Genomic DNA, 142,709 nt, shown 5'->3' with positions numbered 1-142,709 from the left:
AAACTCAATATAAAAAAATAATACTAACCGATACAGGATCTCGCTAATAAAGAAAAATATTATGGGCTAACAGAGGTTATTACGTGATTCCTAAAATTATGCTGACATTAAGAAAATATTTTTGGGAGGAAGCTTCAAATTAAAGCTTTTGCTAAGTTTTTTTTTTTGGCTTGTGGAAACATCATAACATTATTTTATATTTTTATCGAACATCTGTATATCGGTTGGAAGTAGTTTTTGGGCCCTAGAAAAATATTTTTTGGCCCTTCCAAAAGCAATCCCAAATGGGATTCAACTCTCCCTGCTCTCCTTTAATTTTTAAATTATCTTCTTTTTCCCTGAAAATAAGAAGGAAGAGGATTCTTCCCCTGCTGGGTTCTAATGCCGGATGGGGGGCTCAACCATCCGGTCGGGGAGGGGCGAGGGGGAGCAGGCCAACATGTAATTGAGATGGACGCTAGGTGAGTCATGAGACGGCGATCACGTGCCGGAACCGCGTTGCGGCCCTGGAACCCAGCTGGCACGGTCGTGGGCCGTGAAGGCGGACACATTATCTAATGGGACCCACCGTTTACACTACACGTGTCAGCTGCGATTACCGGAACGTGCGTTGGGGCCCTCCAGGAAAGGAACGTGCCTCTGCCCTTCATGCATGCACGTTGCACCTTTTTCTTCTTTTATTTATTTATTTATTTATTTTTTATCTCCAGCATGCCCCCCGTCTTTCGCGCCGGATTCCTTCCATGTGCCCCCGAGCGCCACGTCCACCGTCCATCCGGTGCGCCCCGGGTCGGATATATAATCTCTGCCATTGAACGGCGCTGATCCTCGTGGACCCCGGTGCACATGGGGGATATGGGGCGATGGCTGTTCCCGAACGGCCGTGACGTGACTCGGCAACTCATTCCTGTAGAAAGACGGGAATGCCCTCGGATGATATCTTCCTGGCGAGAGAGAAAGGTAACAGTTTCCCATCAGCCATCTACCCTGAGAATGAGGATGGGAAGGTGCGAGAGCAGCGAGCGAAAATGAGCTTGCAACCACATGGTGATGAGCAGTCGGCATTGAGCTCGACTACTTTATAATAAACCATTGCTTGTGTTGCTAATATAAACAGCATCATGATCTGTTTTTTTTTCTTTCTTTCTTTCTTTTCTATTTTTTTCTTTTTTTTTGAGAAGTCGTCGTGATTATTATATATATTCCAGGAGATCTAAGTATGAGAATTTAATACTAGAGCTTGTATCTTTGAATAGTTGCGGTCGCCAAGATTGTGGAGTTACCAAATCAAGTCCTGCTCGCATTTTAAAGCCAAAGCATGATGCTTGAGGTTTCTCTCTTAACAATTTGCAGTTGAGCAGTCCCATGTTCCCGTCTCTTTCGTGGAACACCCGGCCGGGTGGCTACATGTGTCGCAACTCCTCCGCTGCTGGCTAGCCTAGAGTCCTAGACTCATCGATCATTAAACCCGAGGAAGAGCCACAACGCGAGCTGATTTAGATTTTTTTTTTTAAAAAAAAAATCCTAATTTAAGAAGTAGCCCGATATCCAAGACCGCAACGTCTAATTGAGCCACCGACTAATCACGCACCATTCGATCAATTTGGAGGGCACGTGAATCCGGTTTGCGACTCCTCGCAGCACATGCAGCAATTACATGCGAAGACATGGACGTTAATTGCCTCCATTAATTGTGAGGGAGACACTAGGCGTGAATTTGAATCCACCATGCACTCTGTCGGTGCTCTCTTATGTCCCCTTGTTCTCTTTCTTTTTTTCCCATTTTTTTTTTTTTTTGAGCAAGTAACATGTCCCCTTGCTCGCATGATATTCAGTAGCTGGGCCTGGTCTCTGGATTTTAAAATCTTCGATTACTCATTCCCACTATATATCATTTTAAATTTTCCAAACCAGTCGGTGGCACCTGTGGGAGGACCCGCATCTTCCACCAATCCCTCTCCTTCTCCAGGGCTCCTATTTGTGAGTTTCTTTCTAGTTGCTGGCCGCGACAACCTGGGCCCTCTCTGGCTGACGCCGTGCGATGGAACGGCTCCACCAAAAGAATGCCCCAGGAGCTTCCTTCTGGGATCGTGCAAGCATTGAGTTGCGTGCTTGTGGGCTAATTCCTCCTCCAATCTCTTGCCCAGGTAAAAGAGGGACTGGCAAGCCCGATCGGCCTCTCGTCCTTTATTCTCCGCTTGGAGGTCTTCCCGAATCGTGTGGACTATAGTTCGCCCATTCCTAGGAACAATTATTTTCTTGGGAAAGGGAAAAAGGGCGCGTAGAATGGAAGGGATCGATGCATGGAGCACAACTCAAGTTATGAGTTAAAGAAAGTGGGAGCAGGGGAGCGGAGCCATCATTTCGAGAAGCACTACCACCATCGGTTGTGCGGTCACTTTACCATTTAATTTATTATTATTTTTTAAATTATTTATCTCTCTCCGTTCCTGATTCGTTACGGTGGCATTTGCTCATCCATGCTGACCTTCGATCCTCAATGATCTCGGATCATTATATTCAGTATGCTATACTTCACTAATTAAAAACTATCAAGTATTCATAAATAATCTATATGGTCTTTCACTAAGAATCTAAGGTCGCCAGTCATATAGTACCAATTTTTTTTACAGAAAATATTAATCATACAAATTTATTATTATTAAAAAAATTAATATATTTGTTAATATATTTCAAAAAAAATATTTATTATTCCTAAAAATATAGTAGTAGTTATTAAAAATAATATTTTTATTTATACTCATTAATATATTAATTTTAATACTGATACATGTTTTGGTTAGAAAAATAAAGCAAACAGAAATAATGTATTAAAAAATTCATTATACAAAAATAAAATATAATAATATATTTTAATTTTAATTTAAAATTATCATTGAATAATATAATTAGTGGTATAATATAATATAATATTGATATAATATACTAATGGTATATCCACATACCAATATTTTTTTTGGTAAATTAAGGGATGTTCTTGTTCTTGATTTTTAACAAATGGTTTTAGACATTCGGCTTCAAAAATAAATATCCCGCAATTTGATTAGATGGTAATTCGGAAAATCAGGATGGTACAACCAAACACAATAATCTTATTATCTCCGTGCGCACCATCTCCGATCATCCTTCTACACCAAACTCCCTCCATGCTGTCATCTTTCGAAGTCTCCGGATCCCGTAAAAGCGGGGTTTGGGGAGACATGGAGGGGTTCGGTGATGCGCTGCGGGTCGGAAAAGATTAAGAAAGCACCAGTTCACAGAGCGGTCATAAAATAATCTAGAAGCGGAGAGTCGCTGCTTTGGCACCATCATGAGTCATCACCGGTCACGGAGAAAACGGCCAACGCAATGCTGGAAACCTAAGCATATGCTGATGCCTTATTAATGCTTCGTTGCCCTGTCCACATGGGAAGGAGAAGCTAAAATTTGTCTTCCGCCCGTGCATCACACATGGCGATTCGGTGGCGGAGCATGCGGTAGATCAAGATGGAAGTCTCAGATCTAGTTGAAGTTTTGTCCTGTAACGATGAAATTAACTTTAATAAATTATCGATCCGCATGCATTGTGGATGCGCCAGCACAGGGAATATGGGGTTGACGTGCTACCTTTATCATGCAGCTAGACCTTTTACAAGCCAGAATACCTCTTTAATTTGGATTTAGCACTCATGGAGTCTGGTTTTGTCTTCCAGCATCATATTGTGTAAAAGTAAAGTGAAGTCAGTCGAAGTGCTTGAATCAAATTTTCATTTGCGTGATATACCGAAAACATGTATCCATGCAATTTTGAACCTTAAAAAAGGGGTTTCCTATGTGTGAGTTCTGGATTGCTCTGGTTGATGTCCTTTTTTTTATTAAAAAAAGTGCAGTACAAGTTGTTTTCGGGCATATTCTCGACGTAAGTGATTCCTTATCCAGTCAATCATGTAGATGGATATCTCAACGACAATACAAAAAAATCAATAGATATGTATTGCAACTATGTTTTCAAGTGGGATGTCTAGGATTCAAATTTGAGGGAGCGGTAGTGAATTACCGCCATATTTTTTTAAAAAATATTTATCATACATGAGTAGCCACATCTTATAATGACTGAGTGGTAAATGACAATTATTTCAATCCCCCTTTCCTGTTACAAATCCTTAAAGCAAATATCAGTTGCCATCTCTCCATTAATTTCATGTTAGGCCCGCGTCGTTATCTATAATTATTTATTTATTGTCTGAACGGCACATCTATCCCAACCAAAATAAAAATATGACAGGTTGCTCTTGGACATAACATTATTTGCTGTCATTTTCCTCTTTTTCCTATTCCCGTATTTCAGGATAATAAAAGAATTTCGTTCTTTGATTGATATAGGTATTGAAAAATAAGCTTATGCTATGCCGATCGATTTACCATGCCATGGAAGTCAGAGAGAAATAGAACCACCAAAGTTATCGTGACCGAGCGAATCGAGCGAGATCAGCACGCGGTAGAACCAGAATGACTTGTCACGTGTACAGGGCATAAAAGTTTGGTAGAGAGTTATAAACCGGAGTCCTAACCCTCTAGGGCTCGTTTGGTTCGCGGGAAGCATTTTCCTTCCTAGGAATATGATTCCTGGGAAACAAATTCCTAGGAAGAGGATGCCTAGGAAAGTATTTTTGGCATGTTTGGTTGACCATGGGAAAGTGACAAATTTCCAAGGTGCTTATGTTTGGTTGGCCATCCACTTTCCTAGGAAAGTTATATATAATTCCTATTATGCCCTTAATAAAAATTAGGTTTTTAATGCCTCTTTAATGCTTCTTTAATACTGAAGGGACTTTTTGGGAAAAAGTAAAAATGAAGTGATTCCCGCCTTATGGGATAGTAACTTTCCCATGTTTCTCATGGGAAAGACTTTTCCATGAAGGGCTCGTTTGGTTCGCGGGAAAAGAAGGGGGAAAAGTGTGGTCAACGGGAAAGTAATGAGATGCCTCTTGTTTGGTTGGAGTTTTCAAAGGAGAGAGAAGGGAAAGTTATATTCCCATGGGAATGTGATTCCCACATTTCATGGGAAAGTCTTTCCCATGAGAAACATGGGAAAGTTACTTTCCCATGAGGCGGGAATCACTCCATTTTTACTTTTTTCCAAAAAGTCCCTTCAGCATTAAAGAAGCATTAAAGAGGCATTAAAAATCTAATTTTTATTAAGGGCATAATAGGAATTATATATAACTTTCCTAGGAAAGTGGATGGCCAACCAAACATAAGCACCTTGGAAATTTGTCACTTTCCCATGGTCAACCAAACATACCAAAAATACTTTCCTAGGCATCCTCTTCCTAGGAATTTGTTTCCCAGGAATCATATTCCTAGGAAGGAAAATGCTTCCCGCGAACCAAACGAGCCCGAAATGTGGGAATCACATTCCCATAGGAATACAACTTTTCCTTCTCTCTCCTTTGAAAACTCCAACCAAACAAGAGGCATCTCATTACTTTTCCGTTGACCACACTTTTCCCCCTTCTTTTTCCCGCGAACCAAACGAGCCCCTAATGTCCTAACGCGCACGGACCCGTGTTTCGACGGGCTCACCCGCATCGGCGGTCATCACGTTCCCACCGCACCACATCGCAGAGAGGACCGACAACCCACGGGAGAACCGACAGTCTTAGCCGTAAATACGATAACCACAGGAAAGGAAAAGAAAAAAAGAAGAAAGGCTGCGATCGTGCCGCCATCCCTTTTTTCACCCTCGCAAGCTGTGGTGCCCAAGCGCGGTCCCAATCCCACACTCCATCGCATATGGCGGGATGGCGGGTCCCGGGTTTGGGCCGCCGTTTTTTCCTCTTTTTTTCTTCTAATTTTTATTAGAATCTTAAAGCCGGCAGGAGAAGAGAAACCATGAGGCGGAGCGCCAAAAGAAATAGAGGGGAGAAAACTTGAAAGAGATAAAAATCAAAACCCGGGGGAGCGGTGGAGTCCGCGGTGCGGTTCGTGTGGGCCCCGCAACCGAGAGAAAGACTTCAACGTCACGACAGCGCGGATTCGCGAGGACAGCTAGCAATGAGAGAGGCAGGCTCACCTACCGTAGCGGTAGTAATACCAGCTGGGTCTTTGACAAGAGAGGAGGCAGAAGCGGAGCGGTGATTAGCAGCACTAGCGAGTAGTGGGAGCTCCCCAAACTTCGACTTCGCCTCCCTCACGTTCTCCTCCTCGAGCTCTTTTTTTAGGCGTTCCCCCATTTGCCCCCATTCCCCACCGTGTCATTCTCCCCAACCCATTTCCCCCCCACCGGCACAATCTTCTTATTTACTTCCCACCCCTTCACTTCCTTTCTCCGTCTCCATCTTCCGCTAGCTCCAGTTTCTCTGCCGCTAGTTTGCTGCCTCCACTTGGGCTCGCCCTCCACCATGGAAGCGTAGGCACCATACAAAGGATTGCCTTCTTTTCTCATCTGTCTCCGCTGCTGCTGCTGCTGCTGCTGCTCCTGCTCAATTATGGACCGCCCGACCGCAGAACCGAGAAAGTGAAAGAGCATCGGTACATCTTCCGGGCTTCCCCCATCCCGTATCTCCTCGTATTCCTTCGTTCTCTCTGCAAGGTGATACATACATTAGATAGGCAGCTGCAATCAGTTCTTTCTTGTTCTCCTCTGAGGACCGGGGGGTGGGGTGGGGGGTTCAATTTCGCTTCAATTGCTTCGAATTCTAGCATTCTCGTCCGCTGATTGGGCACCATCGTCAATCATCAGGAGTTGTTTCACCATCCATAGGCCTCCCTGTTTCTCCTCTGCCTCGCGCCATTAGGTGTTAGTGGTGGACTTGGTTTTTCTTTTCTACTCTTGTTATCATTCGTGTTGGCTCTCGTCTCCTGGCCTGTTTTGAATTGAAGCTGCTGCTCTCGAATCAAGGTCGAACGTACTCGATTCGAACCAGAAGGAAAAAGGTATCCACCATTTCTCTGTTTGTTTCCTATTCGATTTTTCAATTCCCGATAAAATCGCCTTCGTCTTCTTAAAATTTCTATTTCGAAAGCTAGTTTTTTTTTTTTTTTTTTTTTTTTTTTTTGAAGAGAGAATTTTTCTCCAAGTGTCTCATTTTTGAATTTGTTAAGATGTCTTGCATTTTATATGCTCAATTTGATACGAGAGATTTTTTTGCCCAACTATTTTTATTTATTTTTATTTTTTTAAAATTTTTAATATGAAAAGAACGGAGGAATACACTCGCGAACCGATCGGTGGGTAGGGCAGGAGCAACTGAAGGAAGGAGATCTCCTTCTCTTCTCCCTCCGCGGCCTCTCGCTGGTCCTAGACGCTGCATCACCGCTTACCAGATGGTGATCGTCGCACGCTAGATGCTGTACACTCAACTTTTACTCAAGGAAAAAAAAAGAATAAAAAGGAATTCTTTTCTGTTTCTCATAAATACCCCTAAGAGGGGAAGCGGTTCTCTCCCTATCGCTGGACCAACATGTCCAATTATGTTAGGGCAAATCAGTCCTTTCAAAATTGATCGCCTGAGATTGCAACCGCTGTAATTATCGATAGCGCCTTCCGGGCAATAATTGTCCGCCGCGTACGCCCCGCGCGAGGTTAATTAATTTTTAAGCGGCGAGACAGCTGAGCATATCTCCGGTGTAAAAATCGTTTTTTTTTTTTTTTTTGCCGAAAACGGGACCGTTTGCTGCGGCGTCTCTGCAAATCGCGGTGCGAGGCCTAATTCCTATGTGCATAAATTTTTATGGAACAACTCAAAATGGCAAGAAATTCACGGATAAGATTTTGTTCCCCTACATACTCTTACACGCATCTCCATAATGTGGGCGTAGATGCGCATATATGATTGGCGCAAACGTGTTTGATTTGCTGCACGATTCATTTGCTCTTCTCCTTGTGTGATTTATTTTCAAGGTTGGAGGGTGGAATGGCGACGGCGATGAAGAAGTACGTGGATGACGCCATGCCCGAGCCGGTGGACGTGATGAGCGGCGGTCTCTTCGATCACATCGACGACTTGCTGGACTTCCCCAACGACGATGACGTGCTGGGGATGGTGGACCCCCATGGTGGACCCGCCCCCGCTCCGTCTTTCGCTCCGCTTCTCCCTCCCCTTGAGGCTGATGACCTGTTGAGCGGCGGTGGCGGCCGAGGGCACTACACCAATGGCTCTGTTGACGTCGCCGGCAGCGGCGACCGTGAGGTGGCCGAGCTTGGTCCGGTACGTTTCTTGGTCCTTTGCCTTTTTTTTTTCTTTTTCGGCCTGTTACTTTACCATGCCATCCCGTCATTCTAATTTAAAATTTTAAATCATAAATAGAAAGATGGGTAGAGGAGATTATTAGCGGAGACCTCCGGGCCCCTTCGATCGCACCCGTCCTGCATCCATCCACCATCTACTGTGCCGGCTTTGTGCAGTCGCCGAGGGCCCGCACATTTAGTGTGACCAAATCTTAATAATAGAAATATCTATAAGTCCCGTTCAAAGTGGCACCCAGACCGACACCCATCGCAATCCCGCTGGTATGTTCTCATGGGCCCGACGGTGCTCGAGATGGGCACTCGAATATTCAAGTAGGTGTGTTGCATGTCTTCCATCAATATAGTTTCGTGATCGGAAATTGACGTCACAAACAATACCTTCTTTCTACAGAAGGGTGGATCCCGTAGGTAGGAGGCTTCTAATGCTTTCGTATTGGAACCCGTATGGGTTGACACTTGACAGTAAAAAAAAATAATCAATTTTTATTTATTTATCACATTTTAGTATGAAATAATTTGAAAAAAATAATGTACTTCTTTTTAGAATTTAAAAAGCCAGTTGTCATTGAACAGGACATTTATATGAATTTCTTATACGGCGGCAATGTTTGTTGTCTTTAGCAAGAAGTTTCTACTAGATGGAAATCCGATTCGATTTGATAACCCATGTTGTCTTCTTAGTCTATTTTCTCCGTGTTGTTTTTTTTTTCTTTCCCTCTTCTTATTACAATTTTTTTTTTTTTTGACCATGCCAGTGCGACGACATTGACATGAGCCAACTGGAGTGGCTGTCCAATTTCTTCGACGACAATGATTCCTTCACCCTCGACTTGCCCCAGTGCACGGCTACCGCTACCGCTGCCGCCATGGGCGCCACCAACAGCAGCAACAGCAACAGCAACGGCAAGGAGGACTCACTCTTTCGCACCTCCAGCCCTGTTTCCGTCCTCGAGCCCAACAGCCATAGCATTGGCGGCAGCGGCGGAGGTGGCTCCTCCTCATCCTCCTCGTCATCCTTCTCCTCATCTTCCTCCTCCTGCTCCGGCACCGGTGGAGGAAGCAGCGGCGCGCGGGCGCTCGAGGCTCCCCCCGTCAGCCATCCGGAGCCCGTCCTGGTGGTCCCCGCCCGTGCTCGCAGCAAGCGCCCCCGTCCCGCCACCTTCTCCGCCCGCCCCCACGTCACCATCCCCTTCCTTCCCCCTTCCTCCGGCGGCGTCCCCGTCTACTCCTCCTCTTCCGATCCTGAGAGCTTCGGCGAGTCCAGTCCGAGCCCTGCTCCGATGATGAAGAAGAAAAAGAAGAAGAGCTTTGCTGCTATTGCCGCCGGAGGAGACGAGGCGGGCCCGCAGGCACCGCCGGCGAGGAAGTGCATGCATTGCGAGATCCAGAAGACCCCGCAGTGGAGGGCGGGGCCGATGGGGCCGAAGACCCTCTGCAATGCCTGCGGGGTCCGCTACAAGTCGGGAAGGCTCTTCCCCGAGTACCGCCCGGCCGCCAGCCCCACCTTCGTCCCCTCCGTCCACTCCAATTCTCACAAGAAGGTGGTCGAGTTGCGGATCAAAGCCAGCCAGAAGCCCGCTGCCGCTGGGATGCTGTCGCCCGAGTCTGCTGCTGGGGACAGCTGCGATCTCCTTGCTTACATCCGGAGGAGGGTGTGAAAGAGAGAGGGAGGAGGATGAGCCACATTGGCCGTGGTTCGTGTGAACTTCCTCTCATTTTTTTATTTTCCTTTCCTTTTAGTTCCAGAGTCGGCTTGGTTCATTGTTTCTTTTTTCTTTTAATTTTTTCAATATTTCCTTTATCTTTGTACAGAGGAGGGAGGATAAGAGGAGTGATAGGCGACCCACTACCATTAGGTAGCTGAGACATGAAGCAGGGGGGGAAGAGATAATTAGATTGAGCGGTAGTTAGAGGCAGGGAGGGCCAAATGAGTCTTAATTAGAAGGGGGCTATTCAGGAGGAGGGGTCTAGTTTGTTAATGGAGCTTGTTGTATTGAATTCTTTTTGCAGTCGAACGATTGATTACTAGGAACACTATAAATGGTTTGATTATACCTCCATTCAATTGCTTTTTTCCCTTGCTGTCGACTGCCCTTGATCTCAATAATTATTAGCTCTCAGCGGCCATATTCACATGTATATATATATATATATTTTAAACATCCAGCACCGTGCATGATGGGGCTTCGTAAGTAGGTCGCCAAGAAAGTTTTCCGAGACGGAGCTGCTGCGTCGCAAAAGTGTGTGACGTTGCTTTATATATCGGCAAGGTTTTCATGGCCGCCGGTAGCTTGGTTCTGCGATTGGAAGGAAAATGAACCTTCCATATATTAAAGCCGCTCTTGCCGATATGAGATGGGGCGTCGTTCTCGTTCTCCTGCGTGCGGGTTTTATAGAAATAACCTGAGAATTCTATGATCCTTATTCATGGCCTGCGTATGTTTCGAAATGACATTAGGCTTTTAACCTAGATCCCGCATTATTATCATATATTATTTCATTGGATTCTTTATTTTAAACAATATTTTTCTTCTTAGCTCATGGTGTCTCCTAAATGGCGATGAGCAAACCAAAAGACAAAGATTAACAAAGGCATAACGATCGCTTAGAAAACAAATGACATCTCAAAGTGCACGATAACCCGCATGAAAGTCGAGACTAATGCAGCCGCGGATGATTGCTCAATCGCACCTTCCTTGTCAGCTCTTTTCTACAGCGCTGCGTTTTACGAAAAGGTATCTTTTTCCGGGGCGGAATCGCTTTCAGAGGTCCATGTCCAACCCTTCGGAATAATTAGCTTCTTCCCATTCAAATGTGAAAAATGCATGTGTTTTCGAGGAAACTAAAATAATAGTCGATCGGATTGCAAGTTTGCTAGGTTGAATACATCGACTCTCAATCTATTAGGAGTTGTGATTCGGTCTTGTCTCAAAAGGAGGATTTCACAAAATTTCTAGTAGCACAAGAATAACACAAAAAACCAAGTAAAAAGAAGATTACTAATTCATGCGTAAGTAAAACTAACTAATCAGATGGATCAACATAAGGATAGTTGGGTATAAGAGATAGGGATTCTTCAAGATAGAGCGATCATCATGCTGAAGAATCAAGATACAATAGGTTCGATTCTTCGTGAAAACTCTTTGCACAGAATCTGGATGGTTGTTCATGTATTGGAGATGTCCCTCCGATCGTGGCTTCTCCACCTTTTAGACTCAACAACTGCAAGAAACTAATTTCAAAGAACTGCCACACTAAGTAGTGAAGGCCACGCTCCCTATTGGCCTATTAACTTTTATCTAGTTTCTACAATCGCTTGACCACCCGCATGCTTACTTTCAGTCTCTTGTTTCTTCCAGTAAATATGACTAGAGAGGTCGCCTGCCAGAATTGATGGCGAGTTCGGGGATTGCATTGGCCTACATTTGACAGGTACAACACCTTCTGAGGCTTCAAATACATATCGATTATGTAAAGAAGAAAAAATTCTACGAAGGAGAAAGAAATATTTACAATGAGACATAATGGCCGAAACCTAAGGGTTAGCCAAATTTTCTAGCAATTTGGAGGTCCTAGTTACAAAGATGAAGAAAACTAAAAGCGATTTGTGAAAATTGCTCGGGATTTATGAGCTCATCTACATGTTAAAATACTCGATCAGTCATAATGAAGATATCATTGCAGCAGTGATCTATGTCTGGTCTCGATATGTTAATCCTTTCCTTCTCTCTTGTGGCATGATGGGTCCGGCCATAAATTGGGCTCTCAAAGGCTTGTTTCTGACCAGAATTTAGATAACTTCCAGCCTTAGAGATGATCCACGATGTTTCATATGAAATCCCAAAGATGCAGGAATATGGCAATTCCTAGAGTATATCCAGAAAGGGGACCCATTGATAATTGAATTCGAACATTGCCCTTTCGATTTGATGCGGTTGTATAAGTATGTATTTTGAGTATGTTCTTTCAAATCACAATTACTTATGCGAAAATCGTGGTCACTTTGGCATCAGCATGTTGATTCGCTCTAGCTCCTTTTCTTCTGCAAGCTCTTATCGATCATTATCTAGCATGGTTGATAAGAACTCCACAATGTGGTTAGTGGTCTACTTTATTTTTTGCAGCTTTGGTTATTTGCTTATTCCTAAATTCAAGACCGTTGAACAAAGCTCTAATGATTCAGCTTGGCTGGTCGCTTACATTTGGCCATGAGTTACTTTTCAGTCAGAACTTTCATGTAGTTCTTCTTGGATTTGGACTTCAAAGGAGAAATTAAGTATTCTTTATATTATATATGCAGACTACTTTTAGAACGCACCCTAATTCTAACACTTGTGTATAGCCATGGTTTAGCTAGGCTGAAAATTTTCCGCCATTTCATGGCCTTGTGTTGGGGAACATCCCTTCGGCCTGCGGCCTCGTCCCCCTCGGGGGGATTTCCGGTGAATAAGTCTACCTAGAAGGGGGGAAGTGCTTTCTGCGCGGGTGCGTGGGAAGCACTTCATTCTTCAATTTATTCCCCCTGTGAGGGGGGGTAACTCCGGAGTGAAAGAGGTATCTCTCTATAAAAAGAGAGTTAGAACTTTCTGGAACAAACAGCGAAAGGTGGACAAATTTTTACTATGCCCTTCCGATCGAAAAAAAGAAGATAATTGCTCTGGAAAACTTGTGAAATTCATCTGATGGGCTTTTCTTTCCATTGAATAGGAATCGCCCGGTCAACGGTGATAGCTTTGCATGTCAAAAGTCCTTTCCTTGCATTGTTTATCAATAATTATCAGATCATCCTAGTAGAGAGGATTCTCTTGTCTATTAATTGATGGTTCAACCATGTAGTCATTCTCCTGGAAAGTTTCACCCTAACTTACTATCTTAGAGATTTTTTGGCATTCTATCCTACTGGTTGTGCTAAAAATATTTTTTAGAGATTTAAAATGATGGTGCATTGGATCCGTTTGGTATGTCATATCGAACTGATCAATCAATGACTTTGGTTTATCAAGACACAGGGATCAACCTTGCCTTGGTAAAATGACTTTACAAATTTCTTATAGGACGAGGATAAAATAAAAAAAAAATCATCCGAAAAGAAAAGCAATAATTTATAGCAAAGTGTAACAGACCAACTATCACAAGGATAATTGCGGCCAAAACAAGGGATCTTTCAGAGTTAAATGATCATCGCACCAAAGAATCAAGATACAAGAGATTTATGGAAAGCTTGCACCATGAAAATCTAGATAGTTGTTAAAGTGTGGGAGATGGTGCTCTAATTATGGCTTCACTCCATTTGAAGCTCAAAGATTGCAAGAAATCAGTTACAGGTGATTGCCTCACCTACTATCAAAGGCCACATTCCTTCTTAACTTCCAGTTAGTTGCTGAGCCACTTCACCACCCATATGCTAACTTTTGATAACTTGTTTCTCTACACCAAACACTAATCGATCTCAAACTCGAATATCCTAATCGTGGCTTCATAATTAAGCTTCATTAGTCGCATAGCCACGTATATAAATTATTGGGTAAACAGCAAAGAAGTGAGAATCATGCTGGTTGGCACCAAAATAAGTATTGTTATTTTAAAGGAGCATGAAATATGTAATACAGACCTGCATGCTGCTTTTCTTTTTACCTTTATATCGTTTTATTAATACAATTCGAGTCAAATCCATCGGAGACGTCATGCTCCACGCATCCAAACAAACTATCCTTTTGATATATTTATTTGGTAGAATTATTTATGTCTTGATTTATGCTGCTTTTCAACAGTACTTGACAAAATGCTGGAGTCTCGAGTATTGTGTTTGACTTTGAATCGGTAAAGTGAGATGATGCAAAACAAAATGTAACATAATTAAACTAACAAATTCAAAGAAATCCAGTAGGAACATCGAGAAATGGATATAATGATGCTCTAATGGATTTGCGTCCCACTCTGTTGCTGCCGCAGGCGTGGAGGCCTCTACCTCAAACTATGACCCCATTCCATCTCTGGAGGGTCGTGTGGATTTGATTGAGATCACTGACGCCAAGATCATGCACATGATGGGCGATTATGACGATGCACTCCGAGGCATATGCGTTTTTTTTTTTCGTTGTTTCCGAACGGGATGGAAAGAAGAACAGATATATGCATGAGCTAGATGGATAAGTATACAGACATGCATCGGAATGAAGAGGAGAAATAGGAGGATCCGTTTCTCTTCAACGTAAAATTTTTTAACAATCAGAATAGTACCTAAACTATTGAAGATATGGGTATGATGAAAAAGAAATCAGAAGTTGAAAGATAAAATTAAATTAATAATTCCACAGATTCATTCAGCTGACGAAAGGAAAGGTCCTCCCTCAATATTATAATTTTTTATTAATACGTCTCCAATTACGACATTCCCCTTCTAATCGTTTGTAGATGTTTTTTCTCCCTTTTGCCATGTACACCAGTTGATTGCGGCCATTATCCCCCTTGTTTCTTCATCAGTTATTAACTTTGACTTCAAATTCTCAATCTTCCTCCAATCATATTGTACCACTAGGTAATTGCCTGGGGGGCACTTGTAGGCATTCGTATTTAGCCTGCAATTCAATAATACGTGAACTGAACGCGCATTAGTTTTTAAGCCTTCCCAACTAGCTGGGTTAGTCTCATATAGCTTGGACTTTGATGCATGACTCCATTTATCTTGTACGCTTAGATAACATTTCTCTCAGGCTGATACACCTCCACTGAGATTTTCGATCTATCCTTTCTAGCACACCTTATCCTTATTTGGGATGTCTTGGTACTGGAACTATTCAAATACTGGATGGGTCTGGGCTTGGGTTTTAAGCTCGGTAGGCCGAGCCAAGCTTGAAATCTAAACCCGCTCATGGCACCTACCTATAATGTGTATAAAAACAATATATATCACCTCGACCTAGATCATTTTGATGCCCTAGCCTATTTCGATGATGATTGATGGCATATTCTCACCACGGTAGTGCCTTCCACCACTGAGCTTAGGTTTCTTCTTCTTTGCCTTCGTCTCTCCCTCTTCCTCTAAGTCATTATAGGGTTTGGCATTGGGGCATGGAGGGCAGTGGAAATCGGGCTAGGGTCCACCAAGTTGTGATGGCATTAGAGGGCAATGGAAATCGAGCTGGGGTTCGCCGGATTGTGAAGCTGTAGTGGGTGCAAATTTCCTCTCACACACGAAGAATTAGATCTTCCGATCACCACTGGGAAGCAAAGAGTGTGGCTAATCACCGGCATCTAAGGATTCGAATTTCTAGCCATCATAGACTATAGTCTCCAATTATTTGCTATATCTAGTAGATAGAGGCCAACTAGGCTCTGACGATCTTCACCACTATGCGAGCTCTCGACCATCCGGTACTTCGGCCATCGATATGCCAATTCAGATTTCAGCATTCTCCATCGTTGGCGCCCAAACCTTCACTTTTGCTTCTCAGATTTCATCTCTCATCACCCTAACCCACATGGTTCAAAAAACCTGAGGCTCGATCCAAAACCCAAAGCTATCAGGCTCAAGCCTAGGAAGCAAGCTCGAAGGCCGAGTTCGGCTAGGCTCAAGCTTGGCTAATTTTGGTCATACTTGGAGCCGAGCCTGAACTTGGCCCGACCTACCTCATAAGCAGGTCTACTTGGTACCTAACCCCTTGTTTTGGATGAGATTAATTGGCTTGCTTTTAATAGTGCGACTCAACAATGGTCCGTGATGGGTCACATGTCACTTTTGCATCACATCTCAATCTTTGGTCAAGATATGGTGTAAGCAATATGTTTGGGCATAATAGGCAATAGAGGGGGTGTTTCGGCAACTTCAACTGGACTCTAAATTATGCAAAGGCTAGACTCATAGTTGGTCTAAACTTTAATTTGATCATAGATCTAGTCCAAGCTCAATTTGAGCCATTAAGTTTGGGTCCAAAAGTCTGTCCCCAAATTGGCTAGCCTCAAACTCATTTTTAGCCGTGTTCTTGCAACACGTAAAAATAGAGAAGTGAGGCACGATGCCTCGTATGTAGTATTATGCAATGCCAACTTTCATGATGTATCACACATGACAAGTTTTTGACTATCCACATTTCCAACTCTTCCTATACATCTTCTGTATTTACTCAAGTATTGCTTTTTATGCAAGCATGCATGATAATTTGAGAGCACACTCGCCACGTTCAAGTTCTTTCTACAATATTAATCTACTATCATTTTTATTTCAATTAACTTTTACTAATATTTAGATTGTGTATTTGTAGAATTTATTAATTTATTTTAGTTAGAAATGCGTATTGTATGTGTTATGTTATGGGTTTGCTAACAACTAATCAACTACGCATCCCAACTTTGGTAATAATATATTAGAAATAGTTCATCCATAATTATAAAAGGGCAAGCAAACAAATACAGGTAGTATCCCCTGCGTGAATGGATTTCTTCCATTTTCTTCGCTCGCCTGAGAGCGGATTAATATTTTAAAAACTAGATCGGACGTCGAACAGTTTTATTGGCCGGTTCCAAGTTCAACCGGTTCATAGAACATGATGTCATAATTTAAGATTTTATTATCTAAATTCATAAAAATTAAAAATAGAAAAAAAGTGAAAATGAAGAAAATGCTATAACCCTAGTCCTATAGTGACAAGTGCAGCAGAGTTTTTTTTTTCGGATTCTATGTGTTTTTTTTGGGCTTTTGGGTTTGGAGTAATAAATTAGCAATTCAAGTTTTAAGATTAAAATATTTAAGCTCAAAATTCTAGCCTAGATATTAAATTTCTATGATTTATCCGGTCGAACTGGTTTACCGGGTTTTTGGTTTAGGAGGTATATACTGGATCGGTTGGCTGGTTTCTGGTTCAATCAGTTGACTGGGCTGGTTCGGTCTGGTTCTAACCACAATGTAGTGGGTGGACCGTATCTGGCCCCTCGGTTCACCTTTGCTCCTGCAGTGTCTAAAATCCATATCTAATTATCTAATTATCAGTTGGGTCGGGGTCATTCGGTTCAACGAGGAGACCCGGGGGCAAGACCGTGAGTCAAAGGGTTACTGCTTCTTTTTTGGTTTTTTTTTTGTTTTTTCTGGCTTCTCAATTCTCCTCCTCCTGCTCCTGGGACGGAGGCTAGACTAGGCCAGAAGAGTAATAGAACGTGGCTGGGTCGGAGCGCGGTCGTGCGGGGATTCGTCGGCCCGGGTCATGCCCTTAGCCGGTCAACGATGCGCCTCTCCTTGTGTCCGAAACCATAATAATGGCAATCGATCTTCTCTCTTCCCTCTCTTCCAGTCGGGGATCGACTGCTGCATGCGGCGCGGCTACCCAGGAAGAGGAGGAGGAGGCATCGGATGTTGGTTTCTGCGGCTCCTCTGTCCTCGGGCCCCCTGTCTGCCGGATTTCGATCACGCCGCGCGGATTTATGAGCACGAGGTGTCCCGTTCCGAGGCCGGTAACACTTCTTGACCCACCCCCAAGCAAGCTCAAATCTTTTTCTTTGCCCTCCCCCTTCCCTCTCTCTGCGATTGGGAATTGCGTTCTTCTTTGGGGTTTTAGGGGAGGCGAGATTGGCTAGGGTTTTTTCCTGGAGTTGCTCCCTTTCGAGTTCGGTCAGGGGTTCTAATCTTCGATATAAATTCTTCTTTCTTTCTCCCTTTTTGCCCTAAATACTCCCCTCCCTTCTTTTCTTGGACCGTGTTTTGTTTGATTCGTTAAAGATTTCGTTCTTTGTCTTGGGTTTGATTCCTCCTTCCATTACGTTCCTTTCCACTTGGTTGGTGCTTGGATGTCTGGGAATCGCGCCTTTGCCGGTTAGCTCTGGGATTATTTGGGGAAGCGGTCAAAGGTTTTGTTTGGTTTCTTGCTTTTTGTATGAGCTTCTTGGAAGTACTCCCTCTCAGCGCTTTCTTCTTGTTGCCATTTACGAATTTTTCCTTAATCTCGTTCTTTGACAGTTTTGCGATTCATGCATGATCGATGTGATTTCCGTTAGCAATATTCTGATTTCTGCTGCACGTGCAGGGTTTTGCTTTTCCTTTTCTTTCTCTTAAAAATAAAACCCCGCATTTTTGTGATTTTAGAAAGTCTCTTGAAACCATCTACCTTCTGTCTTTGCTTAAATCACCATCCTTGTCATTATTATTATTATTTATTAATATTATTTAGAAAATAAAGCTTTGAATGCAATAATAGATAAAAACTTTTGCTGCCAGAGTGCAGTGCGCATGAAGAAATATCCAGATGATATAGTTGGCAAAGCATGAAAGTAGTGTTAGTTTACGCTAATGCTATGGCCAAATGCCCCCATCAGCAAAGACTTAACAGAAGCCGCACGGATGCAAGTAACTCTTCAGTATTCTAAGCCCTAGTGGCAAATTGGCCACTCAAATTTATCACCTATATCGTTTCTTCAATTATTCAGGAATGATGACTTATTTTTGTTGTCAGTATTTCAGAAGATGGTATAAATGGACTTAATACACCGAAGTCTTTTTGTGTTAAATTGTTATGGGTTCGATATTGTGCTTATATTTGTAAAGCTTTATCAGGGGGTTCTCAGCCCGTTTTCCGATGGCTTGCTGTTTTTTATTTTCGTTCTTTGTTATTAAATGAAAACATTGTTTAGGATTAATCTTCTCTTGTTGCAAGTTGCAGCTGTCATCATTGCACATACTTCCTGCTCCTTCTGCTGTCTCTTTTGCCAGTTCTTTCATTTGACATAATCATCATTCTGATGAAGTGTTTTTTGGCCTTTTTATTGTGTAGATATAGCTGGACCAGGAAGGATGGGAATGGCATGGACTTACAGATTTGCCATGTTACTGATATTTCTTTCGTTGGGTATGTCTGTGTGTAGCTTCTGCTTCTGCCATGTTACAGATCTGCTTATACTTCTTCTTTTTCTCAAGCTTTTTTTATATACTTATTTTTTCATCTTTGACATTTTCAACCATTTTTTCTGCTCTCTTAATTTGATCTATTTTTTAATTGCATAATGTAGCTTTCTTTAATATCTGATTGTAGCATCATGCGAATAATGTATCCCAGTTTTTCTTTGAGCGCAAAATCATTATTTTTCTTGCTACTCTGTGAACTTGTGTCACATCCTGTAGTTTCCCTTCAAACTTACCAGCTAATAGAGTACTTATTAACTAGACATATCTATTGGACTGGTTATGCCTTTAAACTATATCTTTATCTGTTTTTTTTTTCTTTCATACTATTGATCTTCTCTATATCACTTTTATGTCAAACCTGGAGAAATTTCTTATTGTCGAGTAATATCTATATTCTGTACTAGAATTTTCCCTACATCATATCATTTAAGCTGAAACTTGACAAAATTGTCAGGTTCACAAAGAGTAGTTTGAAACACGTATACTTTTTAGTTGGTCTTGAAATTACTGCAACCTCAAAATAGTTAGGTTAAGAAAGACTTTTCTGAAATACGTTTACTTTTTATATAGTCTTGAAAATTAATCTAAACCTTAAAAGTCTCTTTATGGATGACTGATTTCAGACAATCCAGTAGTTCAATATTAGCAATATGAGTGTACACCATTAAGTCTTGAAACCTGCACTTTCTCAATTACTTTCTTTCAAACTCTTACTTTACATGAAATTGACATTCTGATTTCTTAGAATGCTTGGATCGTGTTTCACCAGTCGGTGGTGAGTCATACATGATGCATATATGATAAGTGGACTAATGAATGTTGGAATTTCTATGATTGTCCAGTTTCTACTTTATCACCGGTTTCTAGCAATGGAAATGATTACTTCCACTGTGAAAGCATAGTTAGGAATTGGGCAGATTTTTCAAGTGAAAGTGGAATCCGAGAAGATAAATCAACTCTAAAGGATTTGTTATTCTTTCTACATGTTCCCAGGACTGGTGGGCGTACATATTTCCACTGGTAAATGGTTCGAGCATTGTTGTTGATGGTTGAAATCTGTGCCTTTTTTTTTATTTTTCAATTCCAAGAAGACTGTGCCAGATCATGATATACCTTTGTACCAACACTGTACTGACATATACTGTAATTATGCATGACAGCTTCTTGAGAAAGCTTTATACAAGTGCTCAAGAATGTCCACGCTCCTATGACAAATTGCGTTTTGATCCCAGGTAATTATGCCTGATCTGCACTACATTATAATTAAAATCTTGATTGACATTTGTTAGCTCTATATGTCAAAAGGATCTGTTCAGTTGATGCAGTTTTAGTATTCTTGTCTCAAAGTAGTCAACATGCTCCTTTACCATTTTACAAGCTTGTTTCTGACAGCCTGGGGCAATTCAGGTCAATCAATTCTCGTAAAAAAAACAAAGAAGCTGGAATGCATGGAAGCATCTATTGGAGTTATCTTAAAAATGCAAAAATAAGAGGCGATATCTATTGGTTTATTGGTTGTGTTATAAAGAAGGAAGGCTGGTATGAGCTTAACATGGTTGCAGTTATCTGTGGCAGCAGGACACACTTCATTTGAACTTTGCACTCCTAGATGGCACAAGCCCTATGATGGTTTATTGTTTAGATTGTTAGGCAATATGGAAAGTTCAACCAAACCAGATTAATGTAGTAAAAAGGAAAATGTTGATAGTATGAAGGGTAAAGCGAGGAATTAACATATAAGAGGAGGTGCAAGGGTTGGTTCAATTGAGGGCATTTTGATAGAGAATCAATTTAGAGGGTACGACATGTGCATTTAAAATCTGTAGGGGCTTTAGTTGGAACAGGTGCTTGATTTTATATTCGAGGGTCTAGAAAAAGGTGAGATCATTTATTTAGCATGGACCATAGTTGTGAATGGGAAATATTGTAAACTCACACTAACAATGGAGTTGGTCTTTAAGAGGATTAACTGGTGAAGGATGGTTGGTAAGACCAGCTTCAAGTATTTGAGATAAAGCTTGTTTGTTGTGGTTATAGCTATTGAAAGATGCTTGATATGAGCTCAGAATCATTACGAACTAGATTTTAAATATCAATACCAAACTCCTTACGGATTTTCCTTCTGAATAGTATGGTATTGGTACAGTACTGGCATCAATTATAGATACTGAAATTGAAGGCATTAAAATGATTGAAAATCCATGGGAACTGACTGCTACAGTCAGTAGGTACCGTTGGTATGCATTTGGTATGGCCAGAACATTACCAATACAGCTGATTTCAGCATCTTGACACCTGTTTTGGTGCTGGTTTTATGTCAGAATGGTATTGTAGAAATGTCACCATACTGATCCATCGGTTTTTGAATCCATGATTAGGTACAATTGTTGAATGAGAGATTAGAGCTGGTGCATCGCCCGAGATACAATATTTTGGCTACTTTGTGTTTGATGTACTTTGACTTAAACATTGCCATGCTATTCTTCACCATAGTTGCAACTTTGTTATGTAGGGAACCTTTCAACAGAGTGGGATGATTCTGAATCATCGAAAATGTAGAAACTGCCATAAGAAATTCAGTGGCATTAAAACTAAAAAAGTACTAGATAAATAATTCAAAATACTGATATATTTTTTTGTACTTACATCATGAAGAACAAGTATGGAGAAGAGGAAAAAAAGCAGTAACGATAACTAAAAATAGCATCAACTGTCATAGAATCCAAGAGTATTACTACTTGAATGGTCCTGACATTTGAAATGCTTCAACGTATATGCTGAACAAAGAATAATCTTTTGATCAATTGGTGTTTCTTCCAATAATTCAGAGAATGCTAGCAGATTGGCTTCTTTATTTTGAAATTTAGGCCTCATATGCTTCAGTTATCTTCTTCTTCTGTTATTCTAGGTTTGGGAATTATACTTTAATGTATATGGCTATACCATTGAGTGTTTAGACTGATAAACTTAATTTGTTTCTGTCTAGCAAACCAAATTGCAGGCTGATGGTTACTCATGATGACTATAGTTTGATGTCCAAACTGCCCAAGGACAGAACCTCAGTGGTAACAATTCTAAGAAATCCAATTGATCGTGTATTTAGTACATACGAATTCTCTGTGGAAGTTGCAGCAAGGTTTCTTGTGCATCCAAATTTAACTTCAGCAACACAAATGTCTGGACGATTACGCCCTAAAACTCGTGGTGTAAGCACATTGGATATATGGCCTTGGAAGTACTTGGTTCCTTGGATGAGGGAGGACTTATTTATCAGGGTATATTTACATTTTAAATTCGATTTTTTCCCCATTGCTGGTAACGTTCCCTATGGAGGGTGAGTTTGCTTGCCTAATTTTGATAATGCGTGAAATGGTGCTTAGGAAATGTCTGAGACCAAAAATACAATTATTCTTTTGTTTGTGTGGTAATCTCATGTGATCGTCCAATCTCCTATTTTCTTCTCCATCTTCTCTCTTCTCGCTAATCCTTCAGGTTTTCCTTCACTTTACTATATCATCTTCCTATTTTTCCTTTTAATCTTTTTTGAATATATTTAGAAGATGTCTGATCAATATTATGCACAACTTGGTTGAAAACCTTGTTCCAGTACTTTGATATAACTTGATTATCTGTTGTTCTGCTAATCCATAGATTTTGTGGAATTTACTATTGGGCCACACTTGTGTACGTGGTAACTATAGCTAGACTGCCTGAAGAAATTGGAGTTGCATCATTATTATATGAAATATAATTTTTATAGCCATCACTTTTCTGATCGCAAAGTAGATGTCATGAGGTTTTTAGTTTCTCTTTTACTATCGACTAACTTTTTTTTTTTTAAATAACCTAGAGGGATGCTAGGAAACTTGGGAAGTTTAGAGAGCTTAGTGAAGCCCATGATTCATACAATATGGAAGACATGGTTATGCCTTTGCATGAGTTTATCAATGATCCTTTAGCTCATGAGATCATTCACAATGGAGCCACCTTCCAGGTATGATAACAGTTTTCCAATAATTAGCTTCTCTCTTTTTAATGCTGCATCTTCTTGTAGAGTCTACACTGATATCTCAACTGAAGTAGAAATTTTCATAAATTGTCCTATTAAGATTAGCCCTATTGGGGGTGGTGCCTTTTTTCCCTCCGTGTGTGCATACGTGTGTGCATTTTGTACCAGTGAAGTACTCATGTGATTGTAATAGCTTTGCTTATTTCTTTGTTCAATAGTAGCATTTTGAATTCATGTTATTGTCTAAAAAAAGGTGTTTTCAAAATTGATGAAATGCCTGAGGAGTCAATGTTGATCGAGTCAGATCAATTTATCAATTTCTAGGTCCCTGTTCTGTAACACCTCTAATTTTGCATTATGCATTCTATAATTGGAAATACTTTCAGCCTTCTTTCACTTATGAGATTGCATTTGTGAAATACAAACAGAATAAGCTAGATGGCAATAGGAATATTCACATGAAATGGCAATAGGAATAATCACACTGAACACTGGAATTTTAATATGATTCAGCTTCTGCGGTGCTGGCCTTAGAACACAGCATGTTCGTGAAGTATTTGTTTGTGCACAAATGCTTAAAATCCTTAACTTTCCTATAAACCCTGACTTACTAAAATCACAATACCCCAGTGAATGTAGGACGTTGCCTCATATGTATTTGTTAGTTTTACAATTTTTGTCTTTCAAAAGAAACACCACCACCTTTCATAAATATATGTTTCGTTTGCTGTCTATACTTCTTCCTTTACATCAACAGGTAGCAGGGCTTACAAACAACTCTTGTTTAACGAAATCACATAAGGTGCGTCGTTGTGTGAGAAAGCACCCAGAACTTGGCCATTTTGTACTTGAGGTTGCTAAGGTACATAGAAATAAACAATGCCTTACATTGTACACTCCAATCTTTGTTGATCAAGGTGCAAGTTACCAGCTTATGAATCCTACAGAGTAGATTGGATCATATGTTATATATTGGCCTTACTGAAGATCACAAGAAATCTGCTACAATGTTTGCCAATATGGTTGGTGCTCAAGTGCTTTCCCAATCAGAAGCCTTAAACTCTAATATGGAACAGGAGGCATCCAATACTACTGGTATGTTTGCTGCGAGAGTTACATTGATAGTTCTTTCTTCATGCCTGCATTAGAATTCTGTATAGATTTACATATGGCATGCAACAATTATAAAAGCCGTAATAATGTATATTTATGCTATTCTCTCTCTTTCTCTCTCACATGCACACACACCCTACAGTTGCATTCAAGCGGTGCATGTGAATCCATGTCTGAAATATTTGCATGCATGTTTGATGTTATCAGGATATTGTGAAGGTGATTGCATGCATATTTGATGTTACCAGGATATTGTGAAGGTGATTGCTGGATTTTATTTTATTTCCAATCTTGTTCGGCTTTTATGTTAGTTTTATGTTGTGTTTTCTGTTCAGTGTGTTCTTTTATCATAAAGTTGAAATTGGGTGACCTACTTTTAATTTTGAGGGTCTAGATTAATTATAGGGTGGAAAGTTAAAAAGTGGCATCTCTGCAATCTTTTCAGTTGTGATCTCATTGCTGAGCTGGATAATAGAGCATAGGGAAGATCTTGAGAGAATGGTAGATGGATGCTCAACCCCCTCATGAGTCTGCTCACCCCTTACTGACCTCTCCTCTTATCTCCTAGTTGCTTCGAGGTTGGTCACTCATTGAGGCACTTTAGGGATTTTTTTCCTTATATTTTGTTAGTTTATATTTAATTTGGAGAATAAAAGAGTATTCTTTGTCCTTTTGGAGCAACATTTGTGCAGATTTTCCTTCTTTTGCCTGCTAAATCTTCTCATTCCTCGGTGTATTCCTTCCTTTTCTAACTATTTCATTTCTCTCAGAACTTGCTATTATTACTTCTATAACTTAATTTCAGACCAACTTTGAAATTGATTCAGCAATGGAACAATTCAAATAATCTCATTCACACAGGGCTACATCAATATCTTTTAGTGGGATATTTACCTAGTTTCCTTTCGATTTATGAACTCAGCAGGACATGTAGGAATATCTTTAGTTTAGACAGGTGGCTGTATGTATGGATTAGAGACAGGTGGATCTTGAACCTAGAACTCTTTTAATGATGGTTGAATGGTTCAATGACCATTTTATGAGACGGATAATATTCTGTACATTAGCATTGAAGAATTGAAAAGTAAACATAATTTTTACTTTATGTGTGTTTCCCTCTTTGCAGAATTGAGCTCCGCTTTTCCAGATCCCGAGACTGATGGATCAAATCAGGTTCAGGTAATTCTCGATGGATTCACTATGTGCCATGAACATGATCATGTCTTGGAGTAATTCTCAACAATTGTTTCTCACACCCTTTGTTTTCATGATAGCATAGCACCAACAGCCAACACGAAGGCAAGGTTCCTTCTCCATCGGATGTTGAACCAGCAAAAGAAAATGTAACAGAAGTTTTGATGTTCATTTTATATGATTATAATATCGACCCAATATCTATTGATTTTTCTTTGATTAAAAGATTAACCTTATTGTTTTTCTCATCTTTATTTATATTTAATCTCTTTCCTTTTTAGCTGATGTTTTATTTTGATCTACATCAGATGACAGTTGGAAAGCTGATGGAAGCTTATGAAGCATGCATTTCTACTTTACGAAAATCTCAAGCAAATCGGCGTACTATGTCTTTGAAAAGAATTGCTCCTGCGAATTTTTCAAAGGAGGTAAGGTGCTGAAGGCAGTCCATAGGAGATTTGGGAGTCGGAATTATATACATATATTTTTCTTTTTAGACAATACATTACATTAGCTTGTATTGGTGTGAACTAATGGTAATTTGCAAGCTCTCTGAAAACCGCTCCCCCAAACATGACAGAAAAGTTCTGCTTTACATATTTTATTTGATCAGCAAATTGGGGTATAGTCCACCGGTTGCACCACTCTATACAGGTGGAGGTTCTGGGGTTGAATCTCAGTGGTGTTGGTTTCCAAGTAGTTGAGAGAGAGAGAGAGAGAGAGAGAGAGAGAGAGAGAGAGAGTATTTCTACTGGAAACTCCCCCTTCCAGTATCCTGATGACTTATTTTATCATTCTGACTGCAATATGTTCACTACATATCGTGGAACCGCCATTGACATGAGATTGTTAAATATGGGAGATACCTTCCACAATTTGAACTTTTTCAGATGGTATTACATGCGCATCGAGACTTAATTTTCTACCTTACATATGCATAGATAAATGCTTGTGTGCGTGCATGTGCATGTGTGCACCTGCTACTCTTTCTTTATACAGCATTATTTCAAATAAGAGCATGTTGTGCCTATGGTCTAATGGTCAGCATATTGGCATTTGTGTAAATTTGATCGTCAAATTTGGATGTGAACTGGCAATTGCTTCTACGATTATTAATGCAGATTGCTCTAAGGAAATTTTAATAGGAATTGGCATTTTATTGCTTTATTTTGCAAGGAGTCTAATATTTATTCACTTGGTTTAGAAATGGTTACATTTTTTGTGCAATTGAATGTGGAAATTGGATTTTGCAGGCACGTCTCCTGGTTCCTGAAACAGTTGTGCAGCAGATTTTATCACTCAACAGTCTTGATGTGGAACTTTATAAGCATGCCCAGGAGATCTTCATGCAGCAGCAGAAACATCTGACACAAAGTGCTCCAGAAATTTTCATGCAGCGTCAAGGACAGCCGATGGCTGAAGGGGTCAGTCCTACCTCATACTAGAATTCATATTTACAAGCAGTAAACCTTGTTCCTTGTATATTATCTCACTCAAAGTTTTACAGAAGTGGCCTCAAGTTTGCTAAACAAATTGAGGTTGTATTCATTGGCTTGGTTCTCTCTTATTTTGCAGCAGATGTCCTATTTTGTAATTTAGAAAAGATGCTGAACTGTAGAAGTAACCTTGATTTCCAATGTGTGTCGAATTGTCTTCTGAAAGTTGCTGTAGAGTCTGTAAAGAAAAAGGATCAAGTTAAAATTTACACAATATGAAGCTTGCTGCAATGCTTGTATGTTTTGTGTAATACAGATCAATTTCTAAGGTACTAGAATTAGTAGTTATGATACTCATCATAATTGAATTTGCCAACTATTCATCAGTTGAATAAATGGTTGTCAATATATTCCAAGTACTTTATTTTTCGGATTTTCACAAACTTTCAACTACATGAATTTATAATTTACAGCTTTTTTGTGGTGTTTACTCAGTAATTTAGCTTTTGATTTTCTTTATTTTTCTTTCTTTTTTTTTTTTTGCTGCTGTTTGACATTGTTGATCTTGTCTCCTGCTTTTGTTGTCTTCTACATGTACTGCTTTAGCAACAATGCAAGAAATAGTAATATATGGCACCTGAAACTTTTATTTTTTCAATTGTTCCTTGTTCTTCCTGAACTGTTCAGTGAATTCTGCTTTTTCTGAACCTAACTTTTATTGTTTTAATTCTCCCCAATTCTTCCTGTATTATTGGTGAATTATATGTTTTCTGATTCTTCAATTTTTGAGCAACAGTAATGCCAAAGGTTACATATTTTATTATGACCTAAGTGTGTTGACACAATTTTCTGATGGATCTAGTATGTCAGTTTTACCTGTCACATTGTTTAAGAACTTAGTCTATAAATAAAAGCCTAGAATAAAATGAGAAATTCAACATTCCTCATGCTTAATATTCTTGTCTCTCTCTCTCTCTATCTCTCTGCGTTGTTGCAGGAACAGCAGAAGAATATGCATGACATTTTATATGGATGCTCGCCCTGGAGGATTGTTTTGTTAGCTGTAGCAGTCCTTTTAGTCGTCGTTCTTGTTGTACTGGTTGTATCTACAAGAGGAAGGACGTCTAAACTGAAGGTATGAAAGATGATATTATCGAGTTTTCTTTAAAAAAGAGAATGATATGTTGACAGCTGTTTGTATATGAAATGGACGTTAAGAAGGCAAATGGGAAGCATTGCCTTCTGGTTTTGGGACAGCCGTCTATTTTGTTGGCAGACGAGCAGGAAGTTGCGACTTGGGTTTCGGAATCATTGTCATCTCTGATGGGTTTTATTCTGTTAATCCTTTTTTTATTATAGAAAAAAATCCTGCAATCGTTGCCTATGATCTGTTGATTTAGGCTCTCCGGATGTCAGAACGTATTAACTATCGACAAGATGTGCGCCGCAACAGCAAGTCACACGAAACAAAGCTGGGTTATTTGGATGTTGGAATCAAATATTCGTCGTTTGTGAAATTTAGTACAAGAAAGGGGGAGTGCGGTAGAGAGAGAGAGAGAGAGAGAGAGAGAGAGAGAGTTGTGAGTAGGGAACTTTCAATTTCCATGGCTTCAGATTTTCTTGGACAAAGACAAATCACCTTTTAACTAGTTTATCTCTAAAATCCAGGATCTATGGCTCTATAAACCAGGATTAACGTTTACTCTGTTGCCGTGCCATTCACCGCTAGAATGTAAGCAACCCATGTTACATTCCATACCGTAACACAATGATCTGTCCTCCTTGCATCCAAACAGCCCCTTCGCAGCCCTAGGTTTGGCTATAACCAAGCTCTTGGATCGCCTATGGTCCGAGATCGAGACTTGGTGGATTTATTTTCTTTCGGCAGATGGAGGAACATTATTTGATTACTACGAAAGGAAATTTCGTGCAGGTATTCGTTCTCAAACTCAAAGGTCGCAAAGTAGAACCTAGCTTGAGTTTGGAGCTGGATCATGAAACCGGTCGGATGGATGTATTTTGGTGAATTTTTATATCAGCAGTGCAGTCGACTGAGATAACTGAAAGAAGTCATACCGTCCGACAGATAATATGTTTGCGTACAAAATGACAATCTTTTTATATAGCTTCTGATGTTCATAGACATTGGGCAAACACCTTCTGACCCTCATAGACAAACCTTTTACATAACTTTTTGAAAGCAACGTTGTTCCACCAATCTTGCCGACCTTAAATCTAATTTCTTCAAGAGGCTGTCTCTCATACCAAACAATTTCCGGAGAGAGAAAATAGGATATCCTTAAGTATTAATTTGTAAACTAATCCACTGAATGACCAGTTAAGCTTGAACCATCGAGCCACCCACTTGGTTTCATATGACATAATTGCAGTTATGAAGTCTCTTAATCGACTAATTACCTGGCAATTAGAGCACCTTCTTGGCACTGGGACAAGTGGCTCGATGGACTCATGGGGCCAAAGCCACGTGATGCGACGTGCGGAGGGAGAGGAGCACATTCAGCAAGCAGCGGCACATGCCGGGGGGGGGGGGGGGGGGGGGGCCTTCAAGCGATGGTGTAACAACGAAAGATTTATTAAAGTTCGTCGGCGGCAGCCATGGGAAACTGCCAACGTTATCAAGATATCCCTGATTTCTTCTTTTAACCAAGGGGTGTCTGTTTCGTGCATTTATGTTTGCATGCCCACAGCAGCCCATAGTGAAGTTGGTTTTCCGTCTTTCTTACTTTTTTCCCGCAAAAATGTTTCCCCTAATCCGGTTCATAAACTTTGGTTATTGCTAATCTCAGAATATGATAGATGACTGATTCATTTGAGATTGGGGGACCCAAATAATAGGAATACAAGATTAATATACGATGACAGTAAAATCAGCTACACCATGTCACCATGATGACAAATATCCAAAGTAATGATTGTTTATAGGAAACAATATCATTCGACAAACATGATAATTTGGTAATATCTAGAGGAAAAGATTAACCATATCTCAGAACTTCAAAATGAGAGGATAGATTAAAAACAGTGCTCATAATTTTTAAGAAACAATCCAAAATTGTTATACTCATCATAATTATCCTACAAAAGCCTTGCAAGCCCCTGATAGGTAATGCTTCAAAGCCTCAGTCAAATGCTACAAGGGTCGGGAGTTTGATGGTTTTCTAATTGAATAACTGCTCCGCAAAGCTATAAAATGACCTCTTCAACCTTCTGAGATCAGAATTATGATTTTCTAATTGATAGATCAATGTGCAAATAAGCAATGCAAGCAACGAAAAACAGGAAAACTGCAGATACCAACATCAAGGGCTCAGCAAGCATGAATATTGGATTGAAGTCATAGTAGACCTGCAGTGAAACAAAAAAACATAAACAGAATATTATAAAATGAAGGCAAATACCATGAAGCAAAGAGAGCACCAATATGTTGTCCAACAAAAAGATAGTGATTGAGTTATTGATGATGAAAACAATCTAAAAGGACATTCAGAGATTGAAATGACAAATGGGACACCATTAATACAAGTCATGCACAAGAAACATCCAACTGTATGCAACGAGAACAAAAGGTATGAAAAGAACATTTTGCTGTTAAACTGAGTCATCCATGCAAACATATGCATGGATTGTCCCACAAATTTTTTTTTCTTCTCTTTTTTTTGGAGGAGAGGGTGAGGCGGAGGAGGGTGAACGGTTTTGAAATTTGAGCATTTCCATGGCATCGTGCATTTGTGGACAAATATAAAGTACCCCTTTTGAACCACAAGGAATCAGACTTCAGCTTTAGTACTTGTTCAAATACTCTTTTTTTTAAAAAAAAATATAGCAATACACGGACTTTCCCATTGGCTTCATCAAGCTTGGGGGGGAAAAAACAGTAATGGTTGTCCTTAACCAAGTGAAATTTATAAAATTCAGTTTACATAAAATGTGCTAAAGACCTACCTGGAAAGGGATATTGTGCTCTGGTACTATATTTCTCTTTTTGAGAACCATTGTAGTCCTCCCAACAACATCAAGATATGCATAAGTCGTCTGCAGTTGTTACACAAATAATAAAATCTGTCTGATCAGCAGAAAGGTGTTGCTGGGAAAGCATGCAATACTGACAAAATTGTAAAGAACAACTATGAAAAATATGTAACAGATTCTGGTTCCAGATATTTAAATTTTTTACAGGACACTAGTATTTGGTACACATGCAATAACATGAGACAAATTCAAGAGAAAGGAGAACTAGATGTTTGTGAATACATGTTTGTGCGTGAGTTCTTTTCTAAACATGCAAATCATTTTCCATGAAGTATGCGATTAATTCTAGATAAAAGATAGAGAAATTTTTGATTGATGATTGTGGTCACATCCACTGAAATGCATGTCACTCATTCAAGTGGAAGGAGTATCTAGTGAGTTGCTGCAATTCCATCACCCCCAAAAAATGTCCTTGATAAGTTTATTTTTTCCCATAAGATCATAATTTATGTGGAAAAAAGCCCAACTTGTTTGGTGCCATTGGAGAAATGATCACTCTTTAAAGCCACAGCTTAAATTTTTACGTGCACAAAAAGCGGCCATATTGTTGTGACTGCAAAGTGAGTCCAAGACCAAGAGCCAATGCAATCATGTTTCCACTAATTAAGAATCGCCAGAATATTCAACTACTACTTATAGAAAGGAAAAATAGATACAGAAAAAAGAAAAATAAATCAGTAACTGTATTTATCTCTGTCAATTAGTGACAACATTTTCAATCGAGAGCCCCTGCTTGCACGATAGCCTCAAAAATCAAGCATTAGCATAACGGAAGAACTTTTTCATTGCTAAGTTGTGGATGATTCTTTCAATCTCCAGCTTGTAATCATTGTCAAACAACGATATAGACATCTCAACTCAGCTATTAGTTTGGAAAGGAACTACATGTAATTACCTCAAGTTGTTGATTTACTGGAAACGGAACCGCAGATGATGGATTTTTGGATCCCTCAGGAAGCACCACCTGAAGTAACAATCTTACTGTCAATAGTTTCAGAAGGCAGTTCAGTCAACCATGCACACATGCATCACTAACAATCACCAATTTGTTCCTTTACATAACCGCTGATCACTAGTCTACTTTGAAATTCTTTTCATCATAAATGGCCCTGTCCATGTGGACCCAAGACTTTTTGAGACATTTTCCCCCTTTTCTCATTTTATAAGAACTCTTCCTACATGTTGCATTATTGCATTTCTCACTCAAGAAACAATCAAAAACTAAGAAATTTCTGGATATTGGTTATAGTATATAGAGCAATGCACAAGTAAGAAAGTGAGTATTCAGTGGAAAGTCATGGGCAAAGGCTCCAAATAATAACATGCGCTCAGCATATAGATATACAAGAATGAAAACTACAAGATTCTAGACATAAGAACAAGACTGATTCATTTTTTTGCCAATACCTGGCAATGATCTCAAGCTTCATCATCAGGACTAACAGTATTTAGAAGACAAAATTGTTGCAGGAACTGCTAAAATAAACTTCATTATATTGCTATTTAATCCTCAAAGAAATAGATGGCTATCTAGCCTGCAGTGGCAATTTGTAAATTTGGATGATAATATTTCCAGTTGAATTGATCTCTATGAAATGATTTCAATCTCCAGGTGTTTTTTAATAATTGTCCCTCATAATCAGGGCAGACATTGAAAGAAAAGTTTTCAACTGCTAGTTTTAATAGAGGATGCAATCCTCAAAGTAACAGAGAGAATGATCCTGTAAATACAATGAGTATAGAGTAGTGTGCTGGTTGTAGCTATGCTTACTTGATGGAAATTTTATTATGTTTTTACTGCCACAATTACACATCCAATATACCATATATGTTATGAATCTTCATAATATAAAACTTGAAAAAAGCTAGAGGCATGATAATACATCCTTGAACTCAAACCTGTCGAACTTACTTTAATGGTTAGCTCATCTACCACAGTTTCAAGGAGAGGGCATCCAAAACTGAAGTTCAGGTAATGCTTGCCATCAGGTGATTTGAAAAGGAAATCTTGCAATGGGAGCCCATAACCAATGACAAAAGTGGCCTTCCAACCTCCAAATAATGGATATCGAGGTTCTATTTCTAGTTCTGACTGCAAAATCAACACAAGATGAGAAAATAATTTATTGGCACCAGAGTATTACAAACTTGTCAAGAAATCACATTCATAGAAGCTTTCATTACTCTTTACAGCCCCAAGTGCATTCTCAAAATACTTCATAGATCATGTTTTCTTGTATACATATAAATAAACAAATATATGTGCATATATTACATAGTACATATCTATGTACATACATACATACATACATTTATGTATGTATGTACATATGTATATATGTATGAACCAATCTAAACAATTCTTAGGGAAATATAGTAACCATAAATGAGTGTGCATGCATGTGAGAGAGAGAGAGAGAGAGAGAGATTACATAAACAGTCTTGCGACAAGTTACATAAAGTAGACATATCATTTTCTGTACCTTTTGAGAACCAATACGCAAATGTGATGATGAGATATTACCAATCTCATCACGATAATAAACCGAGTGAACTCGAGGGGGAAGCCTTGCAAGAAGATGCTTAAATGAAGAGACACCGCTAATAGATGGCCTTGATTGATATTCAACCCTAACAAGGATGTTAAGCAAATATATGATAAGCTAGCTACATGTGCAGAAACTACATAAATAAGTCTCCAGACAATATGCATGCTTAGGATAACGCCCTATCAGATATACATAGACATAGATTTGATTAGTTGCATAAGATCCATTTCTAATTTAAATAAACAATGATTCTCACTAAAATCATATGGGTTGATGCAAGATCAAGAAACATGTCAAACAGCAACAAGAGTTCTAGTCATATTGATTTAAATATAAATCACTAAACAAAGGCAATGGATTATATATATTCCCGAGAAATAATCCTATAAAGAAATATTGCCTAAATTAGAAAGTCCATGGGCAAATAAACATTATATCTTTCAAAGTAGTTGAACTTAGGTTGGTTGAGAATCTAATTTCAGTCAATGTTTAGGGAGTTTGATCAATATTAAGTTGGCGGACAGTCCTCAAATTTGCATTTGTTTTTGATATTTTAGAATTTTGGATATTTGTAGTTTGGCCAAATTATATCGAATTCATGAGGTAAACATAGTAAAACATCTGTTCTTTGCAGCAAATTCCACGTTTCCTTTAGTTACCCTATTTGTGTTTATTTTCATAGATTGGGTTCACAAATCACTAGCTTTCAGAAAAAACAGATAGGAAAGCAATAAATGCAAGAAATGAAAGTTCCATGACAAGGTGATACTGATAAAAAACCACATCGCTGAAGATGGCAAAATTATCTTATTTTCTTGACCAATCTGCTTCCCAGAACTTTGATATTATCTGCAGAAGGTGAGGATCTAGAGAGACCTACTTCACAGAAAAAGAACACCGCATATGTCTTTAGTCAGAACAGTGATGAACCTCCTAGAATTGAGCTTAAAAATCATCAACAAAGTTTGATCCTATGATTTATGTCTCTATATCTGAACCGTATAATAAAAGGGGTCTTGGTTTCCTTTACAAACCATTAGGCATGGGAGTTAAATACCCAACAAATCAAACTAAAAAATGTATCATAATGCTTAAGTAGAAAGATTGTACTCACTGATCTTTCTAGACTGGAATTTGGAACTATATTGAAGGAAATTCAGTATCTATCAATCGATTTGGGCCAAAAAATTCTTAATCTTGGAAGACTGTGGAGTAGTTTCTTTATCTCTCCATGCATTCTAAAAGAAAACAGCTTTATATATCATCATGCCACACTAGGATGATGAGGCAGTGCAGCAATATCATACCAGAAGAAAATATAATAAGACTCCATCTGTTTAATTTTACAAGAATTGATTGCTAGAATCAGGGTGGACTCAAGGATATCATATTAGGTTAAGAAAAGGTCAGCGTCACGGTGCAAGTTTATATATTTCACTGACACATGACATGTCTGAATCGAGCTCATTCAACATCCTTGGCTTTGCAACTTAAATTAGTGTCTATCTTGGACACAATGGAAAATGCTTATTTGGTGCCAACCTGAACAAATGTTGACATTTGTTGCTAACAGTTAATGTCAAAAGTGAGCACCTATGGTGCATTTGTGTACTAGCCTCGATCATTTGAGATTCTAAACCTTAAATGGCCTTCCTAGGAAGAGATTGAGTAACATCAGGAGATTGTCAGGTAATCATATGCTAACAGTTACGGGTGGATACAACAGGAGCATGAACAGAAGAGACGAATCAACAGGATCTTTAAAAACAAAACAGTGGAAGTTAAATGAATGTAATAGCACTGGATGGGCTTGGGAAGCCAAGAACTGAACCAACTAGCACATGACATCAGATAAATACTTGTCTGGATCAAGATCACTTACTTAGGTTGATCATTGTGTAAACCTAGAATCGCATAATTTCATGATGACATTGCGTATGTTTCTTGAACTAACCTCGAAAAGACACCTTTGTGTCGCGCACCAGCATGCTTGAGTTTGTAATACTCCCTGACCTGAAGATTTCCCCAATGAGAAATTTCCACCTCACGCACGAGTTCTTCAACAACTGCAAATGGATTGTTGTTCTCGAAGTGTACAATTATTGGAGAATATGAAAATGGTGGAAGATCGTGATAGAGGCCATATCTTAACTCTGTCCCAGCACGGTTAGTAGGATCTACCCTTGTGTAAGATTCCACCTTGTTACTTGGTGTTTTGATATATGTAATCTGCTCCATAACATGATAAGGTGATAGAAGCATTGCACTGTCATGATAGTAAACAAATTGAGTCTCTGACTGGCTGATCTCTGCTGGAAATGGCTCTAGACAATGTGTTATTATGTAGAGCACCTCCAATACTGCTGCCTCACCAGTCTTCAATGGATTACGTAGAGATATAGAGAACAGATGAGCGCCATTTGGTGTATCAGGTAACTCAGTTGGATTCACAGAAAGAGGTACATAAATTTTCTTTTTGCGTTTTCCTTCAGCTGTGGATGCTTTTAGTATTGCCAGGTGTTCAGCATCAGTAGGTGGGAAAGCAAGGAGAACATCGGAAGCTTGAGATGCCCCGACATTTTCCACCTGAGTGAGTTTCATGAAAAGCAGATGTAAATACTAAACAGGAGAAAAGGAATCAAGAGTGACAGCAGAAAACAGGTTCCAGACATGTATAGCCTACTCAAAACTAGGAAGCATAATCAGTGCCTCCCCATTTTCGATAAAATTTGAGGAGACCTCCACCTATCTATGCCGGGTGCAATAGAGAAGATTTGATATGCAATTTTTTTTGCTCCGTATAATAATATCATTTCAAGAGGTACAAAATAATAGATGCTTGTTCACTACAGTAAAACTTTATGAAGGATTCTGATAAACAAGTGCATAAGTTCCTATTATCAGTTCAATGCAAAAGATTAAGCAGAACATAGCAGGTGTGTTTGGAAATGTACCTTCAGAGTTAGGAAAACCCTTACAATGGACGAAGTCAGGTCAATCTGCATCAGCATCAAATGCAAGAATAGTTGAAGTCATTAAATTAGGAATTCGGAATATACCAATATGTCAGGTGACAGGCATGCACATCACATCTTCTCATTACGCTAACACCTTCACCCAAAAAAAACATTCCCACAGACACAAACGGTAAAAAAAAGAAAAAACATTTCAGCATCCATTGTTGCCAACATAACAGTCCAGCAGTGAAGTAAACTCTCATGAAATTTGAAAAAAATGGTTACGCACAAACAAAAACTCCTATTTTTTTCAAAAAAAAATAATTGGATCGATAAAAGGGCTTCACTTCCATCCCGATGAGAAGATACTTCACATTGATATCGCTATTTAAAGAGGAAGCAGTTTAGAATGAGGGATGCCCTATGCTTGGTCGCTGTTAGGCCTATTAAAGAGGTCTCAAAGAATTGATTAGCCAATCACTATAGACCAAATGGGAAAGAAGAAAAAGAGTAAAAAGAAACCTCGTTCCAAGCGAATATATTGCCTGGAAACACAATCAGGATGTTGAAGCCTGCAAAACCTCTTGCCAAGTGCTAACAAGAGAAGGTACCATCACACTGGAAAAGACTAGTGGAGCATAACATCTGGCCAAAGAAAAGCACCGCAACGTTTCTAAAGCAAGACATAAGAGGATCGAAAACGAGGAAAGGACCGAAAACAAAAGGAAAAAAGAAAAAGCTGAAGATATTTAGATTCATTCGCACATATCATACGATTCTGAATCAGACGACTGTAATTCTGAAAAAAGAAAACAGATCTGATAACTCGGAATATCACGGGCATCAGCGCAAAACCTAATTTGAATACTAGCTGTTTTAAGGAAAAGAAAATCCGGTGGGACATAGGAGGGATTGGGGAGCTTACCCGTCTCTCCGCGGAGAGAACTCGGATGTCCGGCGAGGAGGAAGAAGATGAACCCAAGGAGGAGGAAACGAGGAGGAGAAAGAGAAGGACTAGGGTTCGGCGATCCATGTTCCTTTCCCCACGATCCCAAGACAAAGCAGAAGCTCCCCCAGCCCCAGAGTCAAAGCTTGTCTCCTCTTCCCCTGCGGCGTATCCAAGCAGGGCCTAAGACGAGCCTTGTTGGTGTTGCATCGGGCTACAGCCGCGCGCCCTTTTGCAACGCCCTCTCGATTCGCGAGGGTAAGCAGGGAACGAATGAATGGACCTAATAGTTCCACCCTGGGGTGAAATAAATCCACTTTGGATGATGATTTCATCCTATCTCCATGACCGATCCGGTCTACTAATGCTTGTTCCGTTGACACCACTCCACGTTTTATTTTTTTTTTCTTTACTCCTGGGATAGAAGTAGGTAGGGTTTTTTTTTTTTTTTTCTGCTAAAACGAACGTTTTACACCACTTTAGTGTGAATACATTCTAAAAAATCAGAAACAACCGGCTCCTAAAAGCCCTTAGCATTTGTGCCTTAGTGGGTGCCCACCTACCTCTCTAGCTCGACCATGAATTCGGCCAATTACCATGGTTGAGTCACCCTCCATCAAGATGGTGTTGGCTCTCAGCATGCGTCGCACATGGCTGAGAGAGCCCAAATAGCCCTCAACTTTGCTTCAGGCAACGACATATCGAAGATCGGGCTCCCGCCAGCTGCTACAAGTTTGGAATATGGGCCTTTGATCATAAAGTTCGCTCTCCCCTTTTGCCACCATCCATCACACATCCATCAAAGTTAACTTTGAGAAAATTCGAGAGTGGGGGTTCCTAGATGGTGAACGCCATTCGAGACGCTACAGGAGTAGAGGTAGAGTTCTAAGTACCTCGAGCTATCAAGGGTTCTTCAGAAGGACTGAAGTGGATGATCCAACAGCTTACACCCAAGCCCCCTCCAGAACTATCTCTACCCAAAAATCTATGTATTTTGGATCATCCAAATGTGGTAAGCAACATATGCAACCGAAACGACCTCCAACCAGAGATGTGGCTATCCGACCAACTCCTTAGGTCTTGAAGGAGGGATTCTGTTGGGGTTGTCGAATGGAGCACCTCTAGAGGGATGTTAATCAACCTCCAAACTTGTTCCACTCTCCCTCACCGAAAGAGGACATATCGACAGACTTCTCCACCTGGCAATAGGGGAAAGTAGGTTGGGATGCCTAGCCTGCATCTGCTTAGAATGACTTTAGTTGGAAGGTGCCCCCAAGCCACCTTCCGAAGGAATAAAGCAACCCTCGAGTGGACATCCAACCTCCAAACCCAAGTGCAATCACAACTCTGAGTCTGCTTGCCTTTGAAAAAGCCATAAAGATCCCTAGCTCTGACTCTCGGGTTGCAAGTGGATCACCAGATCCTCATATCAGAAACACTATGCCTTAGATAGCGATAGACTGCACTCTCTCAATCAAGTGCTCCCCAAATAAACAGCCGATCTGGTAGATATCATATCTCCTCTTTCTAGGTAGGAGTAGATCATAGATCCACAAGCTATCCGCCACCTTAGTGCTGACCATAGTCGGCCAGAGCCATAAAGAAATGTCATCCATCTATGAGGCCTATACGGTATCCATACTCTGTCCATCCTCAACTAGTTATCTCATGTTGGCCATCACCAACGTGGTGGTTTGACCTCCTCGATGCAATGAACTGCAACCCGAAAAGCAGTTATAGCATCATCCGTTACGATACTATGGCATCCCCACCAATTCTTCTGCATTTTGGCATGCAATCTCACAACATAATTGAAAGTCCATTTGGTTTATGTTCTGTGAAGAGCATGACTTCTGTTTAATATTATCTTAACAACAGATGAGCTTACAATCCCAAGTTCAAATTCTTAATTCATGTGGAATGAAATTTCTTTGCACTATTTATATGATGTATACGCAGAGGCAGGGTTTCTTTTTAAATTAAGACGATCCCATTCCGAATATCCTAGATATGCACACACCTTGAAGCTAATATATGTATGACCAAGGAACCTCCTTTGGCTAAATATCAGCAATCCAGTGTTATGTGCATCATGACTTGGAATTGGTGAATTTTTACCAAGGATGTCATGGTGTTCGTAGCGGTTAAGAATACAATAATTGGTTTTGAGAATTGAGATAAGCCGTCTAATGCGGAACAAGCTCAAAGAAACAGGTATACTGGGAAAAATTATTCGACTGATATGTCCAGTTTTCACTAGTTGTCTCAATGCCAACCCAACATCACAGACAAGAAGATCTTCTGAAGCTGTGGAATGTTTTGGAATAGCCCCTGATAGTGCAGGTAAAAGTCTTTCATATCAAAGAAGACAGCAGGTAAAGATTTTGCAATTATTTTCATTCATCTACCATCCTCTCACCATTCCCATCCCCTATGTTTGTTGGGAGCTTCGACACTACAATCTCTTCTCAGTTCTCATGCCTATCCCTAGGAAAGTATAGTGGGAGCAATCTGTATATTTGTGAGGCTTGATCGCATGACGGAGCTTAGCAGGATCCCTGATGGGGAGTTGGGAGTTGTAGGGTCGCCAGAGTCAATGGAAACCCTAGCTTTCCTTCTTTTTAAACCCCAGGATTCGTTATCCATCATTATACCTTCTAGAATTTGTGGATGTGCCAATATGGAAAGCTCACCAAGAACAGTAAATTTATTTTAGATTCTTATTATAGGTTCATCAATAATAGAGGTTGCAGGCTTATCAATAATAAAGGTCTTCTCCATTCTATAAAGCAATTTGGAAGGTAGAAATTTCTGAGAAAGCAAAAGTCTTCCCATGGTTTAAAGAATAGGTTGCAAACGTGCGAGATTCTTACAAAAGAGGGCTAGGTAGACAGTTTCTACCGGATATTCTTGTTATGGTGCTAATATGGAAGCATCTTCATTAAATGCCTTTGGACAAGAAGCAGTTTGCTTCCATCAAGAATACTTTACCTTAAGTTCAAAGGATGGCGTCCAAATTCGAAAGCACTCTGGATTTCTCCGAGAAGTACAAAAATCCTCAGATCATGGAGAAGGGCTTGGCTTCAACTGATTATTGCTTCATATTGGCATGCTGGCCCCAATGGAACTCAAGAATTTTCCTAAGGAAGAAATCTACTATTTATGCATGCAGTCCTGATCAACATGATTATTCACCCCTTTTTTGGGGAAATCTTTGCTCGAAACAAAAATGTAGTTGGTCGTAAGATTCTTTTGTAAACTCGATCGCTTCTGATACATAATATCATCGCGTTGAAATCATTGTATCTTCTCATGCTGGAACCTATATATATGTGTGTGTGTGTGTGTGTGTGTGTGTGTGTGTGTGTGTATCCCTTACCTTATTAATAAAAAAGAGAGAGGAAAGTCTCTTAATAGTAATAATAGAACATGAATTATCTATTTTGTACCTAAAAATATCTAGCAGTACCCGGTGCTGAAAACTGAGGACCGGACGGAATTAATCCCACCACCAGTTCAACCAATTTTTTTTCTTCATTGCCATCTTAATACACTGATCAGATTTCCCATCCTGAAACAAAGCCAAAGAATTATATATATATATATATATACACCAACAAATAGATCAAGTGGCTTGCTTTTTACAATAGAGAATGGATTAACAAATACGTGACTCAAAACTTGGTGCAGTTCCTGGGCAAACCCGTGTGGTGGTCGACAACAAGAAGCTCCGCTTCGTTGCAGCTGATGACATCCTGCCGAAGCCTCGCGCCTGCTGCCTTGAGGCCCTTCAAGGAGACCGCTTGGTTGAACAAGTTGAGCACCGGCAACTTGGAAGCAGAAGGCAACTTCCCCGCTGGCAAGAGCCTCGTGAAATCTTCCTCTATCAACGGCACCTCAAAGTCTGCCTTGTCGTGCTTCACCGCATTATCCTTCGCCCTGATGTGCTCTCCGGGCTCCATGTGGTTGGTCGAGAAGCTTGCTTGGTTTGGGAAGTTCGGGTACAGGCTGACATACCCTCTCAAGTACATCATATCGATCAGGAACTTCTTCCACGAAGCTTGCCACCCATTAGTCCTCGATTTTGGAATCTGAACCGGGTTCCGCTTCGCATCCTCGGTGAACCTTGCGCTCATGTAAGCGTAGAATTCCCTCCAGTGCTTTGGGAAGAACACCGCCCCCCAGCTGCAAGGGAGCTGGTGGAGATATGGCGTGTTGGGGTGGATCTTCTTGAAGAACTCGGTTGCATTCCACCGGGGCCTTTCTTTTACCACCTCGATAAGGCGCGGAGTGTACAGAGAGATGGAAGAGAGCTCCGGCAGGGAGACATGGGGGTCATAGTGGTAGGCCAAGAGTGCGTACTTGATCCAAAGGTAGTAGTAAGGAGAGACCTCGATGTCATCTTCGAGCAGGAGTCCGAAGTCGTCATCAGAGGATGGGTAGAAGCTCTCGCTCACTGCTCGGATCAGCCCACCCCGGACGATACGCCTCCGTAAGAATTTGGGTCCCTGGGCCCATTCGAAGGATCCAACGACCTTGAGGGTTGCCTCATCAACCTTGCCGTCCATGTTGAGACTCAGAGGGACCTCATCCCCAACATAGTAGGCATTCTGGAGAGATCGAAGAAGCCTCTGGAGAGAAGATGCACGGTTTTGAGTGATGATGTTCACAGAGATGCGCATCCGGTTCCAATCTGCAGGACATGCATGCGAACTTAGCTGCTTAATTCCACCAAAAATTCTTACATCAAAATAAGAGAAGTGCTACAATCAGTCTATTGCGAGAAGTGCTCCTATATAGAGAGCTGCTATAAAACCATAATTCTGAAGCAGAATAGAAGGGCTAAGCATCTTTCGGTCACCTCATGCAATCATGAAAGTAGGGTAATAGAGCAGTGAATAATAGTGCCACAACTACAGATAATATGCATCGATTACTGAGAGAGCGTTTGAAATTAAAAAAAAAGAGAAAAGGAAAAAAAAGGAATGACGCATCTTGTGAAACTAGAATTATATGATGTTTCGGAAAAGACACAGTGTTTGGTGGTGCCTGAGTAGGAAAACAGCCGAGACAAGTTTGGAAGCAGAAAGGATGTGCTCAATGCTCAGAAATCAAGAACATCCGGTTTGTAAATAGTAGGAAAGGCTTCTATTGCTTTTTTATATTTTTTTCTTGCAAATTTTTTGTAAATACTTTTTGTAAACTCTCTTTTTTTAATAAAGGACGGGTAGCTTTGCCTCCCTCTTCATATATATATATAAAAAAAAGGAAATCAAGAACATCCGTTCTACCTCTATTCTGCATGCAGCAGAGCTAAAAAGCAAGGTTTAAAGCCTATAAGTTCTCATTTCAGTTCTATTTTGTTGGGCTTAATGCAATGTGAACTGTCCAGAGAGGAAGGAAGATTGCTCACTTTTCAATGCGGTTGGTTGCAAATCTGCCATCCAGAGGACCTTGGGAATTGCAGGCCGAGGCAGAAGAACCAGCGCAGTGCAATTTATACTCCTTTCAGCTGCCATCTTCAGTGCATTCTTGATATTTATATCGGCATCAGCAACGGTGATCAGCAGATTGGGGTTGTGAATTTTGACCAGTCCTTTCATGCTGGAGTAGACCGCTTGCAGCACTGGGACCTCTGATTTTGATGCTCCTGAAATTGCTCCAATCGCCAAATCAAAGATCCTGAACCGCCTTTCCTTGCAAACAGTCTTCGGCCACTTGAGAACAGTCGCAGCTTCTTCGCAGGGACAAAAGCTACCACCAGAGACAGCAATATAGGCCTTCCTGCCTACAGTGGAACGGAATTTTTCGAGAAGAGGGGCAAGGGCTCTCACTTCGTCAGGAGAATGAGCATAGAAAAGAGCATCGATCTTCTGAGGGTACATTGCTGCCCACTGAGTAACATAACCGGAAGAGAGGGCCCGCCACCACTGATCATCTCGGACCCGGACGATATCCTTGAAAATTACCGTGGTCTCCGAGACATACGCAAGCCTGTGCTCGCTGTCTCCCCTTGTTTCCTTGTCATTTGGATCGACAGGCAACACATATGAGCCTGCATTTCTGTACTTGTGAAGCTGATAGCTGCAATATTTTACAGGCAACATCAAATCAAGATCTACGTTTGTCAAAAATGTTTGCGACGATCATCAAAACGACCTAACAGGAATGAGCATGGCATCCAATCTATAAACGGCCATGATACGCACTTCACAAATGGTTGCTACCATGCAGTAATAACCAAAGGAAAGCAAACAGGTTGAAATTGCTGTTATGGTTCCGCAATAACAGCAATCGCGACATAACTAAGAACATGAGCAACGTGCTAGGCTTGGGAAATTTCTTGACGAAAAGAAATGAAGCACCAAATTATAGTAGAGGTAAAACTTAACCCGACTGCGTACCTGAGGTGCAGGTCTTCACCGGTCGTAAAGGTAAAGGGGGTCTCTACAAACAGTGTCTTAACAAGATCTGCAGATAGGAACCACGAGCTTGACAAGAAGTCCACCTGCACAATTCTTTCAACAGTGATGTCGTAGGCAGGATCAGGCAAATACAACCCTGCCTCCTTCGACTGGAACTTTCGGTAACTCGGAAATGTGAAGTCCTTCTGCCTGAAAGGTAGGATTCTTCCAATACTCCCCAAGACAGAATTCTTGTACTTCTCTGTCCCCCCTACGTGAGCCAAGATCTCTAGCATCTTCTTCCCAGGGATCACATCATCATCAAGAATATAAACAAAATCAGCTTCTGTCTGTAGGGCCAGTTGAAACCTTCCATAATACTTGAAATCATAGCTCGAACCGATGAAGCTAATCCTTGAGTTGTTGTAGCTCTGGACGATTCTCCTGAGCGAGAGCTCATTGGGACTTCCAAAAGAAAGGACCCAGGCATGATGGAACGGCAATGTCTGATTCAGCAGCGAATCAAGCTGAGAACACAGAGTTTTCCTCTTGAAATGGTTCAAAATTACGGTAATCTTCGGGATGTTCGGACCACGTGGACTCCATTTGGACTCCATCCTCATGAGTTCAGCAAGTGTTTCAGCTCCCGAGTTCTTTTTCTGAAATTCCAATACTTCATCGTAAAGCTCCCTCTTGAGCCTCAGCGTTAGCACGTCATCTGATTTCTTCTGCAAGAAATCGATTTGCTCATGCTCGCACACCGCAGAGGGGGAGACGATGATAGGGTTTTCTTGCACGCTCGAGAGCATGCGAGGCTGTACGATGAATTGTTTCCAGTGTTGAGCAATGCGACCGGCCCACGAGAAGTCCGGTTTGGCGCGTAGATCCAGAGAAGGGCTCATGTAGTAGAGAAGAATGGTAGCATATAGTACAAAGGCAAATTGAAGACAGGCGAGAGCGGAAACCAGGCGAGAAGTGCTGCAATTAGGAGCCCTCATCTTATTAACTTTTCCAGCAACATAATCGTTGATCATTCCTTCCAAGTAGTCCCCACTTCCCATACCTCGAAATAAACCCATCAGAGGAGTTCTAGCATAGAAGGAGATCCGAAGAAAAGCTTACATTCAGTCACACCAACAATTGCCAACTTTGAGATGCATGAAATGAAAGTCACTATATATATATATATATATATATATATATAATTCCTATCCAAACGAATATAATGAAACTTACCCAGACTTGCAGTTTCGAGCATAAACTGCGGAGAAATATACAATTCCAAGGGAAAAATGCAGAACCCGAAAGGCATTAATGAAAAGATAACCAAATATATGTAATGAATGATTTGTTAAACTTGGGTGTATGGAAAAGTAGAGAAGAGATGAAATTGGCCAACTGATCTGTCCTGATCTTCTGGCTGACGATAAGAAAGAGGATCAAAAATTTAGAAATTCCGAATCCGTATAAGTGACTGTATAGTCTTTGCTATTCCCATCTTACAATTTATTTATATCAGTGATCACTAATAAGGAACATAGGACAAACTTCTCCTCAAAAGGAAAAAGGAAGATGAAATACGAACATAGGATAAAGCCCTTGCGGCCTCGAGTGATTGGAAACAGGGAAACAGCTGGTGAATGAACCAAGGACGGCTTTCAAAAGTAAACGAGCGAGATGAAATCTTGCCTCGAAGACTGAAATAGCTACGGAAAGAGCTCAGAAGGCCAAGAGAGCAGCATGAAGGAGAGGGCGTGCGTGTGAGAGTTTGAGGAGCGATGGATCCTGTACCAAATGTTACATGCCTACGCGAATAGCCATATCACACATTAAAAACCTGAAAGCAAGGATTCAATGACATCAGTCGCAGGATTTCGTTCTCTTTCTCTTTCGTTTAAAGAAAAGCTAGTAGAGGTACGGGAAACACCACGAGAAGAGCAATCGGAGGTGGGTCACATGGGATGAGCCCTGAGTAAAAGAGTAACGAGGAAGGAGGCGTTGCTTTCACAGCTTCACGTACATCTGCCCATCCCCGACACCATTAAAAAGGCGGCTTCGGCGGCGAGGATCGGGGGGCGAAGCGACTTATAGAATGCCTCCCCCTTCCTTCTTTCCTTCTCTCCTGCACCAGCTCTCTCACGTATTGGGTGCTGTGCTCCGGCGTCAATCCAAATCCAACTCTTCTTTTCCTCTTATTCAAAATATTGCAAGACGTCCTTTCCCTTCTAATTTTTCTCGGTTCAATTTGAAAAATGCATCTCGAAATTAGATAGACCCCCACCCCAAAATAAAAATCGGAAAACTTGCGAAGATTTTAGATTAGAAGCAGCTTTAAATATTAAAAAAAATAAAAATCTAAAACATAGATTGTATATGGAAGAGGCATGCAGCTAAGTTACGGGACAGCGTGAAATATAAACAGCTGTGATTGAAATAGGTTTTAGAACATAGAGTCAAACCCTAAGAAGAGGAACCCCTTAACAAAACTGGATTGCCGGAATCCCCGGAACGCCTCGTGAAAGCCCCGATCCCAAGAACCCTAACTCGTAGAGCGCCAGAAGAATAGGTAATTGCCGAATCTTCCAACCAATCAAAGTTTGTCCTCTGTTCTCAAGCATGAGAGCACGTCGCCGTAAGGCCACCGCCACCGATGGATCTGAGGGCTTAAGTGGTGCTGCAGAGCTGAAAAATATTTCCATAAAGGCGGAGCCTTTTGAGGCCATTTAAATAGAGATCCCCAGAAATATGCTACCATTGACTTGCAATCTCTGTTATATACCATAAACTAGCAACAAATCTCTCTCTCTCTCTCTCTGTGGTAACTGGTAATGCCTTGCGCCGAACTTAGGCGAGTTGGGAGAGGGAGATTTGAATGGGGCTTTATTTTCTTTGTTACGGAGAAAGACTGGAAAAGAAGGTTTTGCTTTTCCCTTCATCTTTATCCAAAGTCAAATATCTTATTTTTAGGTGAGTTTCCATTAGAGTTGCAGAGATGCAGGCAAAAGCTACCTGCTAACAAGCCGAGTTGCTTGGGCTTGGCTCGAGTTCAGCCCGATAAAAGCTTGGCTCGAGCTCGGCTCGTTAGTCAAACGAGCCCGAGTCCAAGCACAAAATTAGGCTCGGTTAAACTCAAGCTCGAGCCCGAGCAGCTTACGAGTCCGTTTGGACTCGTGACTTAACCCTTTTTGAGTCCCCTCCCTCTCCTCTGAATAGTGCTTTCTCTTGCTCCGGATTTCGGCTCCCTGACTTGGATCTCAGCCGGTCTCGCCCAGATCAACCTCCTCTATGCCTCCCTCGACGACCTCCTCTAGATCCCCTAGGCCCAGGACCCTCTCCGCCACCCCGCCTCTGCCCCCTAGACCGACCGCCTCTTTGACGACTTCCTTCACTTCGCCGACTCTTATGGCTCCTTCCGATCCGCCCTCATGTCGCTCAGACAAACCCAGTCCGAGCTCCACACCGCGATCCGTCGCTGCGACGAGGCCCGCCTCACATCCGCCCTCCGGTTCCAGAAAAGAATCGAGAGAGATCTCGCCAGATCTAGGCACCATCCTTTTCTCCACCCGTCTTCCACCTGCCTCTCTCGCCTCCATCCACCTCTCCCACTTCTACTGTAGGACCGAGGACATCTCAGAAGCAAGAGAAAGCTGGAGAGAGCGAGATGGTAGTCAACGCTCAACGTCGATCGACTCACCAAAACCTCGTCTTAGATATTGTTGCAATATGCCTCCTCATGTCGGGAGTCATCGCGAACTCGGAGAGCCAATTATTTTTTTAGTATGGTCCATTGAGTGAATCCAAACTTATTTTAACCAATGTTTGAATTTAGAGAGGGGGGGGGGGTATCTCGTATTTAGAAACTAGTTTAGCTTAGAAGGAGAAAAAGACAAAAAAAATAATAAATTTTTTTTTATAAAAATAAGATTTCCATATTTTATAAGAAAAAATTTATAATAGATATGGAATAATCTAATTTCTACTTTATAGAATTTAAAAATACTCTTAAACTTTTAGATAGAATACAATAAATTCTTTTTTTTTATTAAGATTATGACATATATATTTTTACATATTTTTTAAAAAAACTAGATGCTCAACTAAAAATAAGCATTCTAAAATGTGGCGCATTTTCATGATCAACCAAATATACGAAAACTAATTTTTCATGCATAAGCTTCTCCAAAAAAAATTAATGAAAAGAAAATTCTTTCCACAAATTAAATGATTCGTAGATGTGCGGATGGCTTCTTTAAGCAAGAGGGAGGAGGAATTTTGATTTTCGGATTACATTTTTTTTTGAACCTTCTTCTCCCTTTAGACTTTTTTTCTATATTCTTCTTCCACTACGATTGGATTTTTTGATGCTTGTTCCAGAATTATACTTTTGATCTACATCGAAATATGTACGATTCTACATTATACTTAGATACACGATTTAATTATATCCGCTCCAAAAGAAGAAATCTTATTTTCTGGTAGTAAAACTAAAAAGTAAAATAATAATTTAAAAATTTTAAAAAAAGATTAGTTGAAGAATTTGAAACTAGAAAAACTCTAATTAAAAAAAAACATAAAGTCAAAGGCAACTGTCATAGATGTAGAAAATTTGATTATAAAATTTATGATTGTTAGCTAAACTCAAACAATCTAATGTTGCATTCTTAACTTCAAAACATAGGAGAGAGAAGTGAACTGATACTTGGGCTCTCACTATTTCTATTATTTTTTTTGGTACACCGGCGTCTAACTACACTGAGATGTGAGTACGCTATGAACATTCGGAATGCAAAACACGGTCTAGGCCATACGGAATGGGGTCAATGCCATCCCATAAGAAGGCCTCGGAGTGATGTATTGCAAATGAGGCGATCCAATCCTCCGTACTGTTCGCCTTCCGAAATACATGTGCGATCCAAAATGAGCCGAGACTCTTCAGAAGGTGGCGTACATCCCAGGCTAGTAGCTGTAGATTTGACATGTTATGCTCGCTCCTGATCCAATCAATTATTGTGGCTGAATCGCCCTCTAAGAGTATTCGTGGAACTTCTAAGTGCATTCTAGCATAAATGAGGCCCTCCCACGCTGTGCGCACCTTCGCCGCTAGGATAGACTCATCAAATATGCATCGTCCTCCTGCCGCAATCAGCCTAAGATCCTAGTCTATGATTATAAAGTCCATACCACATCTGTTGCCATCCTCCGAGATACTTAGGCTCTCACTACTTCTATTATTGATGCCAATTATCTTGATAGCCTACATGCATATATTTCTGCTTCTTCGCGTGCATTAGACATTGATCTTATTCATGATTGGATTATTGATTTTGGGTATCTTAATCATCTTACTTGTTACAAACAGATATTTGATTCTCTATATAATCATACTGTTTTTGATGCTATTACTATTGATGATGATTTACTTTATCCTATCAAAAGCATTGAAGATTTATCTCTTACATCATCTTTTGGTTCTTCTATTTCTGTAAATAATATTTATTATATGCCTAGTATGAAAAAAAACTAATTTTCGAGTCACAAAAAATCATGGATAGAGTGTATTTGTTTTATTTGGGCATAAAATTATGAAGATTCTTGGAAAGCTTATTACTCAGTATAGAAAAGCGAACAAGCTTTATGTTATATCTACTGTAAATTATTATATGGATAGGAACCCTAAGCGTAATACAACTAATTCGTAGCATGACAGATTGACCCATATGAATTCTGACAGACTTTAAGATATGTAGAAAAAAATAAGCTTCCCAAAATGAAAGTGAATGCTAGTACTATCTACGCTGGATGTCAATTTGAAAAGATGCATAAGCTATCTTTAAAGAGAACAGAACAAAATCTTCTCAGCCGCTACAGTTGATACATGCAAATCTCACTAAAAAGATTAGTATTCCATCTTTCATTGATTTGAGGTATGCGCTTATCTTTATTGATGATTTCTTTAGATAGGCTTATTTTTATTTTATCAAAGAAAATTATAAATGTTTGAAAATTTTTTGTTAATTTAAAAATTTGATTGAAAATCTCTTTGAATTAAAAATTGACTGCATAAGAACCAATAGTGGTGGTGAATATGTTTCAAAAAAAAATTCTTGAACTAGAACGTGATTCTACCATTTATAGATAGGTTGTTGGTTTTTTGATTTATTTGACCATCAGGAAGCTAGATATTTTCAATGCACTTGGCATTGTTAGCCAATGTATGCAGAGTCCCGGGTAGCAATGCCTCCCATCTACCAAAAAGAAAGAAAGAAAGAGGTGCTTGTGGAAATGACAGAATGATAGGGATCTGTTGGGGGAAAAACCCCAAGTCATACCGCCACGGAGGCGCTCGGCTAGAGAACGCCGACCGGAAAGGCGCTCGACTAAAGGACGCCGACCAGAGAGAGCGCCAAGAGGCGCCCAACCAAAATAACCAAGTAGGGATGCTCGGCTAGAAAGAGCCGACCAGAAGACGCCGACCAGAGAAGCGCTCGAACTAGGAAGCGCCGACCAGAGACAGCGCCAAATAGAGGCGCTCGGCTAGAAGGTGCTCGCCCAAAAGGCGTCGACCAGAAGTACTAGAAGCAACCCCGCCACAGGGCGCCCCATTGGGCGACCAGCTCGGCTCGGCACCCCTGCCGAGCCGATTGCCTTGACCAAATATTCAACCCCTACCTAACCCCCTGAGGGACTTGACAACTCCACTACAACCTGCCGCTATCTCCAAGCCGTCAAGGCATAAGATCTCCGCAGGTATTTGGCACGACCTGCCATTAATGCATGAGACCCCCTCAAGTCTCCGATGCGCTCAGTCATTTAATGAACACGGCTCAAGACGATCTCCGGATCACTGAACCATCAAAGCGTATGGCTCTCCCTGACCGCCGGTTCATTCGGTAATAAATGCACTTACCATCCACGGACCCCAGGCCCACCACAGCCGGCGGTTCAACCACTCCAACAGGTCCGATCGACCGTGACAACTCCCTGATTCCGGTCCGATTCGGTCCCGTTCTCCACTACGCCATTAATGGGCCAAATCGTGCCCAATTATTACAAAAGAGGACAAACCTCCTGTCACCTCCCAGGTAACAAAAATCCTTCTATAAAAGAAAACCTGGGGGGAAAAGGAGGGGGGCCGGGACAGAACCCTCCTGGACCGGGTGAAAAGAAGCAAACAGCACAGACACAATTGAGGATATCATCCTCTTCATCTTCTTCAAATATTCTTGTTGTCTTCTCCAGATACTCTCTCCCTTGCTCTCTCCACATATCTGCCCCCTCTGACTTAAGCATCGGAGGGCCGGCGCCGGGGAGCCCGGCCACCGGCTTTTTGCAGGCCTTGCGCCCCCCAGGAGGACGCCACCAGCCGGCGCACCGTCGACCACCGTTCCTGCGGCGGACTTACACCCCTCCAGGAGGACGTCACCAGTCGGCGCGCCGCCGACCACCGTCCCTACAGCGGAGCTCCTCCTTTTCCGGCTTCGCGGCGGCCCCCGGGTCCAATTTCCAGCAACAGGATCAATAAGTGGACAAGAGATTTAGCTAAGTGAATCTCAAGAGAGAATCTCAAGTGCCTCAATGGTGGAGCAACTTGATAACTTTGGCTTAGTGACTAATTGGTTAATTATGTATCGCCAGATCATATATTATATACTAGTGAATATTATTGATGTGGGGTCGGAACCCCGACACCAGCCCGCACACCGGACGAGCAGGGAAAGCATCCGCGTCCTCCCCGAGGTATTGTCCGCTCTGGGATTGCCGCTTCGGGTCTGCGGGAGGTCGCCCAGGGCCGTGGCCCAATGACAGTCCCGAGCCCTGCCGGCGCGGGGGTCCGCGGAGGTACTACCCCTACCCTCACGGTTTTGTCCTACAAAAGGGCCCTCGGTGAGAAGAGGTGTTTGCACCCCCCATTTAAGGCACAGACCTTTCCGCTGATTATCCGATGTGGGACTAAACTGGGAACCCCATCCCACAATACAGCCCCCCCAGCGGGAAGGTCCGTGCGTGGCCGGGGCCCTTCCTCTAGCGCCATCTGATGTGGGGTCGGAACCCCGACACCAGCCCGCACACCGGACGAGCAGGGAAAGCATCCGCGTCCTCCCCGAGGTATTGTCCGCTCTGGGATTGCCGCTTCGGGTCTGCGGGAGGTCGCCCAGGGCCATGGCCCAATGACAGTCCCGAGCCCTGCCGGCGCGGGGGTCCGCGGAGGTACTACCCCTACCCTCACGGTTTTGTCCTACAAAAGGGCCCTCGGTGAGAAGAGGTGTTTGCACCTTCCATTTAAGGCACAGACCTTTCCGCTGATTATCCGATGTGGGACTAAACTGGGAACCCCATCCCACATCGGATAATCAGCGGAAAGGTCTGTGCCTTAAATGGAAGGTGCAAACACCTCTTCTCACCGAGGGCCCCTCTACGGAGGGACAAAACCGTGAGGGACGCCTAAGCCTGCCCGTACGAGCTTCGCGCCTGCGGGTGGGTGTGCACCCCGTGCGAGCTTCGCGCCAGCGGGGCCCAAAGCGGACAATACCATATTCGCTCTGAGCTGAGCTGCTCCAGCACTCTCTCATGACCGAGGGCCCTTTTGTAGGACAAAACCGTGAGGGTAGGGGTAGTACCTCCGCGGACCCCCGCGCCGGCAGGGCTCGGGACTGTCATTGGGCTCCGGCCCTGGGCGACCTCCCGCAGACCCGAAGCGGCAATCCCAGAGCGGACAATACCTCGGGGAGGACGCGGATGCTTTCCCTGCTCGTCCGGTGTGCGGGCTGGTGTCGGGGTTCCGACCCCACATCAATTATATTTTAGAAACTGTATATTAATTTATCCGAAAATATGCATTGGTTGTTAAATGATTAGTCTTACTTGATGTGTATCGCCTGATATTATAATATGTAGCGATAAAAAATATTTTCTAAAAATAAAGAAGAAAGGGGATGCCAATTTTTTTTTTAAAAAATGATGGAATTGATAATAAAAGAAAACTTTTGACTTTTTGAGATGGGCACTGAGAAATAGAAAGCTTGCTCCAAATCTTTTTGTCCAATGCAATTTTGGTTCATGCGTTAAGGTAGGTCGCTTTGCGCTACCTTGGCTTGCTGTGGGTGCACGGTGGAATGGTGCCTAAAAAGAATTAGTAAACCCGGACCCGGAGGTACGGCACGTGTTTCGGAGACCCTTTGTCAAGGTCCACTGGTCCAGGCAGGCACTGGGGCCGCCACCAGGGTCCAGGAGTTCACATCCAACCACTTCTTCTTAACGGCGCGGCCCAGACGCATCCTCTTGTGTCGTACTGCGAATCTGGACTCAGGATGCCAGCTGGTTAGGCGGAAGTATAGCAAGCCGTTCATGACGCACTGATGCGACGGCCGGGTCACCGAGCGGTGCGCACGCCCGCGAGAAGGTCGAGCGCCGTTGCAGGAGAACCATATGATTGTCCCGTGCAGCGTGCATGGCCCTATACTCTAGGCTTGTACGTAATCAGATCGTTTACTTCGCACACGTACGATTTCTGCGATCTGAAGCCATCACATGCGGGGCCCAACGCCCGCTAAAGCTAGACCAAAGCCTGCAAGACGATGGCCGATTAGCATGCAAAGTTAAGTTTGGCTTGGCGCGGCAGGAAGGCACCCGCAAGACGACAACGAAGAGTGGATGAAGAGGTCAGCAAGCGAGCACAGAATCGCGTAACTTCGGCGCCTCCCTGCTTGACAAATGACAATGAACCAACCTATTTGTCTAGGACCTACCGGCCACTAAAACAACTCCATCGAAAATCCCAAATTTGACAGAAAAAGATTCTGATGATGGGGGATGCATTATCTTAATGAGCTCGATCCTGCTTTTAGCCCCCCTGCATCTCTCAAATTGCTGGCATGACTTGGATTTTATCTGTGAATCCCAAACAAAACAAAACAAAAAATCGTCCAAAAAAACAACTTAGTTTTCTTTTTATATAATTTTTTTTAATAGCTTCAGGAATATCTTGCAGCAGCATCTTTTTCTTTTTATATCCGCACAAACAGAAATAAGAAAAGAAACCCGCTAGGAAATGTAAATGTATAGCTGGCTAGCATAATAAGCACATTGTAATGCCTTCTGATCCGTTTAATATATATGTAGTATTTACACCATCCACCTACTTGAGGACAGCTAGCTGCACATGCTTGTGTTTTCTCTCACATTAGCATAGGACGTTTTCTTTTCTTTTCTTTGCTTCTTTTTTTTTTACCTCTCTCTCTCTAACCCTCTCTCTCCTTATTTCCCCCCACGCGGGGACAAGGAGCCCTTAATTCACCAGCTTCATGGGCACGGCGGACGGATCCGGTAACAGTCAGCCGGACCGAGCCGAATTCGAGCCGTCGCCGCTGCTCTCGGCTCCCCCGGCCAGCGGAAAGTTGAGAAGAGCGCGCGAGCCGCGCATCTTGTAAGCGGCTCGATCGTACGCCAGCGCCGCCTCCTCGGCCGTCTCGAAGGTTCCGAGCCAGACCCTGGCGCCGCGGCGCGCCGAGTCTCGGATCTCCGCCGCGAACTTCCCCCACGGCCTCTCCCTCACCCCGCGGTAGCGCCTCCTCTTCCTGCCCTCAACCACCGGCGCAAGTCGAGCCGGAGCCATCACCGGCGGCTCCACCGCCTCCCTCAAGATCCCGTACAGGACCATGTCGTCCGAGTCGTTCTCGTCCAGCGGCAGACGGGGGCTTGATCCGCCGTCCGATCTAACAGGATCTTCTGACGGTGTACGGGACGGGAGAGTGTCGACGCTACGCCCGTCAGCGGAGTCGGAGCCGTCGGATCTGCGGCGCTTGGCCGGGGCGTCGGTGAGGGTCGAGGAGTTGGGCGCGCACGGATCGGACGGCTGCGATCGGTTCTCGCGGTGGAGGTGGAGGCGGCTCAGGTCCAGCGCCGGTTCCATCGATCGGCGGTTCGTTTTTATTTCTCTCTCTCCTTTTTTTCGCCCTAATGGCGGGCGGGCGGGCGGGCGGGCGGCATCTTATAGGGCAGGAACGGCGCACGTCGCGGGGCTTCCCGTTGAGTAATCAAACCTCGTGCTTGGTTCAATGATGGTAGCGTCCGGCAGCGTCTACTCTGGATGGAAGTTACCCTCATGTCCCTCGGCCGTCGCTAATATGCCAATATCTCAAAATGGCATATAGGCCCCTCAATAATAGTTGTACCAAATAGAGTAATATCTGAAACTAATTTTTTTCGTGGATTGATGAGATTTGTTATGTGATTTTTTTATATAAATTTGGTATATTTTTTTTTTTACTCTTTAAATGTTTGATATATTGTCTGTATAAATATTGCTTCTTATTAATTTTATAATTTGACTTAATTTATTCCGTAATATTTCTATTTTGGTCCCAACAAATGTGGCTATCTAGAATTTAATTTTTTTTCAAAATTACTTGCTCGATGTTCATCTAGCATGGAAGGCGGGCTTTATGCTATATCACTGGTAAAGGATATTACCGTCTTCTTCCCAGCAGTTCCCGCAGGGTGATCCGTTAATCAATCAGAGAGGGAGCGCTCGGTAATTTTGCGGCTGTTGTCCAACAACCATCAACAACGCCACGCTTACGATGGCCAAAAGCTGAGAGCGATGGTATCGAGCTGGTCATGGTCGAGTAAGACGCGTCGACAGCAGCGTGATTCGGGCATCCCGGACCCTCAGTGGATGCGCAGAAGGAGCTGGAGCACCAAATAGCCTTTCTAACAAAATAATCAGCGACTTTTGCTCCTCAGTTCATGGCCAAAAAGGTCGTGCACGTACGGCTCCAGGAAGATACTATTAATGTACGCGTTCTAGTTCCCTACAGGCTCTGGAAGGCTGCACGCTGCAACTCCGAGACAGAGAAGGTGGTGCCTGTGTAGACCCTTTTATTATTATTATTATTATTATTATTATTATTATTATTATTATTATTATTATTATTATTATTATTATTTATTATTATTATTATTATTATTTAATAATGAAACGGACATTTCATACACAGATACAAATACATTCAATATAATTGACAAACAAAATGTAATAAACATCTCACCTTTCCCAACCTACAGAGTGCCTCCTGAGTGGCTCGCTGCATATGCCGCCATCCGATCCGCCGCCCCGAGTGACCAACCTTATTCGGACATCTTGGGAACACAAGCTTGAAACATATTATTATTATTATTGTTGCTGGAAATTGGACCCGGGGGCCGCCGTGAAGCCGGGGAAGGAGGAGCTCCGCTGCTGTAGGAGGCGGGCGGCGGTGCGCCGGCTGGCTGCGTCCTCCGCCGCGGGGGGTGTGCAAGTCCTGCAAGGAAAACCGGTGGCCGGGCTCCCCGGCGCCGGCCCTCCGATGCCTAAGTCAGAGGGGGGCTTAACTTTGAAGAAGAGAGAGGGATTGTATGTGGAAGTCCGAAATAATCCCCTTGGGAGGAAGAGGCCTCTCCCCTCTTAGAGGGAGAAGCTCCCCTTTTATAGGGAGGGTGACCGGATTACCTATGATGTGACTGGGCAAAATTAATGGGTTACCGTCACTGTCAAGGAGCTGTCACGATTGATCGGACCCGTTAGGGTGGTTCAACCGCCGGCCGTGGTGGGCCTGGGGTCCGTAGATGACAGGTGCATTGATTACTGAGTGAACCGGTGGTCAGAAAGAGCCGTACGCTTTGATGGTTCAGTGATCCGAAGATCATCTTGAGCCGTGTTCATTTAATGACTGAGTGCATTGGAGGCCTGAGGGGGTCTCATGCATTAATGATAGGGTGTGCCGAATGCCTGCGGAGATCTTGTGCCTTAATGACTTGGGGATGGTGGCAGATTGAAGTGGAGTCATATATTTAGTTGTCAGATCCTTTGGAGGGTTAGGCGGAGATTGGATATTTGGCTAAGGCATGGGCTCGGCGGGGTTGCCTTTCTGGTCGGCGCTCTCTGGTCTCGGCCTTCTGTGCTCGGCCTTCTGTGCTCGGCAGCCTTTTGTGCTCGGCCTGCTGTGCTCGGCTCGCTGTGCTCGGCAGCCTGCTGTGCTCGGCTCGCTGTGCTCGGCTCGGCCTATGAGCTCGATCACTTAGAAGAGCCCGATCACTTGATGAGCTTGAGAGCGGAAGAGCTCGATCACTTGGATGAGCCGAAGAGCCCGATCACTTGGATGAGCTCGATCTTGCTGACGGATTTGGGTGCTATAATTGCATTTGTGGGGTGGTCCATTTTACCACCAACACTACCTCCCGACTTCCGAGTTCGAGCTGCTTTTTGGCTCGGACAAAGGAAGTAGTCCAGTCGTCGATCATCCTGTAATATAGCCAAATATGTATAAAGATGTACGTGCCAAGTAGGGTGTACCTCTCATGCAGTTGGAGTTAAGTGCTCCAGGTTGACTCAGCGGCCTTCTTTGGCTTGTCGTAGGAGGCGTCGAATGGCGTTGAAAGGCGTCGAATGGCGTCGAATGTCGTCGAATGGCGTCGAAGTGTCGTCGAATGGCGTCGAAGTGTCGTCGAATGGCGTCGAATGGCGTCGAATGTCGTCGAATGGCGTCGAATCGGCGTCGAATGGCGTCGAATGGCGTCGAATGTCGTCGAATGGCGTCGAATGTCGTCGAATGGCGTCGAATGTCGTCGAATCGGCGTCCCGAGCTTAGCTAGAGCATCATTGGAGACGCATACAGGAGACGGACCTCGTCCGTTGGCGATCGTGCGCCCTATTCGGGGCGACGTTGGTCGTTTTTTGGATTCTCCGACCTGGAAATAGATAAAATATTGAAATTATTTGAAGCCAAAGTGGCGTTCTGTACCTTTTGGAGATATTTCAATGGCTTCCGAGCTTCGAAGTCCCTTAAGACTTAGCTTGGCACTAGCTTTCTTTGGCTCGATTTTCTGGGGGAGGTGTTCTGCATTCGGGCTTCGGAGCTTGGCAGCCTTCTGAGCTCGTCGGCCTTCTGGACCATGAAAGGATTTAGCTTCATAGTACTTTCTTGGGGTAGAATCTCCTATGAATCTAGCCAGAGGAGCGCTCATCCTTTGGAAGGCATACAAAATAAGGTATCAGCCGAGCTTTCATGATGTACTAAAATCCTTTTTTTAAAACCTTGCAATGATGAGGGAAATAGCTACAGCGTCGTCATAAAGAGGGCTCAACACCCTTTTGGTCTTCATCAGAAAAGGAGATGTGACTTTCACAGAGCACGGATGCTTTGAGGAAGCTCTTTTCTCCGAGCTCGGAGCTTCTGGTACCTCTAGTTGCCCGCCCTCTGATGGTATTGATGATGCCCGTGAGAGGTCAGTGGTCATTCTGCTCCTTATGAGGCACTGGATTTTGTTCCTCGGGCTCTCTCCTGTAGGCATGATCACGGACAAAATAACTCAACCGACCTCGGCGGACAAGTGCCTCGATCTCATCACGAAGCTCGTAGCAATCCTCCGTATCATGGCCGCGATCTCGGTGGAAGCGGCAGTACTTTTTCGAGTGCTTCCGCGACTCTGTCGGACGCATTCTCAATGGAGGTCAGAGGTAGCCCCGACCCTCAATCTCCATGAGGATTTCTGCTCGGGTGGATGTGAGAGGAGTGTACGTCTGGAATTTTTGGAGGGGAGACCTCGGGCGAGCTAGGCTCTTGGGCCAAGGAGGCTCTTTCTCATGCCAGGGGAATCTGCTACTTGGTTGGGAGTGCTCCTGGTGCTTCTTCTGCATCTTGGCAGGTCGTTCGGCTTCCTCCCGCCGAGAGGCCATGGCTTCCTCAGCCTTGGCGTACTTGCGAGCTCGGGTCAACATTTCGGTGAGGTCCACAGGGAAGTTCTTCTCGATAGAGAAGAGGAACCTGTAAGACCGGGCTCCAGTCTTTAGTGCCGACATGGCGATTGACTGGTCCAGCTCCCGGACTTTCCATGTTGCGGCAGTAAACCGATCCAAGTACTCCTTGAAGGACTCTCCCTCCTCTTGTTTGATGTCAAGGAGGGAGTCCGACGTCCGCCGCTGGGGCTGGCTAGCGGCAAAATTACTGACAAACTGCCTGCCGAGCTGCTCAAAGGAGGAGACAGTACTCGGCTTCAACCCGGTGAACCAAAGCCGGGCCGGTCCTCGGAGCGTTGCTGGAAAGGCTTTGCACATCATGGCCTCCGAGGCTCCTTGTAGGGCCATTAAGGCCCGATAACTTTCCAGGTGGTCAAGGGGGTCGGCCCTGCCGTTGTAAGGCTCCACCTGGGGCATCTTGAACCGCGGCGGGACTGGTTCGTCATCAATTTGCTGGGAGAAGGGGGACTTTGTGGTGAACTCAAAGTCACCATCACGTCCCGGTTTCCTTCCATGGAGTGCCTGGATCTGGCGCTCCAGCTCCTCGACCTTCTTGTCGAGTTCATCATTCTGGGGGATCGCTACAGCGGTTCCTCCGGGTGCAGGTTGCCCTGGAACCGACTCGGCTTCTGAAGGCTGTGGCCAGCCTCCGTGATCTCTGACTGGGTGCTCTCTCCAGAGGGAGGCCTGGACTTGAGAGTCCTGACCTCGAAGAGGAAGCCCGCTTGTAGGGGGCTCCAGTTGAACTGGAGCCGGGGGAGGCGGTGCTGCTGGAATGCCCCTGGGTTGCAAGCTTTGGACGGCGGTAGCCAACGCTTGCACTTGCTGCACCAGGGCATCAAATTGTTTCGGTTGAACTTGAGGTGCTGGCTCAACCGGGGGTGGTGAGTTCCGAGCGGAACATTCTGGGCTTGGTGGAGGACGTCGAGAGGCGTTGGAAGCCCCTTTGCTTCTTAGCTTCATGGTAGCGAACTCGGGCCCTTCCTCTAGCGCCAACTGTTGCTGGAAATTGGACCCGGGGGCCGCCGTGAAGCCGGGGAAGGAGGAGCTCCGCTGCTGTAGGAGGCGGGCGGCGGTGCGCCGGCTGGCTGCGTCCTCCGCCGCGGGGGGTGTGCAAGTCCTGCAAGGAAAACCGGTGGCCGGGCTCCCCGGCGCCGGCCCTCCGATGCCTAAGTCAGAGGGGGGGCTTAACTTTGAAGAAGAGAGAGGGATTGTATGTGGAAGTCCGAAATAATCCCCTTGGGAGGAAGAGGCCTCTCCCCTCTTAGAGGGAGAAGCTCCCCTTTTATAGGGAGGGTGACCGAATTACCTATGATGTGACTGGGCAAATTAATAGGTTACCGTCACTGTCAGGGAGCTGTCACGATTGATCGGACCCGTTGGGGTGGTTGAACCGCCGGCCGTGGTGGGCCTGGGGTCCGTAGATGACAAGTGCATTGATTGCTGAGTGAACCGGTGGTCAGAAAGAGCCGTACGCTTTGATGGTTCAGTGATCCGGAGATCATCTTGAGCCGTGTTCATTTAATGACTGAGTGCATTGGAGGCCTGAGGGGGTCTCATGCATTAATGATAGGGTGTGCCGAATGCCTGCGGAGATCTTGTGCCTTAATGACTTGGGGATGGTGGCAGATTGAAGTGGAGTCATATATTTAGTTGTCAGATCCTTTGGAGGGTTAGGCGGAGATTGGATATTTGGCTAAGGCATGGGCTCGGCGGGGTTGCCTTTCTGGTCGGCGCTCTCTGGTCTCGGCCTTCTGTGCTCGGCCTTCTGTGCTCGGCAGCCTTTTGTGCTCGGCCTGCTGTGCTCGGCAGCCTGCTGTGCTCGGCTCGCTGTGCTCGGCAGCCTGCTGTGCTCGGCTCGCTGTGCTCGGCTCGGCCTATGAGCTCGATCACTTAGAAGAGCCCGATCACTTGATGAGCTTGAGAGCGGAAGAGCTCGATCACTTGGATGAGCCGAAGAGCCCGATCACTTGGATGAGCTCGATCTTGCTGACGGATTTGGGTGCTATAATTGCATTTGTGGGGTGGTCCATTTTACCACCAACAATTATTATTATTATTATTATTATTATTAGAACAGATGGCTCGTACCTATTTAATATGAATATATTAAATAAAATTAAAAAAAATACCGTGAGATTGGGATAGCATTATTTGCAATTCTCATATCAGAATGATTTCTAATGTAGAAACTGCTCTGTTTGTCTCACAAGGAAGCATGGAAGGAGACAAATACCCTAAATAGAGCCCATATATCCATAAGTTAAAGAACGACTATCCAATGCTTGTTCCTGTCTCAATATTCAACCTATCATGGTTGGTAGACCTCATAATAAGCTTTGAATACCTAAGTCCTTTCTATGCTCTTCTCAATTCTGCTCTTGGAATAGTGATATCAAACAGCCGAGTATCGCCAGCCACTAACTTAGAATTAGGTCATTTAATAACAAAACCTTCACCGCCTTTATCTCCATTATCAATCATATTATCATTAAAGTTAATTTTGAGAAATCTCGAGGGTAGAAGCTCCCAAGTGATATAAATCATTCAAGATATAGCAACTGCTGAGAAGGAGTCCCGAATATCTCTAGCAGTTAATGTCTCTCAAATTGGTAATTTATGTAGTTTACATAAAGGCTCTTTCTATCACAAATCTTGGAAACAACATACTTATTTCAAATGTATGGTTGTTTTTTGCAAGCCAAATATGATAATTAAGCAATATATGTAGCTCGATTGCCCGGTAATACACATTAGGGCCCACAACTTTCTCATGTATTGTGGATCTGGTAGGGTTGTGCAATCATGCGGACTGCATGGATTAAGATTTTTTTTCTTTTCTGTTTTTTGAGAAGGCACTTTCTACTGGCTTAGTATAATCAGGGTTCCAGGTGAGAGCCAATACCTTGTAGCAATACCATCCAAACCAAAGTTCTGATGGATTCATTGTTCAAGATACCTGAATCCTTGAGACACGTCTGTTATCAATCTGTACCTTTTGGGTAACATGTCCTTGAATCTCCTGGGATTCCACAAGAAAAGGGATCGAATTTACTTACACAAGGTAAGTCTTTCTCTGTTACTTTATGCTTCAAGACAATTGCAACTAGTATTCATACAAAAATGAGAAGTTCTCTTTCTCCAAAAAAAAAAAAAAGGGAAGGAACGGTTAAGAAAGCATTGGATGCTGTAGTTGGTTTGTGTTTATCTCGCTGTAACCACAAAACTTTTAACACACCTCAACAAGTTGAGGCAGAAATTACCGACTTTACTTCGAAAGCTGTTGCCCTTTGCCGCTTGAGACAAAGGGCGGCGATTTGTCCTCGAAGAGCATCCTTTGGACCATCATTTCTCAGCACCTCGATTCCACGAGTGTTGGGCTTTGTTTGCCCAAGCACCTGGATTTTGGTCCAAGTGACGGATGGGTGCAGATACGAAGGACGGTGTAGAGTTAGAATCCTCACTGTTCTTTTCTTCTTCTTTTAGAAAACAAAGGCAACAAAAATAAGTAGAGATGGATCACAAATGATCCATTGAAGCTATTATGAAATAAAGAATGTCAGTTCATGTACAAACCCTGGTCAAATCAATTTGTCAGAGAAACTAATAGTGATTTAGAAAATAAAAACAATCTGACAACAGAGTTGGAGTAAATGGAAAAGCGTTTCTCCCGTTATTTTTTTTATAAAAAAAATCATGTTATGTGAAAGAATTATATCAGATGATTAGATTGTTTATTTCATGTTACATATAATATATGAACACCTAGCTCTTTCTCTAGCTACAAGAATTCAGACACTAGTTTACAAATTAAGTTCGTTCATCCAGTCGTGCAAATGCAACAGATTTATGTAGCCAAAGGAGGTTTCAAAGCAGTGTCATTACAAGTGGCAACAGGCAAAGTTGAAAGAGAGAGTAGCACCAAGGTGGGGCACCCAAATTAAATCAGTCTGCAAGCAAGAAATCAATAGTCATGGCAGAATTTACTTATAAAACTGCGGGCAAAACCTTACCACAGGAATGTCTTGGACCTTGTGCAGCAGTGGGCTTTAGGTTTACATAACACAAATCATAAAAAGCTATTCAGAAAGTGATATACTCAGCATGGCCGCCGGTTGGCTGGCAGGCGGTAGTGCAAAAGCTAATCAGTTATCATTAGTCTTGAGTATTATCCTTGTGCAGATTTAAAAACAAAATACTAAAACATGCATGCCAAGTGAAGAGGTGACATACATTGATCAACAAGGGAGGAGCAGGATGCTTTGCAACAGGATTCAAAGTGCTCCAAACTTTCACTAATTGCCGATAAAAAAAATATTAAAAAAATAAATAAAAAAAGACATGTCCAGTCCCTGGGAATATTGTAGGTAAACCAATACAGAAATATGCAGATAGAAATATAAAAACAAAATAAATATGTAGAAATTAGAAGATAAAAGAGCCATTAAAATGTATGCATATTTCCAATCAGAGCATGACTCAGCAAACATGCCAGAGCAAATATCTAGTCCCAACACTAAAACCAAGAATAATATTTATTTTTCTCTTCAGCAAACGTGCTGTAATAAATTTTTAAGTCATAATTCTGACTTGATACAACAAAGACAGTTGTAACATTTGAAAAACTAAACTGATTGATTAGCCGTGTATATGTAAATACATCTCCCACCCCCCAACGTAGATAAAAAGATGACCCAAAACCAACCAAACTCAGGGACATAGCAATAGACATGCAGGCAATCCTAATATATGGTTTCCTTTTTTTCTCCATTACAATTTTTAATGTATGAACATTTCCTCATCTATACCCACCATATGGCTGCTGCGAACCATAGCGGTCCATACCCATCATTGGATTGTAGCCAACCCCAGGCATACCAGGTCCAGAAGTAGCCATTCCGGTGGGCAGCTGCATTGGCATTCCCATACCCATGACCATACCCATATTCATCCCCACGCCCATGCCCATGCCCATCAGTTGATTCATGCCCCCACCATAACCACCAATGCCCATTCCCATTCCAGTTGCAACACCATCGCCCATGCCTATTCCCATACCCATGCCCATGCCAGAGCCCATCATGGGATTTGGAGGAGGTGCCCGGCCACTCGCACCTGCCCAGCCAATTCCCGAACCAGCTCCCATAGCTTTGCCCATGGTAACAGTGGATGTTGCAGTAGCTGCAGAGCTTCTCTTTTCCTCTTTTCTTTTCTCCTTCCGATTGATGGAGTCAAAATCAATTCCAATATCCGCATGCGGATTGATTTTAGCTGCAGATGATATTGAAGTGGAAGAGTCAAAATATTAAGAAGCGAGATCCAAGAATCATACAGACTAAAAAGCAGGTGCACAGAGTTTCCAGACTTGGCAAAAGTATTCCCAGTATATGTACATAACATTAAGTAGAAATAAGAAGCACTTACGTCCAGAAATGTTTAGATTGACAAGACCTCGGCTCAGTGTGTCAGCCCAAACTGTTGATTTGGTCTCAAACTTTTCTTTGGATGGCTGAATTTTAACAGGAGGTAAAGCTGAAGTAGGGGCAGCACCTAAAGGGTAAGTGGGGCCTGATAGCCCTGACTGTGAAAGAAGATTCATATGAGGGCCCCGCCGGCATATTCGTTGGAGCAGAAGGCTGAGCTGCCTGTGCAGTAAATGGAGCTGCTTGTGAAGCTGGCGGAGCTGCTTGCATTAATTGTGGGAGGAGGTTTGAATGGATTGTTTGTATATTTGTTGGTGCAGTAGGTTCGGTTGCTTGTAAAGGAATGGATACTGCAGCTCCTGCTTGTGGGGCAAGCATACCTGTAACATTAGTGCCTGCAGGCATTGCAGGGGCCAAAGTTGCTGGGCTTGCAAAAGGAGGTTGTTGACCGCTAGCGACACTAGGAGTATAAGTAATACCACCAAACGAGTCACCAAAGTCGAGGCTTGCAGCAGTTTCCATGTTGGTGGCTAAAGGCATAGAAGGTTCAGCAGCTCCAGTTGAGTTGGAAGGAAGCTGGACGGAATTGACAGGTGCAAAGTTCTGTTGCTGGGCAGGAAAATTTTCTTGAGTAGCCTTGAAAGGAGGTTCCCCAAAAGGATCTTCACTAGGCTGAGAAAAATGCATAAAAAATGAATCATTCTTGGTCCAGCACAGAAAACCATACGAAACAAAAAGCTAATACCAACCAAAGACTAGTGATATGTAATGCCATAAAAGAAACGGAGAAATCTTGGCATTTTTTTAATAAAAAAAGAGAGATTTGCAATAATGTTCCAAAAGGAATTATAGTACTGTATATTCAGTTCAGTCAGAGTCTTGACAAACATTACCAGATGCATAAACCAACAGTGGTCATCTCACTTTACAAACACGCCCTGAACCGTTGAGTGTTCATTGTTTAATTTTCAATGTTGCTATGGGAGCATGGTCACTCATAGGAAGGTATTGGATTAATAATCATATATGCCTAGCAACTAGATGATCAATAATACCTGGCTCAGTACATGGGATGCTGATGACAAAGAGACAAAGTCTGTCCCAGAACCCAAATTTGCTGAAAAAACAGCCTCAGGAGTGATGGTGGCAGAAGTTACTGGCACCACAGCCAATGGATTTATAGGATCTGATGTTGATAGAGATCCAAATAAGTCCACCTCCAAGCTACTTGCAGCAGGCAGGGCAGCTGATCAACAGAGAAAAGAATAACCATGTTACTTCGGACCAACAAATATCATCCACATTGTAAAAACAGGCAAAGACATGCACTGGCACTTATAACAACATGACAGTTGAAAAAACTAAACTAAAAATGCTTGCATGACTTAGACTTTTTTATTTATTCACTGGTTCACAGAAATCAATGCATTTCACTACTCCAGGCATGACATGCACAAGTACCAAGCTATGTCCACAAAATCTAGGGCAGGCTTCATGAATACTCATTCACCAATCTTTGCTATTAAAGCAAACTCTGGCATTATCACAAGGTTTTCCATATCCTTTCCCTCCTTTCTCTAGACCATTCAACACATCTTGCACAACTCCCATTGTCCAAGCCTCCCAGATATTTGTCGTGCATGCAATACTAGTTCATGCAATACTAGTTCAATCAGTTCGGTCACTCTATCCACTAATGCAACTCCTATGCTTGCCTATACCGGTTCAACTTTCACCAAGATCACCTTATTTGCTTAGGCCTTCTCTGTTGCCCAACAGTTTTAATCATGAAAGAATTTCAACATTCTTGCCATTTTATAAAATGTTACCTTAAGCTACCAAGATGCCTGCATCGAAATTACCTCTTCATTTCATCCACTAAGCTCTAATTCCATTATACAAGTCCAAGCACACATAAGAAATTTAGAGATAAGCTAACAATTTGCTATCTAAGATCTACTTTTCCATCCTACCCATTAAGGTTGTAATTAAACAAACTAATAAATACCTATCCAAAACAAATAAATAAATAAATAAATAGCTACAGATTAAAGAATTTGATGATATTACTAGTTAATAATAATTAAAAAAAAAGCTAACTTCATTATGTGTAATTACTAACCTAGTAAATAGGAGGGTTTCTAGTATAACAAAAAACTAAGCTTTTCAACAATATGTTTTCTGGGCCTCAAGTTAGCTCATGAGAATCAACCCAAAACTAATCATGACTAAGAAAAACCAACCCACTAGCTCATCAGGTCGGATTCAGGTAGAGCTTACTCTTAATGTCATAGGTGGCTGACCTTACTGGACCCATTGTCACCCTTAAGTATTTAAAGGACCACAAAGCTAAATGAATGATATAATCTTAATAGAAAACTTTTCCAAAAGTCAATCTACAATACCTAACACAGAACCCCGTGGATCGAAATCATCAAAACCATCAACATCCTTGGATTCGGTTGACACAGGCAAACCAGGTACAGCATTGTCTGAGATTTGACCTGTATTTTCCCTAGGAGAGCTTGCTTTAGGTACAGAGGGTGGAGATGCTTTTAGTGCAGCTTCTGCTATATTGCCTCCATTTCTGAAATTAAAGATGATGTCAGAGGAAAAAAAATGCATACTCATAAACAGAAATATTCACAAGAAGATCGAAAATTTATACTTTTCTTCCTGCATATGAGTTTGGGCATCTCTTGTGACTTCTTCATAGCTGGGTGGTGCACTAACATTTTGCTCGGAAAGCTTGCGCTTGAATAGCCTGGTAATGAAATTATTTGTTTAGACAAAATGGGTAGGTCAGAATTTGGGCCAGTACTTAGGAAAAATTCCTTGAGAAATAAAATAGTTTGGGATGATTATAAAGCCCATAAAAATTTGAAAAATTCACCTGTCATCTTGAGAAGGGTCATCAGCTCTGCCACCACCACTTCTGCATCAAAAGAGCAGATTAAGCATGCATTCAAAATACGCTAGCAGCATTCTTTTCAAAAACATATACTAAGATGGGCATATACTTGAAATGTGAAAAAAACAAAAACAATAAAGGTTTAGAACTTTAAAAGCACAAGCCCACCTAAAATACAGCTTATATCGTAGATAAACTCTTGAAGGTTATAGTCATGAGGAGTAATTACAAAAAACCGCTTCTTGTTGACAAAATAAACAAGTAGAAGATGTCAACAGAAACTGGCACATACCGAGATGAATAACAGTCATCATCATCAAAGGAATGATCTCTATCTCTATCAAAACTCCTATTTCTTGACCCATACTGATAATCTTCATTGCTGCGGCTTCCTCTGTGATCATCATCTCTATGGCTCTCTCTTCCATAGCGATCATCAAAATTCCTACCATACCGATCCCCTTCTCGACTATATGAGTCACCACTTCTGCTGTATCTATCACCATCCCTATATGCCGATTGTCTTTCCCTTCCATACCCATTCCGCTCTTCATCTTTACTACCATAGCGAACATCATAACGATCATCATCATAACGTTCTCCATAGCCTCCTGTACTTGAATATGAGCTGGGCCTATATGTTCCACCAGTTGAGAATGTACTGCAATACCTATACAACAAGACCAGAGACATAAGTATTCAAGTCAATCATGTCCAAGTTGTTCTTAATTTTCAGAAAGTGTACTCACTTGTCCCTGTTAGCAAGGGCTTTCAGCCTAACTTCTTGTATTCTTTCTTTATCATTCACCAGAGCAACAAGACTCTGAGATTTCCTCCTAACATTTCTTCCCTGGTCTCTTCCACTAGAATCAATGTACTGGAAATCAAATAAAGTCTGCAACTTGGACACAATTGCTAGTAGTCATGAAATGTGCTTATATTCCATATATTATAAGTTATGCTGGGACAAGCTGAAGCAGATATAGTTTCACAGTATGCAGTAGAAAGGTAAAGGATAACTTTTAATACCGATATCTGGTAAGAGTGCTCCCTCATTTCATCAATGACTGGTTCAGATCCATTTGCAACTAGATACTCCAAAACAATCAGGGCCTAAATCTCAATGAAACAAACAATCAGCTGCCAATAAATATTCATAAAGAGTAAGCGGCAACTAGACAATGCCCGGAAAGTATAATTTTTTATCATATCACTGATTAATGAGTTCTAAATTAAGAGACAGAATATGATAGGGAAGATATAAAGTGCATTCAGACACAGCATAACTAATTAATAGACAGTCTGCAGGATGTATCATGTCGGAAGAGAAAGGGAACTGTATGAAACACCTTGTAAACATGACGCCAGTTTTTTCCAGTATCATTAATCCTCTTCCAGATGACATGCATGATTATCTGGTATTCATGACTGCACAGTTGCTGAATATTAAATGTCTGAAAAGAGGAAAAAGAAAAGGGAATCAAGAACAAATAGAAATATCAGCTTACAAGTTTTGAGTCGCTTGTGCAATATCAGCCAGGTGTGATCCATGTGGCCCCCAAGGCTCATTGCTTGTCGCATCAAGAATCTGAAATTGAGACCAAAAAAGAACACTATATTAGTTGTCTGATATTTAGTGAACAGAAATATTCCCTGCTGCTGGAAAGGTATATTTCCCTGATGGAAAACAATCAAATTGTGATTGATATTAAGCTAAAATTAAAACCCATTTTTCAACTAAATTCATTTAAGGAAAGATAAAATGAAGAAAATGAAATTTGAAAAGATAACCTTCTGCTCTATTCCTGGGATCTTTAAAACTTTCTTGTTCACCCCTCTCTTGCTGCAAAACATTAAAAATAATTCACATCAGGTGATACATCATGTAACCTAGTATCTAAGACCATTGCAAACACTACAACACAAGCCTGCTGAAGCACAGCATCAAGTCAGTAATCATAAAAAGCATGCAATTCTGATGAAAATACTAAGATAGCAAGTTCGACAGCATTGTAAATATATGGCAGATGGCTCAATGGAAGAAGAGTTTAAAACGCATCACGTTAATCATCAGAAGAATGAAGAAAATTCTTACAGGTCCCGAACAGTTTGATCGAAAGCTTTCTTCATGGTTTCTGTAGATTATACTCAATTTCCTGTTAAGCCACCACCTCCCATGAAACCTTCTCACATGATCAAGCAAAGAGGTCACAGAACAATTCTATGATTGACAATAGAAACAGGAAGTAAGATGCACGAGTGACATCTTAAAAGAAGCATGCCTAAACGTAAATATCCATAATTAAACTAGAGCCGAAAGGACCACTTTTTGAAGGAAAGGTTAAAAGTATAAATCCAAGTGCCCCAGTATAAAAAATAAACGGTTAAAGTCAGTCCCAATACATTTTTTTTTTAAAAAAAAAACTTTTTAAAAAACAGTCTAAGAAAATGGCACAAAATAGGCAGCAGGCAACAAGCACTTGCCACCTGATCAATGATTGATCCAAATGTTACGTTCCTCTGAATGCACTAATTAAAGCAAGTAAAAGGGTATCTTTATTATTATAATGAAAAGGGCACTAAAAGGATCCAACTTTAGAAGCTTGTGAGAATTCAAGAACATTCGTAGCAACCACATAAAGAGAACTTTAACTTAATGTTTAAAACATTTACCATAATAGAACTCCATGCCTTAAAATGCAGCAATACTTGGGGAACAGATAAACAATGAATATCTGTGATTAAACATGAACAAATAAAGACTTTCGAACAAGTTTTTGGATCTCTCTAAACAAAAATCTGATTGAATTGAAACAGAAACACGCCAGAAAGTGAACATAATCCGGACCCTTAAACCAACCGAATGTTAAACTCGCGCAATTATCTCAAATTGCAAAAAAAAATGATTCAGTTGTCGGTTGTCTTGGGCCTCTTGGCCAAACACCTAAATCGAAGATGTGGAAACAAAACAGAATATAACCTCATAGGGAAAATGTTACCCAACAAGACAAAAACAGTGATTGCCTTGATCCCGAGCAATTCTTGAGAAAGAGTTCCACTAGCATGCTACTGGAAGCAATGCTCATCACAACAAGCCAGAAGAAATGACAGGAATATGGGAAGGCTAAAATTCTAGACAAAAATCCGGACCTGGAGATTTAAGGAGGAAGGAATGCCACCAAAAATCCAATTCATTTAGACGAAATCCAATTAATGCCTACAAACCCTTAATTTTTTTCATAGTCGACAGATTTCAGCTCAGTTTCAGCTTCCACCGACCAAATCCGTAAGACAAGCAAATTTTATAAATCAAGACCGATTCAGAACAATATCCAGCTAATTAGAGCAAACTAAAAGACGCCCCTTCTCAAAATAAATCAGGAAAGAAGCACCCAAGTATTCAAAAAAAAAAAAAAAAAAGTCATTTACATTCGCCAACACACGAATAGGAAAGGAAAAGGATATATAAATAAAGAGAATACATCAATGCTTCAAAAGGAAAAGAAAAAAAATCCAAGCGCAATCTGATGTGATGTCCGGCGAGCAAGTCGACAGCGGATTTCGAACGAACCTGGGCGGATTGGAGAGATCGAGGGCGGGGGTCGGAAATCCGTTGAGGGATCGGAGGAAAGATGCCCGCCGACGAAGCGGAGGGTTTGGTGTCGGGCCGGAACAAAGGAAAAAAGAGGAGGGGCCTTCTCTCTCTCTCTCTCTCCCCTCCGGGGTGGAAGAGAGAGGGAATAATAATGTGAAAAGAAAGAAAGGGAAGCGTGGTGCGAAGACGAGAGAGAGCGCCCGGAGGCGTGGACTGACACGCGTCGGTCAGTGGGCGATGGGGACCTAAGCATTATTTTACGGGCGCTGTAATAAAAGCGGGTCTGGGTGTTAGGGAAAGCCTGCCGGGCTCCCCAATTACCAAAATAACCTTCATGCGGCTTACCGCATGAATAAGTTAAATAATAATTTTTTTTTTTTTGCACCGATAATCCACCACACTAGCCCTGTATGAGCATGATTAATTGAATCAAAAGTTAAAATACTCCACAGCGATGGGGAAGTAAAAGAGGCGACTTCTCTATTTGTCTCCTAAAATATATGCACAGTCACATCACACTTTTACAGTAAATTAAAAGAAAATTTAAACTTGCGGACGTGCGATCTGATGAACATTTTTTTTTTAGATCTTAAATTAAAAAAAAGGGTCGAAATACAGCGTTAAATGAAAGCTAGGATCGTTGCCGTTATAATATGCCCTCATAGTCCGAACTGGAATTGGTTCACACACGTGGCTGCAGAAAAAACAAAAGAGAAAGCAACTACGTCACGCTCCACTGGATGTTTTCGAATGGTTTTCAACCCCAAAAAAATATGTTTTTTTTTTTGGATGGTGCAGCTTTCACTTGATGAAATATGTTTGGCATATTATTCCATTACGTATATAGCCCTAACATACGCCGAATTCCTTCAACGTAAGATCACACAATATATGTCCTCTCGAATGGAATCTAGAATCACCGGCGAAGATGCTCACTGTTGAGTTAAATTTCCCATTTATATCCACTTTTCTTGAATTTTTGTGCACTCTTGACTCTTCCCATAAAGGATCATTGTCTAATATGTTTAAGAGGCAAACATACGAGCACTCTAACTGCGTTATAAAAATACTTAACACTAAGCGCATGAGATAAGTAGCCACGTCACTACATATAACAATTCAGGACCTCGTCCAAAATGGCTAGCCGGAATATATTATTTGGATTTCTTAGTTCTATATAAGTATCTAAGATCTCTTTAGCGAATAAATGAAGTGAAACTAAATATATGCCCACACGGATCCTCACACTATATTTTCAATACTTCGATATTTTTTCCGTTCTACTCGGATGCGCACCAAAGTACACCGGGTTTCAAAAAAATTGGTTGACTAGTGGAGAAAAGTGCCGAGTATTTCATAGCGACGAGGTTGATATGTGTGAATATACCACCAATATTTGATCAGTCGAAAAGTTGATGATGTGGATCGAAGCAAGGATAGAGTATAGCGTGGGTTCAGATACTTTGATCTTGAAGGATTTTTGCCATGCCACATCGTTATTTAAAGATAGATAAAAGAGATGTAGCACAGAACTACGGTAGAAAAATTTAGTGCCGAATAAAGATGTAGCGCTAGATTATGGTAAAAAAATAAGTTATACTTACTCTAGGATTGATTATTGATATAAAAAGATGACGATTTGTATGAATATATATATATATATATATATATATATATATATATTCCTACAAGATAAATAGATTTGTTAGAGTTTTATAATTTGGTGAAAGATGGTATATATATATACATATATATATATACATACATATATATATATATATATATATATATATATATATATATATATATATATATATATATATATATATATACATATATATATATATATACATATATATATATATATATATATATATATATATATATATATACATGCATATATTTATAAGTGGAAAACTGGAAAAGGCAGGCAAATGGCCGGTTCAATGCTTTTCCCAACCGCTGGCTCAAGCCGGGCATAAAAAATTTCGAAGGGAAGCGGCAGGCAAGCAGCTCGACCGCGGGCGGGTGCATCCACCTGCAACCACCTGGCCCAAGCTGCCATCAGGGAGGCAAGAGGGCCGGCGTTCCCCGTTTTATTTTCGGCCACCTTAAAATTTTGGCCGTTGTTGACGATCATCCAATTCATCTATTAGAGAAACAAACGGAGTACTTGGAGTATCGATAATGCCTTGCATAAGACCTTGTGCTTGTGATGCATAGTAAACTATAATCTGAAATGATACTGCACAATGAAGAACAAGAGATTGGCGAAAACAGAAGCCGATCCGAAAACTTTTTGAGTATGTCTTCAAAAGTGAGTCTTTTTTCTACTGTTTGGAAACAGAAAAACCATAAATTCCATCAAAGAACAAGTAAGTTTAGTTTTATCTATTTAGGCCCTTTCTGACAATTTACAAGAAAAGAATCTCCAAGCATTTCTTCACGGCAGACAATTTTCCAATTCGAACCTCCCGCCTGCGAAAATGTGGTTCGACGTCCCATGTCTCCTAACCCTGGAATACCTGGCCTTCCTTCCTACCTAGAAATCTCACGTTTTGAGGAATATCCTAGCTGTTCCATCTCCCAGTTCAGCTTGGAAGCGACTCTTTCGTGGCAAGGGAAGTACTCCTGGCAAAAAGAACATACTTAATTTATTAATATCAGTACCACGATTCGAGATTTAGGAACTTATCAACGACCATAAAAGATCGCTGACAGACATGCTTCCACACATGGTCATTCGTTCCCAGATAGGTCTCTAAGTCTAGAAATTGTAAAGTTATCTGCATTTCCAGTGGCCCTTGAATACAGTCATGCATGGATCTAAACAAACACAGCTAATAGATGTCTGAATAAATGAGATGCACATGGTCTTGCTGACGATCAAACACGTTATTCAGATGCCTGCTGTATGTGTGCATGCGCATATATGGATATATGGTCATGCAAAGGGGAGCCCTGTCAACCAGCCTTACATCATCTAGTTGGCATCTCTCTCCACCTAGAGAGAAGTCCTGGGTTCAAGCCCTGGTGGTGGCCCTTCACCATATTTCTTTAGAGAGAGAGAGAGAGACCTGAAAGAAGCTGTCAAAATCTAAATATTGCAGCACTAATGGTTTCATGTGTCAGGACATGCATCAATCAGTTATTTCTGAAGAACGAAATAGACCACGATCAGAGATCCTTATATCCATATTAAACTATACCTTCAAAAGGAACTGTGCTTTATTTCTATCCTTGGTGGAATGGATGAACCAGCAAGACTTTTCCTTGAAAATAAATAAAAGGAAGAAAAAACTATCCATGCCTTTCTGTTAAAAAAAAAAAAAGGATCTATGCCTATATTATTCCATGCATAGCTTATTTTCAGCAGTGCCTCCAGTAATTCAGATTATACTAAAGTTTCCGCATTCAACCTATAATGTGGATAAGGTATTCTGAATCTTACGTCAGTAGATCTCAACATCAGTGACAGATGGAACGCAAGGAAATACAACAAATTTCTAATTCAAAGGCCCAGAATGATTTCTTTATATTCAAAAGCAGGATTACAATTTAGGACACCTTTTCTTCTGAACATTTCTAATTCGTATGATTATGAACTAAGGAAGTTCTGGTTGAAGTAGAAATATTCATTTCCATGACTTCAGGGATTTTATGAATTTTCAACTGCAGAGAGGGCATCTTAATTTCGTATTATGTCCTAATGTTGTTTTCAGAGATTAACAAGTGACTTCCATATTATATGCAAAGGAAGAGAAATACAACAAATTTTAGATATAATCTGTTCAAGCATGTCAGATAGAAATGTATAACAGGAGCTATATGCATCACCTCTAACTTCTTCACCAATTCCTTTGCTGTTGGAGCAGATACAATGATATGACGAGCACCTGGGCTAATGAAACCTTCCTCTACTGCTTTGTCAATGAAAGTTAGTAAAGAGTTGTAGTATCCATCCACATTCAACAATCCCACCTGTGAAGTTCATGTAGATTCGAGAGTGGTTTAGCATATGATAGTATACCTATGTCAATTAACACAGCGACTCTTTATACCAAAATTGGAAAAAAAAAGAGAGGGGGTTGGGGTGGAGGTTGACTCCTTTAATCTTCACAAAGGACACCATAAACTTGAGGACTCTAGACACAGATTTGACCATCTCTTCCAATTCAACATTTATGCCATATGTACCTTATATAGGTAACTCACAATGCAAAACCAGAAAGTAAAGATGCCTACACACAACAATGTAAATAAAAATCACCAAATCTGATGAAGACATAAAATTTGAAGTCAAGTCAACAAAAATGGGCATCTCAACTAGTCCTCAGACTTTTGAACAGGGTTTCTATTAACTTGTAATTACAACAAATTGAGAAACACTGACTCTTTTTCAGGTTCGATGGAAAAGCTTCTAAACTATAAAACCACAGAAAATCAAGTGACAATGCTAAACCACATGAGATGATGCAAACACAGCTAGTAAGCGAGAGAATCCGAGAATTTTTTTTTCGTATATTTGTGGTTGCTTTAATTCATGATGGCACAATTAATCTGCAAATGCACAATTTTCAAACTAGTTGCCTGAGATTTTGCACTGCAGCTAAGAGATAAAAAAGGCTTTTACCCCACAAGAGAATAGAGATAAAGATGGTCAGGAGGGGAAGGAATACAGAGCCAACGAAAAAGGAATGAAGATCGAATCCATGTCTAGGAAGACCAATTAGCCTTTAGGTCTTCTTGATACCCTTTATATGCATTTTCAGTGCACTTGCTATCAAAGATGATTCATTCTGCAGTCTGAACAACTTTTTTGTAAAGCTATTTATCTTAATTGCTTTCCTATTAAGAGATGGTACTGTATTTTTGTTTTAGAAAAATGTTAATTTCATTGTTAATAGGTGAAGAAGCGAGGTTGGATCATCTCCTCAACTCATTTTTCTCACTTGATTCAAGGAATTCTACTTAAAATAAATAAATTGTCAGGAAGGAGTCATTACCGGCTTATCATGTATGCCTAGTTGAGCCCATGTTATCACTTCAAGCAGTTCTTCAAGAGTACCATATCCTCCTGCATTAAAATCTTAATCAGCTCTATGCCATGATGGGACAGCAATCTACAATGCTAGAAGAACTTCAGTTATTTTTTTTGGTATTTTATCTGCAGTAATGATTTCAAATGCCATGAGATTATGCGACCTAAATTGGTGTGATAAGTGAATTGAGAGAAGTCCTTCAAGTTCTATTTAAGAGTATAAATTGGAATTATTAAAACCTCTAATACAAGTTCTGAATATAACTCATGATAGGAAGATAATTATACTCAGAACGCAAGTGCTATGGAGTCTAGTAATTCCAATTTCTACAAGGGAGTCATCAAATACAATTCATGTTCTGGCAGATTTAGTTTGCTGAAGTGTTGCATAGTAAAAGGTAAGCATACTATCTTGTCCAAACAAACCAAAGGAAAAGATGGGTGTTCGTCATGACTTCTAAATGTCCGGTGCCAGAAATCGATGGATCAGGAACAGGGTTTTCTTCAAAATCTTGTTTACTTGTGAGATATCATTTCTACTATGCAAGTATATCTTTCTCTTTGTGTCTTTATCTTGGTCCATTCGAGAAAAAGAAAGTGCAACAATTACAGTACTTAACACTTTAAATACAGAGGGAAGAACCATTTTTTTCCCTTACTAAAGAGAATTTCAGCAACTACCAACCGTTGGAAACTCCTTCCTATTTGGATTTTTTTTTTTTTTTTATCATGAGAAGGGAGGCCAAGCCACCCGATATTATGTTTATTGATTAAAAGTTCCACCATTTACATATGGTAGTGCAGCTGAGTTTTGCTCTGCGAAGAAGCCGTTCCTCAGTTGCATTAAGGTATGAGTTACACTTTTCTTACATGTTGGGCTTTTTATAACTGTGTTTGCTGATTCTCAAACCCTCTTCCAAAATGTGAGAAACAGACTCTCAGTCTCCAGCTTTGTTCTTGTCTATAACCTCCGGATTTTAGATAACCGAAAAAATGAAAACTTCACTAAAATGAAGAACATCAGTGAACCATACAAACCCTTCAAGATAAAGTTTTCTTTAAGGTAGAGTTTAGAAAAGTTAATTAAGGCTATTCTTCAAGCTAATGAGAATGTCCTAAGAAATTCTGAAGATCTTTCATGAATCGATGGCACGCAATAGACATAGAAGTGAGGAGAAAAGAAACTATAGTAAGTTTGCTTCCTTAAATTTACCAATGCTAAACAAGCAAAATAATCTGAATCCCCCAAGGAAAAAAATAGAGCAAAAGCAGCCTTTACTTTTCCCGAAGCTGCAATACTAATTAGAGAAATTAAAACAGAGGTGTCAGGTTCTGTCTCTTGTGTTGCTGCTTTTAAAGATTTTATTTCGAGAAGTCAACGCTATTTGTGGATGTCTTTTTCCCTTCCTTGATTTGCCTCGGAACTCCAGTGACAGTCAATAAAAATCTGCAGGTTTATACACTAACCAGGTAAAGCTATGAAGGCATCAGACTGTCTAGCCATCTCTGCCTTCCTTTGGTGCATATCTGCAACTGCCTTCACTTCTCCTACAGTTTCTCCAGTTATCTGCAAAACAGGAAGCAACAAAGCCCCAAAAAAAGAAGCGATAAATTTTGCATAATATATCCCATTGATGATGGTCTCACGAAGCCCCACCTCCCCCAGCGCGCGCGCGCGCGCACACACACGGGGAGAGAGAGGAGGGGTGTCGAGGTTGTAGACATTTTGCAAAACGCTTTTTAATGGACAGGTGTGCAGAGAAGCAATGATGGGTGCTGCGGGGCAGGGAAAGACCAAATCACTTGCCTCTGTGACGGGTTAAAAAAAAAGAAGAAGAAGATAGCAGTCAAAATTTAAAAATAGAAAAACTAAAAGTCCCTCTAGAATCAGACCAAAGAAATGGCCATGGACTTCTTCCTTTTTGCGATCCAAACCCAAAACTCAGCAGTTGCCAGAGGAAAGAAGCTAAAATTAATAATCAGTGGAATCAGAACAAAACCCAAAAAGCCATTGAAAAACTCCACATGGATGTAGCAGAAAGAAAGATGGCCATGTTGTATCCTTTTCGTTTCCTGCTGATAAATTAACAGAAAAGGGGAAAAAAACACTGGAACATTCAAAATTCATCAATAGTTTTTAGCTTGACAGTAGGCATGAGATGTCAAAAACTGGCAGAAAACAATGTGTGTTGGCTACAGAGAGAGACAGAGAGATGACGAGGTTTCTTTAACCTTGAAGGGTTTATTCATTATTTGCTAAGAAAACAGAAGGGTTTATTTATTAGAAAAGATAGAAGGCTTTTTTTTTTGATAAAAAAAAAAGAAGAAAAGATAGAGGGCTTTTTAGTAGCAGCAGACATACCTCTCGGGGCATGAGAGTCTTAGGTATGACCCTGCGCAGAAGACAGTATATCATGACAAGAATGAGCTGCTGCGGAACCAAAAGCCCAAATACTAATAAAATTTCATAAACCGTACTTCTTCCACTAACTCGTGTATATATTTTTTTTCCTGAAAATATTATGTAAAAGAATATCGGCTCACCCAATGACATGCCTCCCGCCATCATGAACGGCTTGGGAAACCAAACCCATCAGACCGACACTGCCCCCACCATAAACCAGATCAATGTTCCTTGACACCTGAAACGAACCAAATCATTCAGCAACCCGAAGCGGAAAAAGGAAACGAATGATGTTTTTAGGTGCCGCAACCCATTTGTATTGTTCTACGTGACTTCGATTTAATGCACCCATGTGATTAATCACTCACAAGCGTGCCATTGAGTGTCCTTTAATAATCCTGCCACGTGTGGACAGAAACCGTCTTCGCAGAGGAGCATTGCTCTTAAATGAATCACGGAGCACTTGGATATGCTTCACTGATAGAGATAGAGATAAAGAGTAGAGAGCAAAATGAACTTCACTGGTTACCGTGTTCCAGTGATGAGGTTTTCTGAGTGCAATGGGCCACGAATCTCCAATACCAACCTTCCAGTTTATATCACAAACTTGGAAGGCCAAAACTTTAGCAGGACCCATGCAACGAAAAACGTCCGAACAGCTAAATAAGCTAACGATACCTTGATGAGGAAAATAGAACTACCTAAACTTCGAATGGGGAAAACTGTGGAGAGGCCCAGCGGCCAAGAACATTCAAAACGGCTAAGACACTTGGGCAAAGGAAAGAAAAGAGAAAGCAAGCACGCACCCAGTTCAGGGAAGGCAGATACGAGGACATACCAATTCCTTGCCGAGCTCCACGGCGGCATCCTGGTAGCTGCTCTTCTTCCCCTGGCTGCTGCCACAGAAAACGCATATCCTTTTGAACTTGGACTGTCCCATTTCCTGCTCTCCCTCCATTCGTCCTAGCTTGCCTCCCTCCCTCCCTCCCCTTCTCTGTTCCTCTGTTCTCAGCTAGGCTCTGCCTTGGCTCCCCTGTCTCCTTTACGCTCCAGGCGACGTTGGCTCAACACGAATGGCCACAGTGGCTAGACCACTTTTTAGTGCGCCTCCATACCTGCATATAAAAGGGGATCACACGTGCTAGCAACCGCGCACACCATACAGACCCCGCGCGGTCGACGCTCGGTGGGTGCACGATGGATGGTTATGCCCGATAAGTTCTCATGGCTTTGGGTCATTGAAGGGTGGCCCAGCTGTTCCCTTGCTGCTTCCTGGTCTCGTTCATTTTTTACTGCAGCTGGGTTTCCTCAAACATGAGAAGCGAATGAGTCGAGCGAACACCAGAAAATTAAAGTTACAACATTCATAAAAATGTGTTCGGCTTTTAGCCCTCACACTCCTCTACCTCCATGTGCAGCACGAGGAACTACGGACTCTGTATATTAATTAGATGGCTAGCACAATAAGTATTTATCTGGTGAGCATAGTATAAAATTTGATTGCTGTGTATTTGTTTAGTAAAGACAAGGGAGTCGTGCACGCCTCGTGAGTGAGAGAACAAAAACTATATATCCATATTCCATACTCGTATGCGTTTTGTGAAAAACTAAATGGGGGGGGTGGGAAGAGAGTGGGAGGAGGGACCACAACCTTAATAGCCTCACACATGAGATTACGAAGAAAAACAAATGCTCGTATTGAAGAGAGCTCCATATATATTTTTAAAAGGCAGCTCATCTGGTTGTCATCCTTGACCAGCCTCCCCCGAGAGACATTCTTGCTTCATGCAGAGGAAACATTTGTAAATTTATTCAACACGCCCTCCGCATTCTCCTATACCTCCAACCCCCCTTGCCAGACCAAGCATGCTCTCCTCCATCCACGCCATTCATTCCACTGATTGCTTTGTCCCTCTTACCCCCTCTATCATTCCTCCCCTGCTCTAATACCCATGCATATAAAAATCACTGCCGATGTCCCATCTCCTCTGTAAATCCCCACCCTGCATATATTCTAATCCAGATACCATTCCCCTAGGCGGAGGAGCTAAACCCCGGTCTTGAATATATTTTGAGATCCCCAAAACACTCTCACTACCTACTGATCCTTTTCTATCTCTCTTTTCTCAATCCGCTTCAAGCAGACGTCTCTTTCTGAAGAGATCAATCGTATGCTTAACAAGTCCAAGTTATCGAATATTAGCTCGACTCGAGCTTTTGTCTGCTACAGCGTAGATGACAGCAACCATATGCTTTAAGCCTGGATACCTTACCAATTGCGGAAAAAGCACAGAATTAAAACATGCACTATCTAAAACTTTACCGCGGTAAACTAATACACTTCACCTTTTTTTTTCCCCCCAGGAAAAGGAGTACACAAAACAATAATTAAAAAAAAAAAAAACAGAGTGTGTCATGGTTTCGGATTCATTTCAGTTCAATGCTCGATGTGCTAGCTGCACTTAGTACTAGACTCCTGGCGTCATATAATCTCAAAAATTACTTATGTGTCACTCATATCTGAGATAGTTTCCATGCGGTTCATCTGTTACATCTTTTAGTATCTGTGTATTTCTCAGAGTCTCCAATCCGAGAAGAAGATCCTTTTGGCCCTCCCAAATACCGACCCCAGCGTTAACGGTCCGATAAGGTTAATTTCAGGCCCACATTTTGCTAGATCGTGCCAGCCAGCATGCGACAGCAGGAAATGGATCGAATCACCTGAACTACCTCTCTCTCTCTATCTCTCTCTCTCTCTCTCTCTCTCTCTCTCTCTATCTCTCTCTCTCTCTCCCTCTATCTATCTATCTAGATAGATAGATATAAGGAAGTGGGATATTTAACTTGTTGGTCACTGCACTTTGTACTAATGCAAGATTGATAACTAACAGTCGGATATTCATGAATCCAACAAAGTTTGAAATTTGTGTAACATAAACTTGAAATTGAGAAATCCTATCTTCTTTCCTTTTTTAAAAAACTTAGAAATAAAAGCTCTTCTTCTAGTTCGATGCAAGGTAATAAGTATGACAAAAATAACTTTTTTCCTGAGGCCTGTGATCTTGGTCATGTGTTATGCTCCGGGGGTGCCGGCCGCTGATGGCATACCTCACATGGTGGCCTTAACGGCGGGTGAGGGTGGGGACATCGGGCATAATGGGAGGACGGCTCCTTAGGGTTTAGAGTTTTGTTTGTTTTCGAGTGTCCGGGCCAATGGAGGTGGAGCTCCATGGCAAACTGATGGAGGCATCCTCGTGTCGTGTGGTCAGCATGTGGTTAGGGCCCATATCATGATCATGATCATGATCATCATTGCATCTTTGATGCCTAGTGGCAAACCATGGGTGCCCTCATGTCTTTTTATTCAATGGATCAGGCATTATTCACGGTCATGCTTGGTCGGTTGCCTTCCAATGGTAAGTAGCTTGATGATGTTGGTCTAAGAAGAGCCTTGTGCTAAGCTGAGTCACAGCACACAAACCACCATCCAAGGTCACAACGTTGCAATCATCTGTGCGCCTATTCCACTATAAATTGTACTTGCTAACTCAAGATAGTCCTCCATCTTCCTCGCCCACGAACGCCATCCCAAAGTGATCAATTCATAATGGAACCCAATTACCACAGGAGTAGATCGCACGACTTTTCCAAGTGTCGGTTATTATTGTTTCCACTAAATATGTTTTCCTCCTGCCCTTGCCCGAAATTATACAAGTTGGAATCAAATTAGATCCCTTGTAGTTAATCCAAAATGAATTTACCGTCGAATCGATAACAGATGAAAGGAGGTCATCGGTCAAATTAGCTTCATATTGCAATTTTCCAGATGTCTTTTCATGCTGTTTCTAAACGTCATGAGGACTAGGAGCAGTCAGCGGGATGACAATGGTTCGGAACCCAAATTTCACTTCAAAATAGTGCAAGAAGGATATTAATAGGCAAACTTTACTCATGGCTCAAACCTCAAAGTTGAAAAAATAATTGATCTAGATTAAGTAAAAAAAAAAAAAATCGAATGAAAAGCATTGAAAATACTATTGAAGATTTACGAGATATCGTATGATATATCACTTTCGAGTGGTTAGATTTCTATTGATATCCGATGTACATATTTATACTAATTATTCGAGCATTATTGGTAGTCGGTTTGTAATTTCATAATGTGTGTAACGATTTCTTGCGGTTTTCAAACTTATATTATTATCGTATTGGTGCGGATGTGTGGAGATTCTTAACGGGTTGTAAAGCTCACAACCTCTTTTTCTTTCTCTTTTCAAAATTGTGAGTTGTATAGTATACAGCCATGGTTGAAATCACAAGTAGACAAAATGATTAGATATAGCATCACTGGTACTGGTTGGATGATCAAATTTTGTAATTTTGTTGTTTGGTATGAATTGAAATTATTATTACTGGATGATATGGAGGTTATAATATATTTTTCAGCCTTCCATATCTTGTATCGGATCTGAATGCTGGATTTGGGGCGTGATGCTATATTAATGCAAATCGCTTTTCGTTTGTTTTGCCGCCATCTACAGCAGCAATTACAGGGACAGGCCGCCCTGGCCTCGTCAAGTGGGTCCAGTTCTGCTTGGTATGTCCGCAAACAGCAACTTGTTGATTTCTGCAGAGGATAAGGGAATCGATGGCCCATCAGCAAGCCACGCCTGAGAGATTGTTGGAGTTTGGGCCCGTCACTAGCTGCCCTCTAGAGATCTTGTCTCTCTTTTCGATGGTTGAGAAGGCCTGTCCTGATCAGCACTGTCCGCTGCCCCTTTTCCATCTCAAATTTATCTCCGAGGTATATGGATAAGACTTTAAAGGCCCCTCCTTTGTTTCAGCTGTCCTGTGGTCGTCTTTCTTTTCCGTGGATGCCCAAGGTTATTCTCCACCATTATTTTTCCTAGCAAATATATTTTTTTTTCTAAAGAAAGAGGCAAAGCCGCTCAGCCTTTATTAAAAAAAAAATTACAAAAATTATTTATACAAAATTTACAAGAAAAAAAAATAAAAAAGCAATAATTTTTTTTTATAAAATATTATGGTCTGTAAGTAGCCTATTAAACTATTTAATAAGCTCAACAATCTCATAAGTAATTTGAAGGAACTCTTTATCTTCAACGTTCAACTATGTAAGCTTTGGATTCTGATGCGAGTTAGCTTTTTTCTTAAAAAAAAATATATCAACGTCTCTCAACGTGCAGCACAAATGTTGTGAGGTTATTTTCAATTTTGAGAAAAGGATCAAGCAGCTTCTCCTAGCAAATAGATTAGGATCGGAACCTTTTTCCAAGAACTGTTTAAATTTAAAGCTACAAAATACTGCATCTTTCAGCCTTCATATTACAAAAGCAGATGTTTTACTAATCCACATGTTTTATAATCTTGCAAAGTCGAGTTGAAAACTGACGAGGACCGGCTCTAGAAGTTGGATTGAAAATTTGACTCTCAAATGGAAAATCACAAGCCCCAACCTCGGATCAAGTTGAACTGTTATGTCAACTCATAAACTCCACAAAGTTTCTGGCTGACTCGAGCAACTCAGGAGCTGTATTATGTATGTGTATTCGATTTAATGTGTCGCACATTTTCTGATCTGAGCTCAATGTGGGAGGTAATTAAGCTGGAAAATTTTTGCTGCCCAAGTTGGATAGGTGAAGGCTGTCGCATGATAATTCAATTCCGGAACCATATTGGCCTACAATTCAGACGGGAAATACTTAATCCAAGAATCGAATATGGGGAATTTTGGTCAAAGTTCTATCTTCTAAGATGCATTTTAGAAATGTCCATGGTGAAATGGCTCTACATACACATGTTCGTTCGTCGAGATAAAACAAACCGACCCTTCTAATGAAGTATGACATTCATCCTTGCACTGCATGATGACAAAACCAGCTACGTGAGATAAGATTTGCAGTCCAACCCCACAACCTCCTCATCCCAAGGCCCCTCGTTACCCCACTTTATGTAGTGCCTGACCTCTGCGGAAGAAACCTCCTGCGAACTGTCCCTTGAGGAACAATTAATAGATATGCGGTGAAGAGGAGGAGAACGAATGACGACCTGATCTTGCTTCAAGCTAAATGGAATTTTCGGTTTGTTTTTCCCATATCCTTTTCTTTTGTTCATTGAAGGAAGAAATAATATCTCCACCATGGATTGTTTTTATATTCAGAAAGCGCGAGAAAGTGATTCTACGAGATTTGTCTGACGGAACAAACTGCATGCCTTCTACTTGTTCAATTGTAGCTATGCCAAAAAACATCCTCTCTTGATATCATCAAAGCCCTAAATCAGCTATCTCACTATGGTGGGACACTGTTCTTGTTGTTTTTCGACAGGACAAATTACCAGCTGAATTAGGAAGAGTGGCATTTTATGATTGCAGTATGAAGTGGATTTCAAATGCTACAAGCTAACACACGATGCTTTCTAAAAAGGTCGTCGAAAGCCTAGGCTAAGACACAACGTTTAGAAAGTATCGTCGGAAGCCTTAGTCACTAAAACGATGCTTTAGAAAGCATCGTCGAAGGCCTCCCTTGCACATAAATGGAAGTTTATATGCATTGCGGTTTTGTTTATCAAATTTTGGCAAATGAAGAAAATCGAGATGAAAAATTAACCTGCAGGTAAAATTTTTTCAGCGGTTAAGGTAAGAGAACTTAAGTCCAGTAGAAAATGTGTACACATTTCAGCAGAAATTTTTTTTAAATAATTTTTTCAAAAAAAAATAATTATAACGATACTTTAAAGCGTTGTTATAAAAAATATTTGCGGCGCTTTAAATAACGCTTTAGCGACGCTAAAAAGCGTCGCAAAAAGTCGCTGCTTATAAGCGTCGGCAGTTAGAGACGCTTTCTAAAGTGTTGGCAGATTTTCTTTTTTCCACTCTTGCATTGCCGACATTTATGCGACGCTTTATAAAGTATCGATACTAAAACTAACGACGCTAATAAGCATCGCTATAGGTAATAAAAAGCGCCGGCAATGCCTAATTTTTCCGTAGTGGTAGCAATCTCATTTGCCGTATAGTAGCTACATGGTAGGAACTATAAGTGCTATCATGAATGAAGAAATAAAGAATTGGCAAATGTCGCATGCACCTCGGTAAGTGCAATTGCCAATTCTTCGGAATTTGGGCACTTTAAGGCACAAGAAGAGCATGCCAGATTTTTCCCACAACTTGCAGCTGGAGAACTGGAAGCAACCCAAGTAATAAGATAACAGCCCAGGTTCGATAAACTAATAGTAGAACTGAATGGTGAACAATGGACCCTAAGCCCATCTCTCGTGAGCTGGAGCTGCTGCAAGAAAACAATCAGGAAGCCAGCTTAGAGAAATCAGTTAGGACCACCACATCAGAATATTGATGTCAAACAGGATAGAATAAACCATGTATATAAGATCATTAATGGTGAGACAGTGTCTATATCTTTCCATAAAAAAAATAAAATAAAGACAGTGTCTAGCTATATCGCCTCTCCCATTGCCACCGAGTACCTTTTTCAGTCATTGGCTGCTCTGCAAGATGTATACTGACCAGCTATATTCTATTCATGTCCAGACCTAGCATGAGGTTGAATAATTTATCTCATTTTATCTTAAACTGGTTTGTCCAAACCCTAGTTGCCAGAATTGGAGTAGGTGCAGGTGCAGGAGCAAACGGGTATGTGGTGCAGCAAAACAGATATTTTAAGAACAGGCGAAGGAAGCATTAAGGAACTAGGTGCAAGTTCAGGGTTCCGGGAAGAGATCGAAGCAGGTGTGTTAATTAGCTTAGGTGGAGGATTCCGGTTGCTAAGTTCCAGACAATCTGAAAGGTTCCTCAAGTGAACTGCATTTGCTGGAAAATAGTATGTATAAATACAATTTAATAGATTCGAGCACAATTAAAAAGAAAGGAAATAGATAAGCTTGCAGTTAGCTCGAGATGGTAATAGAAAAGCATTAAGCATACCTGAGAGGCAAATAAGTCATCACTCCTATGATCTGCCAGCTCCTGGTTGAAGACATTAAAATTTAGTTTCAGCGGCAAGCAGGTAGTTGTCTCGAATAAAAGGTGGGGGAGGCTTCTTGCTCCCTCCAATTTTACATCAGAAAAAGGCAGCAAGCAGGCAAAAGAACCGCACATATTCCCAGTAACTGGGAATCGATACGGCATCACAATCAACAAACCTGTAAAAAGCTTGGGGCTGAGGAGCATGCGACCCGAAATTTTGCTGCTATAAAGCTAACATGCTTCTACCCAGTCCGTCAGCCAATGCGGTAACTCGCTCGAGGTGTGTGCCTCACCCCTGCTATTTCTCTTTCCAAGTGTATACATTTTCTTCTTCTTCTTCTTTTTTTTTTTTTTCTGGATGAAAACGGCAATTTATATAGCTCTAGTGTGAGTACATCCTGCCAGATCAAAAAAAAAAAAAAAAATAGTGTATGCATCTTCCTTCGGTACATTTGCCGGCTTCAGACAGTCGCTGTCTCTCCTGGCCGAAGCACGTCAAAATCTGCTCCACTCTGCAGGGAAGTCTCCCTCGTAATCTAGCAAGGCATTTGTTTCGGCCTCCATTTTCAGCATTCAAAGCCTCTAGCTTTACAATTCTATTGCATATAATGATATCCCTCGCATACATTTATGTGGAAGGGGCAACAAAACTAACTTCTCAGCCGTACTACCATCACAAGGCCATGAGACTCAAAATTGGTAATCTTTTTGAATGCTTAGTTTATTAGAGATCATTCAGCATTATTCAGCATATTCATATGTTACATGATCCTCTCCGAATCATGACAGGTTTGATCTCTAATTGTAAAGACTCGTACACCTTTTCCTTCTATCCAACTTTTGCTCGACTGCTTCTTTTCAGCCATCCATCTCCTCATCCAAGAAGACCTCTGCCTTCCTACGGCTGCATGCACCTCCATGGCCATCAGACTTGTGGTGGCATTACTTGGTTCGAGTTCCAAGTCATATCGGCTGCACGTGTACCAAATTTAAAAGCCCCGCTTATCCTGCACCCATTCAACATATGGTGTCCTCCAAAAGATAGAAGTGGGCTCAAAAGGCATCTTGCCATTTGGCATTGCATCTTCTTCGAGAAATCTGGCGCATGCAAAGCATGTCAACCATGCAGACAAATTGTCCAGGTTCTTGACCAGGAGATTCCTTTCAGGCAAAGCTCATCGAATACCTTCCGCAGATCTTGGGTGTTCGATCCCATTTCAGACATATTCTTTCAAAACTCAATCCGAAAACTTAAACTAATATACGTATAGGCCCATGAGTATATAAGCACCACTAATGTGGGACTATTCCTCAACAGTATTAGATGCCACGAGGCCAGCTCGTTTCTCCCTGAAATTGTCGTTCAGGTTATAGAAAGGGAAGAGAACTCCTGGAGTCTCTCAGCGAGCATGAACATATTGATGGAGTGCAAATTCTTTGTCAATAGCACTCGGATACCCTTTTTTTGCTACTTGGAGAATAGCTTGCTAAGGAAAACAGGAAAAAGGAAAGGAATCGGGCAAAAAATAAATGATAATTCATTGCCTAGTGCCAGACTAATAATATTTTTCTTGTTTTCTCATGCTAATTAATGATTCAGAAAGAAAAGAAAAGGAGCTGATATCATGGCGGACTTCTTCTTTCAAGAGTCACCACATAGGTTCGTGCGGTAGCCGGAAAAACTAGGGTATGGTACCCACAGGAGCAATATGTGAAAGAAAAGGTGAAAACAGGTACACTCAAGGCTACAGGTTGCAAGTCATATAAAGGATTTCTGATCCTATATATGTTACAGATAAAATGGTTGGAACGTGAATTGTTTGATGAAATTACACCATCAAAAAAATAGCATTGGCATCACTTGCGCGGCCCCGGAAAAAATGTATTTATTTATTATCAGTAACAGCTGGCGTAATAGAAAAAAATTAACTTCCCTTCTAATAAAAACTAGTATGACGACATTTTATCAAAAACATACATGACAATCCTAAAGTTTAATCAAAATCCATGGTTGGAGCTTTGAGTAATGGCTAATCCAAGTACCAGTTTAAAGCGTGTCGGTCCCTTGAGAGAGAAACAAGAAAAAAAACAAAAGAAAAATAGCATGTTTAATAATGAGCAGATTCGAATAAATATAAACAGGCAAAAACAAGATAGAAAATCACACCTTTAAATTTATTTCTACCTTTAAACAAGAAGGGCTCTGATATAATATAACAGTTTCGATATGAAGTCAACACCATTAACTGAATATAGTCCATTGATACGGTCATGTAGTCTGCCTGATCAAATACATGTGAAGAAGTTAATAATAAGCTTGAAACTCTGGGATGCCAAGACTAAGCAGGCGTAGATTCTTAGAAAACCGTAAAAATATAACTTAAGTCTCAAAGGATGGATAGAATTAATTCTTATTTACATCCTATTTATTACTTTATGTAGATTGCGGCAGTGACCTATTGATGTTTTATTTTATTGTTTGATGTACTAGAGAAGCATCTTTATTGACTAATTAATGATTCTCAACCTACTTTCATCGAAAAGAGGTCTATTATCGAAAACTTTTTTAGTGCACATAAAATGATTGCATATTGCAAAAGATCGAACCTTAAGAGAATTCTTTGCAATCTCGATTTTAAACCAAATTTGGTGTGAAAAAGAAGATAATGAGCACATTAGAACTTGCGAGGGCTTGTATTAGAAACATAACCAGCCTTTGTTTGGCCGTTGGGTGAAGAAGCTTAATTATTTTTAGACTAAAATGAACAAACTATCATTAACCCAAGATACACCAAATAAACTCATTCTGCAGAATAACTTTACTCAGTTAAATTAGGTTTCGGGTGTTGGTTGCATTTAAACTTACGGCAATGAAATCCAATTATTTTAGACTACTATACCACTCAAAAAAAGAAAAGAAAAAAACAAACAATTAAAAAAAAAAAAAAAAAACCTATCCACTCCCTACTGGCTGGCTCTTCGTGCGCTCACCTCGAGCCAAAACCCACTCGGATTGACCGTAATAATTGCCATTGCCGCTAGCAAACGAATATTCCGCAGTTCTTTTCCGGATGTAGCGTTAAGAGAGGCTGTTGGCGCGTCGCACGCGGCCAAAAGTTTCCATGAAAAGGGCGTGGGACCAGGGCCACGTCAGCAGCCGGCGAGTCGTAGACGCGGCTTTCCTCGGGGGCAGAATCGTAATTTGGAGGCCAGTCAAGTGCGACGTCGATGCTTTTCCATATAAAGGCGCCGTACCCGTACCCACCCCGGTCCTCTCCTCTCCTCTCTCTCGGTTTCTCTCTCTCCTCCCTCTCGCTTCCGACTTCTGCAAGACTTCTTTTCTTTTCCAGATCAGGAAAACCCCTCGCCGCCCGTCGATTAGGTTTTTTTTTATTTTAGAGGAGAGGTAGGGCTTTTCTTGCCCCGGAATCCGGTGAGAGTTTCTTTGAACATCTTCGCCGCGCGATGTACGGGGGCGAGGACCCGTTCTTGCAGCCGCCGCACCTCCCCAGCGAGATCGACGGCGGAGGCGCCGTCAGGATGGGCGGCGCTGACGAGGTCCCGCCGGACGCTGGGAGCATGCCGGAGGCCTTGCAGTCGCAGGCGCTGGCGCCGGCGACGTCGAATCAGCTCACTCTTTCTTTCCAGGGTGATGTTTACGTCTTCGACTCCGTCCAGCCGGAGAAGGTCAGAAATCGCTTCTTTCTTCCTCTCTTTATTTTTCCCCTTTTAGTTCTTGATTTCACGTCGTTTACTTTTTCTTAACGAAGCGGATATCTGATTTGATTTCTCTTGGCATTAATTCTAGTTCTAGATTATACATTGAATTTGATGAATTTTAAACAATCTCGTTCCTTTTATATGATCAATTTGGTATCGTTATTTCATCTTTTTGTTCTCTCGTTGCATCGGGTTCGGATTCTTATCATGTCCCTAAAAAGAAGAAATACGCTTCCAATCCCTTTCTTTAGGGCAGAGGAGCGTATGGAACCGGAAGTTGTACTTGTTTATGCCCTGTATACCTGGTAACCTAGTCTGATGTGTACCTGGTAACCTAATCTGACTATCTAATCTGAAAAAAGCCTTGGTGAGGGTACGAAGGAGATTTACTAGCGTTACAAGGATAGCTCTTTGCTTCGTCTCTCTGTCTCTCTCTTCTCTGCAAAATAAATAGCCAGAGGCAGTTTATGGGGACGACATTGGATTGATTGACATGCTGTCTCAGGATTGAGTGCAAGGATGTATCAGTTTAGAATCTTCATGATGGTGATTAGGGCATAACAGAAACACAAAACTAAAAGGAGAATAAGAGAGGGATCAAAGGGCAGATTTTCTGAATGTCATTAGTGAATCTAATTAGTCTACAATAGTTATAATGCAATTTCAATTTAGAACCCTCTTTATTTAATATGTAAATAAAATAAAAGATAGTTCAAACTATATTCTTGTTTGAAGATGAATTGCTTAAACTCATAAAATTCTAGCTAGATTTTTTCCCTCTCTTTAGGCAAATCTGACTAAAAACTATACTCCTAAATTCATTTAAATCTGGATTTCACTATAAAGGTATGAATAATTAAAGAAAAGACATAGTATAAGTAAGAAACTTGTCTTGCAATGCTAGTAGATTCGGATAAGATCAGGGTTTACGTGTCCCTTGTTGTTTATTGGATTTTTTTGTTTCACCTAATATACTAGTCTTGAATTTTGGGAAAGATTCTGTTGGTCAAAGTATCTTCCCCAATTATCTCAGTGACAGTAACTAAGAAATCCTTCATAGGATGGTAAGCAACCTCCTTTCCTCCATTTAGCCCCTTTATATTATATGATGGCATGGGGTGATACCATCCAAGCAAGCATGATGGTATTTTATGTTATTTTTCCTTTGTTATATTGTCTTTGTTTCTGTTTTCTATGTTCGAATTTGTGCTCAGTCTATTCCATCTGATAAGATCTAATTCCTCCCTTCAACACCTTGTAAGAGATAAGTCATTTGAGCCCGTAGACCATGGCAGTAAGTCACCGTTTTACATCCATTAACTTCCTGAAGCCTTAAGAAATATACCAGATGTCCTACTAACTAATCATGTGTTAGAGAAAAAACTACATTAACAGAGATTCTAAAGTGTTATACGCACCTTACTTTTTAAAGATATTTAAGTGTGTTAGGTTATGACATATAATGATAATTAATTTACGTATTCAGTTAAGAGAGTGATAACAACTCCTACAGTTTGGCAAAGAGAATTCCTTTTAACCAAAGCAGCATAGAAATGATTCGTAACTTGCTAATCTTACATTCTAAGCTTTCTTGGTCATTCTGTGGTACCATTACCTGAAGTCCTCTACTACCATAATCTTCTTTTGTTTTTCTACAATTTCTTTAATGTTAATGCTAAATATTCCTGTTTTCTGTATTTAATTACCATTGATTCTAAGATCCTGCTTAAAGAGGTTTTGCGTCTTTATCTTTTTTCTTTAGTTCTGTTTATTGTAACCTCTTAAAACATTCTGAATTCAGCAATATAAAGAAAATGTTTAAATTTTTTCTTGTGTATTTCTTCTAATTGCAAAGTGAATTATAAATGGAAGGGTGATGACTATGGGCATTTACCTGTCTTCCTGCACAAAAAGGTCATTACTTAGCTCTTGAACAAGGCTTCAGGGACAATCCTCAGAGGGTAGATCATAATTTCATAAATTCATGTAGTTTAGGTTCATGCCAAACTAGAAAAAAAGATACATTTTTGACTATATTGTTAACGTTTTACTCTTCAAGATTGTTTCCCTTTATTATATATGTAGTAGGATACATAAAAAAGATATATATGCAGTCCAAATCTAAGTAAGCTTTCCCAATCTATCTTGGTCAAGGTAATCACCAATATCTCACCAATCTCGGTGGGCCACTTGTTCTGAGATGAACCAAGATATTTGTTATCTTGGCTGAGATCAAGGATGGAAGTTTTTTTTTGAAAGACTGAATTTTCCAGATGTTTTGATCGAGATTTAAGGACAGGGTAATGAAAATAAGGCTGATATTCAATATAGTAAATAGATAGGTTTCAATTAATGCCATTTTTTACTCTCCTCATCTCTCTCACTTCTCTTTTTTTTCCTTGCTCTGAGCCCAACCTGTTCCTTCTCTTATGGTCATCTTCTTCTTTACCTCCCTCCGAGTCCCCTCTTTGCTCAATCATGGTGGATCCACCCTGTCCATTATAACTGTGGAAACCATTTGGGCTGCCTCCACCCTCCATTTCTGCCCATTCATAGTGGATGCATAGCCATGACCATTGTCATCCACCACTGTCCTACGTAGTGTTATTGCTTCCATGTCCAGATTTTCACTGCACCTGGCCTCCTATTGTGGTTTGTACAAGGATATCACCACATTGGAAATTTGTAATAGAGTAGTGATCGGAAGCAATTTCCTTTTACTCCATGTGACCCCCCCAGTGCCCCCTCCCATAAGAAAAAAAGTTCCCCCACCACTGCGGTACTTTTTGTGCCAACCAAATGAAATCCTATTAGGTTTCTCCATAATGATAATCTATTTAATAGCTGATTCATAGCTTTCCTATTGCAAGCTTAATGTCAGCATGCTGTTTCCAAATTCAGTGCCAACTCAATATGGAAATTTCATACAAATTTATTACCATGCTCCCTCCCCCATGAAATCCCACAGCGTTACTCCATAGATTAGCTATGTGTTGCTTTCCTATTGGAGAACTTGATTTAAGCGCACGATGTCCCTAGTTAGTGCTAGCATAATATGGAAATTTCACACAAATACTAAAGGGTATTGCTATGTTGCAGAATGCAGTTACAAGCTGGTTGCCAATATGACATGGCATGTGGGGGCTTGGTGATTCATGAAGGGTTAGGCATGTTCACAGTTGCCATTTCTAGTCCCACATTGAGGTAACCAGTTTTGTAACTGGTTTGGCTGCGTAGCTTTTCCCAAGAGTTTGAAGCTGATGTATACCTTTGTTTTTGCTCCAGCAGAGGAGTCTAATGCACCAGCCTTTGCTATTTCCTTGGACATATAGGGTATGTGCCTAGTCTACTAGTACTAAAAAAGAAGATTTAACAAACACCGTTCTTTGACCCAGAGACACTTATTCTGATTAAACATTATAGAAAGTTAACTATAATGAGCTAAAGCTCCAGCTCTTTCATCATTTTGTTAATTGTTACGGTTATATGAGATAACAAGCACTCAGTCCTGTGGTTAAATATGTCTTGGTAGTTGGTACGTGCTATTGTTTGTCTTTGAAATTTGACTTCATATTTTTTCAAATTCTGTAAACCCATTATATTTATTTTCAGTTGTATTAATGCCTTCTGCTTAGTTGCCTTCTATGCTTGCATTGTTTTTGCGTCTATCGCTAGACAATTGCCTATTCCTTCAGCAGGCTGTTAATTCCCACTAATATACGTTCACATTAAAGTTATTAGAAGGAGAATATCAGTTAAATGCATCCACTTGCATCATAACTTCTTGTCCTATAACAGCCACCTCCCCTCTTTATATTTGTATAAATTAATAATGCTTTCCAGCTTGTAAACTTCACGAAAAACAGTTAAACATTTACTAGGATATTTGCATTACAGGTTAGAGCAGTCCTATTATTGTTGGGTGGACAAGAGGAATTACCTTCTGATGTCACTGGCATGACAGGTCCCTTTCATCCTGATCAGAGGGTATTTTCATAACTGTAACTTTTTCTGATATAATGCTTAATTCTTTGTTGAGTTTTTAATCTATTTTATCTTTACCAGGATCTAAATAATGCTTCACGATCTGCAAATAATCCTCATAGACTTGCTTCTCTTATGCGTTACCGTGAGAAGAGAAAAAGCCTATGTTTCAACAAGAAAATTCTCTATACTGTCCGAAAGGAGGTTGCTTCCAGGTATATAGAACATTATGCCATTGTGAAATGCTATTCTAATCTGAGGTAACCCAACTTGATATCTTGATGCAATGATCCAGACAGCTCATAACCTTGATTTGAACACTGAGTCATTTACAACAAGTTTGGCTGTCTCCTAATGGTCATGCCATGTTTTAGCTTATTTATGGTCTAAGAAGCATCATACTGCTAAAATACCATTCTTTGTTTATAACATCCTTGTAAGTTATCTATAGTTCTGAAAAATAAGCTACAATAGATTGTTGTGCTTAGATACTATGGGGTGTTATTTCATATGGCTTGTCAGTTTTGTTATGTAAATTGAATCACTTTACAACTGCTAAAAATATTGAATTACTAACCAGCATGGCATGTGTAAACCATATTAATAGGTCATGATATTGGGTTCAGACTTATGATTTTTTTTTTCTTCCATGTGAGGTGTTTGCCAGTCTTTATACATAGCTCCATGGCAACCATAACTTTCATAGCCCACTGATATGGAATCTTTTCAGTGGTGATACTAATAGATTTTGAGTGTGGCACTTCTAGATCTTCAACAATAGCCTTTTCTGGGAAGCAATATATAAACAAGCCAAGACAAATGTTTGTGAGTAAAGAAAAAAATGACAGGATTGATTTACTGCTGTACTAGATGAGATTGTCTACTGGATTTTTTTCTTTTGAAAAAATTAAGTTTTGTGCATCATTGATCTATTTTCTTGAAGGCTCTTATGTATTACTGTCTATATGCGTGACATAAAAGGATACACCTCTACTTCGATAATGGGTCAATTTCTTCTATGAATACTATAATTTGTTACTTTCAAAGAGGCAATAAACACAATATTTCTTAAAAGTTCCCACCATCTAGTTCGCTTGCATTTAGAAGCCCGCCTATATGTTGCAAGGATCATGCATGTGCTTCACTTTCTGGCTTATCCTATTTCCAAGTAGTTGTTGCTCTAACAGAACCTTCTGGGAGAAACTTATGAGTAACTGAAATATGAGCAAAATGATGGGAACTTGATATAAGCAAGTCATGGATTATAATGACAAGATGGCCCTTGTTTTCTCCATTTGGCCAACTGACAAATGAAAGAATTAAAAACTGAAAATTTATCAAATTAGATAGTTAATAAGCTGCATTAGAAAATCTTTCATTCATTATGATTGAGTTTTCTGAGCTTTCCATATGTGCTTACATGGATAATTCAGGATGAAACGCCACAAAGGTCAATTTGCGTCATCTAAGGTCAACTCTGAGGAAGTGGTTACAGCATCATCAAGGGAGAATTTTATGCAGAATAATTGTCAAGAGGAGACAAATCAGCATGCTTTGTATGTTCCTTTTCTTTCAGCATGGCAATATTGCTCATTTTGCATGATGATTTCATTTTCCAGTGCTGCTTAATTGAACGACAAGAGGACAGCAAATGAAAACCTGTCAATTGATTAGTTCGTTAAAATTCTTTTCTTTTCATATTTCTGCTTTTTACTTTTCTAAATTGAAGCAGCATTTTTTTATGTATTGGTGCAATTAATATTGTAATATGTATACAGTTGCCTGAACTGTGGAACTAGTAAAGATTCTACCCCAATGATGCGTCGTGGTCCAGCTGGACCAAGATCTCTCTGCAATGCATGCGGGCTAATGTGGGCAAACAAGGTTGGTCTCATTATGGTTTACCTTACCAAATAAATATCTTTACATCTGATATTTGTAAAAAATGATTGATAAATACTCTCTCAGAGCATAACAGTGTCACAAAGTTTCTTATATTTTTCACTCTGATTCAGAAATTCTGTTGGGCCTGGATTGCATATCAATAATAACCATGCATATGCTCTTTTTATTTTTAGCCAACCAGAGTTCAGGATAGTTTTAAAATTAAGGTTAGCAAGCATAATGGCAGCACTCTGGAAATAGTTGAGGAAACAGTTGGTGTATACTGGAGCTTGTCATATCAGATGTCGATAGGGCCTATTTTATTTTAGGTTGTGTGGTGCATTAGGTGCTGGCAAGAGTCGAGACAAAAGTTTTGTTTTCAGTGGTGTTTGCCAAGCACGTTTCAACCAATTCTAGAGAAAAATCTGTGGATGCATCATACTGTAAGTGCTACATTATAGGTAGGTGGACCCAATTTATAGACAGGATGTGATGTGCAGTGGTGGTGGTGGAAGGTGCTGCTACATCCATTCTGTCATAAAATTTTATTTGCAACAGATATTACATACTGGATGAGATTAGAGTTGGATAATCTTCAAACCCAGCACCACAATAATTTTGTTTCTTGGGAGCAAAGAATATGGCAAGGATGGTGTATATTGGGCAAAAATATTGTAATGCATCCTATTAAATGTGTCACTAATTATCTAGGCTGCACAAAATTGATCAGTTCTGGTGAAATAGGAAATCTTCATTTTTGTGGCCTCCTACAGAATCATCTTACAACAGTTTCTTGATCTGCATGATCTGCAGGGCACTCTGAGAAGCCTTCCTCCAGTTTCACCATCTGGAACATATGACATGTCGATTAACCAAATGGAGCAGGTAACATATTCTATCGGCTTACAACAGCAGAAGTGCAGTATCAATGTGAAGTCATTTAGATTTGGTAGTAGAACATGTAACAGTGTGGCTTATATTTTATTATAACGAGCATTACCTCATGCCTTTTTCTACCTTTTTGTTAGAGTGATGCTAATATCTCTGTCGTCGGGAGCAACAGCCATATGTTTTCTGCAACTTCAAGTGGCCATGGGTCTATTGTTATGGCTGAATCAGGTATGCCATGGACTTGATGGGGGGGATAGGACTGGGAATTCACATTGGACATCAGGTTCAAGTAGGTCATCTGTCTTTGAAAATTTAATTTAACCACCAAAGGTGATTTCTGTTTATAGAGATAAGTTATGGTCACCAAAAATTTTACTTGGTCTTATAGGTCAGGTTTTCTGTGAATGGATTAGTGTATATGTATAGATTGTCAGACATAGGATTTACATTTGCTTCAATGATTATTGGAATTTGTATTTGGTTACAATGGTCAAGCCATCCAGCCTGGTGAAATATGATTGCATTATTATTACGAAAAAAAATGATCGCATTCTGTACGCATGGCCGTTTGGCAGTGAAGAGGGGAAAGCCAAAAAAAAGAATAAGAAAAAAAAAACGGTTTATCGGGTTTCGTTATTTGAGGTCACTACCATTGAACTGTGGAAGCCTTCGCAGTCCCAGTATGCTGTAACTTCTTTTTTTGTGGTTGCTGCTTAATTTCTCATGGAAAGTGGGATCGTATTCCTGCGCGTCTCAAAATTTATTTTAGTGTTCCGATTGGCTTTTTTTGGCAGAATTTCTGTTGGCTTAAAAGAACTCTGTTGTCCAGAAATTGGCGGAAATCTGAACCAATCACAAATTATTAATTACGATCGTCAGATGGCAGAAGAGATTGCATACCTCTCTTTCTTTTCTATCTCAATGGCTGGCGTCCATGGAACGATGGTTGTGATGGTACAACCCTTAACCACTTGCCCGAAAACAAAAACCCGGAAAACTTTATATCAAGTGAGTTGTTTTAAGGTATTTTTGCATATATAGCCCTACAGATATGCTTTATTGCATATTTACTCTTCAAAATTTTTTAATGCAACTTGTGGCAAGAGGGGATTGATGCAACTCCAGGGATTTATTGTCAAACATGGGGAGTTGATTAATTATGATTTTGCCAAGTCCGTAATTGTAGGCCTAATGAGTTTTTCTTGTCGTTTGTTGCCCTAAAGCATTTTTTAAATTAAGATTAAAGCAAGATGAAAGGACCAATTTTCCGTTGTCATTTTTGAATATTGAAGCGATGACTAGATTAAATTAAATTTTAATTAAGGGCCTCTAACTAAAACAGCAGGACTGCCTGGCTTTTATGTTAGATTTGTAGATTGGGAGATCTATTAGGCCGTGAGTTATCCAGACGTCAAGCCAACACCCCAGTCTGGAATTGATAAATCCAGCGTGGGCATGGCTATAGGCATGTGTTTTTTTTAGAAAAAAAAAATCTTCACGCGATTCAGACTGGGGTGTTGGCTTGACATGGGTCATATCCAGACGAGTGAGTTATCAATTCCATGAATCCAGCAGAAAATATAGCTCAGTCCTACTAGATTATCTAAACAAAATCTTAAGTTGGGTTTCCCAAACCAAATAACCTATGTTGTTGCACTTTTAGTTTCTAAGTATTAGATCTAACCCAAATAGGCCCATGTTGCCGTGTCCCCCAATTTTTATGGGCCATAGGCTGGATTTGCTCTAATACCATTTGCAACAATTTATAATCTCACCCAAAAAAGCTAATCGAAAAGTGTTATTTTGGTTTTTTGGCTCTGTATAAATACCTAAGATATCTTTAGTACATAACCAATATAGGACTAAACATATGCATACATGGGTCCTCGCATATCTAATCATTAATGTTCTACCTGCCTTCTTAGGATTTTGTTTGCAATTAATTTTCCATCAAAATTTTAAGATGAACATATGTGGTGGCGTTATCGAATTCAAGATGCTTCCAGATTGTTTGAGTTGAAGATACCAACCGCATCAATTTGCATTCAACTGGGGATTAGGTTCCTAACTTCCTATGTCGTGCCAAGTTCCGATCGGGTTCAAAGTCTCAGACTTTATTTCCCTGTTGCAAGCCTCCACTTGTTAAATGCGCATCTGCCAAAGCCTGACTAAAGTTGGAGTTTGTTCGGCCCTCCACATGCTCAATCCATCATTTGAGCATGTAGTTTATTCAAAGCTGAAGAACATGAACTGAATTGTAGGTCTTGAAACAGGAAATGATAATCATAAGCCATGGATCAGTGTATTTAAATAGCTGCAAAATATGCACTGGATGATGAAACAAATATTGTTGGTCACACATTTTTAGAGTACAATATATTTGGAGTATCTGCTTCACATAATATTTTCAACTTCTAGCAAAACCAAAATAATTTTTCGATTTTTTTATCGAATATTATTATATTATTCAAAAGAACTTTTGGAGGGCGAGAAAGCATTATTTTGGCTTTATCAGAAAGTTGAAAAAGTCTACTTGGGATGACCGATGTCGGAAAGCTGATTTGATTTTAATAAAATTTTTCTGATGACGAAAGTGCACCACCATTAAATCTCATTATTACATCTTATATTATATCATATCATATCATAGTATATTATTATACTATAAATACAATATATATGTAATATTATATTGTTACATTATAATAGTATAATATATCATGTTATTGTAGTAGTACATAATTATAAGATAATATATTCTTATATTTTATTATAATTATAATATGACTTATTATTACAATCATAATTTTATATTATTATAATAATAATAGTTATATTATGATAATATAAGATATAATATTATTATAATATATTAGATTATCTTACATTATATTATATTCTATTACATAATTATATTATAATAATATTATATTATTATTAAATATACAATAATATTTGACACTAATATATTATTATATTATAATATAATCTAATCTATTATTATATTATATTTCTATATTATATTACAATATTATTATATTATATTATATATTATGTTATAATTATAATAATATTATATTATATTGTAGTAATATTGTACTATTAATAATACATTACTATATCATGTCATATCATATCATATTATTATACTATAGTATTCAATATTATATTATACTATATTATAACAATATTATATAAAATAATAATATTTATATATATAATAATATGTAATATTATATTGTATTATACTCTACTATGCAATATGTAATATCCTTTATTGTCATTTTATTATACTAAAAGTACTTTCTCATTTTGGTTACCAAACATATGTTTAAGTTTCACGATACTTTAGAAATATAGTTATAGCTTTTTATAAAAACTCTACTTCCAAAAGTTCTACTTTCTTAAAGCTCTATTTATGAAAACTCTAAACATTCTGCTGCCAACAGCAATGTTAAACGAGTCCTTAGTAGTTACAGGCACCTGCTTCGGTGTCTTACATCTTGGCTGCTGCAACATGAATGGTGTGCGAACAAGAGGTCACTTTCTTAAATGAAAATGTAGAGATTCCCTCTGCTGATTTAATATTAGTTGAATACAGTGAAAATTTACTTTGGAGATAAAAGGCCAATCTTCATCTCATGCAAATGAATGGTGTACGAAGAGGAGGTCACTTTCTTGCTCAGATGTTTATGCATACAAATGCCTGCTGTGGATCAACAAGAGCTCACTTTCGGCTTTTCTCGTGTTTCTTGATGACCACCAACATGTCATCTGGATCGCAAAAAACCAATTACAGTATAAGAATTTTTGATGATATCATGATATAATTAGGTTCAGATTTATAAGAATGAATAGATGAGAATTTGCAGGAAAAATCCACCCTACCCGTTAAGGACTGGCACTGAGATCCGTCTCGGTAGCAGAAAATATCAGCTTTAGAGTCATCAGACCAGTTTGGCTTGACAGGTTCTGATCAAAATACTGGATGATGAATGCCCTACTTCCCATCCATGCGTTGAAGAACCATGAGCACTTGAGCGGGACTCCAATCTGTCTCTTCAGCTGCCTGCCTTTCATTGATCATAAATCGAAGTTTTCCAATAAAAGCTGAATGACTAATCCAGACTATCAGGAAGCTTCAGATTTGTGAACACTGTTCTTCCATAAGTACGTTATGTTAATTTGATTAATCAAGGAATTAAGGCTGGGACAAGAACATATGCCGAAACATGATAAAATGAAACCCAGCAGAAAAGAGAATTAGCTTGAATGGTGTAATGCAAAACATAACAAACTGTGCACTACTGCTATTGGAGTGATGTATATGCTTGAAGATCTAACCGAATAGCCCACGAAAAACAAAGAGCGCTACAATTATCATCTTATTCCACAATATGAAAAACCATAACCAGCAAGTCTACATATGTAACTGCATGTTAATGCATACTAAAGGTTTTTTTTTTTTTTATGTATACTCTCTTAAATACATAAAATTACGTAAATATTTTTGCACAGTTGTTATTTACATATATATTATATAAAATATTTTTTTAGCATGTATGCCCTCGACATCACGGTTCTATCGACCATGTTAGTTGAAATGGTACTTCTTAAATTAAAAATTAATTAAAAATCAGGGAATTCGCCGCCTTCGAATTCAATTCGTTGCACTTGATTGAGAGGATGAAGAAGAATCTCTGAGAGCCATAAGAGAGCTTGCCGTCAATTCTAGTTCTCTTCTGGATTTGATCGAGGAGCATTGGATCCGATTGAGAGACTATACCTCGTGTTTTCTTCGAGCTGAAAATAGTTTAAAAAATTAAGAAAGATTGTTGCTAAATTCTTAAAAATAAATTCAAACTTTCTTTTCTTAGTGGTGAAATTTATCTATTAATTTATTTTTCATTTTGGTGAAATTAGATAAATTTTCAAGTTCTCAATTAAAAATTTTATTTTTTAGCTGTCTAATGAAATCAAGCTTTTCCTTAATTTTTAGCCATCCAATTATAAATTAATCATGCTTTTTCATTTTGGGGCTGTAATCATGCATCCGTGGGCCTGTGGATCATACAGAAGATAACTCTTGTAGTTGTATAGTTGCATTTTGGATTTGTCCTTTGGATACTAAAGATTTTAAACAAGTAGATTTGTTTCTTCGTAACCAAATTTTAGAAGTTCTAATTGTATCCAAGCTTATTATTACACCAGATTTGGTTGAGGGTCAACTATTTTATGCTCATAGTCCAGTCCGAGCATGCAGGTTTACCTAAAAGAACCTGCAATCGAAGAATGAAACAGAGCTAGGATTGGACACTAAGATTGAATGCCATTTATACATCCATATATACCGAGGCTGATTAAGAATATATGATTCCAAGGTTGGAACTAGAGTTGGGCACTGGGCCGGGCCGCCCACGGCCCGGCACGGCCCGGCACGAAGCGGGCCGTGCCTGGCACGGCCCGCTTGCTACAGTGCCGGGCCGTGCCTGGCACGGCCCATTTGAGAGGGCCGTGCTGGGTCACAGGGTACTGGCCCGCGGGCCGAGCCCGGCACGGCCCGCTTCGGGCCTGGGCCGGCACGGCCCACTCTAGGCCCGCGGGCCAAGCACGGCACGGCCCGCGGGCCAGCCCGGCACGGCCCATAAGGGCCTGGGCCGGGCGGGCCCGCGGGCCTGGCACGGTCCGGGCCTGGGCCCGGCCCGGCCCGATAAAAATTAATGCTTCATAAATTTTCTAAAAAAATTAATAAATATTGAAAACTAAGGATTTATGAATATAAAGCCACCTTAATGGTGGGGGGTTTGGCATAGACCCCCACCAGTTTATTAATTTAAATCAAAATGGTACATGAAGGGAGGTTTGGACCTTGGTCTGACCTCTAGAATACAATAAGAAACTAAGAAAGGGCCGAGGTTTGGACCTTGGTCTGACCTCCAGAATACAATAAAAATGTACAATTATAAAAAATTAAGAAATCTTACTAATCATCAGTGATTCAGTGAATCAGTATTCACTCTTCAGTCTTCAGTCTTCAGTCTTCAGTCTTCAGTCTTCAGTAGTGTTTGTATCATCATCATCAGAGGATGTTGTATTATGTCCACCTTTATCTTGAAGTCTTGCCTCAACATCCAACCAATCCTTGAAGCAGAGAAGCATCTCCACCGTTTCGCCCGTCATCCTACTTCTCTTTTCGTCAAGAACACGCCGACCTGCACTAAAAGCGGATTCCGATGCTACCGTGGACATCGGCACAGCTAAAATATCGCGTGCAATTGCCGACATAACAGGATATTGATTTCTAACACTCTTCCACCAAGATAATACATCTAGATTCTCTATTTGATTTTCATCATATGCAGACTGAAGATCATTTCGTAAATAAAATTCTAGTTCACTACTTAAAGATGAGGAAGATGAAGAGGAACTTGAAGCATGTGTGTGTCTTCTCTGTGCAATGAATGAAAAAATAGATGACGAACGAGAACTACTAGAAGAAGAAATAGAGGTTTGTATTTGTGTTCTAGATCCACGAATTTTTTCATCATATATAGCATAAATATCATAAAGAAGTTGTTTTACCTCATCTTTAGCAGATTCAGAATCTTAATTCATATTTTCAGAATATGCATCAAGTAAAATTAGCACGCCATTTAATTTAACTCTAGGATCAAATACAGCAGCTAAGTTATGCATAGGACATATCTTGTCCCAATACTCATTCCATTTAGATTCCATTAGGTCAATAATAGGCATTAAAACATCATCATATCTATGTTCTGCAAATTTTTGACTAATTATATATGCTTGTTATAAAAGTGAACATGAAGTAGGGTAATAAATACCAGAAAGAACATTGGTAGCATTATAAAAACTAAGCAAAAAATCTTCCAAATTTTTCCTTTATTCCAATCAGTTTCAGACAATGTAAAGCCTAATCCACGATCATTAATATATGCACTTAATAAGTTTTTATATGGGTATGCATCATGTATCATGCTATATGTGGAGTTCCAACTAGTAATTACATCAAGTTTAAATTTTTTAAAACGTTTACCATGATTTATGCATAATTCTTTAAATTCTTGAAGTCTTGATCTTGAAGCATGAATAAAAGAAACTACATTTCTAATTTTTGAAATCACATCTTGAATCATGCCCATGCCAGCTTGAACAGAAAGATTTAAGACATGACATGCACATCTAATATGCAGTAAATTTCCATCTAATATGGGATGCAATGAGTCTTTTAATAATGCAACAGCAGAATTATTATTAGATGCATTTTCAAAAGTAATAGACATAATTTTATCATTAATATTATATGAACATGCAGTTTGATAAATAATATTTGAAATTTGTTGCCCAGAATGTGGAAAATCAAAAGCACGAAAAGCAAGAATACGTTTATTTAATTGCCAATCATTATCAATATAATGAGCAGTAATGGCAATAAAACAATTACTACCTACAGATGCTGACCAAATATCAGAAGTTAATGAAATTTTTACATTTAAAGTAGAAAGTGTTTCAATTAAATTTTGTTTCATTGCTAAAAAGTTGGTCATAGCTACTCTTCTAAATGTACGCCTACTAGTTCTTTTGTAAGCAGGTTGTAGGTTTAATTGAACATATTCTTCAAAATTAAAAGATTCACATAAACTAAAAGGTAATTCATCCTTAACTATTCATTTTACAAGTGCTTTTCTTTGATTTTCATGATTATATGCAAAATTACCTACAAGTAATCCCCCTTGCATATTAAGGGTACTTTGAGTTTGAGCATGAGAATCATGCATTCTATGACTCTCTTGATGTCTTTTTAAATGCCCTGTTCCCCCACTACTACTACAACTATAAAGTTTGGCACATTTTTTACATCTAGCTTTCCAGACTCCATCAACCATAACTCTATCAAATTCATTCTATACAACACTAGTCCTCTTACGAGAAGAGGTTTGATCTTCACTCGGTTCACCAGTTCTAGAGGAACTAGGAACATGGGGTTGGGGATTAGTTTCTTCTCCCTCAGAAACAGAAATGCCAAACTGACTTTCCTCAAAAGATGACATATCTATGATTAATTCAAAAAATAAAAACTAACCGCAAGGAGGAATTGAGTAGAGGGTCGGAGGGCAGAGGCAGAGCCGAGATTCCGAGCTTCCTCTTGTGCTCTCAACAGAAGCGACCTTCTCTTCTCAACAGGAACCTCCTCTTGTGTAGCACTTGAACAAACTAAAAATTAAATTGCTAAAAGAGCACTTTAGAAGAGAGAAATAATAGCAGTAGAGAAGGAGAGAATGAGAGGTTTGGTGTGGTGAGAATGAGGGAGGAATGGGCTATTTATAGAAGCCCAAAATTTTTTTTCCCAAAATACCCCTCAATTCAGCCGTTATTGGACTGTTGGGAGGGGTAAAATGGACTTTTTCCCGAAAATAGCCGTTAGAAACGGCTATTTTCCTCCCCCCTCTCCAGACGGCCCGTCTGAAGCCGTTGCGGGCCGTGCCAGGCACGGCCCGTTTGAAGCCGTTGCGGGCCGTGCTTGGCACGGCCCGTTTGCGCCCGTTACGGGCCGTGCCTGGCACGGCCCGTGGCGTGCCGTGCCCGGCCCGGCCCGCCAATAGACGGGCCTGGGGCCGGGCCGGGCTGGCGTTCCGTGCTGGACGGGCCGTGCCAGGCACGGCCCGCTTCATAAGCGGGCCGGACCAGGCACGGCCCGTTTAGTCCTTTGGCCCGGTGGGCCTGGGCCGGGCCGGCCCGGCACGGCCCGTTGCCCAACACTAGTTGGAACTGAGATGCCAAATAGAAGTACATAAAAACTACTAATCTGTATAAATATAATCAATTCTAAAAATAATATCATATATGAAGGAGGTTTGCAGCGGATAAGTCCCAAAAGTGAGAAGAGCTAAACTAGAGTACGGCCAATTCAATAGTAATAGAAAGGGTTTTAACATGTATGCGATTTATAAGCATTTGAAATTGTATATATACCACCGCAAAATTATTATTTGTATATATACTGTTCCAAAATATTTTTTACTATATACATATACCCTCTAAAGTTTACTATCAGCATGCACATGTTATAAATTATTGCTTTTGCACATTTATCTGCTAAGGGCATTTCAGTCATTTCAAATTTCAACATTATTTCTTTACCGCATTAGATGACTTGAGTGGATATGCAATATATATATATATATATATATATATATATATATATAATATTTTTTATAAGATTATACATGCAAAATAATAATTTTTATAATGGTATTCGCATAATTTCATATATTTAGGATGTGATCCATTATATTGGTCTTACATTGTCATTGACCAAGTGTTCCAAAATTAGAAGTTTCCTGGAATCAATCCTCACGATCTTAATTCAAGTTCCTAATCCCTCCCCTTTTTCTCTGACACTAGAATCATCAGGTCTGCTCCAAACCAAGGCCATCTTTAGGCCCACACGCATGCGTCCACGGTCCATACTATATTAAACAATTTTTTCCTTGCATCTTCTATCGATTCATTCCCAACCAACCTTGTAAACTCCAAACTAACGCTGCCTCTTCTAGTTCTACCACACTTCAATCCGAACAACCTCAGCTCCACAGTGTGCATCTTATGCTCAGGAGCCCTTCATTGCACAAAACATTTTAGTTCTGCGACGAAAGTTGTCTTCTTTTTTTTTTTTGGGGGTGGTAGATGAAGGCAGTATTTAGATATTCAAATTTTTCATTGGCCACGACAAAATTCGATGATTGCATTGCACCGGAGAGGTGTATCTTCACTTCATCCACAACACTTTATAAACTCACCAGAAACATTTTTCTCTACCACTTGAACCTTATAGAGAACAATCAGAAAGAAGCAGAAGCAACATTATCAGATGCATCAGCTGAAGCTGCATCAGATGCAATCCATCAGATTTGCTCTCCAGAGAGCACTCTCTGTGCTGCCAATCGCATCTGCTCCTTCCCCTATCTCATGAATGAAAGCAAGTAGTTTGCCAATAATTCGCATCGAGGGGCAGGTTCTCCTGGATGTTAGTAGGTCTGCGCGGACAGGAATGCTTAGCTCGAAGGCGACTCATGATGAAGGCCGACCGCCACCTAGGAAGTCCCTATAAGCATCATCACTGTTTTTGCATACATGTCCTTGATACTATTCATAATAAGCTCGTTTCCTATGCCTGTTTTCTCATCACCCACTTAACAATTTCTACTTACGTTGGCCCCCAAAGCCCCAGCTTTAAGCTTAAACCAGTCTTCTAGGACTCTTTTCGCCATAGTTCCAAGTTTTACCGCCCTCTCCCATGGTTTCAGAGCCGCGACTCTTAAGCTTGATTCCATGCCATCTCTTTGACCCTACAGATTGTTACAGTTATGCTCTATACCATCAGCAAGCATTCACTCAGTCCTCATGATCTCATAGAATAGATTGGTAGCATAATTTGTTTTTTCGTCTACATACTTCAATGGGAATCCAAGGACCTTTTACCGCAGTTCTGAAGGATCAAAAGCATATAAGGCCTTACGGCCGAAATTGTTTTCCTCTTTTTTGAACATCTATAGAGATCTTCCTCATTCTCTTTTGAGCTTGTACATTGGGAGAAGTGCTTCAGCATGAGGCCGAGGTCTCTCTTCGGAGCTGGTCGATGGCATCAGCTGCCATGGACGGAGAGAGTCGATCTAGAAAGAGGGCTCCACAGGTTATAGAAGGCGTGGAAGGAGGGCCTCAAACCCAGGGCATGCGGGACTGGGAGGGAGGAAAAGGAGGGGGAGACTAGAGGGAAGGGGAAGCCATGGAAGAGCTGCCACCACAGAGGAGGAGAAGCCGTCATTAACCATCAGCGCTTGCTCCTTGAATCAGTTTAGCATCAGCTGCCATGGACGGAGAGAGTCGATCTAGAAAGAGGGCTCCACAGGTTATAGAAGGCGTGGAAGGAGGGCCTCAAACCCAGGGCATGCGGGACTGGGAGGGAGGAAAAGGAGGGGGAGACTAGAGGGAAGGGGAAGCCATGGAAGAGCTGCCACCACAGAGGAGGAGAAGCCGTCATTAACCATCAGCGCTTGCTCCTTGAATCAGTTTAGCAGACTCCGCAGCATCCAAAACAACGTGCTTGCATGCAGAAGAACTAAACCACCAACTATCCTGCCGAAGCATAGCTAGTTACAAACATTATTCCACAACCGTTCTGTTGGAGTAGCAGAGCACACGCGCCTGCTCGTTTATGTTGGACCTGCAGATGCAAAACGGATGATTATTTGCCATTAAATTGGGAAAAATATGACAAACTTGTATTGTATTGTTTCAACCTCCTAAACTCCCTAGTTTTAATGTACATGGATTTAAACTCCATTGGTTTTAGGAATCCTTAATGGAAAAGGTGGAAGACAAACATCATAAGATTGAGAACAACATTCAGCAGTGAAAAATTGGTGTCAGATTATGACACACATTTATCGATAAAAATGAACATAAATATGCAAAAAAAAAAAAACAAAAAACAAAAAACAAAAAACAAATTTCACTTCTCAGCAATTGACTAGATGTAGTATACGCCAAGCCATGGATGTTTGAAACTCTAACAGATCCTAGGCAAACTTGCCATAACCTATCTTTGACACCAAGAAATCCTTGACAAGCCAATTTTGCATCATTAATTTACATGAAGCTAAATTGTTTATGAGAATGTATTCTAGATGATGCTGATGCCTAACTTGGGTGTCAATCCTGATCTTCTTCGTATCCATTACTTTGCCGGACAACAAAATCAATTGCCGTAGCACCGATGAAAAGCCCTTAAAACAATTTTCTTGTCCCCGCTGCAGGCCTCTCCATCGCTACAAATTTGCATTGTGTCCAATATCAGATCATCCAAAGAACCCAAAATTGATAATGCTTGACTTGATTTTATCCGTGGCATGTTCTGAGGTCTCCTAGTGGGGGAAAGGAAGCACAACAATTAGGACCTCATTCTTTCCTTCAAACTGGAAATATGATGACAGTGCATATTCGTGGCATTAAGAGTTCCTCTCCTGCTGCATTGTAAACATGTTGACAGATAAAACTAATCACCTGCAACTTCTTTCTCTTACTGAAACAAGCATCATAACCAAGTTAGAAAAAGGCTGGAGCATTTGGCGTGGATATTTTCCTTCAAAGCTTTCGTCATAAAGAGTCATGGCTGGAGGTGCCAAAGTGCTATTTTGAACAAAGAACACAATTCCAATCACCAATAATCTGAACAGGAGCATGTACCTTTCTTAAAGCAATGGAAGCGATTTCGGTCTCTGACAATGATCTCCCTTCTGAAAATGTCAGAGATCAGCTTTATTGCTGCATGGCAATCTGTGCAGATACGAAGATTCTTAAAGATGCGTAGAGGCAAACCAGGCCGTGTGCTGATCAGACCAAAACATATTGCAAGCTTCTCACTGTGAACTAATAGAGCCTGTTCTCTCTCTTCTCGCTCCTCACCATTTTCCAAGTAATTATCCATGACACGGGAAATCTGAGAGGCCACATCTGGGACATACCCAACCAACCGCAGCCTCCGAACTACTTCATCCAACATGGCATACACCTCTCGTGCTTGTGGGTGCGATTTGTCCCCAGCACTAAATCGGTGCACTTGTCCATTGACTTCGATAAAACTAATACCGGGAGCCTTTTTAATTCCTTTCCTCCTCATTGTCTCTCTAAGATTGCCGGCCTCGAAATGCCTTCCTGAAGACGCATACATGTTTGACAGCAGCACATGGTATTCGGTGTTATGTGGGTCCATCTGCACCAGCTCCTCCATCAAGCGTCTTCCTAAATCTAGCTTTCCATGAAGACTACAGGAGGCGAGGAGGGAACCCAATACGACCTCATTAGGGAGGATGGGCATTTCCCTGACCAGAGCCTCTGCTTCCTCTAACCGTCCCGCCCTGCCCAGGAGGTCCACCATGCAAGCATAGTGCTCTACCTTGGGTGTCAATCCGCATACCGTGCTGAGTTCGTGGAAAAGCTTCCGACCTTGTTCTACGAGACCAGACCGGCTGCATGCACTCAGAACGCCTACAAAGGTGATATCATCTGGATGCAATGCTTCTTCTGCAACCATTCGGGAAAACAATTTTAGCACCTCAGCAGCCATTCCGTGCATCGAGAGCCCACTCAGCATCGCATTCCAAGCAACCAGATTTCTGCGGGGCATTATTTCGAACAAATGGCGGGCAGTGTCTATCCTTCCGCACTTTGCATACATATCAACCAAAGCAGTGCGCACCATAAGAAGATAAGCGCCGCCAAAGAGACCTGTTTTTGTGAAGTGGGCATGGATCCAACGGCCAACAGTTAAATCTCCGGCCTGAGAGCATGCTGAGAGGAGAGAACACAAGCTAATGTGGTTAAGATTTCTTACTGAATCATCCAAGAAGAGCATCTGAGAAAGAAGGGACAGCGCTTCTCTGGGAAGCCCAGCTTCGATGCAGGAGACGACCATGACCGTCCAGGAGACCTCATTCTTCTGGGGCATTCGGTCGAATACCTCCCGCCCCCTGGCAAGCCCCTCCCGCCGCAGGGTGCCCGAGAGGAGGACGGTCCAGGAGACGACCGTGGGACAGGGCATCTCGTCGAAGAGGCGACGAGCGTCGGGCATCCGGCCGCACTTGGCGTAGGCGTCGATGGCGGCGTTGCAGGCGGGGACGGAGAAGGGGAGACCGAGCTTGAGGAAGAGGAGGTGGGCGGAGGCGGCGGCGGCGGGGTCGGCGAGGCGGGCGGAGGCGGAGAGGAGGGCGAGGAGCGTGACCACGTCGGGGGGGACGGCGGCGCGGCGCATGGAGCGGAAGAGGCGGACGGCACGGGCGGGGAGGGCGGCGTGGGAGGAGATGAGGGCGGTCCAGGCGACGGTGGAGCGAGCGGAGGGGGGGAGGAGGCGGCGGAAGGCGTGGAGGGCGGCGGAGGGGGGGCCGGCGGCGGCGTACATGTGGAAAAGCGCGGCGGAGAGGGAGGGGAAGAGGAGGAGGAGGGCGGACTTGAGGAGTGCGGCGTGGAGCTGGCGACCGAGGTAGGGAGGGGAGTGGCCCAGAGCACAGGAGCGGAGGAGGGTGCGGTAGAATGGGATTGGATCCGAATCCGAATTTGGTGCTGCGATTCCATCGCTAACCATTCCGGCATGAAATGGAAGGAGACACAAGATTTCTAAGTGGACTTGGCAATGCGGTCTCGCTCTCGCTCTCGCCCAGTGTGTGCATGTACTCTCCCGAAATGCCGCAACAAGAGCCGGCCCTTTTCTTTTCTTTATTTTTATGACGTTGTCTTACCCGGCTCGGGCTCTTATCCTGTTACTGGCCCAACATACCTGCCTCCACCATCCTCCCGATGGGGAGTGGATTTGGAGAATAACAGTCGGGGCCTACATTGATCTGAACTAAAAATTTCTCCTTCCACACAGTACAGGGGAAAAATTCCCAACTAAAGAGTTTTTTTTTTCTTTTTTCCTATTTTCTAAATACTATCAATGACCTGTTTCTAGACCGGCAGGCGCCAGCAGCCCATGCGCCTTGAGAGGACGGGATTTTGTCCAAGTGTATGCGGGAATGCCTGGATCTCTGAGATATTCCCAAACCACTACTGCTGCTACTAGTTTTATTTTATTTTTTTAAAAAAATTCCTGTTTGATTTTTTTTTTTTTTAATAACAGGTACCTGCTGTGATTTTGTTTCTAATGACGGATGGCCTGTCCATGCTAATATGTCCCTTTGCCGCCTGCAAAATTTATATCAAGGTACTTCGGTGGTTCCCTGCGTTCGAGCTTCCTCATCTTACTTCGAGTTCTTTACTTTTCAAAGCCAGCTTTTCCAACCATGCAATCCATCGTTCGACTTTCAAAACCAAATTCTCTCATTATACGATGATAATTTGATTCGGTGATTGACGTAGATGGAGTCTCATTCGACTTAACGCAGAATTCATTCTTGTGAGAGTCAATTAATTTGCTGGAAGATGCTGAATCTGTGATGGCCTGCACGGACTTCGAATGTACGACGAGTGATTCTCGAGGCATTTCATGCATCAGATAGAATGTCGTGCCTGGTGGTGATTACCTGCCATCACTGTTGCTGTCAATGTCTCAGAAAAAATAGTTGACAGACATCGGATGCATGGCCAGCCTTTCACATCAACTTCGGCTTCAAATTACTCGAGAACCAAGCATTGAGATATACTTACTCTCTGGCTTATGCTTTCTGCTCATATTTGCTCTCTGCCTGCTTAGATCACCTGACCCTAATTCGGATGGGTCCCGCTACTAAATGGTCCATGGTAACCTTAAAATCAATAATAGCGGGTGAACCTTAACCGAATTTCAGCTGGAGAACCTACCGCTTTGCCCTACCCCATAATTCAGTGCTTGAGATGGGCATATTACAGCAATTCCACCCCACAGAAAGACAGAACACATTAAATCGATAATTATATCCAGGTGCTGATATTTGCACAGTATTGATAGCTTCGATCTGCAGGAAAAAAACAAAAATGATGGGGAATTTTCAGGGTGTATTCATTTAACTAGAGGCAATTTTCCCATCATCTCCTTTGATATCTCTGCAGTCTGTACATAAGTGTGGAATGTAATGCAGAAGCATTTCAGCAGATCACAGACAAATTATGGCACAACTTTATTTCTGCTCGCATTTGCTTAGAATCCTATGCTTCATTTTGCCTACGGATACTCTTCCTGCCACTTCAATCTATTCAGAGCGACCGAACGTTCGCCTGCATGAACGATTCAAGACGGGGCTCTGTCAGATCCACTGTCTCTTCATCAGAGGACCGCCAACTTGGAACATTTGAAGTCAGGAGGATAAGTCTCTCCATATACTCGGCAGAGAGAACTGTCTCGGTGTTCTTCTGGCGGTCCTCGCAAAGGTTTCGATCGATTGTTATTGGCAACGAGCACCGAGCTTGCCATCTCTCTGAAGCCGCTCGATTTGGTTCTTGTCTTTCAGCTGGACCTTGTGATCTCTCAATACTAGTAATGCTCTTGATGCTGGAAGAAGATGAACTCTGTATGGTACCGAGACAAGAATGTAAGCATACATGCGGTATTACAAGATCACCTAATAATAGTAGAACTGATAGGTGTATCGGCAGCACTCTATTAATGAAATCTTGAACAAGCCAATTCCTTCAAGATTTTGCTTTGACAAACCATAACTAAAACATGTGCAGTATGTGCTGCTATGAGTACCAAGCTCACAGCCAAAAGCATTTCTTTTTTTTTTGGTGCATCGGCAACTCATGCTGCTCGAACATGAGCACAGCCTGCTACATCGAAAGCAAAAAGCCTACACAAAGCAAAAGGAAATGCTAATAACAAAGACCTTTGTAAACATAATTTGAACAAATGCCAGAGTATATTTGATTTTGTTATGAAGCTTATATGGGGTTAAAAGTAACAAGCTTACAGTGCCATGCATTTCCCATTTCCCTCCCATGTGTAGGAGACTGATGGGAAAACCTGACAAAAACCACATTATACTACAACAGCAACATCTTGAACATAAGCTGGCTTAAACCAGACTATACTACACCAGTGCCATCTTGAACATAAGCTGGCTTACAGCCGACAAACTAAATTTTGCCAGTGACTAGATTTTCACAATAAAGAACCATTCTGTCATAATTCCGGTAGTTATGCAGAGTTTGAAAACGTCTTTCTATTTCTCTATATTCTTAGTCCCCATTTTTTCCTATGAACTAGGAACAACCATGAGATCAGAACATAAAAATTTCAGGAGAAGTCGAGGAAAACCAAAACTTAGATAAAATCTCAGGAGAGCTCATAAAACTAATCAAGATAATGTATATGACAACAGAAATAGTAGCGCATTTGTAATGTGCCAAACACCACAGCTATCATAGCAGCAATGCATTTGGAAATAGTTAAAGAGAAGGTTAAAAAAATCTCTCTCTCTCTCATATCCTATAGGCAAGATTCTGAAAAAACTATACAGATAAGGTACACTCACCATAAAAAAACTTGTAGGGATGTTCCATCTCTTATACTTGTTAGGAGTAATAGTGGAGAGGATTTGAACAACTTCACTCATGGTAGGTCTCAAATCTGGATCCCACTGCAGACATTCTCTGGCCAAATGAGCCATTATTTGCATCTCTTCTTCTGGGAACTTTCCTTTGAGAAGTGGGTCAGGTAATTCTGACACAACTAGCTTATGATCGTGCAACCTAGATATTGCCTGCAATTAGTAGACATTGTGAAGTAATTAAAACATATTTGCTTATCTGGTAAATTGATTCATCTCGAACCAAGAATAAAACAACATCAAACAGCCTGCCTTTTGATGCCTCTCTGATGAAACCCTAATTGAAGTATCAATCTTAATGGAGGCCTCTTCTGCCTCCAGTGGATTATATATTTTATCGATGAATGGAAGTGAAGCAGTAAAAATAGTTAAACAAGTCTCAATAGAGTACATTTTACAAGTCTAATCTTAGAATTCATAATGAGGGTAAATGAAGTAGTTCAATCTGTTCAGGGCATGATAAAGTTCATCTTGTTTAAGCTGGAGATGCAATAGCTTTTTCTTCAGACTAAAATAGTCCAAGATGGTCAAGAAGATTACCCATATCACAAGGCTCTCATTGCCTCTATTTGATGACTTGTGGATCGGTTGCCGCCCAGTGACCAATTCCAGGATAACCACTCCAAAACTGAAAACATCTGACTTCAGTGAAGCCTTTCCCACGATAGCATATTCAGGTGCAAAATATCCAAATGTCCCCAGCATTCTTGCTGGAGAACTGGAACAACTACTAAGATCATCAGCCATTAGGCGTTTGGCCATACCAAGATCAGTTATCTGCATGCCAAAATGAAAATGAAACAACGAAAACCTGATATATGCACACTAGTTAGTAGTTACACTAAAGCTAGCATTTGGTATTCATGTCCAATGCTCAACCTAAATTTCAAAAGTCATTCCAAAAATTAATACTCAACTTAGCAGATAGGTCTATGAGGCATGCACTCCAAACTTTAGTCAAACAGCATGATTTTAGTTGTAAAACCAAAGTTATATGTCCTTCTGACCTGATACATGAATGGGCTAAATTCATCCATTTTTCCCTATAAACTAACCAATTTTTCCACCTCATTGCTTCTTTTTTTCTCTTTCCGAGTGGTATTCCAATTATATTAATGGAGAAAAATGAAAAATCTGATGCAATGTTTCTCTGAGAAGCTTCTTTTGAGTGTTGTACCATTAATTTTTTCCAAAAATCCTCAAAATTGAGAGATGATCCAAAGGCTACTAACAATGCAAGGATTTCCTTATTGTACCAATTGTGAGACAACAAGACTTTAAAAAATAGATGAACAGCACAATAATACCATAGAAACCTTGAAGTGCTTTTTGTGTTAGGTTCTAAGAATCTTAGTACCTTAGCTCTGTACTGGTCATCTAAAAGAATGTTGGTGGACTTGATGTCTCGATGCAAAATCCTAGGAGCAGCTGCTTCATGCAGGTATTCCAAGCCCCTTGCAGCTCCAATCGCAATCTGCACACGTGTCTCCCAGTCCAGCGGTTCTTTCCCTTGTGTTGCATCCAGACAATCTCGCAAATTACCATTGGACATGTACTCAAATACAAGGAGTCTCTCAGATTGCTTCCCTTGGGACTCCGAGCAATATCCAAGCAAAGGCACCACATGACAATGGTTGAGCCTTGATAACAATTCGATCTGTGTAAAGTGTTGCAAAATCATGAGTCAGAATATGTTGAAAGTTGCTATTAATTTGACGATTTAAACCCCAAAAGTTCAAAAAATACAATAGAAAGCTCAACATTATTTTATGCTACTAGTTTTATTTCTCACCTACTTTGCTGTTATCCTTGGATATTCATCTTTTTTGACTTCAAAAGGGAAAATGATTGAGAAACTATATGTGGATACTGAAATAATGTGGATTTATGCTACATGTGGGTGGGTGGGTGGGTGCGTGTGTTGGAAGGGGGTGTTGGTTGGGGTTGGAAGGGGGTGTTGGTTGGGGTTGGAAGGGGGGAGTGTGTTGGAAGGATAGGGGTGGGAGGTGGCGGGCGAAGTATATCACCAGTAGTACAGGTGAAAATGAATAGAATGAAGGTAGTTTTGTTGTACCCATTAGAATTAAAGGAGACAATGAATGGCTAGATCCATAAGAAATAAGAAAAGTGAGAGCTGCATTTGAGGAACACCTCGGACAAAAACTCAGAGTCTGCTTCTGGCCATCCGAGTGATCTTAGTCTCTTTACAGCAACAACTCTTCCATCTTTGAGATGACCACGGTAAACATTGCTGCTCCCTCCAATCCCTATTAGATTAGCACTTGAGAATTTATTGGTTGCTTGCTCTAATTCAACATAGGAAAATTGGACAATGGCTCCAGGGAAAGTTCCTCTTTCACTTCCAAATACCCAGAAAAGCCTGTGTATGAATCCTGCATCAAAAAAGATTTAATGTTATTCCTAATACATTATTTGGATGCAAAGTATCACACTTCAAAGAAGCAGAAAAAATATATTAACAGAGTTTTGGCCGGTCTTCAAAGTTACAAATTAAACTAGCAGCAACAGTCAAAAGGAAAAGGCATATCTAGAATGTTATCTGAACCTTTCACCATCCGATGTTATTTGAATTGTTTATGTTTTGATGTAGGGTCCGTGTATGACTTAAATGTGTACATCTTAAGGAAGTTGGGCAAAAATGCACATATTACCTGTAAATCCATTGAAACCAGTGTTGTTCTTGGCCTGACATTGTGGGAATGAAGTAGATCGGTGGTTTATTAAGTTGGTCATGCTATTCCAACTTGTGTTTTTTTCAGATGAAAATGCTGGTGATGGCAGAGAAAATTGATCCTTGCGATAGAAATAGCATGCAATGGAGGTGAGAAATGCAATAGTTGTGAGCCCAACACAGAGTAGGAGAATGACCACAACACACTTGCGAGATAAATGCTTCTTTGCTCCTGTAGATGTTCCTGCAGAACACAGATAAGGCATAAAAAATGTTCTTTAACACGTCTGATGAGATTTAAAAAATATGGTCATAACTTACAGCCCACAAATATATTTATGTCACAGGCAGCCTTGACCAAAAGAACTGTATGGCCACCAGCTAATGTAATTGCATGTCTCATTTTCTATTATATTGCTTTCTGAAAAAAGTTCTTACGTAGATCAAAGTATAATGAAGGAATGCACATCCTTCGCTAAGAATTTAAATTTTACCAGAAGTGCAATTGCAGGCAGTAAAACAACTGGCAGTATGGATGTTTCCTGGGCTTTGAGAAGTCCCTTCTGATTGACATGAGCAATTCCATACTCCATCCGGGTTTCCTGTTTCATCAGCCACAAATTCCGAATTCATAAAATAATGATCCTTATTGTGGTAGGACTATCAAGGCATATCATACAGAGAACATATCATTACTCAAAACCAGATGACAATTTAACTTTCATGAATGAATTAGCAGCACATTGAATTTGATGTCATTAGTAAGTATGAAGTGAGTCGTGCAGTAGTATAATTGATTATTTATTTCACGTTAGCATAGAAAATTTTACAACAATAGGCTCGCGCACGAGTTTATATATAGGAAAGGTGGTTATCTCTTTTCAGTTGTACTAAGAAACTTCACGGCAAATGATAAGAGGCCAGATCGGTACCCGGTATGCAAGCACAGGATGTAGAGCAATTAGATGCAGTAGTGTAGTTCGGTGCACCTAGAGGACCACCAGCACATAAGCATGTCCACTTTAATGTGCCCGATTCGCCTAAAGTTTTCTCTGTAAAAATTATAGACAAAGAATGAAATGGAAGCCTCAATAAAGTTAAACAGCACATAACAAACAAAGCAAAATGTCTATACAAACAGGGCCTAAATGATGTACACTCCATTTACAGCTTATCATCTTATTTTAATATAAAGATTAAATGTACATGAATAACATTTTTTTATGACTTGAAAAATCAAATCAATGCTAACCACAGGAAATGAATCGAAGCAAAAAGAACCAGCCGACGCAAAGGATGGCAACTTTTAAATGTAGCTCCATTAGCTTCAGGCCAGATCCCAAATTGAAGAGACGTCCAAGGCGTCAGTTTTTGTTTACAGGCTGTCACAGAGAAAACAAGATACGATAAAAATGAATCCATATCCATACAAAAAAAAAGAAGAAGAAAAAAACATCATGCAGATGATTTAACAAAATATGAATTTCCGATCAGTCTATAATCTTTCAGTTGAGAGAAAAGACAAGCAACAGCTTTATCTAATTTCAGAATCATGACAAGCATAGCGCGGTATAATGGTCAAAATCTTTTAAATAATTTATATGATCTCCGACCTAAATGCTTGCAATGTCATATTTGCATACATATCAAAGGTAAGCCGCTTTAAATCTATGTCCGCTCATACAAAGAAAGATGATATCTGAAAAACAAAGGTATGCAGAAGAATAAAGCATATATGAGCAATTAACTAACGATCCCCCGCAAATCTAGAGGAGGAAAACAATATCTCATTCAAAATATGCACTAGCACACTGAGCAAGAAATAGGATCCCGAAAAAGCAGAGAGGCACATTAACAGTATTTGTGTGTACAAAACTGAATTGTGTTGTTACCGAATTAATACACCAAGACAACAAAGAAGTTTTTGTTTTTCAGCTTACTTAAATTGTTGTCAAAACTCAGAGTAGAACCGAGCTCCCTGTGGTCACGCCTTGAATAACCTAACGGGGGCAGCCACATCGTATATATATGGCCAGAAATGCATATGGTACGAAAAATGACAATCCTTGACCGATAGAGGCGTCCTTTACAAACACCGGTTTCCAGCACGCAAAATTTAATTGTTTTCAAGTATCGCTTGGGGGGAAAAAAAAGGAAAACATTAAAAATAATATTAAAAAAAACTTACCAGGAGCTCCTCAAGAACTCGGGCTCAGTCGAGAGGAAGAAATGCACCAATGATTGCAACACACATGGAAGTAGAGCAGCAAATGCTGGGATTTCTTGGTTTCAGGTGAAGCATCATCATCCTCGTCGTCGTCAGAAAGAATAACATCAACAATTCTGAAAACCCCGCATGCCGAAGCTTTCAGTGCATCACTAGAAGCGCCTTGGACTTGCCATTAAATGGATGGTTTTTAGGTTGCCACCGAAATCCAACGACAACAAACGAGTTGGCTACCAGCCGCGAAGGCAAATCATTGAATCAGGCTACAGCGACAGAAATCGATTGCGTTATGGGACGCTAATAATGACAGAGCTACAATAATCAGAGGGAAGAAAAAATTGTCCAGCATCCACCTCTCGGAAAGCAACCCTTTACAAACCAGATAGAGACCGGCGACCTATTCGAGTATTATATGCCAAAGAATAATCCAGGTGTCACATTCTAGCTTTTGCTCGTCTTGACTTGGAACTTAGGAGTAATTGCTACTTCTCCCAACCATCGACCTCAAAAGCGTTATCCAGAGATCCAGAGGAGCTCCCTAAACTCTGATCTTTCTTTCTTTTTGTTTTTTTCTTTGCAAATTTTTTTTTAAAAAAAAAACTAGATATGGAAAGATTTCAAATGCTCGAATGCGCAACGGTTACTTAGCTTTAAAGCATAATCGATGTTGACGTTTGCTAATTAGTACTTAGTTATTTATTTGAGTTTTACTTGTTATTATGATTATTTATGTTGCGGCTTCATGGCGCGGCTGTCGGTGACACATGCACTCTCCAAATCTAGTGCTTGCACTCCGGTCACGCCTCAGGAGTCAGGTCCATCCATTTTGAAATCGAGCGGCTAACGGTCGGAAATCAAAGGAAATATAAAAGGCGAGGTGTACTTATCAAATAAAAAGATGCCCGATCGATCGATGCGTGGAGTAGAATAGAATGGAGAAGGTATTGAACGGAAGGGCAATTATATTAATTTGGGATGGGCTATCATACATCCACTGATGACGCCATCGCGACTCCATTTGACGATTGCGTCACATCATTAGTATTAGAATAATACAATGACAGCGAATAAAGTGCGTGGAGAGATCGAGATAAGATGATTAGAAAAAAGAATTCGCTGGATCCGATCCCTACCTGTCCTGTGGGCTGAGGGCGTTGTCTCGCTCTCTTCACAGCAGGAGAAACGGCGATCGATCCCCCCCCCCCCCCCCCTCTCTCTCTCTCTCTCTCTCTAAATCTGCGTCAGCGTCCGTGGCAGCGGTTTAAATCCGACGGCTTTGAAGAGGGCTTTTCTCCTCCTCGTTTTTCGTCTGGGGGTTGAGGACGGGGATGATCGAGGAGGGAACTCCGGGCTAGGGTTTTAGCGTGGGATAGCGAAAGAGGGATCCGAGGGAGTGGTGAGTTGAGGAGGCATTTTGGATGGATGGATCGATCTCCGTCGACGAGAAAATAATTAATAGATAGGTGTAGGACCGCCGGGCAGGGCAGGCCGGATTTCAATCGGGGAGACGAGACAGGCAGATCGCGATGGAAAGTTGGGGCCGGAGAGAGAGAGAGAGAGAGAGAGAGAGATGGGCGAATGCAGAGGAGGATGGATGGCAGGTGGGGGTTGACGTTGGGATCGAGAAGCAGATGGATGGAGAGGGAAGTCGAAGACGCTAATAATAATTAATAATCTGACAGAAATTTAAGAATAAAGAAAGGGAGTCATCGCATTCTCAGTTTCGTCCGTCGCGTTCTGGGGAGAAGACGAGGGACGGGCACACCTGTCAATAAGAAACGATGGCTACCATCGGCAGCTGGACGCTCCCTGGACCTGGTTTTTACTTTTTATGCGCCATATAAGATTGAAGGTTCATGAAGTGATTTTATTGCCCATTCAAATCTCGGGCGGTTTCGGGGGAAAAGGAAAAGAAAAAACGGATCGGGTAGGGTACGCTAAGGATGCAAAAGGTGAATGAGCTGAGGTGCTGAGCTCGCACGCAGCCGGGGACTCGACAAACGAATATTTGTTATTATTCCTCTCGACAACGTGAGCTGGATGGAGTGGTATATTTTGATTTCACATGCACGTCGCCTAGTAGCTGTTGTCGCCTCGTCTTTGTTTGATACATCCTCCTTCGAGAGTGCTGGTTTTCGACCCAAAAAACACACGCACGCACACAAAAAAAAGGCCCAACCCCGGGCTTCAAGCCCAATTATATTTTACCCCTCTTCTTCTCGCCTTCAGGAGAGGGAAGCAGTTCTAGTTTTGCAGCATCGGACCACCATCACCTTAAACCGTGAATGCGCGGCACAGGAAAAGTCCCCTCTCAGCCACGCTATTTTCACGACAACTCTATTATTGGCCATCTGCGGCATCACGAGGTAACTCCTCGTAATTAAACTTCAACGAATCCAGTCCACCAAAAGAGGAAGATGTTTATCGGACATTGAAACTAGTCGACCTGCTCCAGCCTTCCGAGTCCAGCACCTCCAAACGTTTGCATGCTCAGAAGTTGCATTTTAACGAAAAAAAGCGTGGTTGGCCCTGTCCATAGAAATGCTCGTCTGGTTTGTTCGTTGATCCCGGCACTCCCATCCGCAGAAATGCTCAGCTTGGAAAGTTAATGACGGGAAAAAGTGCATAATTTCAGCGTGCCCGATCTCATGCTTCATACAACTTCAATAAGCCATACATACTGCAATGCCAGGATGAAAGCTCACCTGACACCAATATCAAATTGGTCCTCAGCACTGGTTAAATCAGGGTCAGGGATGGCATAGAATCGACTCGCGCGCAAAATCTTTCATCAGCTAAAAACATTCGGATTCATATGCTAACATGTGTCTGGTACAATTATACTACCAAGACAACGATTCTATGCAGTGCGAAGAATAAGAAGCAGGTCCCTCCCACCTGCTTGATTTTCTCTAGGTGTTTCTTTTTTGAAGCACGGAACAAACGCATGTTCTGAGGACATGTTTTCCGCTGTGGATCAATCAAAAATATGGATGCTCACTTGCCAATCCTCCAAAAATCCAACCATCAATCTGCCAGAGACAATGCAGCTGCACTTTTTTTCTTTTTTGGACACAATGCGGCTGCACTTTTTTTCTTTTTTCTCCCATCTCGAAAAGTAGAACAACGAGAAAGGCTGTACTCATGTTAGAGTAGTGTGAACAACCGTTTCAAAAAAAAAAAAAAAAAAACAACGAGAAGTGCAGTATGTAATTAATGTGGGAGGAATAGAAAAGGACCCGTAGACTTAAACCATAATTGACAGAAGACATATATCGTAAGAAGAATACAACCCACGAGGACAACGCATTCCCAAGATCACTAGCTTATACCCCCCCTCCCTTCTCCTATGTACACCACCAAAACCAGAGCAAGAGGACAGAAGAGAAAGCACCCAGGTTAATAACCCTCCACCTTTTCCCCACTTGAACTGAACCATCATCTTTCCCACGCTCCTTCCGTATCATAACCCAAACTTATTCATTTACAAGTTAACAATATACCCCATCACCAATGTAATAACCCTCCAAAATCTCCTTCTCTTTACCTTCTGCGCTGAACCCCGAGCTTCCATAGTGCCCAAAACAAAGAAGCAGCGAAAAAACAAAAGCAGTGCTAAACAAAAATACCGGGATGAATTCTCCTCTCCACGTAAAATATGCAAAATTACCTTGGCCGCGGTCGTGCCGGGAATGATTTTGCATGTCGCATCTGTATATTTGGATGCCGAGATGCAGGACTCATCGTCTGGGAGCGCTGCAGCATGTCGACCATAGATGGTGTCTGATAGGTTTGCGAGAGGCTGCTATCTGTTGAGTCCCCACGGGTCGTTGCTCTCTGCCATGAGTGTGAGCTTAATCCTGACAGCACATATGCCCGCCCTGATGCTTCATACCTTTGCCGGCTGGCCATCCTTTCTTGCATCTCCCTCAGCTCCGCATCAAGTCCCAGGCACAGCTGGTCCCCTGATCGTGCTGCCAGAGATTCTGACAGCATTCTCCTGCGTTCTTCCAGTATGGAGACAGCCTCCGAGAGCTCGCCACGCTCAGCAGCAGCCCTTGCTTCAGCCATGGCCTCTGCAGCCAGGAGACGGTTCCTCTGACGATCCACCTCAATCGACATCGTTTGTTCCACAACAATCAACGGTCTTGAGATCTTCACCTCCACGCCTTCCACGTTCACTGTCTCCTTTGACACAGGATCTCTATAGGCACAGCTCACTTTCAGCAACACGGTTTCTTCACAGGCTGGTGGAACATCGACGGACACCAGAAAATCCCTCCCTTCGTCTGCATACAAGTCTCCCACGTCAATAGATCCACTCCGACCATCATCTCTGACCTGATTGCCATAGCCACCAGATTTTATGGAGCCAAGGTGAACATTCGGATGCACACACTCCACACCAACACGCATCTCTTGAACCACCACACTCAGAAGCCCACCAATGCACTGTGCAAAAGCATCCTGGATTGCACCCTCGGTCTCAATGAAAGAGAAAGTCCCACCAGAGGTCTCTGAGATCGAATGCATTGACTCAGAGTCATGGTCAGCACCGAAACCAAATACATGAACAGGTATCTGATAACCTGTGCCGCCACGAATGGAGGACGGAACAAGTGATCGGTAGTCTGGTTGCGTTGGTTGAGCACCGCCAGAAGTCGGGGTGACCATATATGTATCTTGCCCATCAGAGAGCAAAATGATGCTGCAGACAGGGTTCTTCTCCTTACGATCTTCAATCACTTTTGCACCCTTCCTGAGGCCTTCAGCAATGTTAGTCCCACCACCAGATGTCAGCAAATTGACGGCTTGCACGGCCTGCTGCCGGCCAGATTCAGACATTCTACGAAGGGGAAAGAGCCGGCGAGCACTTGATGAGAAGGCAATGACAGAAAGCCGGTCAGAGGGCCCAAGGTTTTGAATCACAAACCCCATAGCTCGCTTCAGCAATGCAAGCTTGGTACCACCCATGCTGCCACTGACATCAAGCACTGTTACAAGGTCAACAGAAGCTCGAGAGGTTTTCGAGAGGTTAGTGCTCCCATGGGGATTTCCACCGCATGGTTGTGTCCTGGGAGCAAGTGGAGCCTTGAGATGGATTAGAATGGTGAAGTTTTCTTCAGAATCTGACTGTTGAATGGCTGAGAATTCTGGGTATGTCTTGATCTCTACCGTTCTCATGCATCCATGTTGGGTTTCTTTAGCTGTTTCAGATAAGGAACCCAAAGACTCGTCATCATTGAAGACAATAGGTTCTGAACTGTGGAAGAGGGGTGTCAGATGATGCTGCCTATTCAAAGACTCAACTCGAGGGAGCCGCCGCAGCACATTCACATACCCATCATCTTGAGGCCAATGGACTGGATTAACTCTCGCTCTTCCATGAGGGTACTCAGAGGATGGGGGCCCTCCAAAGGGTACCTCCTTCCATTTGGCCCTACAAACGGGGCACACATGATTCCCATGTTTTACATTTGCAGCAATACAATGGAAATGGAAGGTATGAGAGCATTCTGCAGTAAAGAGAGCATGACCATTTCCTGGTTTCATGGAGGCTAGACATATAGCACATGTTTTCTGAAAACCAAAAATATATACAGCGCAAACTCAGAAAATGTAAAATTTCAAAGCACGTGCACATTAAAACCTTAGTATTGAGCAGCTATCAAAGTTATGTGATATAAACAGTACGTGAGAACAAGGCATATTCAAGCACCATGTAAAAAGAAAAATAATCAGACACACAAATGAAGGGAGCGGTCAGCAGTGGTGGCAATATCATTGTGAATACAAATCTAGCAAGACAGCTTTTCTGATGATCATGTTTCACTCAGTTCGCCTTACAACAAGATAAATTCCTGAAAGTAGCAAGTTAACACCTAATAAAGAGGTCAATCAATCTGAAGGATTACTGGAGATGACAATAGTGATGATTAGTTAACAGTTCATCCAAGGTCCAAGCGCCGCTTACCCCAGCTTCCTAACAAATACTGAAGCAATAAAGAACCTAAGTTTTTTCAACAACAACATTAATTCCATTGCTGTCACTTTGATAATATGCAACAAGAAAAACATCCATGCAAGACCTCAATCCATACATTTACATTTAATCAACTGAAGTAAGAAAAATTTTGAATTTTGTATATAAATATTGTGTTCAGAGTTGATGTTACTGTTCAAATCAAACAGAACAAGAGAAACAAATACATGAACCATTAGTGGATACCCAAATGACACAAATAAAGAAAAACCAACGTAACACTAGAGGGTTGACAATTAGAAACACCTAATCAATAACATGAACAAAGGCAATGATTAATTAGGAACATAAAATGGGGAAACAATGGCCTGCAGGACATAAATAACATGAAAGTAAGGATAATAAAAAAAAATGCTTGCAAAGAAAGGGAATAAAGTAAATAAAATCATGAGATACAAGCATGGCAAAGAACACTTAAAATTCCATAATGAAACTTGGAATCACGTCCTAATTTCTCGGAAATGCTCAGACAGTTCTGTAGAAGAGCAAAAAATATCTTATAACTTCTTCATACCAAAAATAATATAATACATTTCAAAAATTCATGAAGTCAAAGGATGCAAGAAGTTGCAAAGGAAAACAGCAAAATTCATCAGTCTGTGTACAACCTTGTACAAGGTTGTGGCGAGGATTATGGTGGGCAGGATAAAGCCCCTACTGCCGGGCATTATCAACCAAGAGCAGGGGGCATTCATTGCGGGAAGGAACATTTCCCACAATGTCATGCTGGCTCAGGAGATGATGTGGGATCTCCAGCGAGCATCGAAGCGGGGCAGTCTGATGGCTGTCAAGCTGGATATGGAGAGGGCTTATGACAGGATCAGATGGAGCTTTCTCCGGAGGGCACTGGAGGCTTATGGCTTCCACAGGCGATGGATTGGATGGGTCCTAGGGTGTGTCCAGGGGCCGAGATTCTCTATTTTGGTCAACGGCACTCCTTCGGTGTTTTTTGAGTCTACTATGGGGTTGCGGCAGGGATGTCCCTTATCCCCTTACTTATTTATCATTTGTTCTGACATATTGTCCCGTGCCCTCCAGAGGGCGTGTGTAAGCCGGGAGCTGGAGTCCTATGTTCCAGCCCCGGGGGCGGGACCTGTCTCTCACCTACTTTTTGCTGATGATTGTCTTCTATTGTCCAGGGCGCGGGTTCGGAGGCACGTGTACTTCGCAGAGTGTTGGCAGATTACTGTGCGGCATCCGGACAGAGAATTAACTTCACGAAGTCAGCTATCCAGTTCAGCCCTAGCACAGAGAGCAGAGTCAGACAGGAGATCAGGAGTATTTTGCAGATGCCCGAGCAGGAGGGGACTCTGGTTTACCTGGGAGTTCCCATCACAGGCCGGAGGCTACGAGTAGCGGAGTGCTCGGAGTTGGTGCAGCGGGTCGAGAGTAGGCTGGAGGGATGGAGGGCATCATCTCTATCCATGATGGGGAGGCTGACACTTGTCAGATCGGTGCTTGGGTCCATGCCGGTATATCTCATGGCCAACACTGTGGTCCCTAAGACGACTCTGTTGAAGATTGAACGTCTTCTCCGGAGCTTCCTCTGGGGGTCCCATGGTGGGGGTCGTGGGGTACATTTGGTGGCCTGGGAGCGGGTATGCCGGCCCACCAGTGAGGGTGGTCTGGGAGTTCAGTCCCTTCTGGAGCGGCGTGAGACACTCATTGCACGGCATGCAGCTCGTTTTTTGTTGGAGCCACATGGGCTTTGGAGTCGGGTGATGGCAGCTAGATATGGTCGAGGGAGCCCCGAGGTGGCACGGCGTGGTCGCCGCATCTCTTTCATGTGGCGTGAGATTGGGAGGTACCTGCCGACTGTGTTAGCTCATACCAGGTGGCTGATGGGCGATGGCCGGACTATTGTTGTGACTGATGACCCGTGGGTGGATACCATCCCCTTGAGATATTGGCCGACGACGGTGGATTTCGAGGCAGCAGTAGGGCTCCGGGTGTGCGACCTCTTAGCACCAGGGAGGGCAGCGTGGGACGTGGACAGACTCCATCAGTTGTTCGGGGCACATCTAGCCGAGAGGATCCTTTCTCTGCCAGTACCAGGATGCGAGGGCCCAGATGTCAGAGTTTGGAGCACTTCATGCAGGGCCAGTGTTAGGCTGGGTGATCTGGCCCGGGTGATTCAGGGCGAGCATGAGAGTGGATGGGACGGTGCTTGGATTTGGAGGTCTAGGCTCCATCCAAGAGCAGCACTTTTCCTATGGAAGGTGATGTGGGACCGCCTTCCGACGAGAGCTGTGCTGAGCCGACGTGGTCTGGGGATCCCTGCGGAGTGTGGGGCCTGCGGTGCGGATGAGTCTGTTGATCATGTACTATTTGGATGTTTTTGGGCGAGGCGGACATGGCAGTGGACGGATATCCCAGAGGTGGTTTGGCGGGAGAGGAGACTGTTCCTACAGATGATACGTCAGTGGCTGGCTAGTCCCCGGACATGTCAGGAGGCCATCCGAGCGACTTGCACCGCCCACCAGATCTGGTTGGCAAGGAACGCTCGCACTTTTGGCGAGCGTAGGATGTCGCCGAGGTTTGTTGCGGAGTCCGCTCGAGTACTGGCGATGGAGTCCAGACCTACCAGCCCTTCAGATACGACCTTGATAGCTCGGGACACCTGGGGTTCTTGCTCTGCTCAGGCAGCTTTCCGATCGGTGTTTTTCACCTGGGAGCCCCCACCCCCGAGTTTCCTCAAGGTCAATTTTGATGGTTCTGTACTAGACAGTGGTACACGAGGTGGTGCCGGCTTCGTCATACGAGACCCTCACTCTAGGGTAGTGGCAGCGGGCGGTTGCCGGCTATTCGACACATCAGTGCCTGCGGCGGAGTTGCGAGCTGCCTGGGCCGGCCTTTACCATGCGCGGCGGGTATTACGGGCTAGCTCGATCATCCTGGAGGGCGACTCATCCATTGTTATTGGGTGGCTTCGGCGGGAGAGCACTGACCATCCTCTGATCCGGGATATTAGGATGATGGTGAGGGATGCTGTGGCCTTTGAGGCTAAGCATGTATTCAGGGAGGCTAACGGGGCGGCTGACTGGGTAGCTGCATATGCAGCACACCATTCAGGATACGCCCTGTGGGCAGGAGAGCGGGAGTTGCCATCGGCACTTCGCGAGATTTTGTATTTTGATGTTCTTGGGTGCATTCGGACACGTGTTGTTTGAAGCACCCGTTTTAAGCAAAAAAAAAAAAAAAAAAAAACAGCAAAATTTCTTAACTGTAAAACAAAAGGATGCACATGTTATTGCAACAAAGAGAAGTCATCTGTTTTTCAATGATACACTCTTCCAGACAGAAAAGTGCACACTGAAGAATCCTCATTATTGAAGGATTTATAAACATCATACGAATAGCTTAAATTATTGCTGATCATGCACATCATAGAAAGCCAAAAATTTTTGGCATATAACGTCAGTCAGCTTAGGAAAAAAATGATGAAACACTTAAATTGCTTTCAAACCCACAGAGTAACTGACAATTGCAGAAATCATAGTAGCAAGCATGGCTATCGAGTAACTTATAATAATATATCAGGCACTTACAATCTGAGTACGGTGAATGCTAATCCATCTATATTAACCAATAAAAACATTTGATTTCTCCTAGGTATATACCCTAGGCCACTATACGCACCATCTTGCGACAGAATTTTAAATCCTCGCCTTAGGATATGCACCCAAGTTCATGTTACTACCTTGGCGGCCTACCCATCAAAAGTAACATAATGAACAGCTCTAGACATGAACACGAGAGTTGCTCTTATTATTAGGCAAACTGAAGACCCTGAAAGGGTTCGTCAATTTCAGTAACTCAACATGCAGAAGATTTTTAAGATACAAAGAGCTAAAATTACAAATCATTACGTAGACCTCATATATGATCTTGCTACCTATTTTAGTTCTTCAAACTAAATCTGTAAAGCAGAACATGAACAGCAAACAGGATAGCTGGAGCAGGAATCTGATTTAGTTAGAAAATCTTTGACCAAGAGAAATACCAAATGATGAGATCAACAAACCTTCTTAAGTTTCATCTGTCATGAAATTATGAACCCTTTACCTAGTCTGCCCCACTAGTTAAGACTTAAGATGGCCTCCTGTTCTCATTAGCCAATACCCACAAATAACTGTTCCAAAGTAAAGGAGACTTTTTAATTCAGGGTAAGGCGGAGGTAATGAAAGGAAAGGGCCCTTGCCTGATAAGCAAAATGGCACTGGGCCATAAAGGGAGTGGGATTGGTAAATTTCATGCCCCCAAAAAGAAGAGAAAAATCAAAAAGGATCGCGTGAAGAAAGCAACAAGACGCCACCATCCCAATTCCATGATTTGATACAACAGCACCAAAAGAGAAGGCAAAAAGAGACCACCAACTCATTTATACCCATTCCCATATAAAAAAAGCGGAACCGGAAGCATCAACAAAATTTATTCAATAAGGCATCCAAAAAAAAAGTAATTTTTCAACCACTGCAGACTGAGCTCACCCAGATCGCCAGATTCCGAACGAATCAATAAACAGTCATCATTGAGCACGATATCATTAAAAAAAAAACTACAAATTAAATCATGAATAATTTCAAGAAAGGTTTGCGCAAATCGGAGGCAAAAAAAGGCCAGACCTTGGACGATCTGCTTCCAGATTTGTAAAGCCGGAGGCCGGACAAGGTCGGAGTCGGAGTGGAGGGCATCAAGGCGCGGAAATCCGAAGCCCCCGACGCCGGAGAGACCGCGGCAGCGTCCGAGGATGTCCCAGAGGGATAATCGGACGGCGAGGCGTCGTCGAGAGTCTTGGGGACGTAGACGCAAAGGTTCAAGCCGAGAGCGAGCTTGGCTTTCCTCCATCTGCTTCCCATTTTCGCCGAGACGGGATCGAGAGGCCTCGTGGTAGGGTTCGAAGATCTCTTAGGCGGACTAGTTTTGCTTCATTTCGGAACCCCCAACAAGATTTCAACGAATCGGAGAAAAGGTTTCGAGATAGGAGGTAAGAAAAGGCGGAGATTTCGAGGGGGGAGGAGGGGGAGGGCAGGGGAATCGATCGAGGGCGGATTCGAAATAGAGAAGAAGTTGGGGGAAGAAGAGACGGAAGTGGTTTTCCAAGAGGCAGGTCTAGGATACGTAATCAGTCGCCGACGGAAGTGGTTTTGCTCTCGTTCGGCGAGCCGCCATTAGCGAGGGGGTTGGCGGTCGAGAAAGAGAGAACGCGCGAGTGAGGGCCGAGGGGGATGGGTTTTGACCTCCGGAGCAGCTTTTTAGACTCTGAGGGATTGGGACTTGAAAAAGAAGGAATTTGTTAACTTTTCCTTCTGTTTCCCGCACCACCCTGCCTTCCTGGTTTATTAACAATTAATGCCACCGGGAGAGATAAGGAGAGAGTGGAATTGAAGGGTGCATGAGCCCTGAGCCATCCGAGAGCTAAAAAAATATAATAATTAAATTAAAATTTAAAAAAATGTTTGAAAATAATTTGGAACAGAGAAAAAAATTAGCAATTTATGGGCGGCAACTTTTTTGAAAAATTATTTTTATTGCATGCACTATATGACCATACAAGCTTTATCATGATTCTTCCATACAGACCCATTCATTAAACATCATAATATATTTTCATAAAAACGATCAGATATGATGCACGGTTATATGTTGCATTATAGAAAATAATTTTTTTATTAAAAAATAAGATATTATCAATACTATTTGCAGTATATAATCATGCATGCATGCAGGCGATGGTAATAGTTGATTTTTGTAGATTTTATTTATCAAGCCTGCATCTTCGTTGTAATCAATAATTATGGTTTACTGTATGCATGATGATGCTGGTACATACAGTAATACTTTCTCGGGGCCGGGCACCGACGAGTGGACAAGGTGCCCACATCGTACTGGAAGTGGGTGATTTCGGTGCATCGAGTTTTTTTTTCCTATATCGTAAAGTTTGGTATCCGGTCCGTGGAGGAAAGGACGGGTATATGGACCCGTCGGCTGGGATGTTTCGGAGTGATCGCCAGAGCTTTGTATGCTACCCAGAATAAGACGGTGAGCTGCTGGAATCAAAAGTCTCGCATTGGACAGAGCACTTGTCTCCAATCTCCATGCGGCTGTTCAAATTGCCGGATCTTAATTTCCTGAGGTGACTCGGTCAATGTAACGGAGAACGTAATTTTATATCATTTTTGATAAATTGCAGGATCTCATTAACCTTTTCCTTTAGGATATGGTAAATCACCTCCTTACAAGGAGGCCGAATCCTTGTATTTCGGGATTTCTTGGACTTTCGAATAAGCTAGGTTGATGCATGTTACAGTGCGAGATGTGCGTTAATCATAATGGGCGTGTTTTTTTTGTCTAGATTTAGTAAATCATCTGCTATATGAAACCAACCGAGGCATTGCATGTCTAGCGTTGGTAGAGCATCGGACGCATTATCCCATCATGCATTTGGTCTTTGGATAAAAAATTGATTCAGTTCATCGCAAGTGGAGGTTCTTAGTTAGGCACGAATATAGAGCACCACCAACCCCATCGCTGGATTCAAGCGGTTCGCGACGAGGATGGTCGCCAAGTGCCGCCAAATTTAGTACAGGTTTCACGCTTTCCCGGAAAAAATATGGCCAATCTTTACGTGGAATCTTCTGCGATCACGGGCTGTCTCTTGTTATTTGTGCAACCGGCTCCTGTTCGACCCACCGGACCCTCGGCGCTTATGTCCCAGCCTGTAAGCCGTTTGGTTGGATCAGATCCGCCGTTGAGCTGAACGGGTGGATCAATCCAACCGCAAAGCAGCATGTGCAAAGTTATATATAATATGTACATGTAAATATATGTGTACACTTGCTGCTTGGCCGGATCCATCAGCTCGAGGATGGATCTCAACGAACTAAAAATTTTATGTTTCGGAAGGGCGGAATTCGAGGAATCAAGGCCACCCGCAAAATTGAAGACCCACGCTGCCTGGAGAAACAGTCTACTTTTCTCGTGGATACCCCGAGCATAGGGTAAGTAGAACATGCATATCAACGTGCGGCCCGATGCTTCTTATTGTTCCGTTCTATCCCAAGAAAACTTTAGTCATTATTGAAAATGATGGAGCCTACATGAAAGGCATATTAGTTTTCTCGGGTGTCAGATAGGATCATGATCGAGGTTGGCTGCTGCCAATTTTACAAGACTAGTAAATTATGCTCATCAGACCTTCTGTTTTTCCCTGGACAAAGACCGGAAGAGGGCATCTCTTGGCCCGTTGATTGCATTAAGTTAATTGCATCCATTCAGAAGAGATTGGTAAGCGCTGGCTTACCAATACGTACAGGAAGAAGCTTCTTCTCGATCCTAGCGGTGGATTGGCTCGATGTTCTCTCTATCATAAGATCCGCAAACGCAAGTTGGGAGTCCAGGAGAGGAAAGAGGGAACGATAGGGGTGATGGGCGTGTGTCCCGAGCATCACGATGAGCTGGATTAATTAATTACGTGTGGAACTTTGCCCGGCTTCACCAATGTTAGCCAGGCAAAGGCAAAGGCTCGGCTAGGCTCGGCTAGGCTCGGCTCCAACAACGTGGACTTACTTGTTCGACCTTACCATGCTGGCCGGCAGCATGAAGATAAGAACTGGAGGAGTTCACAGGGCCTGCTTGATCTGCGATACGTGCCTTGTCTCGCAGCCCAGTTAAAGACTGTCAATGTAAAAGCCGGACTACGGTTGGTCGTGCTTGGATTGGGATTTCCCTTGCAAGCAGAAATTTTTGGGGCGCCAAACTCGATTCTTGAAGCTTGTTTATCCATTTTCGCACCAGCTTAGCATTGCATCGAGTCATCCTCATGAGCTGGCTGAAACTCGCATGCATGGCTTCTTTTGGAATCAAATCGAGGACTTTCGCAGCCTCATCCAAAGAGGTAGACTAAGCCGAGATGAAGATGCACCGCAGAACCATGCGCGGCGGCTGAACAACACAGAATAGTTCGGCAGAATCATGTGGGTATACGGGGCCAGCTAGCACGGACCACCATCATGACGAACGTCGTACAGCAATTCGAGCCGTCTGATCTTGATCTGGTGGTTTGCTGCATGCAAGCCATATCTCATGCTAGGAGCGTAGAGTTGAGAGGAGGCGCAGAAAGGAAAGGAACGTGCATGAAAGGGGTCCACCATCATCCCATGTGCCGCACGACAAATTAATGTTGCTGAGGGCGGCAGCAGGCCTTTTTCTCCGATGCCGTGGATAAGAATGCCACCCCGGGAACCCCATGTACATAGAGATAGAGATTCCATGTCATCTCCTTTGATGTCCTGGAGCGTGGAATTTCCATCCACGCTACTTTGTCGATCGACAGCAGCCCACGGTTATTCGCACGAACAACATAAAAATCAGCAGCGGCGGCAGGGGCGTCGCTATCAACGGTTGATTCCTCCCCACCCCTGATGTTAGACTAAACACACCAAAACAGAGAACGAATGCGACGCATATCGGATTTTTGTGCGTGGCCAGCCTGCCACTCATTGCACTACCCCACGCGATGCGACAATTATGTGCATATATGTGTTGTTGCACAATTTATGACCATATATAATTTTAACTCTCTTTTTTTTTTTTGAAAAATATGGGGGAACGTAGATTTAGACTTAGACAAATCATCCATATGGAAGAGAGGTGCAATTAGCTATGCCAACAAGGAGAGGGGATTTTTTTTAGCCGTAAAATAACAAAAATCATCATGTACTTATATAGGTGTCTATATGCATGAATCTTGCCCTTGTTGGTAAGTTCAAACAATAGTAGCCATCACATGTGGTAGCATGCATCATGTCAAGATTTGACACCAATGATTTAAGCTACTGGATGTGTTTTATTACCTCCAAATTATTTTTTGTTAAAAAATAATATAATTAGAAGTCTCCGGCTTATGTATCTAATAATAGAAAAAATATATATTATTATATATTTTCAAATTAACCATTTTTTGCCACTAGATGCACGAGTGATGTATAGACTATAGATCTATAAATTATATAATTTTTTTAATATTAAATAGCTTGGAGATAGAAAATTATGTATATATGTGCATGCGCGCGTGTGTATATATATATATATATATATATATATATATATATATATATATATATATATATATATATATATATATATATATGCGCGCACGGATCCAACTATAAAAAGATTTCCAACGTCCAAAAAAGGTGAGGCCATGCATCCACAAGAGACTCTTCACAGACGAACCGTAAAGAGATATATTCCATCAGCAAAGATGTTATATAAGAAATTAAGAGCCAAAGTATCATGAACCTAGGTCAATTTGGTACATGGAAAGACCGCCTCAGAATCTAGGTTATATTGGTAACCAAATGATTGGATCTCTCACATGCTAGGATAATCCAACAAACTACACATTAGGCATCTTATAGCCAAGAGTTGCAAGAACCTCCATGGACTTTGTAAGATTTAGCGGCAGTTTTCTTTCTCTTTTTCTTTTTTCGTTTTTTCAAAAATGATGGCAATAGAGTGCCTTCCAAGTTTGCAACTAGAATTATTCACAATGAATAAAAGGACCAGCGATTCTGACAAGTAAGTGAATGAGAGATGGAGAACATCAGGGAAAGAAATCTCCTGAATTAGTCACTTGTTTGTTGTCTGTGTGGCGGTGGAGCTGCTTTAGCAAGCCCTGCTTCACAGCTTTTGGTGTTGAATTACCTCAATCAAGCCTGATAGATCCGTGGCCTAAGAAAGGAGGCCAAGCCCTGGCACCAAAGAGTCCTTGTACTTCTTTTCACGAATGCTTTCCTTCCCAAACTTACGAAATCCTTGCCAGTACAACAGAAGCAAGCGAGAGAGCGGAATATAAGGAATATCATATGCTCTCTCCAAAAGACATGACCTTTACGTGTCCTCCTTTGGGAGGAGGGCAACTTTCTCATCGAAAAGGCCTAACCTTTTCTTTTAAAAGCTGTTTTATGGAGCATAAGTGGGACTATAGCAATCTCCACTTAGATGTGGGCAAGGATTCGTGTGCATATATACCCAAGCTGAGGCTGGTCAAGGGTTAAATTGCTCACTTGGTGTTGCCATAGGAAGAACATGAACAGGGTCAGAGAATGCAACGTTTGATGCCCACCCACCACCACAAAGCAAACTAGCTTTTTCCTTCTTTTTATTTGTCTCGTCCTCACTTTTTATTATAATTCCAACGTCCGATCGAGAAATAAATAAATAAATGAATAAAAGGGCTATAATTACCTGCCCTAATAAGCCACAGCTGGGCTCCACTTGTCCCATCGCTGCATAAGATATGGTAACGGATGGCGCTAACAGGAAGGGCGGGGAAACTTCGCGGATGCCTGCTTTGGAGTTTGGACCACAGAATGGCCCAGCGCGATGGCTGCCATCAAATGACGAAGACGATTTTATGTGACACACATGGTGCGTTGCCGCTTATAGCCATCCATTTTGTTTTTTTAATGACGGTGCAAGCTATGCACCATTAAAAATATCGGTCCAAAAGGAATGCCTCATCTAAGCGTGCATGGAAGGGGCTCCTTGCAACGAAGAAAGCGTGCTTTCTACAGTAGTGCTTGGCCCGTTAGTGGTCCAGCCCATCAATCACCCTCCGGGCTATAACCTGCGCTCGCCCTTGAGTGCTTGATCACAGTTTTATCTGTCTGCATCACGGAAGAGCAAATAGCTCTATGTATTTCGGAGTGTAAGCCCAAATAAAATCGACCTGTGCATGCTAATATGGGTTCAATTTTCTGATCCATGATCACGAGGAATGCTGGATGCGCGCACCCCTTGTGCCCGGAGAACCATTTGGATGCAACATGTTTTGTATGCTCGTAAACTTTATACAGGCACCACAACAAAGTACTTTTAGGGGACATTTGGTGATCCAAATTGGAACACCGAGATGATCTTACAATACCGGTTTTCTTTATTTGGGAGTAATTTGATCCATGATGATTTAAGATCGCCGTGTTTAGTATGCTGTGTTCCTCGGTTATCCACAAAAAATCTATTTGGTATTCCATAGGAATCCATAATCACTCACCATATATAATACCAAAATTATTTCCGATATATTTCATAAAAATATATTTATTATTCATATAAATTATATAATAAAAATACTAATATATTTATTTATATATGAATTGTTTATATATTTTATAAAAATATATTTATTAGTTCTAAAAATATATTTAAGTTGGGCTGCAAGAGATTAGGCTGGACCTGGCCACTCAGGCCAGGCCGGCCCACGAGCCCCAATTTTTTTTTTTTTTTTGGGTTACGGTCCAAATTTAATTAGGCCAAATGAACCCAGCTCATTTCGGTCAAAGGGTTGGGTCTTACACTGTCCAGTTCTTTTGTACTGGATTTGAACCAGAACAAATGAAACCGTATCTAGTGCAAGAGTAGGTTCTCTTTAAAGTTTACTTTATTACCGGGTCACATGGCGGAAATGGGTATGAGCTTTAAAAAAATATATGATATCACTGTTTTGACATGTGAGCTAGATGTTTTTGGCCCCGCAATTTTCAGCCACTAACGTTTTGAGTGTGGGTTTGTTTGCTTGCTGGAGGTAAAATTTTCCCTCCCTCCCATACCGATGGGCACCCTTCCAAATTTGTAGGCAGATATGGACTTATTATATATAGTTGTCGGCTGCCAACGTCTTATCACCACAGCCATGACGCTAGCTAGCTGCATGCCCTGGGGACAAAGGAGGCTCACGGGACTTGGACATCATGCACAAGCGTGATGCGCGACGAGCGGTGAGAATGCACGAGTCAACTCAGAGATTGGCGAATCAACTACGGTGAGCCCCCACCCTAGATCGTGTTTTTGCTGCGCATAGATACGCCAAACTTAGCTCGCTACTAGGTGCGAGGAGGCCGCGTGGCATGCGATCCAAATGGAAGGTTGAATCTTGCAGGGGTCACCACCCGGACAGCATAAATGAGTAGGGTGGTAGGTAGGTGAAAGAAACGTGCGCTCTGCTCTTCAAGCCCAGAAAAAAGAAAACAAAAATGGCTTTCTGAACCACTGGTAGTTATAAAGTTCTCGTGCTTTCTACAACATATATTTTTATTCTTTCTTACATTAAGAGATGCTATTCCCCACCTTCTTTTCTTTTTCTATCTCGTCTTCTTGAAGACTGATTCCAACAGGAATCGAACCCGGTCTCTCAAGAAGGCAGAAGCAAGAAAGTTTCGTTGCCTATCGTGGCTGCAAGAAATTAAACGCCATGTCATTAGAAAATGTGGGTGCAAGTTCTTCGGAAACAAGGGTGCAAGTTCCTACAAGAAAATTAAAAAGAGACTGTGGAAAGCAATGTTCCCGAACAGCGAATGCAGGTCAGACTCTACGTGTACCATCTTCACGTGAAACTGAAACTTGTAACGGTCCATGCACCCTTGAGTCTGCAAGGCTGAGATGACCATAAGTTCACACAGGTGCTGACCGCGTCCAAGAAAGCAAAATAATTTGTCATGGAGCGACCTTAAAGACCTTTTCACGCACTCGGAGTTCGGTTTAATGGCGTCGTACGTGCCCAAGTTTTAGGTCTAAGATTTTTTGCTTCTTGTTGTAGAACTAGTTTTCCTTCTAACTTTTGGTTTATAAATTCACACAGTCTTCTAACTATTGGATGCCAGTGTTGATGGTCGTATCCATGAATGCAGGGTGATAGGCCACGAAGCGAGCTTAGAACACGTCAGGCTGGCCCGGCATCACATGCGTCCTGATTCCTCTTTCAGTTTCAGTTTTCAGAAAGCAAATTAGAGTCGACATAGCAGTGTATACCTGTATGAACGAAAAAGAACGAGCTGACCATCACAAGAAAATCGGATCTATTGGATCCTTGGATGGGACGGTGACAGAAACTGCGGTTTACATCTCCTCCATCGCCGGGAGTTCTGTAAAAGGAGAAGCCATTATTAATCCAACATTATAAAGACGAGAAAATAAGAGACACCGACAACTTTCTATGTAGTTGGACTCCTTGGAATTAAGGCTGTCAATTGTTCGAGAGGAACCGGGTGGTTGGTGAAGGGCTAGCAGTCAAGCACCAAAGCCACCTCGAAAACGTTCGTCTCTACCACCCTCGGTGACTTTCCCAACATCTTCATCTCTGGGTAGGTGGAGTTGGTTGGTTTGACCTGTTGAACATCAACACTGACTTGCACAAAATTGAAGGAGGGGTGGGAATTAAAAGTGCGTGCGTGCGTGCGTGCTGTGTGTACACGTATATAATTGTCCACATTTCGAAGTCAGTCCAATACGGTTTGTTAGATTGCAAGTGGGGTTGGTCGGTTTCCGTTCGAGTTCGAGCTGACCTCACCAGACCGACCAGACTTCGGGTCAACCGTACGTCACTGTCGTAGGCTATGATTCGCACATTAAATCTGCTCGCATGCAGGGCCAACCTAAATTTGATAGAAGGTCCATTACGCAGTAAGAAATGCTATGGTACACAGCAAAGTGTGAGTGGTTATTACGTCCACATAAAGCTTGCCTCCACCAAGTTTCATGAGATTTGAATCCGATGACTAGCTAACTAAAAATTTCACAGCATAAGCCTAGAAAGAAAGCTTCGGTTGTACCTGAAACCCATGAATTATTTATACGATATTTTAAACTGAGTGAAATGTGACCTGCGTGACGGCTTTAATTAAGTATATGTGAAACTCTGATTTCTCTTCAAGTTTCTTTAGTAAAAGCTGGTGAGCGGCCTCGACCTCTCTCCAATCGCTAACACGTACATATATAAGAGTTCAAACTTTGACCGAGAAATCGTGCTCTATGATAGAAAATTGCTCGGTGCTGTTTCTATACAGATGGTTGGTGCCGATACTGACCAGCGTTGGCTCAGGAGAAAGTTGGTAAGCTTTCTTCTAACCAATCCCAACCTTCACGCTTTTGGTTGTCTATTATAAGGGTGTGGTAGTGCTCCGATGCCCAACTCGATTCCTCGCTTGTTCAGATTGGTCTAATTCACGGTTGGTGGTGGCTTTATTTAGGGACAAAACGTACTCTGTTACCCGTCCACATGGAGAAATAACCCAGTGAAGCACCTTAGCGCTTTTCTTGTCATTATTTATCTCATAGTTATTGATGATGTTCGAATGGAGATAGGGATCCGAGCGACACAACTGAAGGCTGCCACTCTTAAATACACAACTTCCTTTAATTTATTTGTTTCTTCTTGTGGCTTTTCAAGGAAAATGGCATTACAATGGCTGACTTCATTTGGATGATTAAAAATCGTATTTTTCATCGAGTACAGCATCCAGGCGAGCTTTGCTTCGCCTCTTGCTTCTTTTACTGGAGGTTGGTGTTGGATTGATCTCCCTCATGTGTGGCTCGGGGGGAACCTGCTGGTACTGGGGCACGGTATGTAGGAGATCGGCTTAGCGCCTCCTGGACAGCAGTTTTTTGTTTTTTTAAAGAGAAAATATTTGGCAACATAATTGAGACGTCGGGGGATTGAGTTGTCTTGTGCACGCCTAACATGAGTCGATTATCAACATAAAATGAGATAACATATTGTATTATGCAACTAAATGATGCATTAAACATGTAGAAATATATTTCATGCATCTTATTGGCATATATATATATATATATTTGAAAACTTGGATTCAACAATGTGAAAAGTTTGAACCATGGTTGTCATGTTCTCGCCATATTTTTAAGAAAAAATGAGAAAAAAAATAAACTATGCTTTGTAGACACGCGACCTCTGACTGCTCAATTATTGTGATTCACACGAAACATGCTGGTCACATGTATAAGAACTTATAGTCAACCGCCCTACAAAGGGAAAGCTAGATTCATTTAATTTCATTATAAGCTTAACGAAAATATAATCGGAAAAAAGAAAATCTAATGTGCCTAACTAATGCATTGTAGTTATTTTCGATTAATTTTTTCAGAGAGTTAGGTCATTGATATTTGGGAAAGAAAATTGAAGTAATAAAAAATAGTTAAGAAGGAAGAACACGCTTGTCATGAAATGACTCGAAAATGTTTATTCGAGGAAAAGATGTTAAAAATTGTTAGTTTAGATAAGATTCGAAGCATGATCTTTGATGTCTACTAAATGATTAAGAGTGATATTAGGGATATGTAAAATAGGATCAAATTTAAAGGATACCCTCTGTGATTTATATCTTTCACCAGCACACTTGTGAACCCAGTTGGTATCATGTCCTGAATTGCTGAACAAATCGATAGCATATTAGTTGTCCCCTAAGTATGTTATGGAGAAACCAGATATTTCCTTTCTAGATGCCCCTTACGAGTTAAGCTTTAAGAATCATATGTTAGTAGTTACATATAAAAAGTATGATAAAGAAATAAGAACTAAATTAAGGCAACAAAATAAATAAATAAAAAAAATCGAAGTGCCATCAAGTGTGTGAGGGACGCTGAGGGCGCCCCGCAACTCACACGGATTGGGTTGGTTGGTTCCCCGCCGCCACCGACAGCCCCTAAGATAATAATTTAATAATACATCATCCCTCCCGCATGGGTCATACTCATACTCATGCACCCACGCGCCCGTGACCGAACTCTGGTGCTAGCTGTTACACGGTAGCCAGGTCCCACCCAGAACGGTCACAGAATCGGGTCCCGTCGAAGCTCTCGTTAGTCCTGTGGGGAGATTATTGCATGGTGGGTCAGTCCGAACCCTTAAACACACGGTAATGTGGCGAGTGACTATTGGACTGGTCCACCACACGTGGTCCATCTATTAAGCGGAGAGTCCTATGTGTACGCATGGACATGCAGCGCTTAAAATGAGACGGGTACGTGCACGGGTGTACGAGAAGTTGGTTAATGAAATCCAAATACTAGCTGGTCCGCGTCAAGCGCCGGCTCTGGACCGATGCCCAACCGCCATGGTAGAGCAAACTCACGGGCCGAAGAACCAAGGGGCGATCGGGAGTCGAGGTGGAGGGGTTGGTGCCGTGCAAATTCACCGGGCTGATGTCATTGATACAGTTGCGGTGCATCAATTTCCCTCCGAAAATAATTATTTTTTTTCTTTTTCGAACTAATTATTTTTAAAGATAAAAAAAAAAATGTGAGTCCTATTATTTTATCATAATGCACCATACCGAGTTTCAATATAGAATTCGAATTCCAAACCAACTTCCGAGACTCTTATTCAGCCACCTGCAAGGCTTTCAACGGGGACAGCAGCAGCGGCAACCGCAAAATGGTTTATTTTATGAAAAAAATGAATAAAATGTTATACTTGTTGAGGTCAAAATGAGGTGGGGCTGGAGGGATTTTCCACCTTTCGACCTCACCATTGATGAGGTCAAGGTGAGGTCGGCCTCCGGCTCGCGCGTCCAACACTACGAGAGGATCTGTCGCCCTCCGACCTCGTCTCCATCGGTTTCACGGATGCGACTGCTTCTCCTCAGAGGTATTGTTCGCTTTGGAGAAGTGCGTACGTATCGCATGACGCATGTCGTGTGCATAATATTCTCCTCACGGCTTTGCTCTTATTAAAAGGGCCCTCTAAAGAAAAAAGAGTTGTCCTCTTCCATTTAAAGAACAGACCTCTCCGCTATATAGTCGATGTGGGACTAAGTTTAGAACCCTTATTCTCACAATAAATGGCTTTCTGGTGGATCACATTACGTGAAAAAGAAAAATTCATAATTTCATTTGACGCAGCATGTTGGCCTCGCAATTCTTGTAATGGAAGTTAGGCGTGCTTAAACCATGCATCATTGTTAGAAGAAGATAATTAAGGCAAGCACTCATGATAAATTGATTTTTTTTCTTTTTTGGCAAACATTTTTGGCCTATGACTCAAAATAGAAGATAAAAAATTCCTTTCAAATTAACAAATAGCATATTAAGCTTACCGGTACACAACTGGCAAGTGAAGATTAGATTTGATAGCATGTTGGTTGTTGAGGAAGTCTATATCATTTTTGACCACCAAATATTTAATTAGGAGTTAGACATCTCATTAAGTAAATAAACAGGGAAATAGTGCTTATAGAGTTTTTTTAAAAAAAAAATCGGATGGCTCATTATCACTTAATAAAAATACATTCCGTAGAATCAAAAAATAATGTATCTCTAAATTGAACAAAAATACTAGAATGTGACGTCCATAAGATTCCACCAGGGTGCTTAGTATTTAACTAACAAACAGTAGAGGATGCTCATTAATGTGCCAATGCATGCTCAAGAAAGGGCCCCCGTTGAGTGCTGGATTCTTTATTGCCACATAGAGTGGCAATAGATTGGGTTGAGTCAGATTCGAAACAGAATAAGTAAAAAGATAAAAAAGATATTGTAAACTCTCGTACCAACTTAGTAGAGATACTCGGCTTTATATAGTCTGAATGTACATCTGTTGATTACATTTGAATTTTGAATTTGGAGGATTTTGAATTTTGAATTTAATCCTTATGGAGGAGATTGTGCCTTGACCGAGGATGCCTTAATTGAATCCAAATCTGGAGAATTTTGAATTTTGAAGTTGATCCTTATTACGCCCTGGTAAGATCAATGGGGAGGAGATCACGTTGAGTTTGATGCAGAGATGAGCAAAACGAGTTGAGACCAATGGTTTGGCGAGACCATTGGCTAGTTGGTCTTTACCGAAGATAAAACGAACTTCCAAAGATTTCTGCTGAACTTTCTCTCTAACAAAGTGATAATCGATTTCTGCATGCTTGGTGCGAGCATGGAAGACCGGATTTGCGGTGAGTTACGTTGCCCCTATGTTGTCGCACCATAAGAGAGATCGAGTGGGGAGAAAAATTCCAAGTTCGCAAAGCAAAGATTGGAGCCAAATAGATTCTGCAGTAGCATGAGCTATGACACGATATTCAGCCTCTATGCTTGAACGAGCAACGATGGGCTGTTTCTTAGAGCTCCAAGAAATGAGATTGTGCCTTGACCAAGAATGTCTTAATTGAATCCAAATCCGAATCCAAAAAGATAAAGAAGATATAGTAAACTCTCTTACCAACTTAGTAGAGAGACTCGGCTTTATATAGTATGAATGTACATCTGTTGATTACATTTGAATTTTGAATTTGATCCTTATTAGTAAGGATAACAACATGCAGACCTTCTAGCCTGACCTAATGTCAGGTCAAGACTTTTTGACGCATATAGCCCATGTATTATTTTGGGTCATCTTTTGACCATAACCTAATTGATTTTGTGA

At 41.5% G+C, this 142,709-nt stretch overlaps 11 protein-coding genes across 14 annotated transcripts; 3 read left to right on the top strand and 8 right to left on the bottom strand.

Moving 5' to 3' along the window:
* Positions 1 to 6,116: 6,116 nt before the first annotated feature.
* LOC103718252 (GATA transcription factor 4-like) lies at positions 6,117 to 10,319 on the top strand. Of its 2 annotated transcripts, XM_008806981.4 has the most exons (4): positions 6,117 to 6,939; positions 7,907 to 8,213; positions 9,010 to 9,948; positions 10,067 to 10,319. In XM_008806981.4, the coding sequence occupies exons 2-3, from the start codon at positions 7,920 to 7,922 to the stop codon at positions 9,910 to 9,912; spliced, it is 1,197 nt and encodes a 398-aa protein (XP_008805203.2). In that variant the 5' UTR covers positions 6,117 to 6,939; positions 7,907 to 7,919; the 3' UTR covers positions 9,913 to 9,948; positions 10,067 to 10,319. The 2 variants fall into 2 exon arrangements, with proteins under 2 accessions (XP_008805203.2, XP_008805201.2); XM_008806979.4 differs by having other exon boundaries at positions 9,010 to 10,319.
* Positions 10,320 to 17,382: 7,063 nt separating this feature from the next.
* LOC103718253 (protein-tyrosine sulfotransferase) lies at positions 17,383 to 28,278 on the top strand. The gene is made up of 13 exons (XM_039115027.1): positions 17,383 to 17,698; positions 19,012 to 19,086; positions 19,985 to 20,162; positions 20,303 to 20,374; positions 22,129 to 22,417; positions 22,993 to 23,136; positions 23,909 to 24,013; positions 24,099 to 24,246; positions 25,391 to 25,443; positions 25,539 to 25,607; positions 25,767 to 25,886; positions 26,712 to 26,882; positions 27,892 to 28,278. The coding sequence occupies exons 1-13, from the start codon at positions 17,452 to 17,454 to the stop codon at positions 28,033 to 28,035; spliced, it is 1,815 nt and encodes a 604-aa protein (XP_038970955.1). The 5' UTR covers positions 17,383 to 17,451; the 3' UTR covers positions 28,036 to 28,278.
* A 1,571-nt stretch (positions 28,279 to 29,849) lies between these two features.
* Positions 29,850 to 37,650, bottom strand: LOC103718254 (dolichyl-diphosphooligosaccharide--protein glycosyltransferase subunit 1B). The gene is made up of 8 exons (XM_008806983.4): positions 37,376 to 37,650; positions 36,448 to 36,492; positions 35,448 to 36,079; positions 33,428 to 33,575; positions 32,857 to 33,036; positions 31,840 to 31,908; positions 30,858 to 30,947; positions 29,850 to 30,260 (listed from the first exon to the last, which is right to left on the bottom strand). Exons 1-8 carry the CDS (start codon positions 37,481 to 37,483, stop codon positions 30,135 to 30,137), a joined length of 1,398 nt encoding a protein of 465 aa, XP_008805205.1. The 5' UTR covers positions 37,484 to 37,650; the 3' UTR covers positions 29,850 to 30,134.
* Positions 37,651 to 40,909: 3,259 nt separating this feature from the next.
* Positions 40,910 to 46,690, bottom strand: LOC103718255. Of its 2 annotated transcripts, none has more exons than XM_039115026.1 (4): positions 45,731 to 46,690; positions 43,801 to 45,637; positions 42,810 to 43,480; positions 40,910 to 42,089 (listed from the first exon to the last, which is right to left on the bottom strand). In XM_039115026.1, exons 2-4 carry the CDS (start codon positions 44,877 to 44,879, stop codon positions 41,071 to 41,073), a joined length of 2,769 nt encoding a protein of 922 aa, XP_038970954.1. In that variant the 5' UTR covers positions 44,880 to 45,637; positions 45,731 to 46,690; the 3' UTR covers positions 40,910 to 41,070. The 2 variants fall into 2 exon arrangements, with proteins under 2 accessions (XP_038970954.1, XP_008805206.1); XM_008806984.4 differs by having other exon boundaries at positions 43,801 to 44,889; positions 46,260 to 46,690.
* A 7,152-nt stretch (positions 46,691 to 53,842) lies between these two features.
* LOC103718256 (pathogenesis-related genes transcriptional activator PTI5-like) lies at positions 53,843 to 55,075 on the bottom strand. Its single transcript, XM_008806985.4, has one exon. It carries the CDS (start codon positions 54,707 to 54,709, stop codon positions 54,131 to 54,133), a length of 579 nt encoding a protein of 192 aa, XP_008805207.1. The 5' UTR covers positions 54,710 to 55,075; the 3' UTR covers positions 53,843 to 54,130.
* Positions 55,076 to 63,089: 8,014 nt separating this feature from the next.
* Positions 63,090 to 70,652, bottom strand: LOC103718257 (clathrin interactor EPSIN 2-like). Its single transcript, XM_008806986.4, is given in 15 exon segments — positions 63,090 to 63,844; positions 63,998 to 64,090; positions 64,092 to 64,668; positions 65,052 to 65,242; positions 66,402 to 66,583; positions 66,665 to 66,760; positions 66,890 to 66,931; positions 67,200 to 67,577; positions 67,657 to 67,802; positions 67,937 to 68,020; positions 68,257 to 68,335; positions 68,416 to 68,495; positions 68,699 to 68,750; positions 69,003 to 69,128; positions 70,479 to 70,652. Coding segments are annotated over 14 exon segments (2,508 nt in total). The 5' UTR covers positions 69,038 to 69,128; positions 70,479 to 70,652; the 3' UTR covers positions 63,090 to 63,371.
* Positions 70,653 to 72,826: 2,174 nt separating this feature from the next.
* LOC103718259 (cytokinin riboside 5'-monophosphate phosphoribohydrolase LOG3) lies at positions 72,827 to 79,027 on the bottom strand. The gene is given in 8 exon segments (XM_008806988.4): positions 72,827 to 73,109; positions 73,112 to 73,133; positions 74,340 to 74,483; positions 75,509 to 75,579; positions 77,011 to 77,110; positions 77,906 to 77,936; positions 78,088 to 78,185; positions 78,786 to 79,027. Coding segments are annotated over 8 exon segments (642 nt in total). The 5' UTR covers positions 78,906 to 79,027; the 3' UTR covers positions 72,827 to 73,053.
* Positions 79,028 to 89,230: 10,203 nt separating this feature from the next.
* LOC103718260 (GATA transcription factor 28-like) lies at positions 89,231 to 96,973 on the top strand. The gene is made up of 7 exons (XM_008806989.4): positions 89,231 to 89,639; positions 93,570 to 93,659; positions 93,738 to 93,871; positions 95,090 to 95,212; positions 95,435 to 95,540; positions 96,354 to 96,425; positions 96,569 to 96,973. The coding sequence occupies exons 1-7, from the start codon at positions 89,418 to 89,420 to the stop codon at positions 96,674 to 96,676; spliced, it is 855 nt and encodes a 284-aa protein (XP_008805211.1). The 5' UTR covers positions 89,231 to 89,417; the 3' UTR covers positions 96,677 to 96,973.
* Positions 96,974 to 106,862: 9,889 nt separating this feature from the next.
* LOC103718261 (pentatricopeptide repeat-containing protein At5g15340, mitochondrial) lies at positions 106,863 to 110,765 on the bottom strand. The gene is made up of 2 exons (XM_026808923.2): positions 108,699 to 110,765; positions 106,863 to 107,676 (listed from the first exon to the last, which is right to left on the bottom strand). Exons 1-2 carry the CDS (start codon positions 110,590 to 110,592, stop codon positions 107,666 to 107,668), a joined length of 1,905 nt encoding a protein of 634 aa, XP_026664724.2. The 5' UTR covers positions 110,593 to 110,765; the 3' UTR covers positions 106,863 to 107,665.
* Positions 110,766 to 111,884: 1,119 nt separating this feature from the next.
* On the bottom strand, positions 111,885 to 119,508 carry LOC103718262 (receptor-like serine/threonine-protein kinase NCRK). 2 transcript variants are annotated; one of them, XM_008806992.4, is made up of 10 exons: positions 118,411 to 119,508; positions 117,475 to 117,604; positions 117,155 to 117,274; positions 116,717 to 116,824; positions 116,203 to 116,466; positions 115,682 to 115,923; positions 114,888 to 115,187; positions 114,071 to 114,307; positions 113,456 to 113,683; positions 111,885 to 112,490 (listed from the first exon to the last, which is right to left on the bottom strand). In XM_008806992.4, exons 2-10 carry the CDS (start codon positions 117,542 to 117,544, stop codon positions 112,179 to 112,181), a joined length of 1,881 nt encoding a protein of 626 aa, XP_008805214.2. In that variant the 5' UTR covers positions 117,545 to 117,604; positions 118,411 to 119,508; the 3' UTR covers positions 111,885 to 112,178. The 2 variants fall into 2 exon arrangements, with proteins under 2 accessions (XP_008805214.2, XP_026664725.2); XM_026808924.2 differs by lacking the exon at positions 118,411 to 119,508 and adding an exon at positions 118,163 to 118,296 and having other exon boundaries at positions 112,073 to 112,490.
* A 2,151-nt stretch (positions 119,509 to 121,659) lies between these two features.
* On the bottom strand, positions 121,660 to 129,764 carry LOC103718263 (E3 ubiquitin-protein ligase WAV3). Its single transcript, XM_008806994.4, has 2 exons — positions 129,118 to 129,764; positions 121,660 to 124,029 (listed from the first exon to the last, which is right to left on the bottom strand). Exons 1-2 carry the CDS (start codon positions 129,349 to 129,351, stop codon positions 122,116 to 122,118), a joined length of 2,148 nt encoding a protein of 715 aa, XP_008805216.1. The 5' UTR covers positions 129,352 to 129,764; the 3' UTR covers positions 121,660 to 122,115.
* Between the last annotated feature and the right edge of the window lie 12,945 nt (positions 129,765 to 142,709).

Source organism: Phoenix dactylifera, chromosome 17, assembly GCF_009389715.1.
Source record: "Phoenix dactylifera cultivar Barhee BC4 chromosome 17, palm_55x_up_171113_PBpolish2nd_filt_p, whole genome shotgun sequence".
Classification (NCBI taxonomy): Eukaryota; Viridiplantae; Streptophyta; class Magnoliopsida; order Arecales; family Arecaceae; genus Phoenix; species Phoenix dactylifera.
This window is presented reverse-complemented; position numbering and strand designations above follow the sequence as displayed.

Coding starts and splice junctions, on each gene's coding strand:
- LOC103718253 (XM_039115027.1), top strand. CDS start 17,452: ATGCCCTTAGCCGGTCAACGATGCGCCTCTCCTTGTGTCCGAAACCAT. Junction 19,087..19,984: donor ACTGATATTTCTTTCGTTGG/GTATGTCTGTGT, acceptor ATGATTGTCCAG/TTTCTACTTTATCACCGGTT. Junction 20,163..20,302: donor GGGCGTACATATTTCCACTG/GTAAATGGTTCG, acceptor TATGCATGACAG/CTTCTTGAGAAAGCTTTATA.
- LOC103718260 (XM_008806989.4), top strand. CDS start 89,418: ATGTACGGGGGCGAGGACCCGTTCTTGCAGCCGCCGCACCTCCCCAGC. Junction 95,213..95,434: donor GAGACAAATCAGCATGCTTT/GTATGTTCCTTT, acceptor ATATGTATACAG/TTGCCTGAACTGTGGAACTA. Junction 96,426..96,568: donor CGATTAACCAAATGGAGCAG/GTAACATATTCT, acceptor CCTTTTTGTTAG/AGTGATGCTAATATCTCTGT.
- LOC103718261 (XM_026808923.2), bottom strand. CDS start 110,592: ATGGTTAGCGATGGAATCGCAGCACCAAATTCGGATTCGGATCCAATC.
- LOC103718252 (XM_008806981.4), top strand. CDS start 7,920: ATGGCGACGGCGATGAAGAAGTACGTGGATGACGCCATGCCCGAGCCG. Junction 8,214..9,009: donor AGGTGGCCGAGCTTGGTCCG/GTACGTTTCTTG, acceptor TGACCATGCCAG/TGCGACGACATTGACATGAG.
- LOC103718254 (XM_008806983.4), bottom strand. CDS start 37,483: ATGGATCGCCGAACCCTAGTCCTTCTCTTTCTCCTCCTCGTTTCCTCC. Junction 30,948..31,839: donor CAGTAAATCAACAACTTGAG/GTAATTACATGT, acceptor TAACAACTGCAG/ACGACTTATGCATATCTTGA. Junction 30,261..30,857: donor AGCACAATATCCCTTTCCAG/GTAGGTCTTTAG, acceptor GTTTCACTGCAG/GTCTACTATGACTTCAATCC.
- LOC103718256 (XM_008806985.4), bottom strand. CDS start 54,709: ATGGAACCGGCGCTGGACCTGAGCCGCCTCCACCTCCACCGCGAGAAC.
- LOC103718263 (XM_008806994.4), bottom strand. CDS start 129,351: ATGGGAAGCAGATGGAGGAAAGCCAAGCTCGCTCTCGGCTTGAACCTT. Junction 124,030..129,117: donor CTGGAAGCAGATCGTCCAAG/GTCTGGCCTTTT, acceptor TTTGGTTTTCAG/AAAACATGTGCTATATGTCT.
- LOC103718255 (XM_039115026.1), bottom strand. CDS start 44,879: ATGGGTTTATTTCGAGGTATGGGAAGTGGGGACTACTTGGAAGGAATG. Junction 43,481..43,800: donor GGTGAAGACCTGCACCTCAG/GTACGCAGTCGG, acceptor AAAATATTGCAG/CTATCAGCTTCACAAGTACA. Junction 42,090..42,809: donor GCAACCAACCGCATTGAAAA/GTGAGCAATCTT, acceptor CATGTCCTGCAG/ATTGGAACCGGATGCGCATC.
- LOC103718262 (XM_008806992.4), bottom strand. CDS start 117,544: ATGGAGCTACATTTAAAAGTTGCCATCCTTTGCGTCGGCTGGTTCTTT. Junction 115,188..115,681: donor ACTCTGAGTTTTTGTCCGAG/GTGTTCCTCAAA, acceptor CACTTTACACAG/ATCGAATTGTTATCAAGGCT. Junction 113,684..114,070: donor ATGAGAGCCTTGTGATATGG/GTAATCTTCTTG, acceptor TACTAATTGCAG/GCAATATCTAGGTTGCACGA.